General features: G+C 45.9%; 1 protein-coding gene across 3 annotated transcripts; it reads left to right on the top strand.

The window, feature by feature from the left end:
• Nucleotides 1-27938: 27938 nt before the first annotated feature.
• On the top strand, nt 27939-123005 carry SYT12 (synaptotagmin 12). 3 transcript variants are annotated; one of them, XM_083164132.1, is made up of 8 exons: nt 27939-28247; nt 55912-55967; nt 80158-80351; nt 81323-81688; nt 107939-108154; nt 110585-110705; nt 118941-119074; nt 121819-123005. In XM_083164132.1, exons 2-8 carry the CDS (start codon nt 55934-55936, stop codon nt 121990-121992), a joined length of 1239 nt encoding a protein of 412 aa, XP_083020258.1. In that variant the 5' UTR covers nt 27939-28247; nt 55912-55933; the 3' UTR covers nt 121993-123005. The 3 variants fall into 3 exon arrangements, with proteins under 3 accessions (XP_083020258.1, XP_083020257.1, XP_083020259.1); XM_083164131.1 differs by having other exon boundaries at nt 27941-28243; nt 55914-55967; XM_083164133.1 differs by lacking the exons at nt 27939-28247; nt 55912-55967 and adding an exon at nt 68910-69893.
• Nucleotides 123006-144179: the final 21174 nt, after the last annotated feature.

Below are 144179 nucleotides of genomic sequence, written 5' to 3'. Positions count from 1 at the left end.
TTCACCACCCCCCAAACCACGCCACCCCACCCGACCTGTATTAAGTCTGACTTACTATTTTTGCTGCGCCGTCCACCCCTCCACCTTCAGCACTGCAGCAGGACCCAGTCTTTATGCCGCCAGATATGCCGCCTTGTCTCCCTATGGCCGCTGACTGCACGTTGAGTGCCAGCCTCCACCGACTCCTTTTGGCGCCTGACCATCCTGTAAGCGCCGTATGTCAGTGCGCGGGTGTGTGGTGACGTCACCCGTGCACCCGCGCACCTCCGCAAAGGGTGCTGGGACCGGGCTTCAGAAGAAACATCATGCCCCATTGAAGCCCGTTCCCAGCAGGTTTTATTGCATTGGGCCACATTACTAGCGGACCTGGGCCGCATGCGGCCCGCGGGCCGCTGGTTGGACAAGGCAAAGGAAGAAAGAAAATGGTGCAGCGCTGTGTTGAATAATATATAAAGATTTATTAAAAAATAATAATAATAACACTTTTATGGCCAACAATAGACAGACAAGACTTACAACATATATAAACTTGATTAGTCCATTCCCATCTCAACCAACTGGGTTTTTAGTAATTCGTTAGATGCATGCAAAAAATATGTAAATATATAATGAATACTCCTAATTTGTTAGGAATCAAGAGTCAGTACTTGATGTGCACATATCGATTGTTTTTTTCTTGTCCGCTGGTTGGACAAGCCTGATTTAAAAGGTAAGAGAGAGAAGGGTCAGGTACAAAGAGAGAGGGTAGGTCATGCGGAGAGAGGGGGGTTACGTGAGAAAGAGTGAGAGAGGGGGGTCAGGAAGGAGCGAGGGATGGGGTGAGGGGTGTGAGGCAGAGAGAGAGAGAGAGAGAGGGGTCAGGAAAAGAGAGGTGGGTGACAGTGGGGTCAGGCAGAAAGGGATTGGGTGGGAGGGGGAGTTAGCAGAGAGAGAGTGGGGGTCAGGCAAAGAGTGAAGGGTGACAGTGGGGTCTGGCAGAAAGAGAGGGGTCATGTAAAGAGATATGGGTGACAGTGGGGCCTGGCAGAGAGGGATTGGGTGACTGGCATCAGGCAGAGAGAGAGGAGGGTCAGGCAAAGAGATGGGTGACAGTGGGGCTGGCAGGGTGTGGTATAATTACCCGACAGTCGGGATTCCGACAGTCATTACTCAGACGGCGGAATCCCGACTGCACAGCGTGGGGAGCGCAATGAAGCCCCTTGCGGGCTCGCTGCACTCGCCACGCTGCGGGCACGGTGGCGAGCTGCGCTCGCCACCTATTTTATTCTCCCTCTATGGTGGTCGTGGACCCCCACGAGGGAGCAGTCGGGATTCCGACGTCGGAGTATTGACTGTCGGAATCCCGACTGTCGGGGAGCCGTCCGGCACCCGGCTGGCAGAGAGGGATTGGGTGGGAGGGGAGAGAGAGAGGGAGGTAAAGGTACCTTCCATGTCCTTGGGTTGGAGATTCTCCTAACGGTGGTGCATATAGTCCCCAGGGCCTCAATCAGTCCTGCTCACTACTTGATCTGGGCTGCAGCCTGGACGTTTTCCGCAGGTGGTGGGGAGAGAGCGTAGGTAAGCCGGCGGCAGGGATATTTGCGCACTTCGGATGCCAGTGTTGGTGGAAGGCGCGGTGGGATGCTTCTCCCCAGGGGCCCTCAATGGCTGCTGGTAATGATAGGCGGGGCTGACACCTGACCGCTGACACCCCGCACGGCTGCTGGTCCCCCCGCCCTGAGTGGCACTGGCTGCAGAGTCTCCTGCCGTATCTCGTGGCTCCTTGCCCGACTCCCGGCTCTCCATTTGCTAAGGCCGCTGTCACTCAGTGAGTACAGCCGCAGCCAATCAAGTGGCAGGGAGCAGGGAGGGGGTGTGGGGGGGACGCCGCTGCATACAAGGGTACTACCGGGAGGGGTGGACGCAGCTGTGTACAAGGGTATTACCAGGCACCACCTAAAAGTGATTAAAACATCGGGGGTAATGGAGCCAGTGCCCCCTTTAAGACTGGCGCCCGGCGGCAGATGACTCCATTGCCTCCGGGAGTTCCGCCACTGTGTGATGATCATGTGGATGTGCTCTCCATGTTTTAGGAGGTCCACCCACAAAACACCATTTAGGTGTGTGTGTGTTTGTGTGTGTATACGCAAATTACAAATTGTTCCCAGCCAAGTGTGTACATGCAGAAATTAGGGATGAGAAAATTGGCTCCAATTGGATGTTCAAAATGCACCTGAAGTGATGTTTGCTTGTGCTGTGATCCATTGTGTGGCAAGGAGACAGAGAGGAGGATGGAACCATCACAGCAAAGCACATTGCAGCCCACACCAATGGGACTGTCATCATCAGCATCTGGTTCACAGCAGATGGTTGGTGGAGTGTCAGACGCTGAAACACCGGCATCTTCTGGTGGCACCAATGTTGGCAAAGCAGACTCACATACTAAATAAAAAAGTGCCCAATTCCTACAACGTGAGCTGGATATATAAGTCCCCCAAGGAGCTTATTGCATTTGCCCCTAAACAAATTGGGTCTGCAGCAGTGGCGTAACTATAAATTTTGCTCCCCCCAGCCAAAATATTAGTTAGGCTGTGGGGGTGCAGGGTGTATAGTTACTTAGGCTGCGGGGGTGTATAGTTAGAGTTGGGCTACAGGGGGGTGCATAGTCAGAGTTAGGCTGAGGGTGTGGGGGTGTATAGTTAAGGTGCCCATACACTCTACGTTAGCAGCATGCAATGCGATGTGTGCTTTTGCGGGCATTGCATCGCACAGTACAAAAAGTATGTGCTGCACATACTTTTTGTACTGCTCGCATCGCACGCAAATCACATGCAAAACGCATGCGATGCGATCCAGCCCATAACGCATCGCAACGCACGCTGCTATCACAGCATGTATGGGCACCCTAAGTTAGGTGGCGGGGAGTGTAAAGGTGGCCATACACATGCAGATTTATCTTCAGATCTGGCTGGTTGGAACAAAAACATGGTTATGGATGAGAGCAAATGACAGTTGACCATTTGCTTGGAAATGCTGGAAAACTGACAAACTGTCACTCATCCATAACCATGTTTTTGTTCCAACCAGCCAGATCTGAAGATAAATCTTACTAGTGTATGGGCACCTTTAGGCTGTGGGATTGGGGATGTATTGGTAGGTGTAGGCTACAGGCATAGGCGAATCTAGGGGGTGGTCCGGGGGTGCACAGGACCACCCATTAGCCCAGTTTGTAGCTGAGGGATGGGGCTTTCCAATGAGCCCAGCCCCGTGTCTCTAGCCCCCTGGGAACCGGAGATACTGCCAGGCAAAGCTGGAATGTTTTCCCTATAGAATAACATAGGACCCGCTAATTCCGACCCCCATCCAGTTCAATGGCTGCCAGTTCCCCCTTCGGTATCACTGAAGCTCGAGGTTGATCTCAGTTGAACCCAAATCACTGGGCCTTCAATCTGATACCAGACTGGATCCATATGGGTTAATTGGTTCCAGGGATATTGAGGTTAAACCGTTTTTTTCATATCTTAAATGTAATTTCATGACTGTTTATGTTCTTTGAGGGCAGATTTCTCTGGAACCAAACAGCCCAGTTTCACGGGACCAAAATCATTCGAAGTCAACTCAAAGGTTCTTCAATATGATACTGGTCTCATGTAAATGGGTCATTTGGTGCCAAAGATATAGCTGGTTGGTTAAAGGGGGAGAAGGGAGTGGTTGCCTCTCCCCCTCACACCAGAAAATGCAGGGACTAGGCTGGTGTATAAGGGGTTGGCCTGGGAATGTCCCTGCATGATCCTGAGACCATATTCCCGGGTAAATCCCTGCATTTTTCTGTTGTAAAAGGGGTATTATTTCAAACAGCCGTGACCTGCAGTGCTCTGAATACAGCTGGGCAGCCCCCTGCTCTCTGCCCAGCTGTCAATGACTGTCACCCCTGCAGCTTCCGCTCCAATTCTTCTCCCCGCTTTCACCTCAGCCGCCCCCCCCCCCCCCTTTAATCATGTGGTGCCGGTGCCCGGCGTGCTCCCCCGACGTCACGCACTACAACAGCGCGCACAATATTTCAAATGTCCACTCGGCTAGAGGGGACACTAGGAGGGGAGTGGGAGCGTGCTCTGCGCTGCGCTCTGCTCCTCTCCCCATAGAAGCAGCTGCACCGCTCTCCATCTCTCCCTGCAGCAGCAGCAGCGAAGGCTCATATAAAAATGTACAGTAAGTGGCACTTTTGGAGGCATTGCTTAAGGGACGCTACAAGTGGCGGTATGTGGGGGCATTACGCATAATGTGTGGCTTAATGTGTAAGGGGCATTATGTGTGCAGCATCATGTATAAGGGACATTGGGGCAGATGTATTATAGCGGCGCTTATCGCTCCGCTATAACACTTCCTGCTTCGCCTTGTCTGCCGAAGCGGGGGAGCGCTAACTCCCCCCTCCGGCGATGTCACCTCCTGGAGATAGCGCATCAGTTTACACTGATGCGCTGTCTCCTGTCCCCCGGCCGGCTGCACTGGGCATGCGCGGGATCTCGCTACTCACGCGAGATCCCCAGCGCAGCCCACAGCTGACAGCAGGGACAGCGCTGTCCCTGCTGTTTAGATAGGGCTTCGCCAGCCTGATGCTGGCGAAGCCAAAAACATCAGCGTGCGGAACGGTCAGCGATGCTGACCGTTCATACATTCGGCCTGCTATCATTTAGATAGCAGTGCCGATATGGACAGGGGTGCATAGCGCCTCTGTCCTGTACCGCACGCTGGCTGCTTCATACATGGGGGAGAAGCGGTATCAGTGCACATAACGTGCGCTGATACCCCTTCTCCCCCATAACGACCCTTCATACATCTGCCCCATTATGTGTGCAGCATCATGTGTAATGGGTACTATGGTGTGCGGCATCATGTGTAATGGGTACTATGGTGTGCGGCATCATGTGTAATGGGTACTTTGGTGCCATCAAGCAAGAACCCCCTAGCAATGAGCACGTAGGTAAGCAGCACTTATGTGGCAAATATGTAATGGGCATTACGGTTTGTTATATAGCATGTAATGGGCATCATGATGTGTGGCACAATGTGTAATGGGCATTATGGTGTGTGGCCTTATGTGTAATTGGCATTACGGCGTGTGGCTTCATGTGTAATGGGTATTACGGAGTTTGCTAAAATGTGTAATAGGCATTACTGTGTATGGTCTAAAGTGTAATACCACACCCCTTTTTGTGATGCCATGCCTCCTTCCCATGAGGCCGCACCCCCTTTTTGACGCGCTGCTACGCCCCTACTATTATGTCTAGATCTGGGACCACCCATTACCATAATTCTAGATTTGCCTATGGCTACAGGGGGTGTATAATTTAAGTTTAGGCTGGGGGGTGTATAGTTAAAGATAGGCTTCTAACATGGCCTATACATGTCACACAACCATGTAGGTTAAAAATGTAAACCCTCTTCACACTTTCCAGCTACAGTAGCTGTGGTCTTGTCAATGTCAGCTTGTGACTGCACTGTCCAAAAACACACACAAAACTCAACTCAGGCAGCCAAACCTGCTAGTGCTGTGCCTGCCTGCTACTAATAGTTACTTTAAATTCAACTTACATGTTGGGGCTGTGGAGAGGCATTTTCTCCTTGGCTGCAGCCCTCTCTCTTCCTCCATCAGCCCAAGTAGCCCAGTACAGGTGGCCCGGGGAAAGAGAGCAAGCACGGGTGGGCGCATGGGCACAATGAGGCACAGCTTGATCACACCGCAAGCACCCGCTTATGGAGCTTGCAGTTCAGACTCCATTCCCACCAGCGTGATTTGGGGGGGGGATCCGCCGGGCGGGTGAGCAGCATCCATGAACCAGCACTCATGACACTGCGGTGGCCGTGTTTATAGTTGTGGGCGGTGCAGGGCATGCATTAGGGAATGCCTGTGCGCGCCTGACTCCTGATCAGTGGCGCTGGTGTGCGAGGGAAATCAGCACTGACAGACTGAGCCCGGCCCCGGCTCAGGCTGATGTTGCATGCCGGGGCTAATGAAACAGGAAGTAGGATACCTACCCTCTCCTCCCCTGAGTCCCCTTCCCTCCCATCTATCAAACCGATCTGTGGGCTGCAGCAGCAGCGTGCAAGCATCAGCGGGGCTCCTGTGCCCCTGTGGCACCGGCGCCCCCCCCCCCCCCCCCCCCCCCCCGCCATCGCTGGGGCTGCGGAGCCTTATTTACGCCACTGGTCTGCAGCTAAAGAGAAAATTCATTGCAGATTAAATAAATAAAGTCGCATCATGCAATAGGCCCTGGAAGAATGTTCGCTGAAGGCAAGGATTTTTTCATTATTGTTTTTTTAGAGAAATGTGTCAGAATTGGTTATTATTACATACAATGTTAGTACTACAGGTTGAGTATCCTGTATCCGTACATCCCTTATCCGAATTATTCCAAAAACCGTTTTTTGTTTTTTTTAACCCCCCTAACCCTCTTTTCATACTTACCAAGTCCCCGGGCGTCCACAGCAGGCCTCCGGCATCTTCTCCAGGGTCTCCAGCGGTCCCAAGAATGCATTGCGCGAGTGTGCGCGCGCGCCGGTGACATCACCGGTGCGCGCGCAAACTCGCGCAATGCATTCCTGGGACCGCTGGAGACCCAGAGAAGATGCCGGAGGCCTGCTGTGGACGCCCGGGGACTGCGTGGACGCCGAGGGACCACCGGACACCATCAGGGGACAGGTAAGTATGCCTAAAAAAAAATATTCCAAAAACCGAAAAATTCCCCTATCTGGAATGCTCGTGGTCCCGAGCATTTCGGATAAGGGATACTCAAACTGTACTAACAAAAAAAAGTGTCATTACACATGACAGTATGTTTGTGTGCTTAATCAGAATGCTTCATATTGTAAAATGTGTAATGTTGGGTAGGTAATTACGCCTAAATTCCCATTATGATTTTCTTAATGGATGTCTGTGAAAGTAGGAGGCACCCTGAAATAACCTCTTCATGCACCTTTTTATTAATAGTACCAAATGTGGAAATGATGTGTACAGTAGTTGGTGAAAGTGGTAACGGTTGATGGCTTATTTGGTGTACAATATTATCATATGTGCGTCATACCAATGTGCAAACAGGTATAATATGTGGACATATATTTTTAGCCATTGCCTTTAATTGCGTAAGTAAGGAACATTTTGGTTTTACAGGTGGCAAGTCTATAATCTAGGCTCAAACAGAAGCTTGCCGACCATTTGTGACACAGCCAAATGACGGGGGGTGGTGAAATGCCGGTCCATTTAGAGCTGACCGCCCTGGACCTCATTGCTGAAAGCTGCAAATTTCCAGTAGAGGTCTTTACTCCTATGATGCCTGGTAAAGTATATTCTACTTTAGTTAGTGGCATGACAAAATGGACATGAATACCTATCTCATACCCCGTTCTCACTGCCGCAAAAACCCGGGTATTTGTCTTAGTGTAAAAGGGTCTTTGTGATATTCCTGGGTGTTATGCCCTGGGAATTACACACGGGTTTTGTGCAGGGTTTTTCCTGAGTAATACACGGGTGTATGGCAGTGTGAACAGGCTAGACCCGGGTTTTTCTCACAATATGCAAAAAAGAAAGTTAATTGCATTGCTCAAAGCTGCTTTTTAAACAGCCAATCAAAGATACTCTTAGATGCCACACACTTGATGGCAGGCATACCAGGGGAAGCAGTGTGAACGGGGCAGACACAGGAATTTCCCGGGTCTAAGGTGCAGTATGAATGGGGTCTGTAGAGCTGAGATGCTCTATGCCCCGCCAAAAACCAGGGATTTTGTAGGGGCGGCAATGAGAACGCAGCATAATTTTTATTTTCCTTTCAGAGTATGATGCTGTGGAGGAAACCACAATCAGTACAGCCCAAGAATGCGATGAACAGGACAGAGGTGCAGAAACATCGGTACCAACATCCGCAGCAGTATCTGCTGAAGGCACTGCACAGCTGCTGACACATATCCAACAGCAGGGTATGGAAACACACAACCTGCAAAAGCAAATTTTAGAGGCAGAACTGCGCACAGCTGCTGCTCTAGAAAATATTCATTGTGACCTAAGGGAACTACTTGCAAGGGCTGTACCCACCAATATAATGCTGACTACACTCCCATCACCCACGCCATGCCCGCCTCCCCCAGTTGCATCACCTTCCCCTCATTCAGTGGCGTATCCCCTACAAAGGCCAAGGCCTGCCACTCGCCACTCTTGTAGGCCAATTAAAGGCGGCCAGCCGAAACAAGGCCGCGCTAAGTAATGCGGGATTGTGTATAATTTGTTGTGTTTTTTTTGTGATGTTATGTTATTTTCATCATTTTTCAATTACAGTATGTTGAAAGGCATTTGGAATAAATTCCAAATGTGTGTTCACCAATCTCTAGTGGCATGTTTGCTTTTTTCACACAAATGACAAATATTGAGGCTTTTGTAGTTTTGTTTTTGCAAAAAGAATGCCTACACACAATAAATCAAATAGCTAAATGTATGTAATAAGTGTTTGGTACTGCACGTCTTTTACATACGGTTAACAATCTATGTTGACATACTGTAAATTTACTCATATGCAGTACAAATTTGTTCTCAAAATGGGCAAAACCATGTGCACTGCAGGTGGGGCAGATGTAACATGTGCAGAGAGAGCTAGATTTGGGTGGGGTGTTTTGAAACTGGAATCTAAATTGCAGTGTAAAAATAATGCAGCCAGTATTTACCCTGCACAGAAACAAAATAACTCACACAAATCTTGCTCTCTCTATACATCTTACATCTGCCTCACCTGCAGTGCACATGGTTTTGCGATCAGATCTGAATAAGGGCCATTATCCTACTGAGACAGGAGCGTGGTGTGCAAACTATAGCTGCAGGGGGACATATGGTTTTTGATTACAATCACATAATAAAGGCGCACATATATTGAGTGGTGTTAGTGTTGACACATGTTGACTTGTGGCGGAGGTTTGTTGCAAGTGTAGGGACAAAAACATTGGTGGAGGAAATAATAGATGTCATGGATAGGTTGATGTGGATCTACACCCATTCAAAATAGTGTTTGTCTAAATTTTGGAACATTACACGTGTGTGGGAGTAGTGTGATGTTTCTGAAATCTAATGAACTATGCTTGACACATACTTGCCTACCTGACCCGCTCCATGCGGGAGAAAATGCTCTGCTCCTGGACTTACAAGGTAATGTATGATTGCCAGCACCTGTGCTGACACACCTTTACCTAGCTCCCCACAGGTGATGGCAATCATACATTACCAGGGAAGTCCAGGAACAGAGCATTATCTCCCGCATGGAGAGGGTCAGGTAGGCAAGTATGGCTTGACATTGTTGCAAATAATGCTGTGTTTAAACATACAATTGCAAACATCCACAATCTGATATTCTAATAATATTATGCTGACACAAATGCACACATGCATATAGTCATTTTTAAGCATGAAAGTTTAACCTTTGTTAGGGAACCTGTGTTTTCTGTGCCTCTGCATTTAGCATGTGGGTGGTGGTAATTAGTTAATGAGACATGTTAGGGTGATTATTGGGTGCAGGTGCTTCTAATTGAACCTATGAAGTGTTGTGTTTGGGGTTGGGAAGGTTTGCAGGGCTGCGAGTGCAGGGCTGCGAGACCTGAAAGTAACTTTTTAGTGCAAATGATTTTCATTACCAGCACAGCTGACATCACCGGATGTCAGCTGCCTGCACATATCTGTCCCAGCATGCATATGGAAGGGACTATTCTGTTTGATTTGAACATGGTTATTGGTTTAGTAGATGCATTGCAATTAAGCAGGGTTGCCTACCCTCCCGGAATGGCCGGGAGGGTCCCGAAAATCGGGTCACCCTCCAGGCCCCCCCGGAAAGGTGGCCAACCCTCCTGGATTCTTGGGGACCCCCGCTCCCCCCGATTGCAGCTCTCCCCCTGACCGCGGCATTAAAATTTTCGGTACTTATGTAGTAACTGGGCTGCCGATTTTGAAATCGGGTCCATCGCATCGCATCGCACCCGACCAAATCGCATGCGATGCGATGCGATGCGATGCGATGGACCCGATTTTTCCATAGGATTCAATGTTAAAATGGACTGAGTCCATTTCAACATGGAATTCAATGGGAAAAGGGGTCCTTTTCATACCCCTACTATCCAAGTGGGCATGGAGTTGGATATAAACCTGTGGCGAGCGTAGCGAGCCACCGAGCCCGAAGCGTGGCGAGCGTAGCGAGCCCCGCGAGGGGACACAGAATACCGTCCCCTCGCGGGGCTCGCTTCGCTCGCCACGCTTCGGGCTCGGTGGCTCGCTACGCTCGCCACAGGTTTATATCCAACTCCATGCCCACTTGGATAGTAGGGGTATGAAAAGGACCCCTTTTTCCCATTGAATTCCATGTTAAAATGGACTCAGTCCATTTTAACATTGAATCCTATGGAAAAATCGGGTCATCGCATCGCATCGCATCGTATCGCATCGTATGCGATGCGATGCGATATCGCATCGCATCGCATCTGATTGTATGCCTTAACTTAAGGCATACAATCAAAAAATCGGCAGCCCAGATACTACATAAGTACCAAATTTTCTTATGTCTGCAGATCTCCGGGGAGGGGGCTAGAGCTTTTAGGGCTTCTCCCGGAGAGGAGCTTTAAAAGTCGGCAACCCTGCAATTAAGACATCTAAAGGTGCCCACAGATGCTACAATTGTACTGTGCTATGCGTTTTTGTCTGTACAATGGGTCTATACAATTTTTCTTCCAGCTTGCTATGCAATGTGCACTTGGATGCATGCGATGCGATGTGATGAACCCATGTTTGTAATGTTAAATTTCAGATGTAGTCTAAAAAGTACGTGCAGCACATACTTTTTTAGACATACAATATCGGGCTCCCGGGAACGCGCATCGCATCGCACAAGCCCATAAACACCACCCGATAATTGTACATAAGATACAATTTGTGCTTAAAAAGTACAAAACACATTCGATAATTCATGCGTCTGTGGGCACCTTTAAGAAACCTTTATTTTGTGTAGGAACGATCATTACTGGCACCTTCAATTTGCTCCAATTGTGGATGCGACCAAACAATTAAACAGTTTCCAGTTTTCTACCTACTGTAGCTTTAGCTTTAATTCTAATAATAAATACTGTAGCTTGTATTCTTCATGACACTAAAAAGGCACTAGATGGCGCTGTAATACTTTTGACGGTGGTAATGTTGGTTATGTTGGAAAGGGCTGAACTATAAAGCACCTATGTGTTTGCCTCACATGTTTTACTATTCAAGATTGATGTAATGGGATAGAGCAGTGGTTCCTACACTGTGTGCCGTGGCACCCTGGGGTGCGTCTGGACATTTGCAGGGGTGCCCTGAGCTGGTGGCCCAGGACCAATTCAAATGATTTATGATCAATATCACAGGGGAAACCAGTGCTGTTAATGATAACGTGGACAAACAGTAGCAAATCCTGTCCCTTACCATGTAACTGACCCTAAGGATGACATATAAACACAATTTATTTAATCATTTTTCATGAATTTATCAATAATTACCATTCAGCCTAGGGGTGCCGTGATTCACAAAGTTGGGTAACCACTGGGATAGAGTCTTTTCCAAACTATGGTCCTGATTCAGGTTGACACGCTAAGCAGTGTAAATGCCATCTACTGTACAGTGGCAGATTCAGGGGGAGGGGGCACCCCTGTCATTTTCTCCTGGATTCACCCCTGACACTGTACAGTTTAATTTGATTTGGTCTCTCTGCTATACATACATAGGCGTGCGCACGGGGGGTGCCGGGGGTGCACAGGCACCTCCTAATGCCCGTCGGCACCCCCCATGCGATTGCACGCAAAATGTTTCAAATGCAGCACATTTTCACTTGCCAGCCACGGCCGCTGCCCGCTGCCGTTCTCCAGCCTGGAAGCGCTGCGCTGGCCGGGACGTGGGCTATGCAGCTCAGTGAGCTCCATTCACATAAGTGTGGCACCCCGACCTGGACCAATTTGTCCAGCGGGGGCCGTGTTAATAGGGTTGCTGAGCAACCATGTTTTATATGCCGCCAGGACCGCGGACTTCAAGGGGTTAATACCCCGTTCAGCAGAGGGCGCGAAAACGGGTCCCCAGGCTGATTGACAGCCAATGGGGGACCAATAAGGAGGAGGAGGAGGTACCTGTGGGGTGCAGAGGTCGAGGAGCAGGAGGACGTGCGGGCGCTGGTGTTCGGGAGAGAGAGAGGAAGAGAGTGGTGACGCGTGGCAGAAGAGGAGAGCGGAACGGCGCTGTTCCGTCGGCGAGGCGGGGACAGAGCCTCAACACCGCCGGAGAGCCAGCTGACGTTGGGGGAAAGAAGAGGAGGCGCCGGGCGAGTGAAGCAGCCGGCAGCAGGGAGAAGCCAGCGCGGAGTCCAGCGGTCAGGAGAGGCGCAGCTGAGTGCGGCAACGCTGCATCCGCAGCGCCCACACTAGCGTGCCCTCCTGCAGAAGATTGCACCAGTCGTCCAGACGCCAGGGGACCCTATCGTGACGGGCAGGAGCCTGCAACTTGTTGCTGATGCCAGGTACCCCCTGCGCTGGTCACCCCAGGCCTGCCTCCCTATCCACTCCCTATCCACTCCCTGCCACCAACGCAGTATACCCGGAAGGACACCCCTTTGCCCCCCATGAGCGCACCTACTCCTGCCCACACCCCATGTCACCCTCAGCACCCCACCAGGAGAATAAGGGGTGACAGCCATGGAAGCACCAGAGCCCCTGTAACGCCGGGCACCCAGGGAATACCCCAAGCAGGGCGAGGACAGCCCCACGGGATCCCCACTAAACTAATCTGCTGCACTATATAAGACACTGTAACGGAATCTGTTGCTCTATATAAGACACTGGGGTTTATTCTAGTTCATTTATGCGCATAGATGCCCAGTAGGCGGTGATAGACACGCCCAGTGGGCGGTGATAGACACGCCCAGTGGGCGGTGATAGAAATGCCCCTCCAATTGTGCACCTACTAATAAAATGGGCTGCGCACGCCTATGTATACATAGATTGGTGATTCCTCATTTCTGAAGTCCCTCCACACCCCCCCCCTCCCCCTCACTTGGCCTCAGGTATGGGTCATAGGTATGATAGTCGACATACATTAGGTCGACTACTAAAGGTAGACAGGGCTTGGTAACGGGGGACGGTCATTAGGTTGACCCTAACCCTCCCCACTAGTGCAGGGTTACCTACTTTTAAAGTCAAGCCTCGCCCCCAGTACGGAAATTCCCGCAATTTTTGGGTCTTCGAGGAGGGGGCGGGGCTAAATTACACAATTTGCAACTTTAGGGAAATTAATTAAATTAAGATCCGGGGCAGGGGTGATGGGGGGGGGGGGGTTATGGGGAGGATTAGGGCGGTATCCGGTAGGGTTGCCCACCATTCTGGGGAGCAAAGAGGGGGACTCGATTTTCGAGAGTTTCCCAGCCATTCCTGCATTAGTGCCTAAACCTAACCCCCTGCTTCGCAGCCTAACCTTAACCCCTTCTTCTAAGTGCCTATATCTAAAGCCCTGTACACACGCTAAGATTTGCTTTAGATTTGATGTTAGATTCGATTTCTATTAGATCTGGCATTAGATGTTCCCATTCGATTTGGCATTAGATCTGTACTTTTGCATTTGATTCGATTTCGATTTCACAATGTAGGCACAATGTACTCATTCGATTTACTGGATCGAATTCGAGATTTCCTTGGCTGCACAGTAGATTTTTCTATTCGATTTTGAGAAAATGTGAGCTCGCATCGAATCGAATGCAGATCAAAGTGTCCTAAAAAAAATCGAATCGAAAACAGGGAAAAATCTAAGCGTGTGTACACAGCTTAACTCTCCCCACTAGTGCCTGAACCTAATAATCTGGAATCTGATTGGGTAACTTCTCCACTTCTATAAACACACACTTTAGTTGAACATATAAGGTTCAACTGAGGTGTGAATTTTTTACAAAAGGGGTGATAGATGCATCGGATAAAAGATATTTTGTATAAGTGTCTCAAAACATAAAGAAAAAAACATACATTAGTTGCAAGTACAGTATATTACAACCCCCCCCCCCCCCCCAAAAAAAAAAGATACAGAAAAAAAAAAGCATTACAAAGGGTTTCCTGGAAGGTCACCTTGGTACTGATAACAGCATTCCGATGCGGTATAATAAACGTCTGTCATTTCCTGTATATTCTCCTTATTTAGTAGCTACATCCATATTCCTGTCAGATACATATAAAGGGAGGCCGCATGTGTACGAATCGTTATATACCAGTCACCAGCCTTTATTTATTAGCAGCTAGAAGGTAAGAGAGGACCAGTGGCTGAATACTGATCACATCTAGTAGAAAATACAGTGAAAGATGAGGAACATTTTTATGTTGTTGGTGTGTATTTAACTAGAAGATAAGAGAATAGAGATAAAACAACAAAAGACCCAGGAAATTCAGACAGAAATAGAAAATGTTTTACTCACATTGTTTAATATAATAGAACTGTATTCATGTATAAACTTATTTGTAAAATGCACATATGCGTCTTTACACCTGCACTTACCACTATTTACACCATAGTTGCCGACTTTTTGGCTGCCCTCTCCGGAAGAGGGCAGCCAGCTCAGTGAAGCAGGGGGGCGGGGCCATCGCTGGGAGGGGAAAAGGGGCAGTTCAGGGGCGGAGCCACGTATGGACTGCCCTATTGGGGACATGTCTAGAGTGGTCGCGTCATTTTAGCCCTAACCCCCCGCCATGCAATGCCGGAAGAAATTCTGAAATTGGTCTCCAATAGACAAGTATAGAGGAAGCGGGACCAAAACATTGTCCCTAATAGAGCCCTGGTATTCTTGTGCAGGGGTCAGTGAACTTTTTTACCTTTTACCCCAAAATATATTTAGATAAGCCGACGTTACCCCCTTGATTTGTAAGGAAGGAAAGCATATAGTGGTAATACACAGTGTACCCCCAGAAATTGATGATATATCCTGTTAGTACAGTACAAAGCCTGGCAGCCATTGATGATGATGATGATTACCATGTATGGCTGTGTGCAGTACAACATGGTAATCATCAATGGCTGCCAGGCTATGTGTGGTATAGCCATTGATAATGTGACATGCAGGCAACTATTAGAATCAGTATTACAAGATGATATAGTGACAGTCCGTGCAAATGTTTTTGCCCTAGACCAGAGATGGGTATACCTTGGCAGGAGCCTATAACCAGGCAAAGAAACAGCGCCGCAGCATGAATACAGACTGTGCGATGTAGAGAGGGCGCAGGGAATAGTCGACTCTACTAAAGAAGCGGGCGGACTTGGAGACGGGGCCCGAGGTAACATGCAGGGAAGCAGGTTATACACAAGGGCCTGACGCACTGCACTACATCAGGTCCTTGTACACTACAGTACTGTAACGCACACAGCCAGGCATGCATGTAATATATAGATATAGATTCTATATACAATTAAATGACATTCCTGGGGGTAATGGACAGTTGCGCTGCTGAGAAACAACCAGGAAAACATATAGAGTCATATGAATGCCTAGCTGTGTCTCCACAGTGCGACCACCCATTACCCCCAGGAATTTCATTTTTTAAACCATTTGGGGTAATTTACCCCAGTTCCCTGACCACTGTTCTAGTGGCATTAAAGGGAACAAGGGAGCAACGTCAGCCGAGCAGAGAGGCAGGAGGTAAAGCCGCTCAGGCAGCCCCTGACTCTTTGTTTGTCCTACTGCCAAGTAGAGCTGCTCGGCCATGCTTTAAGATGGAACCGACCCATCAGTCATTGGCCCATCTGGCATTTTAAACTGCCAGTTGGCCAGGATGGACCTAGGTGAAACCAAAACAAAATTAGAAGAGGGTTGACATAGCCACAACGGTCATAAACGAGGCCACCTATTCTTGAGGCATTGGTGGCTTTCAGTTCAGAGACTTTCTCATGTATAGCCATGCAATAAAATAGCACCAAAGGGATAACCCCACAATTCAAACAGCTTTTTAGTGGCCAACATACAAAAAGAGACCAACTTTGTTACTGGCACACAGGGCCTTATTCTAGTTCACTCTTTCTGACAATATCCTTCTTAGATGGACAAAACCATGTGCACTGCAGGGGGGCAGATGTAAAATGTGCAGAGAGAATTAGATTTGGGTGTGTTATTTTGTTTCTGTGCAGGATAAATACTGGCTGCTTTATTTTTACACTGCAACATAGATCTCACTTTGAAGTAAAACCCCACCCAAATCTAATTCTCTCTGCACAAGTAACATCTGCCCCACCTGCAGTGCACATGGTTTTGTCCATCTAAGAAGGATTTTGTCAGAAAGAGTGAACTAGAATAAGGCCCACAATACAGAATCTCCTGTGACAGCATAGATTACATAAATACTGATCTATAATATAGATACTATCCCATTGACTCCCATACAGTACATAGAGCATCCCATTTACTTGTCACTGGCATGCAATGCTGAGAGCATCCCAGTGACGGACACACAAGAGACTCACTTCCGAGTGGTTTACAAATTCACATAGCTACTTACCTTGAGGTACCTTACTAGAGCTACCTATTTTCTCTGCCTTAATCATCCGTCCTCCGCTCAATCTTTCCTCCAGTGACGATCTAGCAGGCCACAACAGTTTCACAATGGAGTGTGCTTAGTGAGGCCCGTTCCTAATATAACGTATATGCCCAATATAAGCCTGCTTGATGTGTAAATTAATCGTCCAAAACTTTTTAATCAATGGGGGCATTAGGGATGGTATTAATGATCAAACATTCTTCTTTCATGGCCTTTTCTCTGCTGAGTAGCTGTAAAATAAGTATTTATTAGTTAGTTCATTTCATTGTTTGATTAAGAGCGTAGGGAGCAAAGTTTTGCAAACACATTCAATTTAGATGGTTAGAATTGTCCAATTATGAAATGGGTGTGCAGGAGATGCAGTCTATGGCCTGAAATTATTTGGGATATTTTTGGCATTCATTCAGCAACCTCATATAGCAGATAGCAGCAGCTGCAAGAACAGTTCCATTTGCCATGGCAGCAACTGAAGCAAGAAGTAGTGGCTAGGTGGAATTGTACCTTTTATATGCTTCAGTGACAAGCCATCAAAACCTACACAAGAAGCTATAACATAGGGCGATGAGGTTGAATGTATATTATTCCAGAAAACTAGAGAATACTTTGTTTTATGCAAGCGACTGAAACCATTTTAAGTAGCAACTAATGAAATGTTTTCATAAAAATGAACTACAAATTCTATGATGAAGACCTTTACTGGCCAATGCTACAAAGTACAGATACTTCTGTAATGATGGATTCTAGTGTTGCAATATTATATTTTTCAGCATTAAACTTTCCCTTTATAAGATGTACTTATCGTTAACAAGTATTGTTTGGAGTTCATGTGCCCTTTCTTAAACCCTCTCTGCCCTCAAGCATAAGATTTAGTTGATGTAGAAATATTATGTACTAATATTACAATCATCATGACTGGCAGAAGCCACAGCACTAGCAATTGGTTGCTGCTCCTGCTCTTCTATCAAATGATCATGACCTTCACAGTGCTTATATTTATGAACACATGGAGCAAAACGGTACACATTGTACACCGTGCACCTATTTCTTTAATACTTACCTTTCTGGAGTACAGCAGTGGCAGTGCTGTTAAATTACTTGTAAAATTGCAATTTTGCAGTCATTTTGTGCATGTGAAGTAGGGAAATCACCAGGAAATGTAAATTTTCCAGGACATAGACTGTGCCAGAGTATACTAGTGCCCGGTATGATGTGTTCCTTTCTTGGTAAGCCCCTGGGTATAATAGTCTGTATTTCAACTTAATGGATATACCAAAATATGCCAGTTACCATTATGGCTATTTCCCATGAAACTACATAGCTTAGTTTCACTTTTTGCTTGGTCTTTAGTCAGGAACAAATGACATGATAATTAAATATCCAGGCAATATAAATGATGATACAAGGATTAGCTACCCAGAGTGATCCCCATGGGATCGATCCAGTACATATATTGCATACATATATACATTATAACTAGAGACAGGATTATATGCATTTGCATATTTCTCACTGGTTATTGCATATTTTACCTAAAATCTAGTGATGGTGCATATTTTAGGCCCTGCCCTCTTCCCACCCGCTAGTCACAGCACTGCTTTGCCCTGCTGCTGCTGGCCAGGTAGTGGTAGAGTGTGCAGGCTGGGGCAATATGTGCACAGTGTGTGGAACCTTGGATGTACGCTATGTCTGACACTGCTCTAGGCTGCCAATCCATGTTGATAAAAGTCAGTCGGGCGGATGACATTACGAAGCTCCTGAACTTTTGCCTGCCCCTGGCCCGGGACTTTAAACCAAGAGACAGACTTCTGCAGCAGAGGAGGCGGGCAGAAGGGTTGTGACATCACGCGACGTGGAGAAAATGCTGTGTTACAGTGAGTATGCGGGGCAGGGAGGAAGCCTTCCACTGCGCCGCCCTCACACGCTATGCTGACATTTGATGCATCGGCTCTGAAGATGAGGGTCCGTGCAGTTGATGCAAGAAGAGCTTTGGACGCTGCAGTATACTGACAGCTGCAGATGCTGTGGCCTATTTTTGAGGTTTATTTGCAACTAATTGTATGCTGATTTTTAAATAAATAAGTTAAAAATTACTTTTTTAATTATTTAATGTAGCATATTTTAACACTTTTCATGCATATTTTAAGTATTTTTCATGCATATTTCAAGCTTTTTTTGTTGCATATAATCCTGTCTCTAATTATAACATACTGTACATGTGTATATGTGCTCTGTTTCCCCCTGCAGTCCTTGATTGGTGCTTCCATCACCTCTGGATAAGGTTACATAATCTGTGTTACTTTTATAAGCTCAATGTTCACAGATATTTTATTTGCACATTGTTACTGCTTTATTGTCAGAGCTGCAGTAGTTTCACTGTTGTCTTTCCCTCAGCCTCTGTAGCCTGCCAGCTTTTATTATGCTGCAAACAATAGGTATTAGTATAATCATTGATTTACTGACAGTGGCTCTCATAGGAAAGGGGCAAAACCTGTTGGTTAACGTTCAGTTTTGTCGGTTTTGAAGTGTTTTGGTAGTCTTGTTAGTATTTTATAAATGAATATGATGAGAATATTTCATTTCTATAGAGATTAATGGACATTTTCATGTATCTTACTTTGCTTAGATATAGCTATAGCTGCTTTTGTTATTTGTGAGACTAATAAATGTGAGATGTCTGATTTGTCCACTTGAATTCAGCATTGCTAAATTAGGCTGGAACACATATACACATGTCAGAAGGAGAACATATTTAAAAGTATGTTGAGAAGTGTAATTAGAAACTTAAGTAGGGGGAGGGGGTTGCTGTGAGGTGGAAGTCATGGGACCAGTAGGGGTGCTGTGAGGTGGAAGTCAAGGGACCAGTAGGGGTGCTGTGAGGTGGAAGTCAAGGGACCAGTAGAGGTGCTGTGAGGTGGAAGTCAAGGGACCAGTAGGGGTGCTGTGAGGTGGAAGTCAAGGGACCAGTAGGGGTGCTGTGAGGTGGAAGTCAATGGACCAGTAGGGGTGCTGTGAGGTGGAAATCAATGGACCAAGGGGGGGGGGGGGGGGGTGAGGTTGAAATCAAGGGACTGTGGTGGGGGGTGGGGTGCTGTGAGGTGGAAGCAAGTGAGCTGTTAGTAAGGGAATTAGTGAGTACTCTGACAGTGATAGTGAGTGCTGTTAGGGGGCAGCGATGCATCCAGTGAGGAAGAGGGTCACTGAGTGAGTTGTGTGAGGAGTCAAAGAGTGATAAAGATGAAGTATTGTGAGACATCTATGGCAGAGACAATCAGGGAGATATGCAGGGACTGTTACAAAAACCAGGGACACTTGATTGCATTTGGTAGTTAGACTAAAAGTTACCAGCCAGCCCCTGATGGTTATCATACCGCTGTCATCAAGCATGGTCTTGTGGGGGGTAGTGTAGTGAATGCGTCCCAAAGAATTATAAAATTTCCTGGTTGGCTAAGTGTGCTTGCAGGCTTGGGTATCTCATTTGTTTCCTCTTTTCTTCAGCTCCCCTATGGGAGTGGTAGCCCAAGTAGAAGGAGGAGGGGTAGGGGAGTGGAAGTCCAAGTAGAAGGAGAAGGGGATAGGGGAGTGGTTGCCCAAGTAGGAGGAGGAGGGAGTATGGGAGTGGTAGTCCAAGTAGGAGGAGGAGTAGGGAGTATGGGAGTGGTAGTCCAAGTAGCAGGAGGAGAAGGGAGTATGGGAGTGGTTGCCCAAGTAGGAGGAAGAGGAGGTAAGTATGGTAATGGTAGTCCAAGTAGGAGGAGGAGGGGGTAGGGGAATGGTAGCTTAAGTAGGAGGAGAAGGGGGTATGGAACTGGTAGCCCAAGTAGGAGGAAGAGGAGGGAGTATGGGAATGGTAGTCCAAGTAGGAGGAGGAGGGGGGTAGGGGAATGGTAGCTAAAGTAGGAGGAGGAGGGGGTATGGGAGTGGTAGCCCAAGTAGGAGGATGAGGGTGTATGGAACTGGTAGCCCAGGTAGGAGGATGAGGGTGTATGGAACTGGTAGCAGAAGTAGGAGGAAGAGGAGGGGGTATGGGAGTGGTAGTTCAAGTAGGAGGAGAAGGGGAATGGGAGTGGTAGTCCAAGTAGGAGGAGGGGGTATGGGAGTGGTTGCCAAAGTAGGAGGAGGAGGGGTATGGGAGTGGTAGTCTAAGTAGGAGGAGGAGGAGGGAGTATGGGAGTGGTAGTCCAAGTAGGATGAGGAGGGGGTAGGGGAATGGTAGATCAAGTAGGAGGAGGAGGGGGTATGGGAGTGGTTGCACAAGTAGGATGAGGAGGGGGTATGGAACTGGTAGCCCAAGTAGGAGGAAGAGGAGGGGGTATGGGAATGGTAGTCCAAGTAGGATGAGGAGGGGGTAGGGGAATGGTAGATCAAGTAGGAGGAGGAGGGGGTATGGGAGTGGTTGCACAAGTAGGATGAGGAGGGGGTATGGAACTGATAGCCCAAGTAGGAGGAAGAGGAGTGGGTATGGGAATGGTAGTCCAAGTAGGAGGAGGAGGGGGTAAGGTAATGGTAGCTTAAGTAGGAGGAGGAGGGGGTATGGGAGTGGTTGCCAAAGTAGGAGGAGGAGGGGTATGGGAGTGGTAGCCCAAGTACGAGGGTGTATGGAATTGGTAGCCCAAGTAGGAGGAAGAGGAGGGAGTATGGGAGTGGTAGTCCAAGTAGGATGAGGAGGCGGTAGGGGAATGGTAGATCAAGTAGGAGGAGGAGGGGGTATGGGAGTGGTTGCACAAGTAGGATGAGGAGGGGGTATGGAACTGGTAGCCCAAGTAGGAGGAAGAGGAGGGGGTATGGGAATGGTAGTCCAAGTAGGAGGAGAAGGGGGTAAGGGAATGATAGCTTAAGTAGGAGGAGAAGGGGGTATGGGAGTGGTAGCCCAAGTAGGAGGATGAGGGTGTATGGAACTGGTAGCCCAAGTAGGAGGAAGAGGAGGGAGTATGGAAGTGGTAGTCCAAGTAGGATGAGGAGACGGTAGGGGAATGGTAGATCAAGTAGGAGGAGGAGGGGGTATGGGAGTGGTTGCACAAGTAGGATGAGGTGGGGGTATGGAACTGGTAGCCCAAGTAGGAGGAAGAAGAGGGGGTATGGGAATGGTAGTCCAAGTAGGAGGAGGAGGGGGTAAGGGAATGATAGCTTAAGTAGGAGGAGAAGGGGGTAAGGGAGTGGTAGCCCAAGTAGGAGGATGAGGGTGTATGGAACTGGTAGCCCAAGTAGGAGGAAGAGGAGGGGGTATGGGATTGGTTGCCAAAGTAGGAGGAGGAGGGGTATGGGAGTGGTAGTCCAAGTAGGAGGAGGAGGGAGTATGGGAGTGGTAGTCCAAGTAGGATGAGGAGGGGGTAGGGGAATGGTAGATCAAGTAGGAGGAGGAGGAGGAGAGGGTATGGGAGTGGTTGCCCCAGTAGGAGGAGGAGGGATATAGAAGTGGTTGCCCCAGTAAGAAAAGGGGACATGATCTAGGAGGCTGCTCTACTCATGGAAGTTGGAGGCATCATTCCAAAATTCAGGAGTCTTACAGACATAAAGGGAAAGGTGGAAAATCAGGGTATTCTTCCTCTTTTCACTTTTTCCTTTTTTTTCTGATGACGAATAGCGGTTAGGGAACCAATGGTGATGGATATCAGTGTACTGGTGTCAGGGAATTAAGGTAGGTATTAGGCCTGGAAGCCTATGAGCACTTGAGATCGGCTTGGGAGCCAATAGTGATGTGGCTTGGGAGCCGATAGTGATGCGGCTTAGGGGCTGATGGTGATGCCTGCTAGTGGAGACTTGGAACGCACAGACTAATACACAGGAGCTGATGATGGTAAGCAGCAGAGTCTAGCAGATGGAAGATAACTAGGAGGTTTGCTAGCAGCTGAACACTGACTCTGGAAAGTATCACAGGGAATAGACAAGTTGTTAAAGGCAATTTGACAGTGCTGAGGGCCTGACCTATATCACCTCTGCCTGTCTGTGATTAGCTGCAAGTCACAGCATCAAGTAACCTGGGAAGTACCTGTTCACACCTTGAGCATGTGATCGAGTGCACAGGTCAGAGGTCAGGGTTACCGGCTTGCACATTGGAGCAAAACTGTCAGCTGACCATGGTGTCATGACGGCACCCATGCAATTGGGAATCAGGGTGGGATGTTGACTAGGCCCAAGGGGACCGCAGGAGACATCCTGTCATGGACTACACCCGAGGACAGCGCCACCCGCAGATCTGCACCTCAAGGCGCACCAGTGTGCAGGTAAGAGCCACGGCTGCGGACGCACACTGCGATTCCAGACACAGGGCCAATAAGTAACAATACTGTTATAGTGTTTACTGGTCCTTTGATTCTGCCCAGTAATATGACATTCTGATAATAGCAGGAACCTGACTGTTCATAAATAATCAGTCATCGGAAATCCATGTGGCTGGTGAAAATTTTTAGAGCATAAAACTTTTCAGGAGGCGTCTGAACTCACGGTGTTTCTACTGTAAAGATTTTCCTCCGGAGCCAAGTTATACCTCAATGTGTAATCAGTAGTGACAGACTGTCTGCAGAGCGCTACAGGAATGTTCTTGCAGTTTTGTCAGGCAAGCTCCATACATTTTATGACTAAGTCTCAAAAATATTTTTTTGTGTGTGTGTGTTTGTAATTAGGAGCTCTTTAAAATACCCCCCCCCCTTCATTTTGCTAAGCGGCCCTGTAAGGTGCGCACACACTACACATTATTTTAAACGATATGCAGGACATATCGTAGTTAAATTTTCATGTATATTGTCCAGTTGTATGCACTATATTGTTAATGATTTACGCTCCCACAGTTTGATAGTGATGTCTTCAGCTGCTAGTTAGAGCAGGGCCTACACGTCGCTACCCCTTCCCCCCATTGCAAAGTGGGAGGCGGGGCTGCGATGATGCAATCACGCCTTCTCTCCTCTGCACTGCCCACCTATCTCCCGCCCCTAAGCAGAAGCGGAAGCTTTAATGACAGTAAAGGGCCCCATACATCAGCAATTAATTGTGACAATCCTGAGATCTGGAGATGATTGCCATAATTAATTTAAGATGTGTGGGCTCCCCCTTTTGGCAATCCCAATCAAAAATGAATAGGGATCGCCAATCGATTGCTTAATCAGATTTTTTAAACATGCTTAATAATCTGGTATTATCTGTGGATCTTTTTTATATGTGTGGGCATTCCCAATTCGTCTTCTTCATCTATTTACATTATGAACAGCTGAAATGACAATCGATTGGGCAATTTCCAGATATGAAGATGCAATCTTTAGATGGAAAAATCTGCTGATCACTGATACAAATCTGTAATGTGTGGGCAAATCAGATAGATTGTAGAATCCATTTATCTGGCCAAAAAAATCCCTGGATCTGGAAATCCATTAATTGTGATTGCTGATGTATGGGACCCATTAGTCTGAATTATACTGATCAACACTCAAATTATTGACAATCTTGTTACAGCTACAGTATTTTGGGGTAACTTTGCAGGGCATATCCAAATTATGATGCTCCATTGAATGTAATTTCTGAGGTACATGGAGGAGAAACAAAACATAACAGAACTCAAATCACACAGTGGCCAATTAATTTCAAATATATATATTTATTTTGTTTCTTATATAGCGCACACATATTCTGCAGCGCTGTACAGAGAATATTTGAACATTCACATCGTTGGCCGTTCGCAAAGTGATTGGGGAACGGACGTTTTCTGGGAGTGTCAGGGAAACGCAGACATGCCCAGGTGTTTGATAAAGGAGGGCGTGGCCTCTGCAACACAATCGGGTGCAAAATGGGATGTGTCGTGAAGCTGCTATTTAAAGGGAAAGAGCTATCTCTCAAACAGGGCCGCCGAGAGGTATGTCAGGCCCCGGTCAAAAAAATGTTGGGGTCACCTCCCACAATTTGGCCACCAAAATAATTACGGGGAGAGTGAAAAAACCCTCTAAAGTCGAGGGGAGGAGTGTTATTGTCCCCACACCCCTTCAGCAGCAGCAGGAGCACACACCTACAGCATGTACTGTGCTGACGGCAGGCTCATATACCACTGCCAGTGTCTCAGGCTCAGAGCCATCTTAACCGCAGTGTGGGCCCCTGGGCAAAGCAATGCACTGGGGCCCTTACCCATTCTCCCCTCCTAGGGGTGGGGGGTGCTATCAGCAGCAGCTTTGATGTCCCATGGGTGGCAGGGGGTGCTCTATCTTCCATTCAACATGTAGGACCTGGAGCAGTAACTTCTGCTAATTACTCCTTTACTGCACAGGTGGTGGGAGGGAGAACACTAATGTGTGGAAGGGGGCACTGAGCTGTATGAAGGGTCCCTTGTAAATGACTTCCAGGGAGGTAGGGGGTGTTTTATACGCAGGGGAGAGTTGGATAATGGAGTGGGCTTAATATTCGTCATTTTCCGGTGGAAGGGCAGCTTGTTTGACTGCAGATATCGCCATTATCTGGAAATAGATTTCTTAGCCTTCAATAGTATAAAAACCTAGAGTCCCAACTTTCAGGAGGTGCTGGGAACTTGGGGATCAGAGATCAGGAGCCAGAGCAATCCATTGACAAAAATATAAAACTATACCAGACATTTGGAGCTGGAGCAGGGACCGGCTGCTGGAAGGCTGATATCTATGGTTCTGGGTATGATAGCGACAAGCCGCTTATGTCGACAGAAAGGGGAGAGTCCCAGCTTTTGTAATATACTCTCAGAAAAACTCTAAGTCAGAGAGAACCTGAGAAATATGACTGGGAATTGCAATTAACAGGTCAGATGTGGACTGCTGCTTTGAAGTTGGATATCTCCAGTTCCCCAGGGCCGATTTTCAAAATTCTGGTATCCCTGGAAAAAGGGGATCATCAGTTATCAGCATAGGGCCCTTATACACCTGGGGCCCCTGGGCAAGTGCCCATTAAGCCCATACGAAAAGACGGCCCTGCTCAGGCTGCATATCCTCCCATACGTGCAGCACTGCTGATACCACTGCCAGTGTCTCAGGCTGCATATACTCCCATACGTGCAGCACTGCGGATACCACTGCCAGTGTCTCAGGCTGCATATCCTCCCATACGTGCAGCACTGCTGATACCACTGCCAGTGTCTCAGGCTGCATATACTCCCATACGTGCAGCACTGCGGATACCACTGCCAGTGTCTCAGGCTGCATATACTCCCATACGTGCAGCACTGCGGATACCACTGCCAGTGTCTCAGGCTGCATATACTCCCATACGTGCAGCACTGCGGATACCACTGCCAGTGTCTCAGGCTGCATATCCCCCATACATGCAGCACTGCTGATGCCACTGCCAGTGTCTCCAGTCTGCATATCCCCCGTACATGCAGCACTGCTGATACCACTGCCAGTGTCTCAGGCTGCATATCCCCCCATACGTGCAGCACTGCTGATGCCACTGCCAGTGTCTCAGGCTGCATATCCCCCATACGTGCAGCACTGCTGATGCCACTGCCAGTGTCTCCAGTCTGCATATCCCCCATACATGCAGCACTGCTGATGCCACTGCCAGTGTCTCAGGATGCATATCCCCCCATACATACATTGCTGATGCCACTGCCAGTGTCTCCAGTTGCATATCCCCCCATACATACATACATACATACATACATACATACATACACTGCTGATACCATTGTCTGTGTCTGAGGCTGCATATCCCCCATACATAAATACATACATCCATACATACAGCACAGCTGATACCACTGCCAGTGTCTCAGGCTGCAGATCCCCCATACATACATACATACATACATACATACAAACATACATACACTGCTGATGCCAGTGTCTCAGGCTGCATATCCCCCATACATACATACATACATACATACACTGCGGATGCCAGTGTCTCAGGCTGCAGATCCCCCATACATACATACATACAAACATACATACATACATACACTGCTGATGCCAGTGTCTCAGGCTGCAGATCCCCCATACATACATACATACATACATACACTGCTGATGCCAGTGTCTCAGGCTGCATATCCCCCATACATACATACATACATACATACACTGCTGATGCCAGTGTCTCAGGCTGCATATCCCCCATACATACATACATACACTGCTGATGCCAGTGTCTCAGGCTGCATATCCCCCATACATACATACATACATACATACATACATACACTGCTGATGCCAGTGTCTCAGGCTGCATATCCCCCATACATACATACATACATACATACACTGCTGATGCCAGTGTCTCAGGCTGCATATCCCCCATACATACATACATACATACATACATACATACATACATACACTGCTGATGCCAGTGTCTCAGGCTGCATATCCCCCATACATACATACAGTAGGAGCAAGTTTCATCTTTGCTCCTTTGGGCGTGGCTAGCCATGGCTATTCTATTGTTCTCAGCTGCAATACAATACGTATTGCAGCTGAGAACAATAGAATAGCCATGGCTGGCCATGGCTAGCCATGGCCAAAGGAGCAAAGATGAAACTTGCTCCTACTGTACATACATACACTGCTGATGCCAGTGTCTCAGGCTGCATATCCCCCATACATACATACATACATACATACATACACTGCTGATGCCAGTGTCTCAGGCTGCATATCCCCCATACATACATACATACACTGCTGATGCCAGTGTCTCAGGCTGCATATCCCCCATACATACATACCTACATACATACAGCACAGCTGATACCACTGCCAGTGTCTCAGGCTGCAGATCCCCCATACATACATACATACATACATACATACATACATACATACACTGCTGATGCCAGTGTCTCAGGCTGCATATACCCCATACATAAATACATACATCCATACATACATACAGCACAGCTGATACCACTGCCAGTGTCTCAGGCTGCAGATCCCCCATACATACATACATACATACACTGCTGATGCCAGTGTCTCAGGCTGCATATCCCCCATACATACATACATACATACATACATACACTGCTGATGCCAGTGTCTCAGGCTGCATATCCCCCATACATACATACATACACTGCTGATGCCAGTGTCTCAGGCTGCATATCCCCCATACATACATACATACACTGCTGATGCCAGTGTCTCAGGCTGCATATCCCCCATACATACATACATACATACATACATACATACACTGCTGATGCCAGTGTCTCAGGCTGCATGTCCCCCACACATACATGCATACATACATACATACATACATACAGCACTGCCAGTGACCCTGGATACAGTGTGCATATGCTGCATATAATCTGCGGCATCAGTCAGTGCCAGTGGGCACAGACTGTGCCAGTGGCCGGGTGCCCCTACCTAGGCAGCAGCAGAGTGTTTTCCTGAGGATGTTCCTCTATCACCCAGTGATTCCCTATTAGTGATCCAGGGGTGGGACTTCTGCAGTCAGTAGGAGGGCTTGAATGAATGCAGTGTGCCGTGTAGCATCATCACAATATCCCAAATTACCAAGCATCGTTGTGGATGTGACCGCTGAATGAACACAGTCCCCAGGATGCACACAGAGAGCAGCAGAGGCTGGCACTGCCCAGGACGTCTGTAGTGTCTCCCTGGCTGCAGGAGCATGGGCAAATACAGGAGTGCAGTGTGCCACACAGGGAGACATTACATGTGAGCAGCTAAGAGCAGATCTGCACTTTAATTATTCCTGCAGCAAGGTAATAACCCTTTCCTCCCCGCACTGCACTGCTAATGCTGGGTTCCAACTTATTGTGCTGTTACACTCATATCAGAGGGGTCAGTGAGCTCATCATGTTGGTGTTATGGATATATTGGGCAATATACTATAGCCTGCATATAGTTGGGTGCTGACACAGTATGTTGTTGTGTGTAGCTTTGTGTGTGTTGTGTTGTGTGCAATTTTTCTGTTACTGAAAAAGTATGGTACCTAATAGTCATTTTACTTTATAGGAATAGCTTAGTATGCTGTTTTTATTTTTTTGCATACTGTATACATAAACACACACACACACACACACACACACACACACACACACACACACACACACACACACACACACACACACTACATATAGTGATAGATCTATATATATATATATATATATATATATGTCTATCTATCTATCTATCTATCTATCTATCTATCTATCTATCTATCTATCTATCTATCTATCTATCTATCTATCTATCTATTGCCCTGTACTATAGACTATATGATATGCGAAACCGCCAATATCCTTAACAATATTGGTGGTGCCGCAAAAACTATCAACCCCTGGATAAGTACTGAATTAGATTGTTAACAATATCCTTTGGTGACGTCACCGGGACCCCCGCCGGACATGCGGTCACTGATGATTTTGTCAGATTTGACTGCATGTTCAGACGATAAGGGGTTAAAGTTAATGATCCACAGATCCACAGAACAATAATATCGTTCATATAATGTGTACACAGCCTATTTAGTGTTAGTTTATCCAATTACTTGCCATATGAAGAAAGTGTAGAAATGTTTACTCATATTATTCAAATATTTAACCCTTTCAGGTCCAGTGTCTAGTCCGGTTTAACAGCCCTAGCGCTAGTATCAGATCCAGCGGTGAGACACTTTAAAATAAGAACATTATCCAACATTCAATGTAAAATAGACAATTCATTTAAACATTAAAACCAGACTGTTTGAATTGCACAAAAAAAAATTGGACGGCAAAGGGTTAAGTGTATTGTTTTTAGAACATTTCGGCAAAGGTTTGCCCCTTAAATAGAGTGATACCTAGCATTCACAGCATTGCAGTATGGTGCTGCTCCCCTAGACCATTTGGGGGTTATTCCCCTGCTAGTGGATCAGCGCTTGCACCCAAAAGCTAAGTAAGCTTAATATAACCCAAATACTCCCTGGGCTTCCCTGTTATATGACCGTCCTTGCTATTTCTGTTGCCTGCTGAAAGCACAGGAACCCCATTGCTGCACGGCAATTTCCATTACATTTGAACCAAAATGGTCAGAGTCTGCATTAACCCTTTGAGTGCCAAATTATCCGCTAAAAATGCCAGCGCCACTCACATTTGTTATATAAATTCAAATAAAGAAATGATGGTACTTGTTTAGTTTCACAGCGGCAGATAAATCATCATGCGATTGCATGCGATGCGATTTGATGTGATTTTGTACCTGTTCCTAACCCCACTATCCACTACGCATGGATATTCCATGGAAGCGTGGCGAGTGGACGTGGATTACTTTACATGTATTCCGCGTCCCCTTGCGGGGCTCGTTGCGCTTGGCACGGAATACATGTAAAGTAATCCGCGTCCCCTTGCGGGGTTCGCTACGCTCGCCACACTCTATAAAATCAACTCCATGCGTAGTGGATAGTGGGGTTATGAACAGGTACAAAATCGCATCAAATCGCATCCGATTGCATTGCATCGCATGCGATATATCTGCCGCCGTGAAACTAACCAAAATGATTTGTAAAAAAAAAAACATATTTCCTGTATAAGGGTAAAAATGACCGGTCATTATGATGGAAAAAAAATGCTTGATTGGGCAATTTCCACACCTATTTTGAAAAATTCATTTGGTGCTCAAAAGGTTAAAACAAAGAGCCCCAGAAACGCTGCCTGTTACATAAGCACCTAGGCAGTGCTGCAGATTCTGGGTCCAAACTTGCCTCCGTCACATACAGTATTAGATGAAATCCTTGTACACTGCTAGAAGTTGGAGCAGCAACTCCTGCTGTTTGTGCTCTGTTGTATTGAGAGCATTTTGTTTATTCGGTGAGAACCGTGAGATTGTATATGGTGCTGTATTAATATCTCATATTCGGGCAGGTTTTCTTTCCTCTGCTTCCTACGGCTTACCTTGTTCTAGTCATTGCCTGATATATGCTATTGTTACTGTAGATTCATGTTTCTGCATGCTGACTGCGTGTTTGTATATGCCAGATAAGTCAGTGAGCCGCTACGAGCTACCCGCTGTAAGTAATACAGTCAGGAGAATGTAGGTCATCATCATTGGAGGCAGAACAGAAGATATGTGCCATCCATCCATCTGATATCAGCAGGCACTTATAGTACATGCGTATGGAAATCCCACGTAGGCATTTGACTCATTGCGTGCCAAGGCAGACACTGCTCAGTACCCACAGTTACATAATAACATGGGCTGTAGGTAACATGGGGTTAATGCACAATATAAAAGATGTATCTACTGATTATAGAACATGCAAGTATTTAACGCATTAAGGGGCCGATTCAGGACCATTCATTTGCTTTATAGGGGGCAGGCGGAGGCGGACAGGGGGCTGGAGCAGGGGAACGACCAGCGTTTTATGGGTGTCCCCAGGAAAACGATGGGCAAGGCCGGATTAAGATCTGTGGGGACCCTGGACAACAAAATTGTTGTGCCCCCCCGGACGGAGGCAGAGTGGCGTCCAGGCAGTGGGAATCCGTGCAGTGCTGGGGAGGCATCGGGGTCCCTGCGGCGGATGGGAACTAGTATCTGCCGCAGGGACCCCGCTGCTGACTTCCCATCTGCCGCAGGGACCCCGCTGCTGACTTCCCGTCTGCCACAGGGACCCCACCGCTGACTGCCCAGCTGCCACAGGGACCCCCTTCCCACCCCACGCTGCCCGACCCTGCTGCCTGCCACCCACCACCGCAGTGCCGGTGTGGGGTCCCCCGGCACTGCGGTGCACTAATATGGTGTCCATGTCGACTTTTGGAACCAAGGAAATGGAAAAAAGTCTCGTCAACATTCCCATTGTCAACCTAATGCTTGGGTCGACCTTCCGACCCTGTCAACTTTAGGCCTGTCTACCAATTTCATGCGTCAACCTATGCCATCGACCATTAGTGGTCGACCTAATGGGTGTCAACCATCATACTGTTGACTCTTTGACCCAGACCCATGTAAAGGGGCACCCTTATGGAAATTTGTCCAGGGCCACATTAAATTTCCAATCTGCCCATGACAGCAGGCAAGGGCAATATGGTATAATTAGCATAAAGTCTGAGACACAACTGAGGGAAAAGACACAAGGAGGGCTGTAACTCAGAATCAGGCCGTATCCTCTCAACAGAACCCGCCTCCAGAAGGGCTACTTCCACAAATTTCCCCGGGCTGGTTATCCCAATCCGGCACTAGTGATGCCACCTACATTAAGCTTCACCATATAAGTGCCTGGGCAGGGCCGGTGTAAGGATTCTCAGCACCCTAGGCAAAACTTCATCCTACAGTCCCCTCCCCCCATACTGCCACCAATACCCACTTTCCAACCCCTTAAGGCATACAATACCTAATATTCTGGAATGGCAGGGAGGCTCCCAAAAATCAGATGTCCTCCCAGCCCCCAGAAAGGTGGGCAAGTCCCTTGCTTTCCCTGGAGGTCTCCCTTTGGGGGCAGCAAAGTAGAGAAGTATGCCTCAGGAGAAGGTATGGAGATGAGGTCTTAGAAGTTCCACAGAAGCCACCTGCATACAACAATGATCCTCATAGACATCCTTGATTCTTTGATAGGCAGACTTGGTGGCGCCCACCCAGATCCCGGTGCCCTAGGCAGCTGCCTAATGGTAATGTCGGCCCTGGACCTGGGAGCACTGAAACCGCTTCTTTCTCATGTATGACTGTGGTGATTGGCTCAATAGCGCTGTTGTCTTCATCAGAACTGCTATTCTTTAATATACAGTAGCACACTTATATGACAGGCATCAGTGGCACTTACCGTTCTGACACCTGCAACTATCTATTTCAACTGCTGCAGTTGTCATTACCCATTTACGATAGCAGAGACAGCACTGCCCCTGGCTGGGGTGGATGTGTTCACCCAAGACATAGTGCATCAGCAGGGGGGGGGGGGGGGTGTTACTCCTCCACACCGGTTTACTTATCCACACCGACAAACAAGATGGTAAGACATAAATGTTGACCTGTCGACTTGATGACTGCATCCCTATCAGTTATTACCAACCAAAACACTAGACTGGTCAGTTGGTCAGTAAACTGGTTGGTTAATACACTAGACAGTTGATCAGTAAAGTGGTCAGTGGATCAGTAAAGTGGTCAGTTGGTCAATAAACGAGTCCGTTGAGCAGTAGAGTGGTCACTTTTCAGTAGAGTGATCAGTTGATCAGTAGAGTGGTCATTTGTCAGTAGAGGGGTCAGTTGATCAGTAGAGTGGTCAGTTTGTCAGTATAGTGGTCAGTTTTTCACTGTCTGCTTTCAGAATTGTATGATATTATAACTAGGCATTGCGTAAGCAAATGAAGCCAATCACTCATTAAATATATTATTATCTTAGAGGCTGTATAATGCAATCAGAAAATTGACAATTGTTACCGATTTAAAGCAAAGTTGCAATATATATGAGCAAAATTGTTTCGAAACTCTCTACAAGACTAAATGCTTTGTCTTATAGAAGTGGGTTGCCAAATTAGCTTGGGCACTTAGCCAAATTCCATATTTCAATTAATATAGCGCAGCAAGGGATAACTTGCTGTTTAATTAATTGGGTTCTCTATTCTCTAAAGCATTGTAGTAGATACAATTGTATCTGACACCACTTCACACCCTACTACCTTATGTATATACAGTATTATGTATTCATTTCATGGGTCTGTCATAAGAGTAGTTTGTCAGTGAAACAGTTCATTTCTTGACCGTAAATCTGAACACTAAACTCAAATCTGATGCTACATACATTTTATTTGTGTGCCTATAATACAATTTTCTTAATTGTACAGTATTTATAATCCTTAGCAATCAATATTCTGCTGGCCAACTATTATTTCTCAAACTAATAGTTTCATAACAGAAAGCTTCTGTAATATTGCATACCACTCAGCATTGCAGAATGCCTCTGGATTTCTCCTAAGTTAATTATGGTTGCTGGAACCTTTCATAACATTACCTCCGAGATAAAGGAAATCATGACTGGATAATTCCCATTTATGGTCTTCCCTCTACGACATGTATAGCAATTTAATTAGGCAATTGCCAAGATACAGAGAAGAGACCGCATTTAATCAGTAGCTGCGTCTCACATTTGATTCAGAATCCTAGTTACATAAATGGTCATGTTGTTGTTGTTATTAATTTTACTAGTAAAATTATTTCCCTAGCATGGCTAATTTGGGTGTGGTATGGCGGACCGACAGTCGGGATTCCGATGGTCAGTATACAGTCATCGGAATCCCAACCACCGGTACTATTACGGGGGTGAAGCGCAAAGAAGCCCCTTGTGGGCTCGCTGTGCTCGCCAGGATGCGGGCTCGGTGGCTCGCAACAGGTTCTATTCTCCCACTATGGGTGTCGTGGATCCTCATGGGGAAGAATAGCCCATCAGTAGGGATCCTGACTGTTGGGCATTTAAACAGTCGGAATTCCAATGTCGGTTTACTGACCGTCGGGATCCTGGCTGTCGGACCGTCATCCGGCACTCAGCTAAATTGTGAAGATACGCATGGTAGGGCAGAATATACCTAATCTGCCTTTACAGATAACTGGACACTTTTAGACCTCCTCAACTGTGATTCTGGTGACGCCTGACACCAGCAGGGTCATCGGGTAAGAACACCCACTCTAGTAGTGTTAAAGTACACAACATTTGTGACTGTGATGTTGAAAAGTTGACTTGTGGTCAACAAGTTATCGGACTCCATACATCTGTAATGGACTACTTCAATTCCCAGTTCTGCCACTGCAAAGGTCGGGAAATCCAACACGACTCTTGGATTTACCAAAAAATAAATAAATAGTCGGAACTGGCGAGTCTGGATTTTTAGCATACTAAATATGCCTGATTTCATGAGATCGCCAATCAGCGGTTTTGAGCACCTTAGTATCAGGGAACCGTTGTGCGGATCTATAATTTATTTTTAATTGTCCAAACTAGTGATCAGGACTGCCACTAGATGTCAAGCCCCAGTCCTGGGGTTTGTGGCCAAGCATGTAAGGGTTTGGGCATGATTTGGGAACACTAGGGCTGCTGCAGCTGGTAGCATGGTTTTGAGGCCACAGTTACACATGTGAAATTAGTAGCATCCACCGGATTCACACGAACTATCATTCGACCCCAAATAAAACCCAGAATGTCAATTGATCATTTTTGCTTTTGTGCTCGATGTACTATTTGATATACATTATTTAGTTTGTGCTGGAACCATAAACTTGATTTAATTAATTGCTACTTTGTAATGGTCCCAATGCTTGTGTTTAGCATAATTTTATGCTAATAGGCATACATCAAGACAGCAATACAATGATTCTCCTGCATTTATTTATCTGTTATGTGCACAATCTCCATATTTTACATGGGATAGTGGGTCAATAAATACCCAGAGATAATGTCATCTTCATCTGGTCCATGGCTGAGTTAGGAGATTCTGCAGTAATGGTATTGATGTCTGCAGCAGTCCTGTTTTGTCAGCTAATCTCTCCAGACATTCTATAGATTACTCCATTCCTCAAAATGTCATTTTGAAATCCCCGTGAGTATTCTGGATGGGAGACTACTGTGTGTGTATGGGGAGGGGGAGATTGGGTTCGTAGGAATCAGGATACTGTAAAGGCCCCCATACACTATGCGATTTTGGGACGATTTCATCCGATTTCGGCACTTTGTGCCGATAATCGGGTGAAATCGGCCCAAAATTGTAGGTGTGTGATATCTGATCCGATCCGATGCGCGGTCCCGTGTGCATCGGACCGGATCAGGGAGGTCGGACGGTCTGTACATACGATCACGTCCGACCTCCCTGTATGCATATGCCTGCCACCTGACAGGCATATGCATGCAGACACCGGGGGAGCAGTGGGGCGGGCAGCGGGTCCCTGATCGCCGGCGAGTGCTGCTGACTGACCTGGCCGGGCAGTGTACTTACACATAGCAGCAGCGGGGACGGGCAGCGCAGTGGCGGCTATTATATTTTTAAAATACTTGTCAAATGACCGGCCGCTCTCTGATTGGCTGAGAGCTCTCCGGCCAATCAGAGAGCGGCCGGTCATTTGACAAATATTTTAAAAATCTAATAGCCGCCACTACGCGTCCCGTCCCCGCTGCTGCTATGTGTAAGTACACTGCCCGGCCAGGTCAGCAGCGCTCACCGCACCCGCCTCCCGCCCCCACCACCGCTGGCCGCCGCTGCCCGACCCCACCACCGTCGCCGCTGCCCGCCCCCACTACTGCCGCTGCCCGCCCCCACTACTCCTCACCGCCCTGCAGCTCCCCGGGTTTTTTTTTTACATGGGATAAATCGCATGCGATTTATCCCATGTAAAAAATGGCACATCAAGTGCCAAATTGAATGTGAGCCTCCCGGGGAGCTGCCGGGCGGCTCGCAGGTAAATTGGGTCCGACCTGTCCCTAGGACAAGTCGGCCTAATGTATGGGGGCCTTTACATAAAGCTATTTACCATATGGATTCTCTTAGCTGTGGTGCTACAAGTCCCAGCTTGGCATATCATAAGGTGACCAACCCTCCTACTTTAGGGAGGACAGTCCTTCTTTTGTAAGTTCTGTCCTCCCTCAAAAAGTGTCCTCCTTTATTGCCCTTGATAACATTGATGCGGCGCGGCTTCCGCAATCAGACCTCTGTGATCGCGAAGTTCTGTTCCTTTCTCAAGTTCAAACAGTAGCTTCTGCACATGCGTAGAAACACTGTACACGGCCATAGCAGACTCCAGCTAGTTGCGCAGCATGCCCAGCCCAGGCCATGTCTTGGAGGAGGAGGTATGAGACAGCTCAGTGAACATATTGGAGATGGGGGCAGCAGAGACTGGGGAAGGTGGGTGGAGGAGGAGGGGGGGGGGAGATGTCAGTGCTGATATGTGTAATAATCTTTTAAATGGGGGATGTCCAAAATGGGGTTGGCTTTTATTATTCACTGACTGGGTTTGTAAGCCATGCCCCCTTGCCCAGGCCACGCCCAAACTTTCGTACCGTGGATTAGAAGTTGGGAGGTATGGGTTGCTGGGGGCCCAAAGCACATGCCTGTACTTGGGCCTACAAGTCGCTAGTCCTGCCACTGCCCACCCTGATAGTTTCGCCACTGCCCACCCTGCTAGTTTTGCCATTGCCCACCCTGCTAGTTTTGCCATTGCCCACACTGCTAGTCCTGCCACTGCCCACCCTGCTAGTTTCGTCCACTGCCCACACTGCTAGTCCTGCCACTGCCCACCCTGCTAGTTTCGACACTGCCCACCCTGCTAGTTTTGCCACTGCCCACCCTGCTAGTTTCGCCACTGCCCACACTGCTAGTCCTGCCACTGCCCACCCTGCTAGTTTCGCCACTGCCCACACTGCTAGTCCTGCCACTGCCCACCCTGATAGTTTCACCACTGCCCACACTGCTATTCCTGCCACTGCCCACACTGCTAGTTTCACCACTGGCCACACTGCTAGTCTTGCCACTGCCCACCCTGCTAGTATATTTAGGTTCGCTCGCCACACTATATAATATCAACTCCACGCCGACGTGGATAGTGGGGGTATGAAAAGGTCAGAGGACGCGTGCCGCCGCCGCCCCTAGCGTCCTCGCTGCGCTCGCCACGCTTCGGGTTGGTGTTGATGGATCTTTTATCTTATGGATCTCATGCATCTTATGGATGCATAAGATCCATGAGATCCATAAGATAAGATCCATAAGATGCGATATTGTACATACAAAAAATCTTTTCAATGGTATAGATTGTATGCCTTAATTAAGGCATACAATCTTATGCGATGGGCGCCGTGCTAGGAAATAAGTACCATTCTGTCTTCTGCACATGCACAAGACTTGTCACAGTGTAAGAGTGCCACAAATGTGTTCCGCGTGTCTCAATGAGATCCGGCAATATGCAGCATTCTACAGCTCTAATTACCGCTTGTATCCTGCAGCGATAAATCCTGCTACTTGTGGAGATTCTGTTATATACATTACTGTGAGTACGGCTGTACATCCACATTACTGCTACCACTGGTTAAGTACTTTGCGCCTACCAAAAAGGGGCATGGCCTTGGATTAAAGGGCATGGCCACTTGGCAGTTCCTACTGCCATTATGGACGTAGCCTAGCAGGAAGCCACCTCCCCCTGGTTACAGCTCTCGGAGGCTTTCCCAAGAAACTTGTGACTGCAGTGATAAGTGCCAGTTGCTGCAGGATAATGTAATGCTGCAGCACTTGGCTCCTGTCACTATGGAGGAGCCTGCATTTGATGTCAACCACTCAGAGGGTAACACTTAGGAGCAGCTTGTACCCCCATGTGATGCTTGTGCTAGGCTGCTCTATGACTTCAGGGGATCCGCTAGTGTGTACAATTATTCTGCCATACTGTCTCCAACTGTACACACATATTTCAAGAGCACAAGGGGATAACGTGGAGCCAGCCGACATTACTCAGCAATGTAATTGCAGTATCCAGACCACTCTGTGAGTTACTGCATTTGGCTCCAGTTAGTGAAAGTGTAAAATAAGCAGGTTATGATAACTTACAACAGCCACGTTTTTGTATGGTCCTTGTGTCAAAGATTCCTGTACTGGCTTTTAAGTGTTTGTTTTATGATGACTTTACAGTAGAGAATGAAACCCAAGATGTAGGCATTCAAACAAGCCTGTTGGCTAGAGTTTCAATTGCATAAATCTGTACTTCAGAACCGGGTATTAAGCTGCACATCTATTCCTTTAGAGACTGCTCGGTTTTGCCAGTTTTTGCTGCTTCAGCTGCTGGATAATAAGATTTTCTTCTCTGGCTGTAAGAAAAAAATGTCATTTTTACTGCTGGGCAATAAATGTCTTTTTTAATGGAATTGAAATAAGGGGCAAATGCACACTGGCTACATTCATATCCCAGTTTACAAATCAAACATTTGCTACCAACGGAGTGAAGAACATTGAATTAGGAACATGAGCGAAGCATTACGAGAACACAATTAGTTAGTGCAGTTATAACACACATTGGGCCTGATTCAGCTAAATTGAGCAAATTACAACTGCCGGCTGTAGTCAGTGGAGGACGCCCCACATGTCGGATCAGTGGCGGAACTTGTGAGTGGTGGGCCCAGGTGCAAAATAATAATTTAGGCCCCACACCAGTGGTTGACAGGGGTACAAGCTGCTGGTCTAGACAGCAATGGGCCCCTTAGTCATCAGGGGCCCGGTGCAATGCACCTGCTGCACCAATGGTAGTTCCGCCTCTGTGTCGGATCCTACTATGTGATGCTCTGATGTTGAGCAAAATAGTTTGAGAACCCGTTTTTATGTGGACACCCATAAAACACTGGGTGATCCCCTACTCCCAGCCCTCCCTCCCCACAGTGAACATCCCCCGATGAGTGTGTAACTGCCGGGGGTTGCACATGTGTACAAATGTGCATGTGCAACCCCTACCATCGGGACTGGTGCCGAATTCAGGTCATGCATGTGCCGTCAGGATTTTTAGGAATTTGTGCGCAGATGAAAAAAATAAAAAAAACACCAACTTACGTGAATATTGGCACTCTGGCCCTTATTCAGATCTGATCGCAGTACAAATTTGTTCTCAAAATGGGCAAAACCGTGTGCACTGCAGGTGGGGCAGATGTAACATGTATAGGGCGGGATGTATTAATATACATCGCCGCCCTTCGCATGGTAGCCGCCGCGATGCTGCCGCATATGTACTAACATATGCGGCTAGCATCGGGTTGCGGTGACGGAGACCCCTGCGATACCTGTGATGTGGTCTGCGGGGGTCTCCGTCACCTCCCGGCGGCTGTCAGTGTCCCCCTGCGTCTCCTCCTCCCCCCTAAAGCCGGATGTCCTCCCGGCTGTGACACCTACTGGGGGAGGAGGAGATGAGGAGGACGGGAGGGAGGGGGGGGGGGGGGCGCGCGGACGGCGATAGAAGCCCATAGCCCATGGTGAAGACGGGGCGATACCCTGCCAGGTGAAGACGGGGCGGACGGCTGATGGTAAATAGGAAAATGTGGTAAAACCCCTGTTTTACCGCATTTTCCCTTTAGTACATCCCGCCCATAGAGAGAGTTAAATTTGGGTGGGGTGTGTTGAAAAATAAGTGTAATAAATTATTTAGCCAGTATTTACCCTGCATAGAAACAAAATAACTCACACAAATCTAACTCTCTCTATACATGTTACATGATCTGCCCCACCTGCAGTGCAGCATGGATTTGCCCATTTTGAGAACAAATTTGTACTGCAATCAGATCTGAATAAGGGCCTCTGTCCATCCCAGAGTGACCTCCTATATGTGTTTCTTTTCCTGGTAAGTATTGGCAGCAGTAGGAAATCTTTTACCACAAGCTCCAGAGGTAGTTATATAACCCTGGTTACAGCCAAAATTATTCTCAAGGTTGAGGAAAGAAATAGTCGCATGAATACTTGAGGGAAGTACAGGAATTATTTCCCACACGACATGTCTGAAGAAGTTACTATAGGGCAGTAAATGATGGCCTTGTGCCTGAGACAAATACGCTTTAGATGTGACAACAGGGAAAGCGGGGGAGCCAGTTTGATGCCTTTATTAAAGATGAAGGTGATGGAATGATGTGTGGGTGGAAAACAACAGGATGAAAAATATAAACACAATCTTCTCCGGTGCAAACAAAAACAGATGCAAACCACTTCTTGAGCAGGATGCACAAAGGTGCAATTTGGGGTCGAAAATACAGTTACCGAAAATGTAGTGCAATACCTTCTGGATCTTGGACCTGGAGCCATAAGAAGCCTGTGGGCTTATATTCACATTTTACCACTGAGAAAGCACACAGTATTGCCCCTTATTCATATTACACCACACAGTAGCACCCCTTATCCATGTTATGCCACACAGTAGTACCTCCCTCCCTCTTCCAAGCTGGTGCATGCACAGATAGGACTCTTGGGTCATAAACCCAGAAATCCTATCATTACAAAGGACAGCTCTTAGCGGGAAAATCTTCATGCATATGGTGTTAATAGACGTTGATACACATGCTGGAAACGCTGGTCGGCGCCACCCCCCTCCCCCAAGCATCCGCATCATCTCATGTCTGGGCACTGAGACTGTGATGGATTTGGTCTGCAGATGCTCAAAACAGGTCCTGTGCATGCAAAGATTGCCCATCATCGGATTAGTATGTAAACCCTTGGGTTTATTTACCCCTTTCACAGCGGAGAAGAGATTTAATTTGAGGGAAGAGGCTGGGAACATTTCATAAGAACATGTTGCCTATTTTTGTGCAGAAAAGACCAATGTCGCTTCAAATGGTTGCGATGTGGATACCCTCTGGTCATGTCGACCCACCCATGGCTGGTATTGTGATGCCCCCAACATGAAGTGGGCATGCCCCTGTCCCATTTTATCAATGACTACATTTAAATATCAAAACATGCTGTCATTAAAGCGGGTGTTTGACTCTCAGAATTTTATTTCCCACCTATCACTATAGTGGTTAAAATATGGAATTCTGCACTGGAAACAGTAAGCACATTTATTTCTCTCCCTGCCAGTCTCTAGGGTAAAGATATTATTGGAATCATCGTAATGTGCTCTAATGGAGTATAGTATATTCTCATTGTGTACGGACGGCTGGCAGTGGAGAACAGGACGCGGGTATGCGCTGGGTCTCCTATAACACATCTTAGTGTGTGACAGAATGCGTTTAGTCATCTATTCATCAGGAGTATTAGGCTTTGCTCAAAAGGCTGTATACTGTATTATATATACACTGTTCTATAAGCAAGCAAAGGGTAATGTGTCGTGTCAATTCTTTATCTATTTAATGTGATCGAATGTCTGATGTTGTCAAAACAATTACTTCTAGTAATTGCCACTGTAAATTTGCCGGTTATATGGGCTACGAGTACAGTAATAGTCATTCGAAAATATATTGTATATAGCATTGACGTGTATTCATGTTTACACTTAAAAGGGCCAATTCAGGATCGCTCGTTGGGATATAAATTCCAGTCCTTAAACACTCACCGGGCGGTTCACTGCATTCTGAGGGCGTTCTGGCGCAGCGGCAGGGGAATGCCAAGTTTTCTATGGGCAACCCCATAAAAATGCTAGGCATTCCCCTGTAGTGATGTGCAGTGATGCCTGTTTGGGGCAGGCGGCTGACTTCACATGACGTCATATGCCCGCCCCATCTTCATCAAACAGCAACGGCAATAAAAGTCAGTATAGAATGACTTTTATTACTAAAGGGGAGAGAAATCGTTCGCTGGTCAGTGAACACCATTGTGTACACACCCCGAGGGGATTCGTTAGTGGGAGGAGCAGGTATTCGGCCGCTATGTTCTCGCTAGGCAGCCTGAATCCGTCTGTAGGGTCTTGTGGGGAGTGGGTAATAATTTCCTGGGCCAGAAATCTTACAGGACCCAGATTGCGCCTGGACTAGTTCTAGTTATTCTGGTTGACCCGCAAGGGCCGCGCCCCCCCCAACCCCCAAAGGCATACGAATGGATGATTTGCATAATCATCCATTCTCAGCCTCTATGATATCTCTGATCCGCAGGCGCCCTGTGCGAGGACATTGTGAGCAGCTGGCATCTGCTGACGTCACCCGCCTCACCGGCCAACTTGCATGGGAACGGCCATGAAACGCTGGGCATTCCTATATGCAAATTGCACGAGCCGCCGCCCCACGCCCCTCCCCGCCCAGACTCCTGTGTGCGAGAGCTTTAGGCGCTCGCCACAGCAGCTGCAGATGCACATAAAATCCTATCGCAAACATTCGGTCCCCTGCGTGAGCGCGCGTGGGACCGATTGACTCAGAATACCCCCCTAGATACAAGCAGTATGCAGTGCCACCTTGGACAAAACCATTGTACTGCAGTGTGTGTGTGTGTGGGGGGGGGGGGGCAGATGCAACATGAGCCGAAAGAGTTACATTTGGGTGTTATATATACCTTTACACAGAATAGTCCATGTATTAACAGGAAACACGCTCATGTTAAGTTGTTTTTTGATTGTTTGACAATGCTAATCTCTGCATGCAGGGGTAGAAGTAGTACGTTTATTTATAAGGCGCCGCAAAGTGTCCCCAGTGCCGTACATAGCAAACAAAAAACAAATTACAAGGTAACGTACAGGGTGTGTTGAAAAATACAGTATGAATAGGGGTATAGCTGGTAGAAATAAAATCAGCATCAGTTCAGAAGTAGGTGTCAAAATTGTCGAGGAGACTGAAGATGAAGTAGAGGAAGGGAAGAGGAATATACAGGGGTCTGTATATTACTAAGGTAAGGTGACTTCTCAGTGACAACGAAGATATTTATGACACTAATTAACATGGCAATTAAATATCCCCTATCAAATTACAAAAATCTATTGAACTTTCCTGGTATGAATAGTAGAATGAGAGATGCACAGGATTTTACTTGAATGAAGTACATGGCACCATTACTTGTAGTTTCCCTTGCTTTAAAGAAGATATCATTTTGTAGAGTTATTATCTCATCTGCAACTGAAGAGAGGTCCATGTGATATAACGACTCCATCTATGATGCACTATCAGCAAGATCAATGTCCACACCAAAGGGAAATTACTAAAATCTAATGTACAGTAACCACAGGTTCAAGAAGTGTGATGTCCTCTAAAAGTCTGATTAGATGTTTTGGATCTGTTCTATGTATCCAGCAACGTCAAGCTGTGCACATAATTTTTCTTATTGATGTTCTAGCGCAGACATCAGTTTTTGATGTCACACAGGTTGTATGCTGGAGACGCGCACACAGCAGTTTCAGTCTCTGCCTTCACATTACATCAGGGGTGTACGTGTCATCACTGGACTATATCATTAACGATATAGCTAAGTGTGTAAACTCAATATCGATTACCCGGGGCACTGGAAAACTTAAATTGTGAATTGCTGACTTTCAATGAATTGTTTAGTGCAGTGGTTCCCAACCTTTTGTCTCTCCCGTACCCCTTGTTTAGGCTTATATCATATCCCCTTTTTGGGTGGATCTTTATTGGTGCTCTTTGAGCATACCTCCCAACTTGATATTCCTGGGGATCAGGACGCTCGAGCAGCAGAGCCGTGCGCATTCCCGGAAAGGGGTGTGCCCTCTGAAAAGGGGGTGTGGCTTGTGACAGCACCATCCTCTGTGAGGCCTCTCTTCGAGCAGGCATGCGGCTCTGCCATGCAGTCGTCATGATCCCCGCCATCATGGGAAGGTGCCATGGCTTTGAGGTGTGACTTTAGAGCTTAATCCAGCCTAGACTGACTTTTATTTCAGACGGATAAAAAAATAATTTGATGTACGGCAACATCCTATGGGCAGTATTCAATGAGGATAATTTGCCCTGTTTCATGGCGAATTTGTGCTATTTTCGCGTTAGAAGGTGATTTTTTTGGGGTCAGAAAGTGAATCACCCTATTCATTGTGCACTTCTCGCCATCTTTCTAAGTGATTTTCGCCGTGTGTCGCCGTGTAGCAAATCGCCATCTTTTCATGGTGAAGTGGAAATTTAACTTTTAAAATAAAGTTGTTGTTGTTTTACATTTGGTGTCAAAAAAATCAGGAATTTTATTCTGTGAAGGGGCATGTTATTTTTATTCATGTGCTTATAGCACATGAATATATATTTAATTAAAAAATTTTTTTTTTTACACAGAGCAGCCAGCAGGGGGCCGAGAGCCGCACATTAGATATTCATATATTCACTGCACCTGATCACTACATATGCAGGATCGGGTGCAGTGAATACCTGGTCCCCTGCCTGTGCTGCCTGGCTCCCAGGGAGCCCACCTCCCCCTCACATACATTCTGGGGCAGGCAGGGAGACTTCCATCTCTGACTGCCACCGTCCTCAGGCTCCCTGTGGCGTCCGCCACAGGGGTTCACACTCGCCATCAGGGGCAGCGAGCCCCTGCGACGTTGAATGGGGGGACAGCGAGGCTCCGGAACGCGGCGGGCAGTGGCGTCTGCACGCCGTGAATATTCTCATTGAATACGGCCCTATGTTTTTTTGCCCATACACCCGCATGTGAATCTAATGGGGGTGTATGGGTCAATACCAAACACAGGTGCATGAGCAGTGGGGATGGGGGATGGGAGGGTTGTCCGGGGTGTACGGGTAACCAGATAAGGGTTCTGGGTACCTGGGTGGGTAAGGTCATACTCGGGGTGATTATACAATCAAGGTGCTAAAAGGCAAATGTCTGTAGGTGGCTGGCGGGGGGGCAGGTGCAGGTGGGCACAGGCTGGTGGTGCGGGGGGCTGGCGACCCGTCCCTGCCACAGTGCACCTCTCACCTGTGTTCCTGCTGAGTCCCCTGCTGGTCCTCCGTTCTTCCCTTGACATCCTTCAAGCCGCGGCCTGATCATGCAGCGCTGCACAGCTCAGCCCAGCTCCACAGGGATGCAAAAAGTCTCTCCTGTGGGCTCTTCTGCCAGCCGGGAGGAGACTGAGGTTGATGGTGGTGAGGTGTTGGAAATAAGTGATCAGTGATGCACCAACGCATGTCGACCCTCCTTGGGACCCACTGGAACCGTACAACAAGAATTTCTTGCAGCATATATATTTGCCTTTTTTCCTCCGATCATATACATTGCAGGTCTCCACCTCTAATTACACCATTCGCATATACAATATTTGCATTTCTGAGCGCAGGTTCTCCAACCCCCCTATTTGTATACATCCATTAGCATGCGGCTGCAGACATTAGCGCGATGGCGGGGGTGGGCGTTTGCTCGCCTAGTGGGTGGCATTTACCATCTCACTTATAACAAATGTATACTGTTTAGCAAGACAACCTGAATCAGGCCTCTATACATAATTGTATTGCCAGTGAGGATATATTTGTTTGATGCCACAATATAGAAGTTGCGTTCAACTCTGCACCTGCCCCTCTATGGGGAACTGCATATTGGGGGTATTGCTCCGTCACTTATACTTATGGAAGCAAAGCTGCACACAGAAACATTTAATCATCATCAGTAGTTTCTTGGGAAACCATTTTCAAAGTGCATCAATAAATATCTCCTCTGTATCTTGGAACAGAGCCACCTATGGGGTCTTGGGCACAGATGCACATTCAGTATACGGTGTTCCTGCATCCAGCATAACTCTGATGGGTGCCTGACTCCTGCTGCAAAATACACCCTGATGATGATGATAACAACACATTAGATACATGCTTCTGCCTGGCTGCCTTATCCTTGGATTATTGCGTATGACCATCCTCCGCTGATTGTGCTTAATCAATGTGCTTTGCGGCTATAGGAAAAATGTCTCTTAGCATTTCTTAAGCCTTTTCCCATAGTGCCAGGTCAGCAGAACATTCCCATTGCACTCAGACCTAGTAGGCTAGCAGTATATCAGTGTCTCAAATTAATCATTGTTTGATTACTTAAGTGCAGCAGTCACAGTTAGTTAGTAACACTGTTAGCACCCACTATAAGAACGTGTATACTCTGGAAACAACCACTAGGGGAAGAGCATTGGTTCCTGAAATAGCCACATTTAATGAATAACAATCACAGCCATATCATACACTTGCTGCAAAGCCAGATGCTACATTACATTACTCTATGCCTGATCCCACCATGGTAGGGATGGCCATTGACCATCGATAAGTCAAAGTCGTCAATGGCCTATGACCAATGTTGAATAATTTTGCAATGGATGGAGAAGAACCAGGTGGCCTTCCACCATAGATGATGCAGAAGCAAAGAATATTTTTTTTAACAACATGTCGGGAAACGGAGCTTAGATCCACCTCTGACACTCCTGGAAAGCTCCGCCTCCAGACTCTTATTGGCCCACTGACAAGAGTGTAACTACTATAGGTGCTAGAGATACAGCTGCTATGGGGCCCATATTTACTATGTGTAAGTTATCACCAGTAGTTGGTACATAGGGCTCCTTACATTGGGTCTTTACATATCGAGTTACACCTCTGCCCAGAGCCTACTGTATTGTAAAGCAGGGGTGACCATCGGTGGGGGAAATCATTGATGGTTCTCTTGCAGAGGGATTCACACCACTGAGGTTACCCATCAATTTTACCATTGACGACAACCATTGATGGGTGAACCAACTATGGCCACCCCTACACTATGGTTCCTATGGGACCACTGAGAGTTTAGATGCATCTTGTGCATTCACATGTAGATGCTTCTTTTGTTCTTATGTCTGTGGGGCAAAGGGGCTGATCCGGATTTGGGCGCAAGTGCGGTTTCGGCCTGGATGTGTTTTGCATACTCCACGGCTGCTCCTATCTATCTGTGAGCAACTATGTGTAATTCACAGTCGTACGCATTTCAGCTGCATCTCCACTGAGTGGGTGGCTGGTTGCTCACATGTATGAGAAGTGTTCTGTGGGTCTATGGCGTGTGTGAAGGTGGATTTCTAACCCAGAATGCAGTGCAGCTGATTTGCATGCTGCTCTGAATAAGACTTAATATATGCTTGACTATAAATAATACCAGGGGACATATGCATCAATGCTTGGAGCGAGATAAATTGGAATAAGATAAAGTGTTAACCAGTCAGCTTCCAGTCAGCTGCGCTCGCCATTCTTTAAGCACAGTGCCTCGTTGGCACTGTCGACCTTTTAAGTCAACCTTTTTATAACAACTTTTTGCCTGTGTCGACCTAATGCATGCCTACTGGATGTATTTTCCTATACTCTGTTAAAGGTTGCTGCAGTCTAGTTTTCTGGTTTCCGCTGCATCTAGGATTAGGTATCGGTTGATTTACAACCACATGCTTGCTGTAAATCAGTGCAATTTCCACATCACTGCATTTTCTGCATTTTCTATGATTTTTTTAGATCACTTTGCTTTGTTTACTGTTGGCTTGATGTGAAGCGTCCAAGTTGCCTAGCAATCAGAATTGGCGTCACAATAGCAGTTTGCTCAGATGTAGAATTTTTTTCTCTCTGCTGAATATTTTTTGTTTATTGTTTTTAATGACACACTAAGTTATTGGACTATGTTTAATAAATAAGATTTTCTTTTAACATTTTCTTCATCTTATGGGGTGTACACACAGTGCGATTCCTTTTCTATTCAATCCCGATTGAACATTCGATTTAGACTATGTAGCACAGTTCTGTACTATATAGTCGTGTCTGCACAGTCTATTTTCTATTCGATTTCGATGACACAGGGACATGCATCGGGATTGAAACTTTGATGAAACGGATGATACTCGGCTCTAACTATCCTCCCCGGACCTGTCCCCATCGGTATTGAGCCGTGTCTCTGAATGCCTTTCTGCTGTTTCATCCTGGATGTCATCTCGCCACCTCAAACTTAATATCTCAAAAACAGAATTAATTATATTTCCGCCAATAAATAGTAGTTACCAACTTGATATCTCTATTGCTGTTGAGAAGATGACAATCGCTCCTACCTCTCAAGATCGCTGCCTAGGTGATATCCTTGATTTAGAACTTTCCTTTGTACCCCACAATCAATCTGTCTCCCAAAAAAAAATTCACCCTTACCTTACACAAGACACTGCAAAAACTCTAATCCATGCTCTCATCATCTCACACATTGATTATTGCAATAGTCTCATTGGCCTTCCCCAACACAGGCTCTCACCACTAAAGACCATCATGAATGCAGCTGCGAGGCTAATCTTCCTAGCCAGACGTTCATCGTCTGCAAAGCTACTCTGTCGGTCACTTCATTGCTTACCTGTATTCTACTGTACTCAATACAAAATCCTTTTACTTACACACAAAGCCATAAACCAAACGACACCAACATACATATCTTCTTTTATCTCAAAATATCTTCCAACCCGACCTCTACGCTCCTCCCAAGATCTGCGTCTTTCATCCACACTCATTACTCGCTCCCATTCCCGACTGCAGGACTTTCTACGGGCTGCACCCACTCTGTGGAATGCCCTCCCAAGCACAATAAGACTCTCCTCCAGTCTCCAAACCTATAAGCGTTCCCTAAAAACTAATCTCTTCAGGCAAGCTTATCAAATTCCAGAACCAGTCATAGAACCTTGCACTGTGGTGGAATCGATGCATTAAAGAATACAGTATCTATCCTTATGTATCAATGCCTATTTCCCTATAGATTTTAAGCTTGCGAGCAGGGCCCTCCTACATTTTGACTGTCTGTAAATACCCTGTTTCACTGTATCACTGTCTCCTTTGTAAAGCGCAATGGAATATGCTGCGCTATATAAGAAACTGTTACTAAATAATAAATAAATAAATAATCGGACAAATCCTATCTGCAGCACTTGTGATCTCCCGATCCTTTTAAGCATGCTGGTCTGCTTTTGTGTGCTGCTATCTAGGAGACGCCCGGAGAAAAGGCAATAAGCTGCAGTTCGGGGAGCAGATGATGAAGTCATTAAGCCCCCATTGCAACCAAATGTCGGGATTCATGGCTCAATAGAGAGGGGGCTAAAATGGCACAAAATTACACGATTCATGTCATTTTAGCCCCTGCTCGAACTTCCGTGAACGCAGGGGAACACGGAGTAGTGGGCAGGTTCAGGAGAAAATGTGGGGAACTTGCCAACCTTTCCTGGAAGGCTGGGAAGCGGACCCGATTTTCGGGATCCTCCCAGCCATTCCTGGGGGGGAGAGACAAGTATAATTTTAAGATGTCCAATATTACATCATAGAGAACTGAATTTTTCCCCAATGATTGCTGATTTCCCACTACTTTTATTGAGGATTTTTTTCTGCGCAGTTAATTCTTCCTTTATGACCATTTCCTAATTTTGTACTTTGCTTTATTTTGTTAAAAGCATCCGTTGCTTAGCAACCAGAAGTGTGCTTGGGTAATTCATTTGTACCATTATTTCATTGTGTGTTCATCAATCATGTCTAATTGTTACACGTCTAATGTTTCGAAATATTTGTTTTGCATTAATCATGTCATGTTCTGTAGTGTATGCGCCTTATTTCACCTGCCACATCTGTGCTCCATGTTTATTCTCCATAGCATTTGCTTGGACCGCTGTTTTCTTACGCTGACCCATACACTGTGGAATAAAAGAGAGTACAGAATAATATCTATTCCCTCTATGCCAACACATGATAAGAGAGTAATAACGCTTCTGAAATGCAATACTGATGTCTATAGAGGCCAAGTCCACAGAGTTACTTCTCTCTCCACCAGGTCACATGGATACTGGTGGACAAAAAATCAGTATACTGTACAGTGCATCCTGAAAGTATTCACAGCGCTTCGCTTTTTCCACATTTTGTTATGATACAGGGCGGGATGCTGTATCATCTGCACCCCCTTACCGCCGCACAACGCCGGCTAACGCACACCTAATTATCGCATATGCTGTAACATATGCGATAATTATGGCAAAGGACAGCTCTTGCGTTAAGAGCTGTCCTTTGCGATCTTGCCCTCCCTCCCTTACCCGGGGCTGCTGCTGCCGGGTGGCCTCTCCTCCTCCTCCCTGCACCCAGAAGAGGATACAGTGCAGGGAGGAGGTCACAGGTCCAGGCAGCACACGCTGTGCTGCCTGGACACAGCAGATGAGGGGGGGGGCTTTTGTCGGCGCGAGGCGGCGGGGGTCCGTTCGGGGCGGCGTGGGTCATGTTAAGAAGCCCATAGGCTTCTATGTGGTATATCGCCAGCTTTTGCTGGCGATACCCCTCGCAGCGAAAACCCACCGTGCGGGTTTTGCTGCATATCAAGATGCGGTAAAAACCCAGATAACGGGGGTTTTACCGCATTATTGCTTTACAGAATCTCCCCCTAGTCTTATTCCAAAATGGAATCATTTCATTTATTTTTTTTTCAAAATTCTACACACAATACCCATAATAACAACGGAAAAACAGTTTTCTGGGAGATTTTTGCTAATTTAAAAAAAAAAAATCACTGTACTTTAGGTCGGCATATCACAGATCATCTCTATTCTCTCTCTTTCCTCTACTGCACATGATTAATTGTCTGCTGTAAAATGTTTTTGTTGTAGTTCATACATCAGTTTTCTAAACCTTGTTTTGGATCATTTCTAATTTATTCATGAGAAGGAGAGCAAAGATCCCAAATTGACTGCATTTATTTCTATCTGTTAATTGACAATGCTGTCCACAGCAAGAAATAGAATAGATCCCATCTTTAACCTGCTTTAAACATGTGCTGCCACGGGAGCGCGCATGGGGATCGCAAGGTAAATAAACCTGTGTGAATCCCGATGCGATTTTTACTATATAGTCAAAATCTTATGCTGATTGTACCTGTGTGTGGCTGCTGTAGAGGAGGGGTTGCTAGGGTTAGGCTGCAAGAGAGAAGAGATGGTTAGGGTTAAGGTGCCCATACACTGTGATTTTTCACCTTGCGATGCGCGCTCCCGCAACCATCTCATCCTACAGTACAACAAGTATGTACTGCACATGCAAAACGTATGCAAAAGGCATGCGTTGCGATGCGATGCGATCCAGCCCATAACACATGTGATCATTGCACCGTGTATGGGCACCTTTAGGTTGCGGGAGAGGAGGGGCAGTTAGGGTTAGGCTGCAGGAGAGGAGGGGCAGTTAGGTTTAGGCTGATGGAGAGAAGGGGAGGTTAAGCTGCGAGAGAGGAGGGGCGGTTAGGGTTAGGCTGTGGGAGAGGAGGGGCATTTAGGGTTAGGCTGTGGGAGAGGAGGGGCATTTAGGGTTAGGCTGCGGGAGAGGAGGGTCGGGTAGGGTTAGGCTGTGGGCAGTGGCTGGTTGGGCCAGGGGGCAGGGTGCCATGTACCCCGCGGGCCACTTTATCAATTAGTGCCACGGGCCGCCTAAAATGCTAAAAAGGGCCCTGGTGGTCCATTGTATTTAGGGTGTTTTTACTGGTCCCAATGTTTTTACTATCCAATGTTTACTGGTTTTACTATCCAATGTGTCCGCCTGACCGGGAATTTTGTGCCTGGCAGCCACAGCTTCCGTCCGCTTATTCACTATGACAGTGACAGCGACACTGTTTGTGCTCCGCTGGCTGCAGCACGCACTGGGAGGAGGAGAGACAGTGTGTGTCATGTGCCCTCCCCTCCGACCCTCCTGCACCAGCAGCGCTGTGTGAAGTGACGGCCGCAGGTGAGAGAGACTAGTGCAGAGAGTCCAGCACCCCCCACGTGTGCCCTGGCCGGCGGCGCCGAGGCCCCAGCGACTGGCCCAGGCTGAGGTCTCGCCTCCTCAGGCCAGGACTCCAGGATGCAGAGCTGCCAGTGAAAGTCCCACACCCCCCGCCGTGTGCCCTGGCCAGCGGAGCCCAGGCACCAGGGCTCCAGTGAAAGGGGACAGATTCAAAGGAGACTGTCATTCTGAGTCCTCACTTGCACCCTGTCGGCCCCAGGAGCTGGCAGTTTAGCAACGGGGAGAGGAGACTTGGTGGCTTCCCATGATGCAACCCCAGACGTTATAGCATGCAACCCCTGGCATCAATCAAGAAACCCGTAGCAACTAGCATGTACAGATGGAGTACTTGCCATCCTTGCAGGGGATGGCGCTGGCGCCGCCATCCCCCGCCAGAGCCTGCCCGCACCCCCCCGTAACCCCCCCTAACCCTGTCCGTCTCCCTGAGGCGGAGACGGACAGGGTTTCCTTCGCCCCGGCGCCGGAGACTGAGACGCGCGTGCGTCTCAGTATAATGGATGGCGAGGCTGCTGACGGATCGCCAGCGGGGACGTTCTGGCGATCCGCCAGCAAGGCTGGCAAGTACTCCATCTGTAGGTAAGCGGCACTTATGTCGCATAAAAGGCTGGCAAGTACTCCATCTGTAGGTAAGCGGCACTTATGTTGCATAAAATGTAATAGGTTTCGGCGTGTGGTATTATATGTAATAGGCATTACAGTGTGGCATAATGTGTAAAGGGCATTATGGTGTTTGGTATACCATATAATGGGTATTACAATGTGTGGCATAACATCTAATGGGCATCGTGGTGTGTGGCATAATGTGTAATGGGTATCATGAGTGTGGCATAACATGTAATGGGCATTATGGTGTACTGCTAGATTAAAATGTGCGATAAGCCTGTGAAAATTTCACAGGCCTGCGATTATCCGCAAATCCATTTACCATCGAATGATTTACCTAGTGTGTACGGTCTGTGCGAAGCCCAGGACTTACTTTGCTGCTGCTATAGAAACAGTGGGATCGGGCCGGAGCTGACATCACATTCTGTGACTGTTACTTATGGGCCAGTGCTCTGGACTTGCCCCCCAGGCTAAAAATTGCCAGCGAGCCCCTGGCTGTGGGAGAGAAGGGGAGCTTAAGCTGTGGGAGAGGGGCGGTTAGGGTTAGGCTGCAGGAGAGAAGGTGCGGTTAGAGTTAGGCTGTGGGAGAGGAGGGATGGTTAGGGTTAGGCTGCGGCACAGGAGGGATGGTTAGTGTTAAGCTGCCGGAGAGGAGGAGCAGTTAGGGTTAGGCTGCAGGTGATGAGGTTAGGCTCTAAGGGGACGTGATTAAAGTTAGGCTATAAAACACTTGCATAGGCTTTTGTTGCATATGTTTATCATGCAAACCTTTTAATATATAAATCTTAATCAAGGGAAGTGAGGTTGCGGGGTTGGGTTGGGTGGGTCTATTGTGTGTAGGGGCTTCCAGAGATATCTGTGTGTCGGGCCCTTAGGGTCACCTTTCTTAATACCAAAATCATCTCCAGTAACTTACAATTGTTCATTTTAATTCTAAAATACTTTAGGCCTCTGTCTGTCATGAATGTGATATGTCTACTGGGATAGGGAGTGCACCTAATTATATTGTCTACGTTGCTGCTGTAGTTTAACACTGCTTCATACTTGCCTACTTTTGAAAAATAGTTTCAGGGAGATTATAGTTGGTAGTAGAATTTTGCACAGCCCCCATTGAGGGGGCGTGTCATGCTCCTCCCAAAGGGCGAGATTGTGAAAAGAAATTGTGAACATGGCACCTAGAAGTGTGGGTGTGTACTGCTCCATCTAAAAGGAATCTTTTAAAATGACTTATATCCAAATGTAGATGGGACCCAAAGTAGTTAGTAAGAGATACTATAATTTGTAAAGTGCTGGGAAATAGTACTGATGATTCAATGTAAATGTATCTATCGCTCTTTCCTTTTCCCCCCAAATGTAACAGTTTAATATGGGCTGGGTGAAATGAGGGAGATTTCTAGACTAATGAGGGAGAGAGGGAGATTGCTGCTATGTCAGGGAGTCTCCTGCAGAATGCAGGAGGGGAGGTAACTATGATGTAACAGTGTAATGTGGGCTAGGTGACATGAGGGAGATTGCTAGACTAATGAGGGAGAGAGGGAGATTGCTGCTATGTCAGGGAGTCTCCTGCAGAATGCAGGAGGGGAGGTAACTATGATGTACCAGTGTAATGACGGCTAGGTGACATGGGGGAGATTGCTAGACTAATGAGGGAGAGAGGGAGATTGCTGATATTTCAGAGAGTCTCCTGCACAATGCAGGCGGGGAGGTAACTATGGTGTAACAGTGTAATGTGGGCTAGGTGACATGAGGGAGATTGCTAGACTAATGGGGGAGAGAGGGAGATTGCTGCTATGCCAGGTATTATCCTGCAGAATGCAGGAGGGGAGGTAACTATGCTGTAACAGTGTAATGTGGGCTAGGTGACATGAGGGAGATTGCTAGACTGAGGGTGATTGCTGTTATTTCAGGGAGTCTTCTGCAGAATGCAGGAGGGGAGGTAACTATGCTGTAACAGTGTAATGTGGGCTAGGTGACATGAGGGAGATTTCTAGACTAATGAGGGAGATTGCTGTTATTTCAGGGAGTCTCCTGGAGAATGCAGGAGGGGAGGTAACTATGGTGTAACAGTGTAATGTGGGCTAGGTGACATGAGGGAGATTGCTAGACTAATGAGGGAGATTGCTGTTATTTCAGGGAGTCTCCTGCAGAATGCAGGAGGGGAGGTAACTATGATGTAACAGTGTAATGTGGGCTAGGTGACATGAGGGAGATTGCTAGACTAATGAGGGAGATTGCTGTTATTTCAGGGAGTCTCCTGCAGAATGCAGGAGGGGAGGTAACTATGATGTAACAGTGTAATGTGGGCTAGGTGACATGAGGGAGATTGCTAGACTAATGAGGGAGATTGCTGTTATTTCAGGGAGTCTCCTGCAGAATGCAGGAGGGGAGGTAACTATGATGTAACAGTGTAATGTGGGCTAGGTGACATGAGGGAGATTGCTAGACTAATGAGGGAGATTGCTGTTATTTCAGGGAGTCTCCTGCAGAATGCAGGAGGGGAGGTAACTATGATGTAACAGTGTAATGTGGGCTAGGTGACATGAGGGAGATTGCTAGACTAATGAGGGAGATTGCTGTTATTTCAGGGAGTCTCCTGCAGAATGCAGGAGGGGAGGTAACTATGATGTAACAGTGTAATGTGGGCTAGGTGACATGAGGGAGATTGCTAGACTAATGAGGGAGATTGCTGTTATTTCAGGGAGTCTCCTGCAGAATGCAGGAGGGGAGGTAACTATGATGTAACAGTGTAATGTGGGCTAGGTGACATGAGGGAGATTGCTAGACTAATGAGGGAGATTGCTGTTATTTCAGGGAGTCTCCTGCAGAATGCAGGAGGGGAGGTAACTATGATGTAACAGTGTAATGTGGGCTAGGTGACATGAGGGAGATTGCTAGACTAATGAGGGAGATTGCTGTTATTTCAGGGAGTCTCCTGCAGAATGCAGGAGGGGAGGTAACTATGATGTAACAGTGTAATGTGGGCTAGGTGACATGAGGGAGATTGCTAGACTAATGAGGGAGATTGCTGTTATTTCAGGGAGTCTCCTGCAGAATGCAGGAGGGGAGGTAACTATTCACTACTTTCAGTATCTTTATAGAATAGCATTGTCCCCTTTGCATAGATTCAAAGTGGTCCTAATGTGCAGGGAAGTATAAGGGAATCTCTTCTGATGTTTTTCTTACACACGCTTTGCATGGGGTAGCGATGTTTTGTGTCTGCACATGCGCAAATGCTGGGTGCGGACGGGGAGCAGGGTGGTGGCGACGTGTTGCGCCCATGGGAATTCCCATGAAACCACTGGGCGTTCCCATGCAAATGGTGCCATGATGTGGGTGCCGGGGGTTTGTAGCTGACATCACCGCCCTCTTCCCATACAGGTAACATGCAAGGCTAAGACACCAGTGTCTTAGTTTTGCATGCACCTTCCAAATCATTTAATGCTTGGCGACCATCGAATGATTTGTGCCCCTGCACCCAAGGCTGCGAATGGATGTATATGCACAACATTTATTCACAGCCATTCGGGGGAACTCGGCAAGCGAGGAGGGGGGCGGGGGGCTGTGCGGCTGGCGTTACATCCATATACAACGCTGCAAATTTTGTGGCGTTGCATGTGGACCAGATTAAGGTCTACTGTCACAGATATCCTGTCATTGCTATAAAATCCATAATAATTATAATTCTATTTTTTATTTTATTTAAGGTAAAACCTGAATTAAAGCCATGGAGAGGAAGATGATGGACTATCACATTAGTGGTAAGTAATGTTTTATATTTTACACTATAGATAAATAAATGAATGTGTGCAATTATTCACAAACTTATCTTACTAGCTGCTGTCCCTAGGGGTGGCCATCTGTGCAGTCACCATCAATGTTTGCCATCATTGGCGATACTGCAACCAGCTATCGATAGTAATAAACTATGTGATGGATGACCATCGAAGTTTGACCTATCGATGGTCATCCATTTTTTTTTGACTGGCTCGAGAGCCAATCAGAATGTGGGGGCAGGGCTTCATGGTAATCAAGGGTTAGATCTATGCTCCGTGTCCCGGCACCTTGGGGGAAAAAAATCATTGGTTCTGCTGTGTGATGGATGGAGGGAAACCATGTGCATCTCCCCCATCGATGGCAACAGTATTCAGCATAGGCCATAAACCATTGAATCATCGGTCAACGGCCATCCCTAGCTATTCCCACTCGGGCACCCTTTTACCTACAGCACTGTCATGATCAGCGAAGATTTTCTCCCAGGCATCTCAACAAAAATTAACCGGTGCAGGGGACGCTACCATGCAGAACCTCGCCCACAGCCTAGGCTGGATGAAGAGGCCCAGCGGCAATAATTTTGCGTGGGCCCTCAGAAGTCCCTCCCCCACCCCTGGGACACGCACACAAACATCACAGCAGGGACAGCGCACATGCTGTAACAGCAGATGCCAACAGCTCATGGTCAGTGTCTGCCACAGTCCCCCTGCATTGCCTGCAACTGCTGCTTTGTGATAGAGTAGAATAGATCCTCACAGCCGCTGTTAATGAACAGCTGAAGGACAAAGAAACTACAGTTTGTTGGTGCCCCTGATGTGTTGGGGGCCTGGAACTGCTGCCCTGTAGCCCCTCCCTTAGGGCGGGATGTATTAATATACATCGCCGCCCTTAGCCTGACAGCCGCCGCAATGCTTCCGCATATGTACTAACATATGCGGCCAGCATCGGGTTGCAGTGACGGGGGTCTCCGTCACATCCCGGCGGCTGTCAGTGTCCCCCTGCATCTCCTCCTCCCCCCTGCAGCCGGATGTCCTCCCGGCTGTGACACCTGCTGGGGGAGGAGGAGATCAAAGGAGGACGGGAGGGGGGGGGGGGGGGGGCGCTCGGACGGCGGGCGGTTATAGAAGCCCAGAGGGTGGCGATACCCTGCCAGGCGAAAACGGGGCGGACGGGTAATGGTACATAGGAAAATGCGGTAAAACCCATGTTTTACCGCATTTTCCCTTTAGTTCACCCCGCCCTTAGTCCGACCCTGCTCACAAACCCAGATCATGATGATGCTTAGGCTAAAACCTGCCTGAGAAATTTACCTACACAATGGTGAAAAAGGCATCAGAATTGGCTCGGTAGCTTTGGAATTTATACCAATCAGACAAACAAACCAATAAACAGTATCATTCATAGATTGATCGATAGATATATAGTATAACTTGTTGGTGGCTGCTGATTGGTTGGTAAAATTCTGAAGCTTTCTTGTCATGCTGCATAAAACATTCAGTATATTTAGAACGTGAGATCTTGTCCTATTTCAACCCAAAATTCCCATTGCTAATTGGCAGCTTAGTAGCCAAGATTGCAACATAGCTAATAAAAAGCAACATTTCTAAAACAAAAATTCACAATCTAAAGTCTTTTTAAATTTTTTTTTTTTTTTTAGTGGTTACTAATGTCTGTGTATTATGTCTTGGTCACTTCAATGTGCCTGTAACGGAAGGAATTATTCTCCTGAATTAGATGAATGTGTTTGTGAATTTTGTTGGAATGATTTGTCTTTCTAATGTTTTTAATTAGAAACGCATGAAAAAATAATGGCACTTTTCCTTATTTGGGGTGATACATTACAATGCTAACAAGCAATTTAATATTGCCAGTTACATATGCATAGAGTGGCTTCAGAGCAACTAAAATAATACAGTTTGATCTTGGTTTGGTGTGCCATAATTTATATTAAGAAAAGTAGTAGAAAACATGTTGCCCATCATCATTGTCTTTTAGGGCCTTATTCTAGTTCACTCTCTGACAAAATCCTTCTTAGATGGACAAAACCATGTGCACTGCAGGTGGGGCAGATGTTACTTGTGCAGAGAAATTAAATTTGGGTGGGGTTTTACTTCAAAGTGAGATCTATATTGCAGTGCAAAAATAAAGCAGCCAGTATTTACCCTGCACAGAAACAAAATAACTCGCCCAAATCTAACTCTCCCTGCACATTTTACATCTTCCCCCCTGCAGTGCACATGGTTTTGTCCATCTAAGAAGGATTTTGTCAGAAAGAGTGAACTAGAATAAGGCCCTTAATTATCAGTGGTACAAAATTGGACAGATATATTACAGAATACTGTACTCTTCAGTGGTTATTCCAACCCTTCTTAAAGGAACCTGTCTAGCCGAAAGCCGCATACACTAGATGAGGGCCCTTCTCAGTGATAGCTTAAAAAAAAAGTCTAGTGTGAATGCTGTTCCTCCACCGCGGTGTTGCGGTGTAGGAATGCCACACCACCGTACACCAACACCGGGTTTAACCCATAACTGTTCACTGCAGAAACTGTAAAACGCGGGTCCAGACCAGTGGGACGCCGTGGTCAGACCAGGTGTGTTGGACACCCTCCTCCACACACCCAATAACCAACCGGACAGTAGTTTGCCTCACTCTCCATCCCGCCACCAGTACCCTTGGACTATTGCAATAAGTGACTGCATCACCATTGAACCACCTACATTGAAGCAGGGATGAGATCTCTAACTTCTCGTTACGATCGTCAGTTATATTGTATGCTAATAGCATCCAATTTATTGCACCCAATCGAAATTGTACAACCAAATTGTATCCTCTGCATTGTATCATTTATGAACGACTGTTTATTTTTTATTAAATAATCCTTGTATCTAATTTAAGTGTACCCAATCAAATTGTACAACCAAATTGTACCCCCTGCATTGTATCATTTATACTTTTAACGATGCTTTGAGAATGCCATTAATTAGTTACTTTAAATGTAGCTTGCTCTCAGTGCATCATTTGTCCACTAATTAATATTATTGGTTAAATATAGACTATGTATGATTAACTTAATGTTTAGATAACTAGGACACAAGAAGCTATTGATGCCTCTGTGCTAGCACTCACCTGTGTTGTTACTGCTGACCTAGAACATGCTTTTATTTGACTTTTTAATTATCTAATATGAATTTAATGAATAAAACTTCACATATAATGACACATTTCATAGACAGAGAATCCTCATAAAATAAGCATGTGTATAAAATTAAAATAAATTATTATTTATATTTAATAAATTATTATTAATAAATGATTACAAATAAATATCAATTAGTTCCAGCTAGCATAGGGGTATAGTGGGGAGAGTTGATGCCATATCCAAAAACACCTGTAGGTATATACTGTATTTATCAAATAACTGAAGTCTCCTTATTGAAGGGAGATTGAAAGAGTCCTGGTGATTGCCCAGTGGTGGATTCCAAAGTCACTCAATTTATTGAATTATGCAAATTTATGGTCACTGCAGAGTGGCACTGAACAGTGGGATCCAATATGGTGATAAAAACCGTTCCGGATGGAATCTGGAGTGGTGCTTCCAAAGAAATCATCTGCAAAAGGTGTGGTGTTTCTCCAAATGTAAGCTGGAACAGGGGTACTGTGGCTCAACGCGTTTCAGCATGTTCACACGTCTTCATCAGGAGCTGAAGTGTGTAGTGTAGCCAAGATTGTCCTTTATATACCCTGAATTGATTGGGAGGCTGGTCCCAGATGTGATAAAAATTGATTGCAAAACTTATAATAAAACATATATATTCCTACATTATATTCAACTATGTAAAGCGTATGCACAGAAGGAAATAATATTTAAATGTTATTATTGCTGTAAATACGTAAAAAACTATTTTGTAAATTAACATATGAATAAAGTTTCAGAATCACCTCCGTGGGTCACGTGATCCGGAAGGTACCAGGAACATAATCACAACAATGCATGAGATAAGAGATCTCTTATTTGGAAGCGATCAAATAGCTATATGTGATGGAGAGGGTTACCTTTTAGTGGTAGGATACCGCTGATTTTGCCGCACAATCTCTCTTCTTCGCCATGATTCGATGGTCGCCGACCATCAAATGATGTGGGTGGATCCCACAAGACTGTGACTGGATGTTACTGTGTAACATTCATTCACTGGCCCTGTGAGCGAATTACCCTTGCGAATGGTGGGCCGGTGTACCACCATTCTCAAGGTGGGATCTGGTTGACTTGCAAGGATGCAAATTTGCCCCCCCTATTGTTAACGCCACCCCACTATTGACGTCAACCCGAAGCGTGGCGAGCACAGCGAGCCCGCGAGGGGCGGCGGTACGCGTCCTCCAACCTTTTCATACCCCCACTATCCACGTCGGCGTGGAGTTGATTTTATAAAGTGTGGCGAGCCACCAAGCCCAAAGCGTGGCGGGCGTAGCAAGCCCCGCGAGGGGACGTGTATACCTGTGAAGTTCTGCGCATCCCCTCGCGGGGCTCGCTGCGCTCGCCACGCTTCCGGCTCAGTGGCTTGCTGCACTCGCCACGCTTCCGGCTCAGTGGCTCACTGCGCTCGCAACACTTTATAAAATCAATTCCACGCCGCCGTGGATAGTGGGGGTATGAGAAGGTTGGAGGACGCTTACCGCCGCCGCTCGCCACGCTTCGGGTTGGCGTCAATAGTGGGGTGGCGTTATCATTGGGGGCATTTAAAACATGAGGGGGGTTTTCTATTAAAATGGGGGGTTTTGGGGCTTTTTACATTTAAATCAATGTAAAATCGGGTCTCAGGGACCATTTTACATTGATTCCAATGAAAAATCGGGTCGATCACGTCGATCGCATCGCATGCGATTTGGTTGTCATGCGATGCGATTGACACAATTTTTCCGACCCGATCGATACAATCAAAATCGCGGGCGCCCTGCTAGGAAATAAGTACCCAAATGACAATACATGAAACTCTTACCTAAATAGACTCTCACCAGACCCATCTCCTCAATCACACTGTGCTGTCTGCCACATGCCCTGTGCACTTCCTGCCCGGCAAATCACGCGATGGAGCCATCCAGCGCTCTCACAAAAGGGGTCCGGAGCAGGCGTCTCGGTTGCTGGGCAAAGCAAAAACGTGCTGTAGACATATATGTGGTGATACAATGAACAAGGTGTATGGCAGAGTACAGCAATAATAGGACCATGCACCCAGCCGAGACACGATCTAGTGACGTCATCACAATCCTCCTGTAGTCAGGGAGACGGAGACGCCACTGTTGAAATGCCGTAATGAGATCTAAAACAAACAAACATACATACACTGTGGACAATAGCTTCATAGACCTATACATTAAATTGCATGGCACCGCTACCATCGCGTATATTAGCATTAAACAAAAAGAATTTATCATACAGTAAAACTGCTGAAACAGTTAGCGTAAGTACTATATCAATGAAGACATTATAGCAGCATCTGAAGGCATCAAAATTAACCTAACAAAAGTTGGTCATTTAATCCATATGGAGTGATGGTATTTGACCTCACTATCCATTCACATATCCTTTTTAATAACAAATTACCTCTATATATACATATATATATATATATATATATATATATATATATATATATATATATATATACAAATCCAGACAAAGGGCACTCAGGGACTTCAGATGAGGTGAAAACAAAGGACTGGTTTATTTCTCAGTCATGGGATATGATCTGACATATCCCATGACTGAGAAATAAACCAGTCCTTTGTTTTCACCTCATCTGAAGTCCCTGAGTGCCCTTTGTCTGGATTTGTATCATTGGAACTGCGAGGTTCCTTATTGCAGGCACCAGGGCAAGCTACTTTGGCTTATACCCAAGCCCGGGAGTGCCAGTTCTTTTGGATTCTATATATATATATATATATATATATATATATATATATATATATATATATATATATATATATATATATATATACTAGTAAGCCCGCTCGAAGCAAAAGCTTCGAGAGCTAGTCTGCTACCTTCTGTGTTTGTGCATGTGTGAGAAAGATGACACTAGGATGCGCACACTAGACATATTGTATATATAGATGATATATACTGTGTATATATATATATATATATATATATATATATATATATGTCCAAATGACGGATGGCACTCTGCTTCAATAATAATAAGTAGGCGACACAAGGTGTGTGGTCAACGTTTCAGTGATCTTATCACTTCAAAAGTGATAAGATCACTGAAACGTTGACCACACACCTTGTGTCGCCTACTTATTATTATTGAAGCAGAGTGCCATCCGTCATTTGGACTTATATGCATCTTTCTTTGGAAAGGCACCTGCGCCGTTGTTTCATTGCTGGAGTGCCAGCCGTTTGGACTTGTATATGTATATATATATATATATATATATATATATCTCCTCCAAGAGACTGGCACTCTTGCCTTGGTATTAGATAAGCTTCTTGCGCCCGGTGCCTTCAAAATGCTGAGTAGATATCGAAGTAGAAGAGAGCGGCACTCTTAGGGACTTATTATGAAAGAAAGACACTTAATGCAGTGTGAATTCTACGTTTCGGTTTAATAGCCTAAACCGTCATCAGGAATACATATAATACAGTCACAGTACCTTTTATAGACAAACAACCAAATGAGAACCGCGTGCAGGGGCCCGCCTGGGGAGGTGATGACGTCAGTAACAGTGAGCCGCCCCACTATTACCGCATCACCACCCTTAGAAACAGTGTAAGTACAGAAAAAACAAAACCATCACCATGGTAACAAAGCAAGCCTGCCTTGGATTTGACAGTAATTGACAGTAATTGACAATTAATGGTTACATTGCATAGTACAGCGTCATACAGATACTTTAAGAAATGCTTTCGGCGCTATTTCATGTACATACAATAATATAATCAATGTAGATCTGCGGCTGTATGGCTCCTGTGAAAAAAGAACAAACTATATTACACGGATTTTACAGGAAACATGAAAATGAAAGGTACTCATTAAGGCCAGCTGGTTGAATAGTATTTAGTTGCGAAATCCATTTGGCTTCTCTTTGTAACAGAATTTTATCCCTATTTCCACCTCTGGGATTTGCTGGGATATGGTCAATCATTTTATAGCGAATTTGTGACAAATTGTGTCCAAATTCCTTAAAATGCTTTGCTACTGGTTGTTCAATATTTTTGCCTGCTAGAATTTGTCGAATGGCACTTCTATGCTGGTTCATGCGTTCCTTAAACTGACATGTGGTTTTACCCACATACAGTTTGGAACAGGGGCATTTGATATAGTACACAACATGTGTACTATTGCATGACAGAGTGTGTTTTATAGCAATATTTTTACCGCTATGTGGTTGTGCGAATGAATCGCCCGTTTCGAGATAGGAGCAAGTGACACAGCCCGTGCATCTATAAACTCCTGGTTTGCGTTTAAGGAAATTTATTTCATTATGGTCCTGTTTGAGTTTAGAAATATCAGTATGCATGATAGCATCTTTGATATTTCTACCTCTCTTGTAGCAGGAGAGAAGATTTATATTTTGTAGTGAGGATAGATTAGGGTTATTTTGTACCAGGGGCCAATGCTTTTTAGCCACCCGACACTCAATCGGGTGGCTAAAAAGCATTGGCCCCTGGTACAAAATAACCCTAATCTATCCTCACTACAAAATATAAATCTTCTCTCCTGCTACAAGAGAGGTAGAAATATCAAAGATGCTATCATGCATACTGATATTTCTAAACTCAAACAGGACCATAATGAAATAAATTTCCTTAAACGCAAACCAGGAGTTTATAGATGCACGGGCTGTGTCACTTGCTCCTATCTCGAAACGGGCGATTCATTCGCACACCCACATAGCGGTAAAAATATTGCTATAAAACACACTCTGTCATGCAATAGTACACATGTTGTGTACTATATCAAATGCCCCTGTTCCAAACTGTATGTGGGTAAAACCACATGTCAGTTTAAGGAACGCATGAACCAGCATAGAAGTGCCATTCGACAAATTCTAGCAGGCAAAAATATTGAACAACCAGTAGCAAAGCATTTTAAGGAATTTGGACACAATTTGTCACAAATTCGCTATAAAATGATTGACCATATCCCAGCAAATCCCAGAGGTGGAAATAGGGATAAAATTCTGTTACAAAGAGAAGCCAAATGGATTTCGCAACTAAATACTATTCAACCAGCTGGCCTTAATGAGTACCTTTCATTTTCATGTTTCCTGTAAAATCCGTGTAATATAGTTTGTTCTTTTTTCACAGGAGCCATACAGCCGCAGATCTACATTGATTATATTATTGTATGTACATGAAATAGCGCCGAAAGCATTTCTTAAAGTATCTGTATGACGCTGTACTATGCAATGTAACCATTAATTGTCAATTACTGTCAATTACTGTCAAATCCAAGGCAGGCTTGCTTTGTTACCATGGTGATGGTTTTGTTTTTCTGTACTTACACTGTTTCTAAGGGTGGTGATGCGGTAATAGTGGGGCGGCTCACTGTTACTGACGTCATCACCTCCCCAGGCGGGCCCCTGCACGCGGTTCTCATTTGGTTGTTTGTCTATAAAAGGTACTGTGACTGTATTATATGTATTCCTGATGACGGTTTAGGCTATTAAACCGAAACGTAGAATTCACACTGCATTAAGTGTCTTTCTTTCATAATAAGTCCCTAAGAGTGCCGCTCTCTTCTACTTCGATATATATATATATATATATATATATATATATATATATATATATATATATATATATTGTACTTGTTTTTGCATGGATACTAAGGATTCCCACATTAACTTTTTTTATTCTTTAAATAGTGCCTTTTAAGCACGGGGGAATAGGGGGAGGATTCCACATTACAAGCCATGATCATCCCTTTGAACACATTGCACCAAACTATAAATCATTATTGGCAGTCTAAATAAACAAATTGGCTGAATTCTTTATTGCCATTCTTGATCTTTGAGGTTGCCACAGTAATTTATGTTAAAAAAAACTTCATAAACCTATTTTTTTTATGGGATTGCTGCTTTCATTATATGTTATTGATTGTTTGGGTGGGTTTGAAACACTGGAGAATGGACCCATCACGTTCCTTTCAATAAATCATTGTGATAAAATGTATCTGGCTCTACAATTTTTTTTTTTATGAGAGATCATTGATATATTTAATGTTTCATGACAGAGAGTCTATATACAAGGAGCATGGTAGGAGCAATAAATCAGCATATAACTATCCCAAAGGGTTTTAAATGTTAAGTCTGGGCTACGTAATATAAATGGAAGGAGATTATGTTATGTCAGCCAATCAATAGATCTATATGGTGCATACTGTAACTGCGCTTATATCAAGTCTGTTGTCAAGATTTGCAATTTTTTAGTACTTATTGTGGAATAAAAAAACAAATGGACAAAATCATGGTGCACTGCAGGTGGGGCAGATGTAACACGTGCAGAGAGGGTTACATGCGGGTGGCGAGTGTTCAAACTGAAATCTAAATTGCAGTGTAAAAATAAAGCAGCCATTATTTACCCTGACCAGAAACAATATAGCCCACCGAAATCAAAATCCCTCTGCCCAACCTGCAGTGCACATGGTTTTGGCCATTTTGAAAACAAATTTGTTCTGCGATCAGATCTGAATTAGGCCATTCTTGTCCGCCTCTCCGCCCCCACCGGGAAGGAGGCCAAATATCCGGAATCCCCCCAGTCTCCCGCAATCACCCCTTGGCGGGGGGCCATGGTCACCTGATGATGCAAATCACATCATCGTGGACCCGTCCCCCCGCTATGAGTTGCTTGTAATACAAACCGGGGTACTTATGTAATATCTGGGCTCCCATTTTTCTTATGAGACCGCGTCCCCTCGCCACGCTTCGGGCGCGGTGGCTCGCTGCGCTCGCCACACTATATAAAATCAACTCCATGCGTAGTTGGATAGTAGGGGTATGAAAAAATTGTGTGCATTTAACATGGGAGCCCAGATAATACATAAGTACCCAAACCGGTTCCGTTATGTTAGCCCCGTATTTGGCCCCGCCCTTATTCTTCTAGCTGGCTGTACTCTCCTAGAGAGGACAGCCCAAAAGTAGGCAGCCCTGAATTAGGCCCAGTGTCCGAGTTTGCTGGAGGTGCCAGTTGTCATCCGAACTCGAATGTTTTTTTTTAAGCAGTATATGTCTAGTGTCCGTGAGTCTCAGAAACACTACCATCTGCTGGCAGAGAGTGAAACTACATCTCTTTCTCACACATGCACAAACACAGATGGTAGTAGACTAGTTTTCGGAGCCAAAATATCTAGGAAACATCACAATCGACTCAGGTCCCATACTATCATATCTAGGTGATTTAGCAAAGTTTAATGCTCTTAATAACAAATAATTCTAGTAACTTATAGTTGGGCATATTTAAACCACTGACAACAGTTGCTAAAGTCTACAGTGTAGGGCAGTGGGTTCTAACCTCAGTCCTCAAGTACCCCCAACAGTTCACGTTTTCCAGGTCTCCACACAGAATTGCAAGTGAAATCTGAGAATCTTTTAAAACATATCAGAATAATGAGTGCACCTGTACACCTGCTGGTGATATGGAAAAAGTGAATTGTTGGGGGTACTTAAGGACCAAGGTTGGAAACCACTGTTGTAGTGTAACAAGTAACTGTAGTGTTCTTTGCCTGCTTCCCAGAGTAATACCCCTCTCTACCAAAATCCTGTGACTTACCTGGGTAATTGTACACAATTTCAAGATGTGTCACAGCAGCGGAAATCTCAATGCACCGTTGAGCTGGATGGCCATAGGCTTTTTAAACGGGATGGATGACTCAGGTCACCCGTTCACACTGCACCCTTGCCTGCAAGGGGCGTAAACTACCATAGGTGCAGTGGGTGCAGCTGCTAGGGGACTCAGAGCTGAAGGGGGCAGATCTTTACTGTCTAAGTAATATGCCTCACACACTTTCTTAACTCTCACGCCCTATTAGACCCACTTCAGTGAGGCTTTCGTTCCCAACACTCTACTGAGACAGCACTGACTAAAGTGGTGAATGATCTGGTAACTGCTAAGTCTAAAGGCCATTACTCACTACTCATTCTTCTAGATCTTTCTGCTGCGTTTTACACTGTGGATCACACTCTTCTCTTACAAACACTACAATCCCTAGGACTTAATGATACAGCCCTTTCCTGGTTCACATCTCTGACTCTACTTCCTCTTCACTACCTCTTTCAGTTGGAGATTCAGATTTCAGTATCACTTGTATGCGGATGATACTCAAATCTATCTATCAACCTCAGAGTTGTCACCAGTGGTTTTGGGCCGAGTCTCTGAATGTCTCTCTGCCATCTCATCTTGGAAGTCTTCTCGCCAACTCAAACTCAATATTTCCAAAACGGAATTACTTATATTCCCACCAACCAAGAACAGTTACCATCCTGATATCTCCATAACTGTTGTTAACTCAACAATCTACCCTACCCCACAAGCTCATTGCCTAGGGGTCATCCTCGACTCCGAATTGTCTTTTCTTCCCCACATTCAATCTGTCTCCAAATCATGTTACATGCATCTAAAAATATATCCAAAATACGACCGTATCTCACACAAGACACTACTAAATCTCTTATCCATGCACTCATTATATCCCGCATTTATTACTGCACTAGTCTCCTAACTGGTCCTCCCAAGAACAGACTCTCACCACTGTAATCCATTTTAAAGGCTTCTGCTAGACGCTTATTGTCTGCTGATCCACTCTGCTAGTCCCTCCATTGGTTACCTGTGTCTTACGTATTCAATATAAAACCCTTCTACTCTCATTTAAAGCTATTAACCATACTGCACCAGCTTATATCTCTCTACTTATCACAAAATATCTCCCATCTCGACCACTCCGCTCTGCACAAGATCTACATCTCTCTTCTGCACGGATCACTAGCTCCCATTCACTATTACAGGACTTTCATCGGACTGCTCCCACCCTATGGAATGCCCTTCCACGCACAATAAGACTCTCCACTAGCCTCTTCAGGCAAGCCTATCATATTTAAGTACCACACGCATAACCCTCTGAGACACTTATGTATTATATAGCTTCCCTTCTGCAACTTGGTGGGACTGCTATGCTATTACTGGTGCCTGTCCTTGTGTTTCCCTCCTATATCCTTATAGATCAGTGATTTTCAAACTTTTTACCTTGCGGCACACTAAATAAGATTTTTAAATTGCCAAGGCACACCATAAGATCCCCACAGGGTCCCCACAGAAAAAAAAAATAAAAACCTATTGGCTCCCATATAAAAAAAAAAAATCACACTGGTCCCCACAGGTAACAAAAATAAAATACATTGGACTGGTGGTGGCTGTAAACTGGTTTGGGCATCTCTAGATCTAGGGGCACACTTGACAACAGCTCAAGGCACACTAGTGTGCCACGGCACAGTGATTGAAAAACACTGCTATAGATTGTAAGCTTGCAGCAGGACCCTCCTACCTTCAAGTATGTCTGTTGTTACCCAGTTTGTTTTATCACTGTCTACTATTGTAAAGCGCAACGGAATCTGCTGCGTTATATAAGAAACTGTAACGGAATCTGCTGCGCTATATAAGAAACTGTAACGGAATCTGCTGCGCTAAATAAGACACTGTAACGGAATCATCTGCGCTACATAAGACACTGTAACGGAATCTGCTGCTCTATATAAGAAACTGTAACGTAATCTGCTGCGCTATATAAGACATTGTAACTGAATCTGCTGCGCTATATAAGACACTGTAACAGAATTTGCTGCTCTGTATAAGAAACTAACGTAATCTGCTGCGCTATATAAGAAACTGTAACAGAATCTGCTGCGCTATATAAGACACTGTAACGTTTGTAGCCTACCTGAGCAGACGTGCAGAGTGTGAGCTCCAGCCTTCCAGTGCAGTGAGAGTTCCGCCCCCAGCTTCCCCAGGCTTGGGGCACCTTTCCTGGGAAAAGCAAAAGGCAAGCACCCGGTGCGGGGTTGCCTGGAGCAAAAGAGCATAATGGTGAAGGGTGTCAGCAGGAGACCAGCAGCCCGCAAAGCTGGCCCTAAGACCCCCAGGACTGGTGCAGCTACAAGGTCCAGAAGATCTGACCCAGTACCTGAAATCATGGCTGCAGATGAGAACAGTGGCATGAAGGACCCCCCAGAAGATCCCGGAGGTACCCCTGCACCTAGCCTGGTGCGGGGAGAAGAGATGGGAGAACCTGCTGCGAAAGCATCCAGCGGTGGCAAAGAAACAACTGCCGTGGGGGGTACAAGTTTCATGCTGTCGAGTGAATCTTCTTTTGATGAAGATGAAGACAGGCACCTGGATTTGATGTGTCTGCAGGACTTGAGACGTGAAATAGTGTTTGTTAACCGTAAGCTGCAGAAAGCCAAGGAAAAACGCAATGCTATTTCCAAATGGGATCAGTGCACACTGGATAACATTGTCTCAAGACATTTAAAAAGTCTGAATAAGATAGAACGCCGTATACAGCTTAAAGAGATGGATGGCATCAGCTGTGAAAAATCTCCAGCACTGCATGAGTCAACTGCACACCAGGTGGTTAATCTTTCCCACGCTGTCAAGCTGTGCTCTGACCCAGATTCCAGCAGTGAGGGAACCAGGAAGACACCTGCAGTGAAACCTGAGAACGTGGCAGCTACTATGCTAGAGGAATCTGACAAGGAAACACTGAACAGGACAGAGGCTGCAGGCAAGAAGCTAACTGTGGCTAAAACAGTGAGTGTGAAACCAACAGTGATCGGAGGAGAGAGAGAGGTGCCGTCTGGGTCCATCACAACAGGAGCAGCAGTGAGTAAGACCAAGGCAGGGGATCCCCAGGACACTGTAAGTACTGATTATGTGATGAATGAGCCAGAGGAGGACAGTGCGTTCCTGGGGACCCCTGTGGTCTTCAAGGAACACCAGAGTAACTTACCAGACTGTCTTTCAGCCTCAGAATGTGAAGCAGTATTGGAAAAAGCGGCACTGATTTCTGATATGTTAAAGTACAAAAAAGGAAAGGCTGTTAAACATGTGATAGACAGTCAAGTTGCAGGGCCAAGTCATGCATGTGAAACTGAGAAAAAGAAAGTGTCTTTCTCAAGTAAAAGTAATAATGTGTTGATTTCTTGTGAACCTGTTATAACAGCAGAAGGTAATGTTGGGAAAAAGTCGACATGTGAAATGCTGACACAGGGTCAAAAAAGACTAAATGTGGACACTTTAAACAGTAATGAAATGGTTGTTTTTGAGACTGTTTTTGGTGCCATTGGTGCACCTGAAGGTGCAAGGGGTGCCTTAAAGCTAATTTCTAGTCAAATTAACAAACAGAAAAGTATTGAAAATGTTGCAAATGATGTGTCGACACCAATATCTTATGCAAAGGCAGTTTGTCAAAATGAAGGCATGAAAGAAAATGTCTTAAATCATGAAGGGCCTGTAAAGAGTTCTTATGGTAGGCGTCACTTGCTCCAATTTAAATGGATTGGCAAAACAGAAACCCCCTCGCAGTCAGACTTTTTAAATATGATTTTTTCTCTAAATTGCCATGCCGGTGATCTGTCGGCGTGTATACACCCCGACAGATCTCCCTTCTTTGATGTGAGTTTCTTATCCCCTTATAAGATGCACAAAGTGTTTGAAGAATGGGAGAGAAAAAAAGCAGAGGAAAAATATGAGGGTTTTATAGTGACGGCCACATCCTCCAGGCCTGAGTATGTGAGAATTAAGATCTTAGTCAGGAATGACTTAATTCCAGCCGAGGATATTGAATTTTGGTTAAACAGAAATTGCACAGTCAAGAGCAAACTCACTAAAATTGGGTATACGCTTGGAGTGTGGGGAGGTGCTTGGTCGGTCCTGGTAAAATTACATCAGATAGAGGGAAAGACCTTGCACCTACCATCGGCGGCGTATATTGGTAGAGATAGGATCCAAGTATTCTACCCTGGCCAGCCCCGCACGTGTTTCAAATGTGGCCAGATCGGTCATAATAGCAGTGAATGTGGGGAACAGAAATGTAACATGTGTAATGAAGTCGGCCATGCTTCAAACACGTGCAATAAGGTGAAATGCAACCTGTGTGGCCAGGTGGGACACCCATACAGCAGGTGCCCAAATTCTGCTAAGAATCCCACAAACAATCCACAGAGTAACGAAAATTATGCAAAAGCCATAATTAATAAAGACCAGCAAGTAGAGTGGGTGGCAGACTCAAAAGGAGAAGAGGAACCTTTTCAAATGGTAAAAAAAGGGAAAAAGTCCTGTAAAAAGGTGATAGAAACCAACCTAAATCTTTCAAACAGATTCCTAGCTTTCTCTGAGAGTGAGGATGAAGAGGAGTCTGGGATTGGTGAGGGTGATATAGTTAAACAAAAAGAAGGCCTAGTTTTCAAACCAAGTGGAAAAAAAAATAAAATTGAGAAAATAATTGACAAAATTAAAGACAGGCAAAGTGAACAGAGGGAGAAGGAGACCTCTAAGCATAGGAAAGGGGCAAGCAATATTAGTACCAATATCAGGGCCACAAAAGGTAAAGCTAATAAAAGAATAGCCCATGAAGAATCGGAAGTATCAGGTGAAGATGCCCTTAGGAAATCTAAACTTCAAAAGAGCAAAACTCCTGAGGCAAATATTCCAACTGAAAGCAACCCAGAAATAGATAAGGAAAGTAAACCACCAGACATCAGCGTAAACCAAGATGGTTTGTCTGAAGGTATGGAAGTGGTCACGAATGACATGGGTGGAGGAGAGAGAATGGATGGTGATGGTAATGGTGAAATAAATAAGAGCTTATGTTAAATCCTTTACAAATTTATTTATGGATCCCCATCTCATTAAATGTGCCACTCTTAATGTGGCATCAATATCATCTGGTAGGGCCCAGCTTATGGCCTATGATTTTTTGAATGGCAAGGATTTTGACATACTTTTCCTTCAGGAGACCAGAACGAGAACCCTCGAGGTCCTGCATAGGGCTAAGAGGGAATGGACCAGGGGTCCCTCGTTTTGGTCTCTTGCGGCTGAGCCCTACAGTGGGGTGGCGGTTCTTTTTACCGACAAGGTAACCATAAATAGATTTGTAGAACTGGAGGTAGGAAGGTGTATAGTTTTGGACGTTAACCTTAGGGGACAGGACCTGAGGCTAATTAACATCTATGTTCACCTTGGGACAGGAAATGTCTTTTCGGGTTAATAAAACCTTTTCTGTTCACAGCTCAGCAGGTCATTTTTGGTGGTGACTTTAACACTGTCACCAGACCAAAAGATAGAGGAGGGCCCAAAAATAATAAGACCCTGGGCTATGATGCAAATTTCTTAGTTAGCATGGTAGGACAGGCTGGTCTGGAGGATGTTCATGTCAAGCATTTCCCAGACCTCACGGGTTTCACTTATTTTTGTGGTAAGCGTAGGTCTAGAATAGATAGATTTTTTGTTAAAGGAGGTTCGAAAACTCTGCCCCCCAAGGTAGAGCCAGTAGAATTCTCTGACCACTGTTTTTTCTCTTTCTCCTTGAATGCTTCAGAGACCATCCAGAAAGGGAGGGGTCTATGGAGGTTGAATGCTGAACTCCTGAAGAATGAGGGCGTGATGCAGTCTCTCAGAGATCTCCTGATGGATCATGAATCGCTGTTGGAGGCAGGATGGAGTAGATCTGAGTGGTGGGAGGTTTTTAAAAAGAAAGTCCAGGGTTTCTTCAAGAGGCTGGTAAGGAAAAAGAACTTGATAAAAAAAAATACCTACTATGCTCTGAAAAGGGAATTAGATTTCCTGATCTCTGAGAATGGAGATGGTGGGGAAATCTCCAGAGTGAAGGCTCAGATGAAGGAATACCAATATAATCGGTTAGCTTCTTTGACCCTGGAGAGGGATTTCGGTACATACCACTCGCCGGATCCCTACCAGGATTGTAAGAGGAGGACTGAAGTTAAGGAAATCAGAGGTCTACATGACAATCAGGGTGTGCTTCAGGAGGGGAAAGAAGGCATCCTGAGAGTTGTGAAGGACTATTACTCTGACCTTCTGTCTGAGAAATCACTTATCGGAGAAAAGATGGAATCGTTTCTGAGGGAGACCCCAGGTCTGGTGAATCCAGGTACCTCTCTTGATTGTTTGTGCAACAGAATAAGTGTAGAAGAAGTGAGGGAAGCGATTGGTGGATTGTCACCAAAGAAGTCACCCGGACCTGATGGTCTAACATCGGAATTTTATAAAGAACTGTCTGATGTCATCGCTCCCCGTCTTACGGAGGTGTTTAATACCTGTTTGGAGAAAGGTGAACTGTCTCCTTCCATGAGACGGTCGGCGCTTATTCTGTTGTTCAAAGGTAAGGATCGTACTCGTATTGAGAATTGGCGCCCCATCGCCCTCCTCAATACAGATAGAAAGATTTTGGCAAAAGTATTTTTCAACAGAATAATAGAGTTCTCAAAAGCTCTTCTTTCATCTTCCCAGCATTGCACCGTGAAAGGGCGTAGCACCTTTAGTGCAGTCCTTGGTGTCCGGGAGGCCGTGGAGCGGTGTAGGGCTGGAAAGTTTGGAAAATATCTGCTGGCTTTGGACCAATCCAAGGCTTTTGACCGTGTCAACCATAAGTACCTCTGGGCTTTACTGGAAAGGTATGGCTTCCCGGGGAAGATGGTAGATTGGCTCAAAATTCTATATAGTAAGGCCGAGAGCTTCCCTCTTGTCAATGGTTGGGTAGGGCCCTCCTTTAGTGTGGACTCGGGAGTACGTCAGGGATGCCCCCTGAGCTCTCTTCTCTATGTTTTTGCGATCGATCCTCTGATAAGGAGGATTGAGAACAGCGCATTGGAGGGACTGCAGCTGGCTCCGGATTTCACGCTAAGGGTGACAGCCTATGCGGACGATGTCACCATAATTCTGTCATCTGTGGCAGAGGCGGGTGTCATTGACCAACTAGTCCAGAATTACTCTGTGACTTCCGGTTCAAAAGTGAACAAAGACAAGAGTGAAGTTTTCTGGATGGGGGAGGGAGGGAAGGAGTTTCCCCTCCCGGACACCTTCCCCGTGGCCAGTGATAGCATCAAAGTTTTAGGCATCCATTTCGACCATGGTGATTATGCCACAGCAAATTGGGAAAGGAAGCTGGAGGATGCGACCAAGAAAGTAAACCTATGGAAAAGTAAAAAATTTTCCCTGAGGGAAAGGGTGGACATATGCAAGACCTATTTGGTACCAATGTTCCTGTATGTCAGCTACGTCTGTTGTTTGCCACAATCGCTGTGGTCCAGACTATGTTCTCTGTTTTTCCACATGTTTTGGGGAAACAAGATGAACATGGTCAAGAGAGGTATTGTGTACAGATCGAGGGCAGAGGGAGGCCAAGATATGGTCAACCCTGTAGTCTTCTTCACAACAGCTTTTCTAAAGCTGAATATTGGTAGCATCTTTATGGAAGACCCCCCTCGATGGGTACAGGGTTTTCTGGAGTGGTGGAATCCCTTTTCCAGAGCGTGGATAGAGGGAGGCCGACTGAAAAAGCCCTGGACTGGCAGAGGATACCTTCCGATCTACGTGATTCTGGCCATTAGGATGATTACCAAGTGGGGTGTGGCAGTTGGAGATGTAAGGGACCTCTCGAGGAAGGAGTTGGGGAAGAGGGTCTTGCAAATCTACTTCCTGGCCCCGCTGGCTTTGAGAGATTGTCCAGGCACCGTCTGTTCAGCTGGGTTGAAGTTGCTCAATGACCGACGGATCCCTCTGAAGTTTAGAGACATTGCCTGGCTCTCGTTCCAAGGGAAGCTCTATGTTGGAGGGAACCTTAAGTTTAAAAGGACCAATGATCGTGGTTGTCCACGGGAGGAATGTCTTGGGGAGGAGGAGACTATAGACCACTTTTTTCTTAAGTGTCCCTTCAATGTTGAAGTTTATAGATCGGTGTCAATCTCACTGGGCATTCCTTGTCTTTCGGGGCTTAGTTACCCGGAATGGGCCTACGGTGCTTTCAAGAGATATGGGGATTTTGATTTGTGCACCATTTATATAGTTAGTTTAGTTGTTAGGTACCACACGTGGCATGCACGGTGTCATATTGGAATCAGGAAAAAGGTCCTTCCTCTTAGGATGGTGGTGGATCTTATCCTACAGGATGTAAAGGTGGTGATGGATAAGGAAAGGGAAAAGCTAGATGCTGTCAGCTGGTCTCGCCTGTGGGGCCAGCTGAAACCTCCTTAGTAGGTGGCGTCTGGTGTAATCCCGGACCTTCTGGGAACTTTTCTTCTTTAAACACGTAGTGCATGTTTTCCTTTATTTCTTTAAAGGAAAGGTTTATATACACATCCCTAGCATAAGTCTTATTTAATTTATGTTGGTGAATTGAATGTAAGGGGGGAGTGTTTGATTTAAATGAATGTCTTGTGGGCATGGGTTATATAAGTCTATGTTTCAAGGTGGTGGGTATCAAGGGTGTGGTGATGGTTGGGTGGTTAAATTGTTTTGCATGTTGATAGTTTCCTCGAGGCTTGAATGATGAATATATGGGGAGTATGGGAATGAATGATGGATACAAGATGATGGATAAGTGATCCTCTTAGTAAAAAATGGGTTTCAAATTTTTTTTCTTTAATATTATAGTTTCATTTATAATTCTATATATATATGTTTAGTTTATATGAGGCAGATTGCTATATGTTTTGTTCTTGTGCTATTTTTTCTAGGTATATGTATTCATTACTTTCCTTATTTATTATGTATATACTGGTTTTTAAATTTTTGTACATATGGATGAAATCTTCAATAAAAGAAGCATCGACACTGTAACAGAATCTGCTGCACTATATAAGAAACTGTAAATAAATAATAATAAAAATAATGTTTACATACATTTATCACCATCAGTTGCTAAATAGGGGGTCCTTACAAACTTTTGCTATGGGGCCTAAGAATATCAAGTTACACCCCTGCTTACCTGGGTCCGACACTGGTAGCTATCTGAGTCAGGTTCCCAGATCACTGGACCCAAGTTATTTTTCAAGGACCCAAGCCGCGACCCGTGTAGGCCAGGCAATAACCGGGGTTATTTGGCAGTGGAAAAGTGGTATAACTAATTTCTCTGGAGAGTTGCTGTGTCTCCCTAATAACTTGTTTTGCACACCTTGGAGAATTTATTTATGTTTATTATTATTTATTTACAGTGTCTTATATAGCGCAGCGGATTCCGTTACAGCGTCTTATATAGCGCAGCAGATTCCGTTACAGTGTCTTATATAGCGCAGCAGATTCTGTTACAGTTTCTTATACAGCACAGCAGATTCTGTTACTGTGTCTTATATAGCGCAGCAGATTCCGTTACAGTGTCTTATATAGCGCAGCAGCTCCGTTACAGCGTCTTATATAGCCCAGCAGATTACGTTATAGCGTCTTATATAGCGCAGCAGATTCCGTTACAGTGTCTTATATAGCGCAGCAGATTCTGTTACAGTTTCTTATATAGCGCAGCAGATTCCGTTACAGCGTCTTATATAGCGCAGCAGATTCTGTTACAGTTTCTTATATAGCACAGCAGATTCCGTTACTGTGTCTTATATAGCGCAGCAGATTCCGTTACAGCGTCTTATATAGCGCAACAGATTCTGTTACAGTGTCTTATACAGCGCAGCAGATTCCGTTACAGCGTCTTATATAGCGCAGCAGATTCCGTTACAGCGTCTTATATAGCGCAGCAGATTCCGTTACAGTGTCTTATATAGCGCAGCAGATTCCGTTACAGTGGCTTATATAGCGCAGCAGCTCCGTTACAGCGTCTTATATAGCCCAGCAGATTCCGTTACAGCGTCTTATATAGCGCAGCAGATTCCGTTACAGTGTCTTATTTGGCGCAGCAGATTCTTTTACAGTTTCTTATATAGCACAGCAGATTCCGTTACTGTGTCTTATATAGCGCAGCAGATTCCGTTACAGTGTCTTTTATAGTGCTGCAGATTCCGTTACAGTGTCTTATATAGCGCAACAGCTCCGTTACAGCGTCTTATATAGCCCAGCAGATTCCGTTACAGCGTCTTATATAGCGCAGCAGATTCCGTTACAGTGTCTTATATAGCGCAGCAGATTCTGTTACAGTTTCTTATATAGCGCAGCAGATTCCATTACTGTGTCTTATATAGCGCAGCAGATTCCGTTACAGTGTCTTATATAGCGCAGCAGATTACTTTTACAGCGTCTTATATAGCGCAGCAGATTCCGTTACAGTTTCTTATATAGCGCAGCAGATTCAGTTACAGTGTCTTATATAGCGCAGCAGATTCCGTTACAGTGTCTTATATAGCGCAGCAGGTTCCGTTACAGTGTCTTATATAGCGCAGCAGATTACTTTTACAGCGTCTTATATAGCGCAGCAGATTCCGTTACAGTTTCTTATATAGCGCAGCAGATTCAGTTACAGTGTCTTATATAGCGCAGCAGATTCCGTTACAGTGTCTTATATAGCGCAGCAGATTCCGTTACAGTGTCTTATACAGCGCAGCAGATTCCATTACAGTATTTTATATAGCGCAGCAGATTCCGTTACAGTCAGTGGCGGAACTCCCGGAGGCAATGGAGTCATCTGCCGCCGGGCGCCCGGCTTAAAGGGGACACAGGCTCCGTTGCCTCCGATGTTCCGATGCCAGGGATGCTGCAGTTATCTTATGAAGCGGTCAGGCGCCGGGTGCGAGTGCCCCCCCTCTGGGTGCGAGTGCCCCTCCCTCTTGTACGCAATGGCGCATCACCGCTCATCGTCCTCCCTGAGTGTCACCTTTGGGCTTCCTGCTGGCTGCTTACTTGTTTGCGGAAGTCCCCTGACATCCGCTGGCGCCTGTGAGCAAGCCAGCTGCTGACGAAGAGCCGGGAGCCGTACACTGAAGCGATGGGAGCTGCTGCCGGGCGATGGGAGAGTGACAGACAGTCACTGAAGATAGAAGCAGGGCGGTAGACGCTGCAACAGCAGCCTGACCCCTGAGGGTGAGTGTTAATTCAGTAAGAGCCTGCCCAACACACTGCAGTAACAACTCTCTCTCTCTCTCTCTCTCTCTCTCTCTCTCTCATCTCCTTTTATCCAGACACGTGGTGGGATCAAGGAAAAGGGCCACAAATCCTATATATATATTTATATTAGGGTTTGGGGGGGGGCACAAGCAATCATCTTGCCTCCGGGCACCTGAGACGAACTTACGCCACTGGTTACAGTGTCTTATATAGCACAGCAGATTCCGGTAAAGGGTCATATAGCGCAGCAGATTCCGTTATAGTGTCTTATATAGAGCAGCAGCTCTGTTACAGCGTCTTATATAGCGCAGCAGATTCCGTTACAGTTTCTTATATAGCGCAGCAGATTCCGTTACAGTGTCTTATATAGCGCAGCAGATTCCGTTACACTGTCTTATATAGCGCAGCAGATTCCGTTACAGTGTCTTATATAGCGCAGCAGATTCCGGTACAGTGTCTTATATAGCGCAGCAGATTCCGTTACAGTGTCTTATATATCACAGCAGGTTCTGTTACAGTGTCTTATATAGCGCAGAAGATTCCGTTACATTGTCTTATATAGTGCAGCAGATTCCGTTGCGCTTTACAATAGTAGACAGTGATAACACAAACTGGGTAACAACAGACAGACTTGGAGGTAGGAGAGCCCTCCTGCAAGCTTACAATCTATAGGGATATAGGAGGGAAACAGAAGGACAGGCACCAGTAATAGCATAGCAGTCCCACCAAGTTACAAGTCCAGAAGGGAAGCTATATAATACATAAGTGTCTCAGAGGGTTATGCGTGTGGTACTTAAATATGATAGGCTTGCCTGAAGAGGCTAGTGGAGAGTCTTATTGTGCGTGGAAGGGCATTCCATAGGGTAAGAGCAGTCCGATGAAAGTCCTGTAATAGTGAATGGGAGCTAGTGATCCGTGCAGAAGAGAGACGCAGATCTTGTGCAGAGCGGAGTGGTCGAGATGGGAGATATTTTGTGATAAGTAGAGAGATATAAGCTGGTGCAGTATGGTTAATAGCTTTAAATGAGAGTAGAAGGGTTTTATATTGAATACGTAAGATACAGGTAACCAATGGAGGGTTGCTTCAAGAGGTGAGTTTTCAGGGAACACTTGAAAGTTTGGAGGCTAGCGGAGAGTCTTATTGCGCGTGGAAGGGCATTCCATAGGATGGAAGCAGCCCAATGAAAGTCCTGTAATAGTAAATAGTAAATTGTGATCCGTGCAGAAGAGAGACGCAGATCTTGTGTAGAGCGTAGTGATCGAGATGGGAGATATTTTGTGATAAGTGCAGAGATATATGATGGTGCAGTATGGTTAATAGCTTTATATGCGAGTGTAAGTGTTTTATATTGAATACGGTAATAAACAGGCAACCAATGACATGAGCGTCTAGCCAGGAAGATCAGCCTAGCACCAGCATTTAAAATGGATTGCAGTGGTGAGAGTCTGTTCTTGGGAAGACCAGTTAGGAGGCTATTGGAATAATCAATGCGGGATAAGAATTCTTTGTATACTAGAAGTTTATAGTTTTCTAATACCCCTTTTACAACATGCAATGGCGATCGCTACCCTGGCATTTCAACCCAGGTAGCGAGCAGGATTGAACACGGATTCAGTCTAAATGTGTAACCTGGATCGATACTTGTGACCCGTTTACTGCAATCAAATAGATGCTCCCATCTCCCAGGGCCAGCTTAGGACCCACCTCCGCTAACATCACCACACGGCATTATGCCGGGTGGAAATGGCAGTGTGAAAGGGCCACAATCCTGGGTGTGTCCTGGCTTTTTGGCATAAAAGCGGTGTTAGGTAGAAGTCTAAACTATGTGACTAATTAAATGCCAGTTGGTTTTGCGAAGGGACACTTATTATGTATTATTCATTGCTCATTACCGATGATATGACACAAGAATACACTTTCTAGTCGGGCTGATTGAGCTTCCAGAAATGTCTCACAGTTGAAGTTAGAAGAATTTTCTTGCTTTGATCATTAAGTGACCTGATTATAGATATAGATAGATTAAGAAGACTTGGCTGTTGGCTGTTATCATCTGACTGTGATGTGTCATATATCTTTATGTATTGACGTGCTCATCTATAATTTATTTATGCACTTGTTTAACAGTTATCAGAAGTCCGCCAGGATGGGAAATAGGAATATACATTGCTGGGGCGCTGACTCTACTTGGAGTAGTAGGTCTATACCTATGGAAACTGTTCAGATCAGGGAATTTCCCATCTCCTTCACCGTTCCCCAACTATGATTACCGATATCTCAAGCACAAATATGGGACATCGTGCTCTGACCTAAAGAAGAAGGTAAGCAGATTTTACCAACTGGGAGCATGTGGGTGATATTTGTCTTGGTTTGAAGAAAGTTGGTCTGATACTCAGATATAAGACTACCTATGTGTTAGCACCAATGTTCCTGCTTACAGAATGCCCAAGTTACTGTACTGGGATAATGGTTCTGTATTTATTGAGTAGATTCACATAACTGTAAAAGGATGGTACATTCAGCAGCATATTAAATCATTGACACAAGTGTTCCCCCATTGGTGCCTACAGACTATGCAGCCACATACGTGGGCAGAGGCAGAACTACCATTCGTGCAGCAGGTGCATTGCACCAGGACCCCTGAGGACCAAGGAGCCCACTGCTGCTCAGACTAGCAGCTTGTACCCCTGGGGCCAAAATTATACTTTTGCACCTGGGCCTACCACTCACTACTTACAGTTCCACCACTGTAAGTTGCCTGTCTGCGACTGTATGCAAATACCACTACAAAACCCTTCCCTGTGTACATCCATGCAATTAAATGAGCAGGGACTGAGATGCCCAATGGCGATTGGTGTTCCATCGCTGTCACCATCAAAACATGCACCAGCCTTATGGTATGTGCAGTTCTTCCATCCGAGATATAGATAGATATATAACATGCCCCTCCTGCATGCCTACACCATATCTCCACTTGTTTCTATACAATGAATGGCTGTCAGCACTCTATTTGCTAGATAGCTCCATCCATCAAGCAGGAAAAGAATGCTGCACTCTGATTGGTGGAAGAGAATGCTGCACTCTGATTGGTGGAAGAGAATGCGGATTGGCTGCTCTAATATTCTCAACTGCCTCCCAAGAAGTTCAGGAGGCAGATGTCCACAGCCCAATCTGCCCCAGTTCAACTGCCCCTAGAATTAGGGGGCCCTTGTGCAACTGCCCATATGTTAAGATGGCCCTGCCTGCACTATTCTGCTAATAATTCTCTATGGGACTTTCTTCCATCCCACAGAGAGCAGTTCACAGCAACTCTGCCCACAATGTGACGAATCTCAACGACACCTACGAAAGCATGAGCGAATTTGGCCATATGGAATTGATCCACAGAGATATGGAAATGTCGCCATATGGGATGTTAAAGAAATCCATCTCTACTGATTCCCTCAGCTCTATCTCTTCCATTGGGAACAACTTCGGCCAAGACTTTACCGTAGGGCAGATTGAAGTAACTATGGACTATAATGTGAATTCCAACACATTGCACGTAACCCTTATACAGGGGAAAGATCTGATGGAAAAGAAAGAAGACGGCAGCTTTGAGTCCTGTTTTGTGCACATCAGTCTGCTCCCAGATGAACAAATTGTCGGCATTTCAAGGGTAAGGGGCGCTAATATTTGGTTGTGTTTATCACCCGATGCTTGTTCGCTTTTCCTGTAAAAATGATGATCTACAGGACAATTCTTATTTGACAGGTGTTCCGTTAGATCAGGGATGGGGAACCTTTGGCCCTCCAGCTGAACTACACATCCCAGCATGCCCTGCAGCAGTTGTAGCATGGCCACATAGCAAAACTGTAACAAGGCATGCTGGGATGTGTAGTTCCACAACAGCTGGAGAGCCAAAGGTTCCCCATCCCTGCGTTAGATAGTGTACACTGATCATTAGGCCCTGTTATTCCCAACAGTGGCATAATTGTATCCCCAGTGCCCTTATGCCAGGTCTACTCAGTCTCGTGTACTGGCTCATATAATACAGTTTAGGTCAGTGATGGCTAACCTTGACACTCCAGCTGTTGTTGGACTACACATCCCAGCATGCCCTGCCTCAGTTTTACTATTTAGCCATGCTAAAACTAATGCAGGGCATGCTAGGATGTGTAGTTTAACAACAGCTGTAGTGTCAAGGTTAGCCATCATTGGTTTAGGTGCTGCACTTCTACAGATCCCTCTCCAATAGTGCCCCTAGACACATGTGCAATAACTATGCCGTGATCAAGCTCGGACATAAGGCGAGATGTACAAAACCTTGAAAAGTGAAAAAAATGGAGAGTGATAAAACCACCAACCAATCAGGTCCTACCTGTAATTTTTCAAACACAACCTGTTACATGGAAATTAGGGGCTGATTGGCTGGTGGTTTATCACTCTCCATTTTATCACTTTTAAAGCTTCGTACATCTGGCCCATAAAGTCATTTGCCAGGAATCACTTTATTTACATTGGAAAATCGAGCACATATTGGCCCCCATGTCCCAGCATCTAATTCTTGATACTTTTTATTATGTTTATAGCATACTTGCCTTCTTTTGAAAACTAGTTTCAGGGAGATTATAGTTGGTAGTAGAATTTTGCACAGTGCCCCATTGAGGGGGCGTGTCATGCTCCACCCAAATGGCGTTTCTAGCTCCATGTATGGAGATATTGTGAAAAGAGATTGTGAACGTGGCACCTAGAAGCGTGGGTGTGTATGGCTACATCTGAGGGGAATCTTGTAAAATGACTTATATCCAAATGTAGATGAGCCCCAAAGCAGTTAGTAAGAGCTACTATACTTGGTAAATGCTGGCAAATGGTGCTGATGATTCAATGTATATGTATCTATCTCTTATTCCTTTTTTCACAAAAAAAATAACAGTGTAATGTGGGCTAGGTGACATGAGGGAGATTGCTAGACTAATGATGGAGAGAGGGAGATTGCTGGTATTTCATGGAGTCTCCTGCAGAATGCAGGAGGGTAGGCAGCTATGGTTTATAGAGGCTAAAATGCAGCCATTGCAGTAATGCAGATTTATGTAGGTGATGTGCTGAGCGGATTATTTATTTATTAACCCTTTAAGGTCCAACGTCTAGTCAGGCTCAACAGCCCTAGAGCTAGTAGCAGATCCAATGGTGAGACACTTTAAAATGAGAACATTAACATCGTTCAAAATTCAATGTAGATTTTTAAATGAAAAAATAAAAAAATGTACAAGTCATTTAAACCAGGCTGTTTGAATTGCAAAAAAAAAAAAAAAATTGGACCGCAAAGGGTTAACAGTTTCTTATATTATATATTCCGTTGTGCTGTACAATAGGAGAGAGGGATACAACAAACTAGGTATTTACAGACATTCAAAAGGTATGAGGATTGAACCAGATTTACCTAGATCTAAAAAAACGGCATCTTATTGGCTGCCGAATGTCACGTGTTTTGGACAGCCAATAATAAAAATCCGGTACTCTTTACCTAGAACGGCGCCCGCGATCAGAATCGCGGGCGTCGGGGGTAAAAAATCGCGGTGATCGCGGGCATCGCGGGTAAATCGCGGGTACATCAAAATCGGGCACCCGCGATCACCGCGATTTTCCCATAGGGAACAATGTTAAAAAGCCTAATTGACCGCGATTTTGCATTCAATGCCTCAATGCCCGCGATTTTCCCATAGGAATCAATGTTAAATGGGCTACAGAGCCCAAATAGCCCCAATTAACCCTTAAATGTCCCCCCAATTTTTGTACGCCACCCCACGATCCACGCCAACCCGAAGCGTGGCGAGCGCAGCGAGCCCGCGAGGGGCGGCGGTACGCGTCCTCCGACCTTTTCATGCCCTACTATCCACGTCGGCGTGGAGTTGAGAATAGAATAGTGTGGCGAGCGCAGCGAGCCACCGAGCCCGAAGCGTGGCGAGCGCAGCGAGCCCCGCGAGATACGCGGATACCTTCACAGGTAAACGCGTCCCTTCGCGGGCTTCACAGGTGTCCGCGTCGCCACGGACACCTGTGAAGTCCGCGAGGGGACGCGTATAACTGTGAAGGTATCCGCGTCCCCTCGCGGGGCTCGCTGCGCTCGCCACGCTTCGGGCTCGGTGGCTCGCTGCGCTCGCCACACTATTCTATTCTCAACTCCACGCGACGTGGATAGTAGGGCATGAAAAGGTCGGAGGACGCGAATATCTCTAATTGTAACATATTCTGTTTCTGTGCATTTCAAATAACCAAATACATTTTTAATATCTACGCACTTCTTTGCAGTCACTCCAGAGGGAGGTGGCTGAGGGCGGACACGGGTATGGATAGGGAACCCCCAGCATTTTATGGGGTGAGCATTTGGGGGTGCAGCAGGTGGCGCTGCCCTGTTCGCTAGGTATGAATTATGCCCTTAATCTAACTAGATCTACCATCACACACTTTCTATTTACCTAGACCTGGCTCCAGAGGCAATGGAGTCATCTGCCGCCGGGCTCCTGCTATCAAGGGGGCACCTCACCGCCACTGAGTTTAAAACCATTAATTGAAAGCCATCAAAATCGCTTCTGTGGCTAAGTTCTGAAATATATATGTGTTTTCTCTCTCTCTCTCTCTCTGTATATATATATATATATATATATATATATATATATATATATATATATATATATATATATATATATATATATATATATATATACAGTATATATATATACACAAAGGGCATGTCTAGTTCCATATATGGAGAGATTGTGAAAAGAGATTGTGAACGTGGCACCTAGAAGCGTGGGTGTGTACTGCTACATCTGAGAGGAATCTTTTAAAATTACTTAAATACAAATGTAGATGAGCCCCAAAGCAGTTAGTAAGAGCTACTATACTTGGTAAAGTGCTGGGAAATGGCGCTGATGGTTCAATGTAAATGTATCTATCCCTCATTCCTTTTTTCCCAAAAAATGTAACAGTGTAATGCAGACAAGGTGAAATGAGGGAGATTGCTAGACTAATGAGGGAGAGAGGGAGATTGCTGTTATTTCAGGGAGTCTCCTGCAGAATGCAGGAGAGTAGGCAGCTATGGTGCTAATGTGTACATGTGTTTTGAAAACCAGTGTCTGCTGTTACCAGTGTTTACATTCATGCATTCATTATTACGGTCATATTTATGCCCATCACACAGTACCCTAACCGTTTATTCTGAAAACACACACAAACACACCCCACCACACATTCAGCAACATGTATTCATTACCCTCCACTTTAGACCACACACAAAAATGCAATCACACATGTGTATACAGTATGTACCTATTTCCCTTACCTTAACACAATACACAAACATATTTGAACAAAACACAGACAACTTCTAACTTAAAATATTCTTTTATTTTAACAAAAAAAAAAAAAAATGAATCCAGCAGGTCTGACAGGTTGGCAACCTCTTGCGCTGCCGCCAGCAAATACTGGCATAGTCTGGCCAGCATTCCTTGCACCGCCTGGTGTACTTAGGTCAGGTGATCTGTTGGCATGTGAAATGGGGTTTGACATAGCGAAGCGCTGACCTGGAAGCAGGGGGATCTGTTCATGCTCGGTTATGCACTGACCCCCGCAGACCCCTTTGACTGAACTGCCCCACCGGCAGTGCAGTCCCGTAGCCAATTTCCAGAATTGTGATAGCCATGAAATGGTAAGCCGGCCTGCCCAATGTTGATACATTGGGCACCTTCGCATCCCCCATAGAAACCTATGGGGGATGCAGACGGCGGCGGTGAAACATACAAACATAGAATTTGGCGGCAGATAAGAACCACTTGGCCCCTCTAGTTTGCCCCTTTTTTAAACATGTTACCTCAAACTATATTTGATCCTTATTTTTTTGTAAGGATATCAATATGCCTATCCCAAGCATGTTTAAATTGTACTACTGTATTTGCCTCTACCACCTCTGATGAGAGGCTATTCCACTTATCTACTACTCTTTCTGTGAAGTAATTCTTCCTCACATTTCCCCTGAATCTTCCTCCCTCTAGTGTCAGTGCATGTCCTCGTGTTCTGTTGCTCCTCTTCCTGTGAAGAATGTCTCCCACCTGCACCTTGTTAAAACCCTTGATATATTTGAAAGTATCTATCATGTCCCCCCTTTCCCTTCTCTGCTCTAAAGTATAAATATTAAGATCTTTTAGTCTTTCCTGGTACGTTTTGTGATGTAGGCCATGCACCATTTTAGTTGCCCTTCTTTGTACAGTCTCTAATGTATTTATATCCTTCTGGAGATATGGCCTCCAGAACTGAACACAATACTCTAGGTGAGGTCGTACCAATGATCTATACAGTGGCATTATTACTTCTTTCTTTCTACTGCTGATACCTCTCCCTATGCAACCAAGCATCTGACTTGCCTTCTTCATTGCTTTGTTACATTGCCTACCTGCTTTTAAGTCCCCTTAAATAGTCACACCTAGATCCCTCTCTTCCTCAGTAGTTTCCATTATAGTGCCATTTATACTATATTTAGTCTTTGGATTTTTGCAACCCAAGTGCATGATTTTTGGCATTAAACTGTAGTTGCCATGCTCTTGACCATTCTTCTAATCTACCTAGATCATCAATCATTTGTTTTACCCCTCCTGGTGTGTCTACCCTGTTGCATACCTTTGTGTCATCTGCAAAAAGGCACATTTTACCATCAATTCCATTTGCAATATCACCAATAAAGATATTAAAAAGCACTGGTCCAAGTACAGATCCCTGAGGTACTCCACTTGTAACCTTTCCCTCCTTTGACTGTACTCCATTTACTACAACTCCCTGTTTTCTGTCCTGCAACCATGTCTTGGATCCATTCAACTATCTTAGAATCCAATCCCAAGCTTTCAAGTTTATTTGACAGCCTGCGATGTGGGACAGGGTCAAAATCCTTACTAAAGTCTAGATAAGCTACATCTACAGCCCCACCTTGATCTATTACTTTAGTCACCCAGTCAAAAAAGTAAATAAGATTTGTTTGACATGATCTTCCCCCAGTAAACCCATGCTGTTTTGGATCCTGTAAACTGCTGGTTTTGAGATATTCTACAACTCTTTGTTTTAATATTGTTTCCATAAATTTCCCTACTACTGATGTAAGGCTCACTGGTCGATAGTTGCTTACCTCTTCCTTGCTTCCACTTTTGTGCAGTGGGACTACATTCGCTGCTTTCCAGTCCTCTGGGATTACTCCAGTAGCTAGTGACTGGTTGAATAATTCTGTTATTGGTTTTACCAGCTCCCCTTTAAGCTCTTTTAGTATCCTTGGATGTATCAGTTTTGAGAGTTCTGTGACGACTTTCTCCTCTTTAAATGTACTTGTTTCTCCCTCAGTTTTCTGGTATACTTGCAACTTAACTGTGGCCCCTTCCCCTCTCTTTCAGCAGTGAATACTGAGCAGAAATAATTATTAATATTATCTGCTATTACATTGTCCCCCTCAAGAAAACTTCCACTCTCTGTCTTTAGTCTTATTATTCCACTTTTTGTTTTTCTCCTTTCACTTATTTACCTAAAAAAGCCCCCCCCCCCCCCCTTACCCACTGACTGTGCCATTTTCTCTTCAGCCTGTGCTTTTGCACGTCTGATTACCTTCTTAACCTCCTTCTGTCTTACAAGATACACCTCTTTGTCCTCATTCTTCTGCGTCTGCTTAAATTTCTTAAAGGCCAACTTTTTTGCTTTCACAATACTTGCTACTTCTTTTGCAACCCACAATGGCTTCCTTTTTCTTGTGTTTTTCCTAACTCTTTTGACACAAAGATCTGTTGCTTTTAGAATTGCACTTTTTCATTTTTCCCACTTATCCTGCACTCCTTCCAAGTTACTCCACTCTGCCAAAGAATCCCTTACAGAGTTTCCCATCTCTACAAAATCAGCCTTCCTAAAATCTAACACCTTTGTTTTTGTGTGTGATGAGTCAGTCTCTGTCTTTAAGGGGATCACAGCAGGGATCGGAGATTCCTGCTGCGGACCCCCTTTGATACATTATGGGGTTACTTAATATTTTTGGCTAAACCCCTAAAACTGGTGTTTTCGGGGATTTAGCCACAAATATAGTTTGCTAAATGGGCACCATAGTACCATACATGCGGCATGTACAGTACATAGCAAATAAATGACTTCAAGTACATGAGGCATATTATGTACTTACCATTCTCAACATCTTGTGAGGGCAATCCTGCATGTTGGGCGTGGGGGGAGGGTAGGTAAGTGTTGGGAGAGGGCATTGGCTGGGGGAGGGTAGGTGGGTGTTGGAAGAGGGGATTGGCTGGGGGGAGAGTAGATGGGTTTTGGGTAGGGGAATGGCTGGGGGAGAGTAGGTGGGTTTTGGGAGAGGGGATTGGCTGGGGGGAGGGTAGGTGGGTGTTGGGAGAGGGGATTGGCTGGGGGGAGAGTAGGTGGGTTTTGGGTAGGGGAATGGCTGGGGGGAGGGTAGGTGGGTGTTGGGAGAGGGGATTGGCTGGGGGGAGGGTAGGTGGGTGGTGAAGGCAGAGATTGGGATTGGAGAGGGGATTGGTAGGATTCGGTATGAGATACCGATGGTCAAAATTCAGACGGTCAAAATCCCGACAGCTATTGACCGACGGTCAAAATACCGACATTTAAAATCCCGACAAGGTCAAAATACGATATATAGAATGTAGACAGGTAAAAAAGTCAACATGACTTTCGGTCGACAGGTCGCAAAGTCGACATGGGTTTTTCACTGTTTTTTACCCGACACAGTCGACATGGACACAGTTGGAAGTCAACCGCAGCCCCTCGCATCGCTCGCTATGCTTCGGGCACTGCGCTCAGCACACTATTTTATTCTCCTACCACGCCCTAGTGGATCGACTCACATACACTCACTCTGTGCACACATACACTATTTTGATCATAACATATGCAGTCAATACCATTTGTTTAAGGATATTAACACCAATAAAAACAGTTGTGCTGACATGGGCAAAGAATAACAAATGCATGCAAATATTTGCAAAAAACACTGATCCGGTGTAGGATGCAAAAATACTCACAGCGCCTTATTCTGCGCCTCAGGCGAACAAGGAGCTCCAGCTGGCATCTCCGCAGGTCGGACCATTGCCGCACCAATTGGGCGATGGTCCGACATACTCCCATACGTGCGAGGATCCTGCGCCGTGCTGCAGTTTACACCCGGCGCTTCTCATGGTTAGAAATATAGGGGCCTGCATGCCCCAGCCTCCTCTCCATAACTCCCATGAGGGCCTCAAGCTCCCTGAGGCTAAAGGGTGCAGCCCTGTGGGAATATTGGCAAGCAACTGCTGGGGGCCATTCTGCAGCAGGGGTGGCAGGACAGGAGGTGCTGAAGGAGTTGGCTGCTACTCACAAGATCTTAGCAGACCAAGCCATCCACCACAATGACCTTCTAAGCCACCACAATGATCTAGTGGCAGAGCTTATCAGCACCAACAGGGCCCTAGTGTCTTCCCTTTCTGCCGCAAACCCACCTGCACCATTCCGTGCTGGCCGAAGAGGACCACCATCACCCCCTTCCTCAGCAGCTGCCCCCCCAAACCACCCAGCCCAAACAGGCCGAACAGGTGTGGCCACAGCTAAGGGCCAAACCAAGGCCAAAACAGCCCGCAGAAAAGGATGTGGTGCCATCGTCCTTATTGATCTTCTCCATTATTTTGTCCCTACTTTTGTCCTTCATTGTGTGGCCCAGCTTCTTGTCTATTGTCTTGTCTCTATCTATTCCCGTACAAATAATACCAAAATTGCACGTACCTTCTCTTTAAATGCTATTTCTTTGTTTCCTCATGTTGACCATGGCTGCCAGGATTCTTGGCTGATGCCCATTCAGTGCTGGTGTGGTGTATCACTTGGGCAAACACCTGTTGTGTGACACATGTTTCTGCTGATGCTATGTTTTGTCCTGCCTGTTTGATTTTGCCTTGTTTTTTACTTTTAAATTATTATTTATCCTGTGAAAGTTAAAAGGTATAAAAAAAATGTATGTGCAATGTGGGTCCCCACACCCAATGGGTCACCACACCCATATTGTGTTGCGTTTGGAGAGAGATGAAGTAATATTATAGTATTATTGTTTCAGGAATGGACACGTGTGCAATGGAGTAAATTTCATAAGATGAGTATTCTACTTCACATGTGATGTGACTGTTTGGCCATAGCAACATCACATGTGAAGTATAATATACATCTTATGAAATATGGCCCAATGGGCCTAAACAGCATTGATGGATGCATACCTCCCAACATGACCCTCTCCAGGAGGGACACATTGCTCTGCTCCTGCACTTTTCTCTTAATTAATGACTGCCATTACCTGTGTTGAAGCACCTTTCTTATCAATTAACCTGTGTGAAACAGGTGATGGCAATCATACATTATGGGGGAAGAAGTCCAGGAACAGAGCAATGTGTCCTTCCTGGAGAGGGTCATGTTTGGAGGTAAGGGATGCTAATGGAGAAATGTGCAGGACAGGCCAAAATAAAGTTTTCCAAAACAAGAGCACCAATCATCAGTGACCTTTGAGTACATGATCATATAGATGTGTGTCATGTCATTACATAATGGTTATTTTTGCATACAAGTATGAGAGTTGACACGTCGACTACTTTTAATTGTTGCCAGTACTGTGTTAACAGGAGAAACGCACTTATGTTTTAAGGGTGCACATGTATTAATGGGTGAAAAAACGCACATGGCATCAATAATAGATTTGAATTTCTTTCATGTCATATTTCTAACAAATGTCTGTGCATTGTGTTTGTACATTGCATAAACTCCCAGCTCCCTCTGGTTGGTGAGACACTGCAGTAGAAGGACAGTGAAGAGATGCTGTGTGTACAGTGGAGCAGAGGAGAATCAGGCAGACTGTCCTTGGGGGATACTGCTTGCCAGGCTTCCAGCATCCCAGTGTGCTGCGTGGGCGTCTATGCTACAAGTTTAATATGGTAGATACTCATTAAAATATGACAGCAGAAGATCTTGCCCAGCATCTTTTTATATACTGCACGATTCTCCCCCAAAGAATACAGTGCATTCTCCATAATAAGCATAGCGGTATGAGAGACTATGAAATGTTACTTCACACTCTAGTCAAGCACTGACATTGTATTAACACCTTAATGCAAAGAGCGCTCCAACAACCATACTAGAAGACAGATTAAGGTTAATGCAAGCAGAATAAAGTTCAGTGGGGAAAGCCTATGTAGGATACATTTAATAAGGACATATTTCCCCAGGGCAGGATTCACAAGGAACATTACAAACAGAATCAAATAACTGTCAATATAACTAACATACAAATATGCTAAGATTGTTCCTATGAATATATATCTTTAATAATACAGGGCCCGATTCAGACCAGCGTATATTTGCTGCCCAGTGAGCAGGTTAACTCCGCCCCGCTGAACTCCCCCCCCCTCCCCCCCGCCTGGATCCCCGCACTACTGTGAAACCAGATGTTTGCGCTTACACATCCAGGGCCGGTGCAAGGCACCGGAGCGCCCCGGTGCCGGGGGGAGGGAGGGGGCGGGGGGGTGGTACCTGTATAAAAAATTGCTGCCCCGGCGCCCCTGCAGTGCTGGGGTGGTCAGGGGTATCCGTGCCGTAGGGGTACCTGCGGCGCCGTCATGTGTATAAAGCTGGCTGCGGCCGGCGGGGTCCCTGTACTGAATAGCAAATAGCTAGCGCTTCCGGCGCCGCCGCACGCATAGCGCTAGTTATTTGCTATTCACTACAGGGACCCCGCCGGCCGCAGCCAGCTTTATACACATGACGGCGCCGCAGGTACCCCTATGGCACGGACACCCCTGACCGCCCCAGCACTGCAGGGGCAGCAACTTTTTTACACAGTTCGCTGGGGGTGAGGGGCGAACTGACGCCCTCCAGGTGCCGGCGCCCTAGGCAAATGCCTAGAGCTGCCTAGTGGTGGCGCCGGCCCTGTACACATCCGCTCGCATGTGGCCGCACGGAGGAAAAATCATTTGATGGTCGCTCGCTATCTAATGTTTTTTTTCTCCCTTCGCAGATAAAAGTGTATACAGATCGCGTTCCGTCAGCACGGCATGGTACGGCGGTCAGGAGCGGCTTCCCTGCCCATCTCCGCTTCAGTGAGATGGGCAGGGAGTAGAGCAAGCCGGTGGGGGCTGCAGGGAGGTGCAGGGGACCGTCGGTGGGTGGCAAGCATCTTGTGCACGCGTGCCCCCTTCCATCGGCTGGCGGTGGGCGGGAGCTGCTCCATCTGTACTTACTTTTATCCCGCACAGTGATGGCTGAAATGGGGGTGGGCCCTGACATCATGTGACGGCAGCCTCCCTCTCAAAGCAGGCATGGGCATGCCTGTGTTCGCAGCCCAGCGTTTCCACCGTTTTTGTGGGCATGCTTATAAAATGGGACCGCCCCCCTGCCTGCCCATCATTTAGCGAATTCCCCCGACGAGTGTAAAACTGAAACTGAATTGGCCCCATAGTGATCTGCGATGCGGTAATAAACAAAAACATTTTTTTTAAATCCCCCCCCAGCAATTTATAGCTCATATATAATTTACATAATGTCAAAAGTGACATTGATTATTTTTTTTTTTTTCATTTTGAAGATTCTATTTAATTGGTTTTGTGTTGCTTATATGTTTTTTGTTACTAATTGCAGATGTCATCAGTGGATACTAGAGGTAGGGTGCTATCTGCTTGTCTCATGTATAATGAAGTTGGTCCTCCTAATTGCCTTTACACGCAGGCTTGTAGTAGAGTAATGTAGGTGGATGGATTTGTTTTGTGCATTTACAACGCTCTCCTATTTGTAGCTTACATCCTACGTGTATTGGAATGAGCAGCTCAGTTATTTATTTGTGTGTACAATCTAAAAATAAATGGAATCCTGATAATAAGTCTTTCTCGGAAGAAGCTAATTACAGTGATGCTCTTTAAGAATGAAACATTTCCACCGTTTACATAAACTGAACCGTATTTTTGTAATTAATAGTACAACAGGCCCTTAGTAAGGTTTCATTTGGAATAGTTTATATTGGGGCATAGCTGTCTTAATAGTATTAAAGGCCCTGGGCAAAGCAATGCATCGGGGACACGTTCAAGGTTATAAATACATAAATAAAATCATAACTTACCCCTGCTGTGGTTCCACGCCCTCTCTCTGCATGGTTCCATACACTGAACCTCTCTCAGCACTCTGATTGGAGGATAGCTCCAACCATACGCCAATCAGACAACCATCCGCCAATCAGACAACCATCCACCAATCAGACAACCATCCACCAATCAGACAACCATCCACCAATCAGACAACCATTCACCAATCAGACAACCATCCACCAATCAGACAACCATCCACCAATCAGACAACCATTCACCAATCAGACAACCATCCACCAATCAGACAACCATCCACCAATCAGTCAACCATTCACCAATCAGACAACCATCAACCAATCAGACAACCATCCGCCAATCAGACAACCATCTGCCAATCAGACAACCATTCTGTGTCCCTGCTGCCGGCTAGACGGCAGGGTGGGAATGCCGCCTGGATGCTCTGATTGGGTCAGATTGATCAAGCAGCATTCTCTACCTGCCTCTCAAGATGCTCCAGAGGCGCCAGCGTAGAAGGCAGAAGGTATTTTGCCAAGTCTGCCCTTGTCCTAGCATTGTGGGGCCCTAGATATCTGTCTGGTGTTCCTAGATGCTAAGATGAACCTATTTGGGACACTGTGGCATAATGTTGTTATTGGGGGCACTGTGTTACTTGGGATACTGTGGCATAATGTTTATAAAGGTGGCACTGTGTTACATACTTAGGACACTATGTCATAATGTTTATATGGAGGCAATGTTTTACTGTAGCCTGGCTCAGTCCTGTCCTACGCTGTGGCTTCACCATCTGTGGTCTTCCCAAATTGGCATGCCCTCTTTTGCATGCGATAAATCTATCATGATTTAGGAGGGTAGAAATTGGTACCAGAACCGTAGCGATGAAGCATACCTACATTTACATTGACCAGATACAGAAATGATAGTCTGATTAGCTGCCGTGATTGGTTGCTAGATGGACATCTTTGTCCAGTGTTTGTCCATAGGCCTCAGCAGGAGATATGCTCGTAACACAGCCTATTGCTTTTGCATTTTTCTTACTTTTACAAGAGATCAGCATCTGATGCAGCAAACTCAGTGGAGCAGGAAACATTTAAAAAGGAAGCAGATTAATTCAAGTGGGATTTCCTGCAGAGACAGGGGATTATCTGTCATATGTTGCTGGTTTTTAACTATCTTGCTGCTCGGTTTTTCACATCGCCGAGCATCCTGCACACTTTGTCGAAGAACAGTGAGGGATGCTGCAGGCACATGGAAAATAACAGGTTCTGCAGGGATGATGAAGAAAAGAGGGAGCCTCTATGCAGTGTCACTGCTGAACCCCTCTCTTGCACCGGCAAATGTGCCAAAAAGACTCTGGCATTGTACCATATTTTGGTCCACATGCAATGCTGCAGCATTGCGTGTGGACCAAACTTTGCCACTGCCCGCAGTGCCGGACTCCCCCCCCCCCCCCCCCCCCGGCATGATCCCCCACACATGGATTATTTTCGGTACTTGTTTAGTTTCACGGCGGCAGATGCGATGTTGCATGTGATGCGATATCACATGCGATTTTGTACCTGTTCATACCCCCACCATCATATACTTGCATTTCCAGTGCTCGATATGGTGTTCGCCTTGTGCGGGAAGCAGGCGGGCAGCTGACATCCTCTGACATCAGCTGCCCGCCGCCCACACCTGCGTCACCAAGCGATTTGCATGGGAACACCCATGGGCTCTGCACCCTGCCGCCGACCCACGCCTCCCACCCTGCTAGGTGCGAGCAAGAAAGCGAACATGTAGTTCACCGTGCCCGCTCGCATCCTCCCCTGCCGCTGCTCCCACTGCCATTCGCACTGCATCAGTGACCAGGTGGCAGGCCCCTCTTGGGGAGGTTTGTGGCGGCTCTGGTGAAATTGGGAATGCTCTGGAGTTCGGGGGCCTGAGTCCCCCCGAGCCCACCCGAACCTCCCCGAGCGTGGCCTGCCACCTGGTCACTGATGCAGTGCAAATGGCGGCGGGGAGCTCCGGCGTAAGATCGCATTAGGGCGGAGGTCAGGAACAGTGGGGAGTGACATAAGGGGGGAGTCGGGAGTGGCTGCTGCCCTTGAGTGGTGAGTATTGCTGGGGCAGGACAAACCTGCCCTGGTAGGTTCCCAGCACTCATGGGGTGAGGCGTATTTCTCTCTAGTGTTGTATCACATGTCTAAAGGTGTCCCATAATACTGGGAGTAACTCTGAGGTAGACCCAGCTGTAGTAGTGGATGAGACTTTTACTGTGTCCTTATAGTAATGCAAAGGCTGATGGGAAACCAGCGGCAGAGCGCATGTGCTAGCCGACCGACCGAAGGCAGCGAGTGTGAAACTGGTCAAAGCCATTCACTCCCAGGGTTCAGGTATCTGCATACATGCGTAAGCCCCCACCATCGGAGAACATCCCATGTCGTCACCATATGTCGGAGAACATCCTAGGAGGAGAGATAACTGTCACTCTCCTAAAAACAAACAAAACAAATCTGTGGGTGCATAGCCATCGGCTCTGTGAGCTGCTGCCCATGCCCCCAGCCCCTCTGTCTCCGGGAATAGACCCTGTACCAATGTACACAGCATCTATTCACCGCTGCAGAGCGCCGGGCAGGGGGGACTCCCCACTGCCCCCCCCCCCATCGAGGGACAATGGGGGTCCCAAAAAAAGGGACGGTCACGCGAGAATCGGGAGAGCTGAGAGGTTGTTCCCATCATCTCCATAATGATATAACATCTTTACTGTATTCACTGAAAGGCCTCCTCCAGCACTAACTTTGCATGCTCCTGGTGTATTACATCGGTAGTATATTTGTCTCACTAATTACACTGCGTGGGATACTTGCAGAACACGGGGTCAGTTTAATTAATTGTCCCCTGAGATGCAACCATTTGATGCAACAATTCTACCTCAGCTTTCCTGTCCATTTACTCTATCGATTAGACTAAGCTTGTAATAAAGCACTGATCACTGATTCCTGCCGTGGTAATCTCAGCTCGAGCCATTAAAAACATAGCAGGATGACATTGTGTGCATATATATATATATACTGTATATATATATATATATATATATATATATATATATATATATATATATTAGGTGATTCATTGCGCCCTACGTGCACTCTTCACGCCGTCGTAAGGGGCTGCGCCCCCATAGCCTGTGAACGTAGTTATTGTGTGAGTGAAGGTTTGGGTGATATGGGTGGGTGGGAGGTGCTTGGGGTGGTGTGGGTGTGTGAGTGGTGGGTTTGGGGTGGGGTGGTGTAGGCTAGTTTGGTTAGGTGTAGAGTGCAGGGGTTGTTGCTATAGTGGTGCAAAGATAGTGTGTGTGGTTTAATTGTGTGTGGGGTGGGTAGGGGGTGTGGTGTTGTGGGGTAGGGGTATGTTGGGTTAAGGATTTTGTTGGAGTGGTGTAGGAAAGTTTAGGTAGGTGTCAAGTGCATGCGTTGGTGGTATAGTGGTGGAAATAGAGTGTGTGTGTGTTATTAGTTTGGGGTTTGGGGTGGATTGTGGTATTGGATATTTATTTGATGTGGTGCAGGCTAGGTAGCATATAAACACATTGTAGGCATTGGTTGAATATGAAACAAATGTTACATGTGATCCGTTGGTGGTATAGTGCAAAGTCTGTTTTCCTCGTAGGTCCCGGGCTGGCGTCAGCAGAGAGGCAGGTGTGAGGGTAGTTGGAGGTTTGCGGGCACGGCAGGAGGGGGTGGCAGGCATCGGGCGCAGTTCCAATTATTAGGTGCCTGTGCGAGTGTGAGTGGGTCGCGGTGGTGGCGGGAGGAGCTAGCAGGCAGCGGCCACACTTGTCAGTAGTGTGCTGGGGCGGCAGTTCCCGCAAGAGTGGGATTCTGCTTCCTTGAACCTGTCTGGCCTGCGCGTGTTCAGCAATAACGATGTCCCCCTCAGCCATGGCTTCTTCTCTGCTCCAGAATGTCCCTGCTCCACTGTATTTTTCATATAAGGAAACTCCTCAATGTATGTCAGCATTTTGTGAAAGGATTTCAGTGATAGGAGGCAACTCATATGATTACTGGTCCTATAAGTAAAACTCAAGGCAGGGGCATAACTCCCAGAGGCAATACAATCGCCAGCCTCCAGACTCAAAACTCTGAAGGGGTACCTGCATGCACAGCAGCACCTGTGTGGTTCACAGAGGGATCCAAGTGTGCCCGCTGCTCTTCGTTGCACACCCACTGCTGCCTCAGAATGAATTGTTCTATCTGAGGAGCACTGCAAAAACCTGGAATAGGTGACAGGAGGTCTCCGGTCTTGTACCAACAAGCCTGCACTGCAGCAAGTGGCGATACACCTTGATTTTCAGGAAGCCATCGATTTGGGGTGGAAAATTTGCATTTTCTGAGTGTTTGTGAAAATGCAGGCGTGCCCAGGCGGTTTTTTGGGGGGTCTCTGATGTCATCGATGACCACTTCCAGCCAGGTTCTTTAGCAGATTAGTGCAAGCCGTAGACTGATGCAGATGGAAAAAGCTGTTAGATGGTTTGGTTTTTGCAAGGAATTGTTATTCTTTATGTCTGTGCAGTCACTTTTTGATTGCAGGCAACCGATTTTTCTCTTATTTATTTACATATAGCGCAGCAGATTCCGTCACAGTGTCTTATATAGCACAGCAGATTCTGTTACAGTGTCTTATATAGCGCAGCAGATTCCGTTACAGCGTCTTATATAGCGCAGCAGATTCCTTTACAGCGTCTTATATAGCGCAGCAGATTCTGTTACAGTGTCATATATAGCGCAGCAGATTCAGTTACAGTGTCTTATATAGCGCAGCAGATTCTGTTACAGTGTCTTATATAGCGCAGCAGATTCCGTTACAGTGTCTTATATAGCGCAGCAGATTCCGTTACAGCGTCTTATATAGCGCAGCAGATTCCTTTACAGCGTCTTATATAGCGCAGCAGATTCCTTTACAGCGTCTTATATAGCGCAGCAGATTCTGTTACAGTGTCATATATAGCGCAGCAGATTCCGTTACAGTGTCTTATATAGCGCAGCAGATTCCGTTACAGCGTCTTATATAGCGCAGCAGATTCCTTTACAGCGTCTTATATAGCGCAGCAGATTCTGTTTTAGTGTCATATATAGCGCAGCAGATTCAGTTACAGTGTCTTATATAGCGCAGCAGATTCCGTTACAGTGTCTTATATAGCGCAGCAGATTCCGTTACAGTGTCTTATATAGCGCAGCAGATTCAGTTACAGTGTCTTATATAGCGCCGTAGATTCTGTTACAGTGTCATATATAGCGCGGCAGATTCCGTTACAGTGTCTTATATAGTGCAGCAGATTCAGTTACAGTGTCATATATAGCACAGCAGATTCCTCTACAGTTTCTTATATAGTGCAGCAGATTCCGTTACAGCGTCTTATATAGCGCAGCAGATTCCGTCACAGTGTGTTATATAGCGCAGCAGATTCCGTTACAGTGTCTTATATAGCGCAGCAGATTCTGTTACAGTGTCTTATATAGCGTGGCAGATTCCGTTACAGCGTCTTATATAGCGCAGCAGATACCGTCACAGTGTCTTATATAGCGCTCTTTGAAGGGAAAGGGGGACGGGAGGGGAATTGGGAGGGGATGTAACCCGAGCACAGGTGACACAGAGATGTTTTACAGATATATATGCATAGATTATTTGAATATGTGCCATCCAGATAGGAACAGGAATATAATTAAAAGCTGACACAAAGCACAGCTGATTGTATTGCTCTAACCTTCGTTCCCCCAATCTGGTAAATTCAGGAGTCTACCAAATCCATAAGGAAAAGTACAAAAATTATTCCATAAATTACCTGTACTATACCTATGAAATATATGTTTGGTGTTGTATGTCTGTACGTCTGTAAATCTCTATTTTAAAGAACTATTAAAAGCTAAATGTTATGATGAATTTTTGTTAACATTTTTTTGACAATTTAAAGGAGTGCCCCCCAAAAAAGAGAGTACTTTTTTCTCTTCTACTTTGGTCTTATATAGCGCAGCAGATTCCATTACAGTGTCTTATAGAGCGCAGCAGATTCCGTTACAGTGTATTATATAGCGCAGCAGATTCCGTCACAGTGTCTACTATAGCGCAGCAGATTCCGTTACAGCGTCTTATATAGCGCAGCAGATTCCGTTACAGTGTATTATATAGCGCAGCAGATTCCGTCACAGTGTCTTATATAGCGCAGCAGATTTCCTTACAGCGTCTTATATAGCGTGGCAGATTCCGTTACAGTGTCTTATATAGTGCAGCAGATTCCGTTACAGGTTCTTATATAGCGCAGCAGATTCCGTTACAGTGTCTTATATAGCGCAGCAGATTCCGTTACAGTGTCTTATATAGCGCAGCAGATTCCGTTACAGTGTCTTACATAGCGCAGCAGATTCCGTTACAGTGTGTTATATAGCGCGGCAGATTCCGTCACAGTGTCTTATATAGCACAGCAAATTCCATTACAGTGTCTTATATAGCGCAGCAGATTCCGTTACAGCGTCTTATATAGCGCAGCAGATTCTGTTACAGTGTCTTATATAGCGCAGCAGATTCCGTTACAGTGTCTTATATAGAGCAGCAGATTCCGTTAGTGTCTTATATAGCGCAGCAGCGTCTGTTACAGTGTCTTATATAGCACAGCAGATTCCGTTACAGTGTCTTATATAGCGCAGCAGAGTCCGTTACAGGGTCTTATATAGCGCAGCAGATTCCGTTACAGCGTCTTATATAGCGCAGCAGATTCCGTTACAGCGTCTTATATAGCACAGCAGATTCCGTTAATAATTAGTAATATACTCCTTAATATCTCTCTATAACAACCAGAATTGTCTACCATTGCTAGTCACTACTAGTGGAGAGAAGCTACTAAAAGCATGTCCCCAGTAGGGTGAAATTTATCAAACCTTTGACAAAGGTCAAGAGGAGAAGTCACCCAGAGCAACCAGTCAGCTAACATTTATCTAGTACAGTAAAAAAGGATAGCTAGAAAAGGATAAAAGGATAGCTAGATAGCATAGGCGAATCTAGGGGGTGGTCCGGGGGTGCACAGGACCACCCATTAGCACATTTTGTAGCTGAGGGATGGGGCTTTCCAACGAGCCCAGCCCCATGTCTCTAGCCCCCTGGGAACCGGAGATACGGCCTGGCAAACCTGGAACGTTTCCCCTATAGGAAAACATGGGACCCGTTAATTCCGACCCCCACCCAGTTCAACGGCTGACAGTTCCCCCTTCGACATCACTGAAGCTCGAGGTTGATCTCAGTCGAACCCAAATCACTGGGCCTTCAATCTGATACCAGGCTTTATCCATATGGGTTAATTGAGGTTAAACCATTTTTTTAATTTCTTAAATGTAATTTCATGACTGTTTATGTTCTTTGAGGGCAGATTTCTCTGGAACCAAACAGCCCAGTTTCACGGGACCAAAATCATTCAAAGCCAACTCAAAATTTCTTCAATATGATACTGGTCTAATGTAAATGGGTCACTTGGTTCCGAAGATATAGCTGGTTGGTTAAAGGGAGGTAGGGAGAGGGGAGTGGTTGTCTCTCCCCCTCACACCAGAAAATGTAGGGACTAGGCTGGTGTATAAGGGGTCAGCATGGGAATGTCCCTGCATGATCCTGGGACCATATTCCCGGGTAAATCCCTGCATTTTCTGTTGTGAAAGGGGTATTATTTCAAACAGCCGTGACCTGCAGTGCTCTGAATACAGCCGGGCAGCCCCCTGCTCTCTGCCCAGCTGTCAATGACTGTCACCCCTGCAGCTTCCGCTCCAATTCCTCTCCCCGCTTTCACCTCAGCCCGCCCCCCCCCCCCCCCCTTTAATCATGTGGTGCCGGCGCCTGGCTGTCTCCCCCGACGTCACGCACAACAACAGCGCGCACAATATTTCAAATGTCCACTTGGCTAGAGGGGACACCAGTAGGGGAGTGGGAGCGTACTCTGCGCTGCGCTCTGCTCCTCTCCCCATAGAAGCAGCTGCACCGCTCTCCATCTCTCCCTGCAGCAGCAGCGAAGGCTCATATAAAAATTTACAGTAAGTGGCACTTTTGGGGGCATTGCTTAAGGGACGCTACAAGTGGCGGTATGTGGGGGCATTACGCATAATGTGTGGCTTAATGTGTAAGGGGCATTACGGTGTGCAGCATCATGTGTAAGCGGCATTATGTGTGCAGCATCATGTGTAAGGGACATTATGTGTGCAGCATCATGTGTAATGGGTACTATGGTGCACGGCATCATGTGTAGTGGGTACTATGGTGTGCGGCATCATGTGTAATGGGTACTAAGTTGTGCGGCATCATGTGTAATGGGTACTATGGTGCCATCAAGCAAGAACCCCCTAGCAATGAGCACGTAGGTAAGCGGCACTTATGTGGCAAATATGTAATGGGCATTACGGTTTGTTGTATAGTATGTAATGGGCATCATGATGTGTGGCACAATGTGTAATGGGCATTATGGTGTGTGGCCTTATGTGTAATTGGCATTACGGCGTGTGGCTTTATGTGTAATGGGTATTACGGAGTTTGATAAAACGTGTAATGGGCATTACTGTGTATGGCAGGGGTGTCCAAACTTTTTGCGACGAGGGCCAGATTTGGTAAAGTCTAAATGTGTGGGGGCCAACCATTCAGCCTGACATTCTTTGAATCATTAATCACATCAGAATGGTCCCCCACTCTGCCCCCATTCACTCTGTCACCCAGCCTGCCCCTTCACTGTATTTCCCCCAGCCTGCCCTCATTCACTGTATGTCCTCCAGCCTGCCCCTCCTTCACTGTATGTCCCCCATTCACATGTTCACCACTCTACACCCATTCACTGTGTCCCCCAGCCTGCCCCCTTTCGCTTAATGTCCATCAGTGCCTCCATTCATTGTATGTCCCCAAGCCTGGCCCTCCTTCACTGTATGAACCCCATTCACTGTATGACCCCCATTCACTATGTACCCCACTCTGCCCCATTCACTGTATGTCCCCCAGCCTGCCCCTGCTCCCCCTTCTCTGAATGGCCATCACTGCCTCCATTCACTGTGTGTCCCCCAGCCCGACCCTCCTTCACTGTATGTCCCCCACTCTGCCCCCTCCCTTCTCTGTATGTTTCCCAGACCCTTGTGTCAGCAAGAGGAAGGAGAGGACAGGAGATGCTTGGGCTACTGCTCCTGCCCTCCTCCGCTCTGCATGTTACGGGAGCAAGCTTCCCCTTTGCTGCCCCCCTCCCCAAACACTGCTGTCACTGTCAGTGGCGTAGCTTGGTTTGGGGCGCCCCCCCCGCCATTAATGGGGGGCGCCTCCTCCCCCCCCCCCTCCCTCCCCGCCGGCTTCCCCACCCCGGCCGCCGGTGGCCCCCCCCCCCGTCCACGCAGGCTTACCTGTCTGCGCATCCCGGCTCCCCTCCTTGCTTCAATTAATAATTCTATGCAGACGGACCACGATAAAATGGCCGCCCCCATACCGCAGACAGTTTCAGAGAACAGTCTGCATTATGGGGTGTCCATTTTATCGTGGTCCGTCTCCATAGAGTTGATTGAAGCCAGGAGGGGAGCCTGGACGCGCAGACAGGTAAGCCTGCGGAGGATGGGGGGCGGGGGCATTACTATAGCACCGCAGCCCCCCGGCGCCCCCACATGCACAGCGCCCCCCACGACCGCGGGGGCTGCGGTGCTATAGTTACGCCACTGGTCACTGTGATTGTGGAGTAGGGTGATATACGATTGCAGCAGCAGGTGTAGGATGCCAAACACATCTGACTGTGGCGGCTGGCACCTCCTCACTGCAGCAGACAGCAAGGTAAAGGCACGCTCGCCGGGGCCCCACGTTTAGTGTCCTGTGCTGTGCTTCCCACATCTGATGCTCTGCCTGCTTCCAGTTAGAGACTGTGGGCCGCTTGAAATGACAGCAGGGGCCGCAATTGGCCCCCGGGCCTGACTTTGGACATGCCTGGTGTATGGTCTAAAGTCCACACCCCTTTTTGTGATGCCACGCCTCCTTCCCACGAGGCCACGCCCCTTTTTGCCACGCGGCTACGCCGCGCAAAGGTCCCCCTTCTGTTGTGTCTAGATCTGGGACCATCCATTACCATAATTCTTGATTCGCCTATGCTAGATAGCTACGCGCTCCTGGTCTCACTAAAATGTGAAGGCCTGGCCAGTGCCTTATGAGCTCCTGGCATGCCCCTTGTACCGTCTGTCTTCTGAATAGACGCTCTTTACATGCGCACATCCTTTATTCACTGCTGCCCTGTATGAGACCTCACAGGCTCAGCGCTGCCACTGATTAAAAACCTTCCCATGACGAGGCCGCTGCTGCTGTCCTACATGGGCCTGGGAAGCATGTGATGTGCTCCAACAATCAGAGCTCAGCACAAGCCTCTCAGCCTCTGACCTCTTGTACAGTCTCATGGGACTTAGTCAACTCCCAGTAATGCACTGCACACTTGTGCAGTCAGTGGGCCTTGGCTCCCGATGCTCATCACCATTAATCACTTTCACATTGGCAGATAGGTAAAGCTGGAGCACTACCCCACTCCCATGCACAAAACCTTTAGCTAAAAAAAAAGACATGCCGACCACAGAGGGGCCCTAGATAGAGGGGGGCCCAGGGGTACTGAGCCCCCCCCCCCTTAATCTAGCCCTGGCTGCACGTGAGGTGATGTGTTACTGTACACATCCCCTTGCATGCTAGTGGGGGCCTTCGGTGCGGTGGCATGCGCCGTTTATCTGTTCGCTAGGCTGAGAACATACGCAGCCTAGCAAACAGGTGTGAATGGGGCCTAGAGTACCATTTTTCACATAGTGTAAACGTATTCTGCAGCAGCCCAGAAACAGCTGTCATTTATAAGCTTCTTTAGATTCACACCACACAGCTAACCGGATAATATCCAATTTTAATTTAAAGTATGTGACAAATGTAAAATAAGGGAACAATTCTAAAGCACTCATGGGCTTATTCTCAATTAATTTAAATACATATTTCAGCTGTCTTCCACCTGCTCCACAGAGCCTGTAGCTTACCTCTGAATAGGGAGAACATGATCTTCCAGAAGAAGAGATCGATAACAGAGTTGATTAGCAGTGGAACAGATTGCAAAACAATTAGTTTTTGTGGTTTCCTTAGTTCCAAGCTAGAACAATAAGCTTACATGGGGGGGAGTTAGGGGGGTGTGGGTAGTCATGCTGATGGGGAGTTAGCGAGAGGGGGAGGTCAGGGATGCTAACAGGGAGTTAAGGGGGGTGAGGGCAGGGATGATGATGGGGAGTTAGGGAGAGGGGGAGGGTAGGGATGCTGATGGGCAGTTAGGGGGGGTGAGGGAAGGGATGCTGATGGGAAGTTAGGAGGAGTGGAAAGTTAGGGATACTGACGGGGAGTTAGGGAGAGGGGAAGGGTAGAGATGCGGATGGGCAGTTAGGGGGGGTGAGGGAAGGGATGCTGATGGAGAGAGGGAGGGCAGGGATGCTGCTGGGGAGTTAGGGGGTGAGGGCAGGGATGCTGCTGGGGAGTTAGGGGGGTGAGGGCAGGGATGCTGACAGGGAGTTAGAGGGAGGGTGGGTACACGGATGCTAACGGAGTTATGGGGAGGGCAGGAATGCTGACAGGGAGTTAGGGGGTGAGGGCAGGGATGCTGATGGGGAGTTAGGGGGGTGAGGGCAGGAATGCTGACAGGGAGTTAGGGGGGTGAGGGCAGGGATGCTGATGGGGAGTTAGAGGGAGGGTGAGGACAGGAACGCTGGCATGTAGTTAGGAGGAGGCTGGAGGCAGGGACTTACACAAGCATACCTCCCAACTGTCCTGCATACCGCAGGTACGTCCCGTTTTTTGGGGACGTTCCCACGTCCCTCCCGCCGCGGGGGGGGGGGGGGGGAAATTGGGAGCCCCCCCCCAATCTGACAGAATAGATGCTGTGCGTCTATTCAGAGACGCAGTGGAGGAAAACGGGGGTGTGGCCCTCATTTGCATATGTCACAACCTAATTTGCATAATCCATGCCCCCGTGTCCCTCTCCTATCAATGGAAAGCATTTTGCTGATTTGTATTTATTTGTATGCATGAATAAATAAACATATGTGAGTGTTTTCACCCTTTTAAAATGCAGGGTTCCTGGCTGAGTCTCCTGGTGATTGGACGCTACAGCTGTACTTAAAGCAGCAGGTTACAGGGGAGACGGAGCCAGGACAGGACTCGGAGCTGCTGTAGGCTGAGTGGGCGGTGCCACAAACAGAGCATCATGCAGAGACTCAGAGTGGGAGGAGGGCTCTGCAGAGTGCAGACGCTGCTGTAATAGACTCAGGTACACTAATGTAGCAGAGCGGGGAAAGATTTCCATTCAGCGTGACAGGCGAAGGCAGTGGCAGGAACACTATGGGCAGTATTCAATGAGGCTGATTCACCATGTTTTATGGCGATTTTGTGCTATTTTCATGCTGTACGGCGATTTTTTTACTAAAACGGTGAATCACCCTATTCAATGACCAGATGGCGAATACATTTCAAGGTTTTTATCGCCATGATTCATCTTTTTATGGTGAAGTGGAATGTGAACTTTTAAAATAAAGTGTTTTGTTTTTTACATTTGGTGTCAAAAAATCAGGAATTTTATTCTGAGGAGGGGCATGCTATTTTTATTCATGTGCTGTAAGCACATGAATATATATTTAATTAAAAAAAAATATATATATATATATTTTTTTACACAGCAGCCAGCAGGGGGCCGGGAGCCTAGACGCTCATTAGATATTCATATATTCACTGCACCCGATCATTACATATGCACGATCGGGTGTAGTGAATACCCGGTCCCCTGTTGGCTATCCCGGGGGGCAACCTGTGCTGCCTGGCTCCCGGGGAGCCAACCTCCCCCCCACAAACGTTCTGGGGCAGGCAGGGAGACTTCCATCTCCCTGCCTGCCGCCGTCCTCAGGCTCCCTGCGGCATCGCCGCAGGAGTTAAAATTCGCCGGTCAGGGGCAGTGAGCCCCTGACTCGTTGAATACTGGAGCCGGCGAGGCTCCGGAACGCGGCGGGCAGTGGCGAATGCGCAGCGAATCCTAAACAGGATTCGCTGCACATCGTCAAAATTCTCATTGAATACTGCCCTATATATCAGCAGGGTTGCAGAGTGGGGAAAGCTGTCTCTGCAGCTTTGTTTGGCACCCTGCTCTAATACTGTGTACCCCTGCTTTTATTCCCCATTCTCTAGTGCCCTGGTCCAGGTTCACTCTGTGAGTGTGTGTGTGTGACTCCGCCCAGCGTTATACACACACTCACAGATTGACAGTTCCAGGCTAATATATATGACAGGTGTCTGCAATCAGGCTTGCTTTAGACTTGACCACACTGGATTCAATGCAGCCATACCCTGCTGTTCTGCATCCCTGCCAGGCAGGGCCGGATTGGCCATCTGGCTCTTCTGGCAAATGCCAGGGGGGGGGGGGGAATTGCCAGGTGGGCCGATTTATTTGTGCAAGGTGGAGGCTCCCAGTCCAGAGCCACTAGACTTGTGGCAGGTCCAGCGGCTCTCTATGTGCGCCTCTGAGGTCAAGGAGAGACATCACACGCTAGTCCCCTCTCTACTGCAAGCTGGGAACAGGCAGCGTGGTGCATGTACACGTGCATACACAAATGCCAGGGCCGATTCAGCGCCCCAGTCCGTCGCTGCTGCCAGGTATGCTCCTGCTGAACCTGTCCCACATAGCAAAAAACCTGTGTAGTCAGCATTTAGGGCAGTATTCAATGCTCTTTATTCACCATTTTTTATGGTGAACAGGGCTGTTTTTTGGTGAAACAGCAATTTTTTTTCTCTGAAAATGATATTCGCCGTATTCAATGCCAGCCAATTCACCGTTTCATAGTCGCCGCTATTCGCTGTTGTATTTCTATGGGGTTTATTGCATAGTTCGCCGAAAGTGTATTCAATGCCAAAATGGAGAACTGTGTTCACTGTTTTTTTTTTTGGTGAAGTTCTCCGTTCTGCTTTCGACATCTTTTTTAGGTGAACTGAAATTTGTACATATAAAACAAATGTTTTTTATTCATATTTTTGGTGTCTACAAGTCAGTTTATTTATTATTTGAAGGATCTTGCTAATTTTTTTTCTATACAAGCACCACATTAATATATTTAGATTTTTTTTTTACTTATGCAGGGGGCGGGGAACCGCTCATTAAATATGCACTGCACTGGGTCCCACTCATTACATATGCACGAAGCGGGACCAGCTCAGTGCACACTACTGCCTGGGTCACCCGGCCACGGCTCCAGCCCGTGGATAAATGTGAGCTGCAGCCCTCTGTCTCTCTCTGCAGCGGCAACCCTGTCCCCCTCCTGCCTGTGCAGCGCCGGGAGTCCACCATCCTGCCTACCGCCGTCACACCGCCGTGTCACCGTATTTTGCTATTTTTGCAGCGAGCCGCTGTGGTGTTGAATACGGTGACCGGACAGGCTGGTGGCGAAATGAGCTGACTGGGAAGCACGGCGAGTGTAGGCATAACCAAGACAGCGTATGCTGCCCCTGCGCTTGCTGCAGCATTGAATACTAGTTTTGTCTTCTTCCACCACCTGTTTTGTCTTCTTTGATTGGGAGACGTTCGTAAATGTAATTAAATACCTCAGGTTCAAACTGTTTTTAACAGGGCCGACAGTGTTTAAAGTTACATAAATAAATATTCAGACTTTGCCCTGCTCTCTTGTCCGTAGCCAGTCCTGCAGAGCACCAGTAAGTACAGAACTTTTTCTGACATGTGCTTACCATTTTTGTTTCGACAGATACAGAGAAATGCGTATTCAGTCCTGTTTGATGAAAAGTTTTCTATTCCTCTCGATCCGCTGGCACTGGAAGAAAATAGCCTGAGGTTCTCTATTTTTGGAATAGATGGGGATGAAAGGAATATCAGCACTGGAGTAGCAGAACTAAAATTATCAGACCTGGACCTGGCAATTCGGCCTTTCAACACATGGATATACTTACAGGATGTTAATAAGGTTGTTTCATTTTACTGTATTTTTTTTTTATTTTATTTTAACCCTTTGAGTGCCAAGTGATTTTGTCAAAATAGGTGTGAAAATTGCCAAGCAAACCTTTTTATTCATCGTAATGACCTGTAATGTTTACATTATATAGGAAATATGATTTTTTTTTTTTACATAACATTTTTATTTGATTTTATATAACAAATGTGAGCGATGCTGGCATTTTTAGTGGATATTTTGAACATCTTTCACAGAGATGTTCACACTTAATGGGTTAAATATGTAGTATTATTGCACAGTAATGAGAACCACTGAGAAAGAGCTTAACCAAGTGGTTCCCAAACGTTTTGAATCACGGCAATGAAATATCGAATCCGATCTCAGTGCACCAAATGCGATGCAATTCGATATTTCATTGTACACGCACCCATGCTACAAGATGTGATGGGTGCTTACAATTATATGTGATGGTATGACATGTGATGTGTGCATAGATGGGTGCTTACAATTGTAAGCACCTGCACCTATGCCATTGTTTAGCGTCAACTCCAGTATCAACGCCACCCCGAAGCGTGGCGAGCAGCGGCGGAACGCGTACTCCGACCTTTTCATACCCCTACTATCCACGTCGGCGTGGAGTTGATCTGATATAGTGTGGCAAGCGCAACGAGCCACGAGTCGAAGCGTGGCGAGCCCCGTGAGGGGACACGGAATACATGTAAAGTAATCCGCGTCCCCTCGCGGGACTCGCTGCGCTCGCCACACTAAATAAAATCAACTCCACTCCGACGTGCATAGTGAGGGTATGAAAAGGTCGGAGGACGCGTTACGCTGCCGCACGCCACGCTTCGGGGTGGCGTGGATAGTGGTGGTGTTTTAGGAACACATTCACACATTCAAATTCATTCAGCTGACACAGTGATGACGACATGTGTTAACTATTAACTAATTTACTGAAATCGCATCGGTAGCTTCATGTCATGTGCTTCTGCACCTATTTCTGGATGTTAAAGTATGATAAACATGGCAGGAACATACTCACGGGGAAACTTCGCTCAAGGTACCGAGGCCCCGATTTAGACAGGGGGGGAGATTCTCTAAGCAAGAAATGCGGTAAAAACCCCGTTACCGGGGTTTTTACCGCATTTTGGGATGCTGTAAGCATCCCTTGCCGGGTTAACGCGGCGGGGGGCATCGCCAGAAAAATCTGGCGATGCCCCATAGAAGCCAATGGGCTTCTACCGCATCCCACCGCCGCCCTGCAACGACCCCCCGCCGCCCCGCACGGACCCCTGCCGCCCCGCATCGCCCCCTCACCTGTGTCCAGGCAGCACAGCGCAGTGCTGCCCGGACCTGTGACCTCCTCCCTGCACTGATCCTCTTCCGGGTGCAGGGAGGAGGAGAGCACGGCGCAGCAGCAGCAGCAGCAGCGCCGGATGTGTGAGGGAGGGGGAGCTGCCGGCACCTGCTGGGACCCGGCGACTCTCACCGCAAAGGACAGCTCTTAACGCAAGAGCTGTCCTTTGCTATAATTATCGCATATGTTAGAACATATGCGATAATTATAAATGCGATGGGCGGCGAAGGGGGGGCGGAGATTCTTAGAGAATCTCCCCCCTGATCACTAAGCTGCATATATTTTCTGACTAGCGAGCAGGTAATCGCCGCCCTGCCAAATGCACGCCCACATTACCGCCCGAATTTCCATACTATAATGCGAGCGGATGTGATTGCGCAGAGGAAAGTCATTCGATGGTTACTCACCATCAATTGATTTTTCCTCTTCACAGATAAAAGTAAGCAAGGTCATGCTTTTATGCTGCCCGGTCTTCTGCGAATCGGGGGCGGGCGCTGACGTCATGTGACATCATCTATCCGCCCTGAGCAGGCAGGGGGACGAATATATTGGACAGAAGTCAGAATGGAGAGATCCTAGACGAGGAGTTTTCTTTATACAGATGTCGCACCTCCCAGTCAGCCCTAGGAATCGCCAGATCCCTGAGCTGGCACAGGCTTGCGTTAAGGTGCTCCATCTGACGGGGCGGGGAGTGGATTTTTCCTGCCCGTCACCGCTTCAGGGAGACGGGCAGGGTTATTGGAGGCTGCGGGCAGCGACGGGGAGCCAGCAGAGGGCTCCGACAGAACGGGTTGCGCAAGCATCTCGTGTGCGCATGCCCCCTTCTGTCCGATGGCGAACAGCGGCAGAGGGCTATTCTATCGCCAGTAGCTGCTCCATCTGTACATAACAGTTGTTTTCTCCGATTTACCATTGGATTGGTTCTGTTTGTATTTCCTGATGCAATTTACTGTAATACATTGTGCTAATGAAAGCTGCGCCCTGGGATGTAGCTGTTTTGTATCCGTATATATATATATTGGTACAGTAAATACAAGAGTATATGAAAACCTGTGATGATGGACAACCACAATATTGTCTTCCAGACCACAGACACTGTAGGAGAAATTCTGCTGTCTCTCAGTTACCTCCCTACTGCCGAGCGTCTCACTGTGGTTGTAGTGAAGGGGAAGAACTTAGTGTGGACAGAAAACAAGGCCACAGCAGGTAATGACTTCATTACAACGAATAAGCTTTTGTACATCCTTGCAGAACAGAAGATAATATACTGCTCAATATGAATGTGTGGTGCTGTGGACGTGATTTATCTTGATAGTTTTCACTTAAAAAGCTGCAGGAAAGTTTCTAAAAGCGTCACATAGGATGTACACCGGCAATGGTAGGGCATTGTAGAACACGGAAAACATATTTTACATTATACAAAACCATCTACTCATAGCATCATAATGAAAACACAAATACTAAAGAGAAAATATAACATTTCCTAAGTGTTTGTACCAAAAGTGCAAAGTTGCAGATTTGTTTTTGTGTGTGTGAAATAAACATCGGGTTGAAAATACAGTAGCGTTACCAAGGACTGGGTTTGGCACAAGCTAATTTGCAGCTTTGGCTGGGTATATACCCGAAGATATTATGGTGGACCCACCGTCATGCTGACCAAGCAGCCAATCCAGGTAAGTGCACACATTAACCAATGGGCCGCTCGAGATGTGGGTTAGTGCCATGCAGCTGGAGGGGCTTTAGACTTTGCCCACCCAGCTGTGATGTCACTTCCTACTCCGCAAGTTGTACATACAGCGCAATACACTGATAGAGCTGCAGATATATCGGCCATCCGCTAAGATGTGATATTTCTGCGGTCATTCACAGACGTATCGCTAAACACACACCTGCTGACTCACTTCTGATATATCGGTCATTCAATTGTACAGCCGATATATCAGCCAGGATGTACCCAGTATTAGGCTTATTACCAGAAGGCCTCAGCACCTCATCAAACACCTGGCAACATTGACTTGGACAGCTGACTAGTGTCAAAAGAGGTTCATGGCAGTAGTATCTCACCACATGAGATGAGTGACAATGTGAATGGAGTACCACAGTGGGGTATTCCCCAGAGCACACATGCCTAATTTCCTAGAACTGTTGAGAGCTTCCAAAAATTGTGTGGTGCTCCCAAACTTTTTGATTATGCAGGGAACAAAAATTGTTAATATATGGGAGCAAATGACAATCAACCATTGCTCCTGAACTCTGGAAAACAGACATCAACCATTGCTCCCAAACTCTAGAAAACAGACATCAACCATTGCTTCCAACTCTAGAAAACAGACATCAACCATTGCTTCCAACTCTAGAAAACAGACATCAACCATTGCTTCCAACTCTAGAAAACAGACATCAACCATTGCTTCCAACTCTAGAAAACAGACATCAACCATTGCTTCCAACTCTGGAAAACAGACATGAATCATTGCTCCAACTCTGGAAAACAGACATCAGTCATTGCTTCCAACTCTGGAAAACCGACATCAACCATTGATCCCAACTCTGGAAAACAGACATCAACCATTGCTCCCAACTCTGTAAAACAGACATCAATCATTGCTTCCAACTCTGGAAAACCGACATCAACCATTGCTCCCAACTCTGGAAAACAGACATCAATCATTGCTTCCAACTCTGGAAAACCGACATCAACCATTGATCCCAACTCTGGAAAACAGACATCAATCATTGCTTCCAACTCTGGAAAACCGACATCAACCATTGATCCCAACTCTGGAAAATAGTCATCAACCATTGCTTCCAACTCTGGAAAACCGACATCAACCATTGCTCCCAAACTCTGGAAAAACGACATCAACCATTGCTCCCAACTCTGGAAAACAAACAAAAACCATTGCTCCCAAACTTTGGAAAACAGACATCAATCATTGCTTCCAACTCTGGAAAACTGACATCAACCATTGCTTCCAACTCTAGAAAACAGACATCAACCATTGCTTCCAACTCTAGAAAACAGACATCAACCATTGCTTCCAACTCTAGAAAACAGACATCAACCATTGCTTCCAACTCTAGAAAACAGACATGAATCATTGCTCCAACTCTGGAAAACAGACATCAGTCATTGCTTCCAACTCTGGAAAACCGACGACATCAACCATTGATCCCAACTCTGGAAAACAGACATCAATCATTGCTTCCAAACTCTGGAAAACAGACATCAACCATTGCTCCCAAACTCTGGAAAACAGACATCAACCATTGCTCCAACTCTGGAAAACAGACATCAATCATTGCTTCCAACTCTGGAAAACCGACATCAACCATTGATCCCAACTCTGGAAAACAGACATCAATCATTGCTCCAACTCTGGAAAACAGACATCAACCATTGCTTCCAACTCTGGAAAACAGACATCAATCATTGCTCCCAACTCTGGAAAACAGACATCAATCATTGCTCCCAACTCTGGAAAACAGACATCAACCATTGATCCCAAACTTTGGAAAACCAACATAAATCATTGCTCCAACTCTTGAAAACAGACATCAACCATTGATCCCAAACTTTGGAAAACCAACATAAACCATTGATCCCAAACTATGGAAAACAGACATCAAGTATTGCTTCCAACTCTGGAAAACAGACATCAACCATTGCTCCCAAACTCTGGAAAACAGACATCAACCATTGCTCCCAAACTCTGGAAAACAGACATCAACCATTGCTCCAACTCTGGAAAACAGACATCAATCATTGCTTCCAACTCTGGAAAACCGACATCAACCATTGATCCCAACTCTGGAAAACAGACATCAATCATTGCTCCAACTCTGGAAAACAGACATCAACCATTGCTTCCAACTCTGGAAAACAGACATCAATCATTGCTCCCAACTCTGGAAAACAGACATCATTCATTGCTCCAACTCTGGAAAACAGACATCAACCATTGATCCCAAACTTTGGAAAACCAACATAAACCATTGATCCCAAACTATGGAAAACAGACATCAATCATTGCTCCCAAGTTCTGGAAAATATGTAATGTTTTTTTCACATTTATTTGGCAGTGTTTGGGAGTAAATGATTGATTTTCATTTGCTCCAATACATTATCAGACTTGTATTCCTACCAGACAGGTTGGCTGCTGCTACAAACTAACAACTATGCTCCATCAAAGTTCAGTGCAGCTTAAAAGGAATAGTTCTATGCAAGGGATGTGGTCATTTGGTCTACACAGCATGATGGTCGTCAGTCATTAGGTAGATACCATTAGGTCGACATGGGAAAAGGTCGACATGGGCCTAGGTCGACATGGTTCTAGGTCGAAAGGTCATTCGTTTGATAGGTCATTAGTGTCTAGGTCGACAGTCAAAAGGTCGACATGGGGGTTTTCACTGTGATTTGAGCCGACATGTGCCAACAGGCGGTATTTCATGCCCTACCATCATCGAGGGCGTGGTGGGAGAATAAGATAGTGCGCCGAGCGTTGCGAGTGCAGCGAGCGATGCGAGGGGACAAGGTGCACTTTAAACTGTGTCCATGTCGACTGTGTTAACATTCAGGTAAAAAAAGTGAAAAACCCCATGTTGACCTTTTCACTGTCTACCTAGACATTGTCCAACTAATGACCTGTCCAACTAATGACGTTTGGACCTATAACCAGGTCGACCGAGACCCATGTCAACCTTTTCCCATGTCGACCAAATGGTGTCGACCGAATGACTGTGGACCATCATACTGTAGACCAAATGATCCCAACCCCTATGCAAATAGAGCTTTACTAAGGAAACATCGGAAAGCTTTGATAAAGCCTCTACAATTTAGAAGTTTTACATGCTATTTTCTAAAGCTAATTTGTCTATAGCTATTATATAAAGATGGCTGCTACAAGAAATGATGTCATCGTGTTGTACATGGTGGGGTGGGGAGCAGCTTGGCTTTCATGGTATGGAAGCCGAGCTATCCTTGCCATCCTCACAGCTAGACCACAATCCTGCGCAGTGTGTGTGTGTGTGTGTGTGTTCTTTTTCCACAGATCCAGTGCGACATGGCGGGGTTGAGTGGGGGTGGTTGGAGCAGTTTAAGGCTCCATTCATTATTCTACATATAGCTGTGGGAGAGGCAGTAACTGATCCAAAAGCAGCAGGTGTTCACACAATACTTTGAGTCGGAATCCAGCATGACACGATATTGGCTGAGGATGGAGGTGTGTGAGAGAAAAGAGGGTGATTGGGCGCGTGGAGACCTACCTAGCACTGCACTTTGAGTAAGAACAACCAGAGCCGGCCTTAGGCATAGGCAAACTAGGCAATTGCCTTGGGCATTTGGAATGCCTAGGGGAATCAGCAGCTTTTACTGATTTAAATGATATGCAGCATGCCTATATTCTGTGTGCGAGTGAGGCTGTATCTGCATATGAAATAGTGTATTCATGGAAAATAAATCACTGTAACATAGCATTCCATATGCAGGTACAGCCACAGTCACACACAGAATATAGGCATGCCGCATATCATGTTAATCATTGGAAGCTCTTTGTGTGTCCTGTCACATAACAATGCAAATAAGATGAATTTTCAGCAAAAAAGGCACCCAACGTTAGGCCAGGAGCTGCATGGCTTATTGAGTCAAGATGTATGAGGAAACATCTGTATCCAAGCAGAGGCAGAGGTCACAGTGTTAGCAGCTGTGCGAGTGCTGTCTGCAGGTGGGTTGGTTGTGCAATAGTGTTCGGCATATGTGTAAGGGGCATTATGTGTGTCATGTATAAATGCATTAATAATGTGCGACATATGTGTAACAGGCATTATGTGTGTCATGTGTATAAGGGCATTAATAATGTGCAACATATGTGTAAGGGGCATTATGTGTGTAATTATGTGTATAAAGGGCATTAATAAAGGTGGGCATAATGTGTAAGGGGCATTATGGTTATAAGGACATTAATAATGTGTGTCATGTGTAAGGGGCATTACTGTGTGGTATTATCAGGGGTGCCGAGAGAAAGGGGTAGGGGGTACAAATTACCCAGGCCAAAGTCTGATGGAAGGGCCCAGTGGGGGCCCGGGCCCCCTCCCCTTAAGTGACAGCAGCAGCTGCAGCTCTTCTCCTCGGCCCAGTACACACTGCTTTGTGCTGGGTTGCAGTGTGGCCACGGAGGTGCTTAGAATACAATATTTTCTCAGGATTTTTTTCTAAGGGTATAATGTGAATAATATGAGGAGTAATGTATATAAGGTAAAGTGGTACTACTGTGTGATGTAACATGAATAAGGGACACCATCGCATGATATAATGTGAATAAAGTGACACTACTGTGTAGCAGAATTTGAATTGGGGGTAATATTGTGTGGCCATGCCCCTTCCCAGCAAGAACACACCCGTTTGGGCTGTGCACCGAATGTGTGCACTGTTTCTATTTCAAATATTGTGGGTAGGAGCACCAAAATGATGACTGCTATGATGAGGGTTGATGGTGCTGGAAAAGGGGAGCAGGGTCAGAGGCGGAACTAGTGGCAGTGCTAGGGGCACCAGCCAAAATCTTGCCTAGGGCGTCATTTAGGCTAGGGCCGGCTTTGAGAACAACCCGCCTCTTGAGTCCTAAGTTTAGATGGGATCAAAATGCGTTTTACACTGCATTCCTTATACTGTGCGTACCCAATATCAGAACATGCACTCTTCGAAATCATGCAAGCTACTGCACGCTCCGGCCAGACTGGGGCATGTAGGGCACAACGGGGGAATGCACACCTCCCAACAGTCCCGATTTCAGCGAGACAGTCCCGATTATCAGGGCCTGTCCCGCAGTCCCTCCCGCGGCCGGCAGTGTCCCGCGGCGAGGGGGGCTGTTGGGAGTCCCCCCCTGTCGGCTGCTAAGCAGCGGGGAATAAACGCTGTGCGCATGGGGCTGGGGGCATGGCTAGAGGCTCACAGAGCCTCTGGGTCATGCCCCCATAGCGTCAAAATGGGGCGTGGCCTCGCGGGAGAGCCGCAAGTATAGGCCACACCCCCGGAATAAGGCCACACCCCCAAAATTTTCAGCTGCGTCCTGCCTCCGGCACATCAAAAGTTGGGAGGTATGGGAATGCAATGGTAGGAAGGATGTGACCGGCCTCCAGAGGAGAACAGCAATGCACTGTACAGGACATTGGTTTGTGCGAGGAACCCAACAGATCTTGTAACGTGGATTTGTTTATTTTTTATATATATGAAATACACCAGCATATGAAATCTAGCCGCAATAATATATAAGCATAAACTAAGTAAAAGGCATAGTTGTCTACCCATTCTGCGGGAGACTCCCTGAAATAACAGCAATCTCCCACTCTCCCTCATTAGTCTAGCAATCTCCCTCATTTCATCTAGCCTACATTACAGTGTTACATCATAGTTACCTCCCCTCCTGCATTCTGCAGGTGACTCCCTGACATAGCAGCAATCTCCCTCTCTCCCTCATTAGTCTACCAATCTCCCTCATGTCACCTAGCCCACATTACACTGTTACACCATAGTTACCTCCCGTCCTGCATTCTGCAGGAGACTCCCTGGCATAGCAGCAATCTCCCTCTCTCCCTCATTAGTCTAGCAATTTCCCTCATGTCACCTGGCTCACGTTACACTGTTACATTCTAGTTACCACCCCTCCTGCATTCTGCAGGAGACTCCCTAAAATAGCAGCAATCGCCTGCTCTCCCTCATTAGTCTAGCAATCTCCCTCATGTCACCTTGCCCACGTTACACTGTTACATCCTAGTTACCTCCCCTCCTGCATTCTACAGGAGACTCCCTGAATTATCAGCAATCTCCCTCTCTCCCTCATTAGTCTAGCAATCTCCCTCATGTCACCTAGCCCACATTACACTGTTACATCATAGTTACCTCCCCTCCTGCATTCTGCAGGAGACTCCCTAAAATAGCAGCAATCTCCCGCTCTCCCTCATTAGTCTAGCATTCTCCCTTATGTCACCTAGCCCACATTACACTGTTTCACCATAGTTACCTCCCCTCCTGCATTCTGCAGGAGACTCTCTGTCATAGCAGCAATCTCCCTCTCTCCCTCATTAGTCTAGCAATCTCCCTCATGTCACCTAGCCCACATTACACTGTTACATTTTTGGTGAAAAAAGGAATGAGCGATAGATACATTTACATTGAATCATCCGCACCATTTCCCAGCACTTTACCAAGTACATTAGCTCTTACAGAGCTTTGGCGCTCATCTACATTTGGATATAAGTAATTTTAAAAGATCCCTCTCTCATACCCCTTTTACACCACCCGCAAATTACCGGGTTAAAGATTTTCAACCCAGGTTTTGCTTTGGCGTGAAAGGGTCATGTTGGAGTGTTGGGATTTAAGACCTGTGTTAACCCTTTCACACCATAGAATAACCTGAGTTTTTCAGCAAATTTCTGGGTTTGAAAAGCTTTAACCCGGTAATTTGCGGGTGGTGTGAATTGGGGTCAGACTGCACCCGGCAAAATGACCCGGCTCTCAAAAATGCTTGACAATTGCCGGTTGGCCAGTGTGAAAGGGGTATTAGATGTAGCAGTACACACCCACTCTTCTAGGTGCAGCCTGCACAATCTCTTTTCCCAATCTCTCCATATATGGAACTAGACACTCCCTTTGGGTTCAGCATGATGCACCCCCTCAATGGGGCGCTGTGCAGAATTCTACTACCAACTATAATCTCCCTTAAATCAGTTTTCAAAAGTAGGCAAGTATGGTAGAAGGGCACAAGGAACGTCGGACACTTGGGAGAGGGACTATGTCTTTTGTAATCCTAAGGGTTTATATAGGAAAACTTTAATAATACCCTTCTTTAAATATTCCCTACACCTTGCAAACCCCAATCTACATGTAATTCATTATGTAATAGATTAAGGGTTATGGGGGAAATGTATTAAACTCTGGAGAGAGATAAAGTTTCCAAGCCTGCTAAGACATTTTTTATTGTAGTTCATGTATTTTTCTCTTGGCATTTATTATCATATATTTATTAGTCTGTTGTCACTTTTATGTGCTTCTTTATCACCACTAGTAAATCACATGACTCTTTACCTGTTCTCTGTTACATTATATTGGTGATGGGACCTTTTGGCACCCCCGCCTTCCAAATTAGTATATTAAATACTGAATCGTCCGATTTCAAGCTCTTAACAGTTATCTTAGCATGTTTAATGATGAGGTCACTTTACCCAGACATAGCGTAAAGGAAGAAGCGTTTCTGCAGCAAATGACAGATATATAATATGGGTCGTTGTCAGTGAGTTATAGTATCACAACCTGTTACTTCATGATGCAATGGTTCTCAACAACCTCCAACCTGATTGATGCTACAGATCAATATTATTATTATTGGACCAGCGTGGACTTATACACTTATAGCATTTCACAATGAATCTGTTTACTTGAATCCACAGACCCATTTGTAAAGGTGTACCTGCTCCAGGATGGGAGGAAGATCAGTAAGAAAAAGACCGCAGTGAAACGCGATGATAGAGATCCGGTATTTAATGAGGCAATGATATTCTCTGTACCAGCCATAGTCCTGCAGGTAAGTCATCGCAGCCATCCCTCCTAGTCTGTGCCTAGGGGACTCTGTAATAGAACATGTGGGTATGAATACGTTATACTGGTTTTGAAGGTAAACATCGTGTTCCTGGCTGTATTTTAAATGAAACCCGCACTGAAGCTTTGTTTGTTTTGCAAAAATAAAATCAGCTGCTGTAGGGGCCATGTAAAATGCAGTCATTCATGACAATATTGTTATTGTACAATGCATACAATGCATACAATGCATAACACGACACGCACCCCATGCGGTTTTTTTTTTTTTTAAATGATTATTTATTTAAGATTGAGAAGCCTGCACGAATCTGACTGGTCCATGCAAGCTTCAGTCAAATACGAATTGAAAAGGTGGTCTTTTTGCCATTCGTGTTTAATAGTGATTCATATTCGTATTTACCATCATGAATCATAAGTAAATTTGGCGGTACCATTGAAAAGAATAGGCTTTAAAGGCCGTATTCTTTCGATGGTGTGTATCCATTCGGTTTTTTTTTAGAAATTCTAAAACATGCGAATGGCAAAAATACGAATCATACACATTCGTACATTTGTAAATTTGTTGATGCGTGAAATACGTATGAATGGTCATCAATACAAGCATTCGTACCCATTCGATCTTAGTAAATTTCCGCCTTGGTGTGTACTAGTTGGTGTTCATTATTGGTTCTCCCCCTAGATAAGAAGCTCTTGGGAAAGCAATGTTAGAGTGGGCATCAGTGAATGACACTAAGGGCCTAATTCTGGTTCACTCTTAGAGGCAAATTCCTTCTCAAATGGACAAAACCATGTGCACTACAGGTGGGGCAGATGTTACTTGTGCAGAGAGAATTAGATTTGGGTGGGGTTTTTCTTCAGCATAGGAAAGTCACATAGTTCAAGCAGTACGCTCCTTGGCAGCAGCCCTTACTAAGGCTAAGGGTCTTACAGAGAGACTTTGTAACTACATCCTACAGTTTACCTCAGAGGTAGCCCATAGACTCTCAAAAACTGTGAGCTCCAAATCATATTTGCTAGCAAAGTTAAAGTTAAGGTTAATAGTCAAAAACTGTGTCTGGATACGGATTCACTGGCAGTGGAGCATTATCACCATACTAAATCTCACCCAACTGCGACAGGACCAGATCCTAGAACCAGGTCTCGGGAGAATAGGAAATAACCCCCTTAAAGTATATGCCGAGAGGATTGCATAAAATACACGATCCTGTTTAAATTAATGTAAAACATTGCTCCAGGGAGGGTTGAGCATCTCCAGAATTACCCCTGGTAAAAAGAAGTTACCGAACTGTTACAGTAGGAAAGCAAGTTAAGTTTATTCATAATTCACGTCAGTGATAATACGTGGAAACATCTTATGGACTTACAGTAGCTCGAGCCAGGAGGTAGTTGTTAAGTTTCCTTCAGGTACCACTTAAAGTTTCATTCTGCAAACAAGGGGACATTGAGTTATTCCTAGCGCTAAAAAAGACCCGTGCAGCTTACACTTTTATTATCTACAGGCCATCCTGCATTTATTACAAATAAAAGGTCAGAATATTACTTAGCAAGTCTTACCTTGTCTTCCGACTTTGGATTACAAATACCCAGCGGTTTAGACGTCTCAGCGAGGGACCTGAAAACCTGCAAAGGAAGGGACAGATAATTTAAACAAGCGCTTATAACGGGTGATCCTAGTCGCATAAGGGGCTTAACATTTCATTGGAACTGCCCAGCATTTCCCGTATCTGGTAAAACATTTCCTCCAGTTGAGGACTACTTTTATAGGTTTAGGACAGAGACTTGGGAAAGGTCCTTAATCTAGATATATGAACTAGAGACAGTGCAATTGCCTACTGAAGGGTTTTAATCCACACTGCAGTTAGGATAATACTTAATGCATTAAGTAACCTCAGGTGATTGTTGAGGTCGTTACTATAAATTGTTGATGTGTATTTACGCTGTGATTTTTCTGTTTCATTCGTTTAATGAATTCTTTGCATGCAATTAACCTTTATTCTCCATAGAAGAGAAGAAGCAGTGTTCCTGCATAATAAAACATCTGTTATTTATTTATTTACTGTGTGAATTACTGTCTTAAACTGTAAATGTAATTGTGAGTTGAAGTATCTGAAAAGGAAAAAGGACAAGAAGAAATACTCACCGGTAGGTCACATATCTCCATGAGCAATATGGGTGACCAAAGACCATAGTGCGGGCAACCTGTGAGACAGCTGTCAAATCCATAATGACTGTTTTGGTCACTGGTCCATGAGACCATCATCTCCTCGTTCTGGACCGAGCATTTGCCTGTATGACTGTGAGGCATCTTCACTCTGCCCTTTCACTGCTGTTGTTTACGGTGCAGGTTGTCCTTTTATGGTCCAAAACCATGTTCAGTCCTGTGGAATAATTATTGATTTGTAGCTACAGCAACCAACAGTCATTCTCATAATCAATGGCTCTGCTCATAAAATGTAGGAATAGCTATTAAAATAGAAAAAAATATCTTGTCCTGAAACATTTCATATTTCCATCTTCCCAAGCGCTGCGGATAACTGTCCGGGATTTATACCTTCTCCAAAGGCAAAACGCTTTTTCTTTTGAACAATTTCTTTCCGCAAAACTGAATTTCTTTTCAATCACAAGAATAGTGCATATCCTATAACATCATTGCATGAAACCGGATCAATACCAAAAATAAACCTTCCGCTTTGTGTCCGACTGCTAACTGTTGGTCTATTGTCATTCCAGGACCTGTCTCTGAGGATTACAGTGGCGGAATGCTGTGATGATGGGAGAGCGGAGAACATTGGACACGTGATCATTGGTCCGGCGGTCAGCGGGCTGGGTGTGACTCACTGGAACCAAATGTTAGCTACACTAAGGAAGCCTGTTTCCATGTGGCACCAATTACGTCCAAATTGAGACTCTGCACCCCATTATGTCACCAAGTGCAAATATCCATAAGACTGGGGAGCAAGAACACCAATCTTCTAAAACATATTAATGAACAAATATATTTTGTGTACATATTCTGCATGGGACTTTCAAGCTCCGTCATTATACTGTAATTCGAGCAGTAAGTTATGGTAAAACTGCTGCTTTAATTATTTGTTTTGTGACTTTTTTCGTTTCCTAAGATCATTTCAAAATCAAGCTGTATATTGCAGAGAGAAATGATAAGGCATTAAGATTTATCACATACCGGTGCTTTGCTTTACACAATAACAGTTATCAAATAATTCTATGTTAATGACAGACTTAATAGTAACTTAAACACTTAGGGGTGTGCTTGCCATTGCTCCGATAACAGCCACCCCTGGCCAAAGCCATAATTACATGTAGTAACTAAATAAAAGAAAACAACGTCATCGATAAAGATAAGTAAATCCAAAGTGACACTTTCATTGTTTATCGCCGTGAAGCGTACACTTGCCTTTTTATTAGCAGGACCTTCCTTTGACCAATTTTTATACAGTATCCCTCATTGTGGTCGAATTAGATGAATGGGGCATTTTTAATCTCAGTTTAAGAGATCGGATAAATTGGAAGTCTATTCATACGGTCTGTCAGCAAACACACATTTGGTAGATAGTGGCCATTGGCCCAATTTTTTTTTCCTAATTAACATCTAGACATACCAGCTATTCTTAGAGATTAATGAACACAATATATTTAAGTCATACATTATATAATTAGCTGTCAAAAGCCCATGCTTGTTTGGATAACTAAGTTATATGGGTACTTATGTAGTATCTGGGCTGCCGATTTCTAAATCGGGTTGGATCGGGAGATCGCATCGCATCGCATGCGACCATGCGATTCGATGCGATGCGATGCGATGCGATGACCCGATTTTTCCATAGGAATCAATGTTAAAATGGACTGAGTCCATTTTAACATGGAATTCAATGGGAAAAATGGGTCCTTTTCATACCCCTACTATCCAAGTGGGCATGGAGTTGGATATAAACCTGTGGCGAGCGTAGCGAGCCACCGAGCCCGAAGCGTGGCGAGCGAAGCGAGCCCCGCGAGGGGACGAATACCGTCCCCTCGCGGGGCTCGCTTCGCTCGCCACGCTTCGGGCTCGGTGGCTCGCTACGCTCGCCACAGGTTTATATCCAACTCCATGCCCACTTGGATAGTAGGGGTATGAAAAGGACCCATTTTTCCATAGGAATCATTTTAACATTGATTCCTATGGAAAAATCGGGTCATCGCATCCGATATCGGATGCGATGCGATGCGATGCGATGCGATATCGCATCGCATCGCATCTGATTGTATGCCTTAACTTAAGGCATACAATCAAAAAATCGGCAGCCCAGATACTACATAAGTACCGTTATATGTACTGACTTCTTATACAAAGTGATGCAAGACAGAGATACCCCACCTCACTAGATAAATGGGCAGACTTGAGTAAAGGATCCCAGAAAGCATTCGGGCTTAGCTACTGTATATGTGAAGACGTAAATGAAAAACTCTGGGTAGGTACTGTAAATATACATGCAATATAAACCTTGATATTTTTGTACCGTTGACGCGACAAGGAAGGCAAGGAAAAGTCTACTGTAAAGATGGATTCAATATTTACAATAAAAATGACAATTCTAGCAGACAATACAATACTGGCAAAGTGAAATATTTTGTTTCGGAAATAATTCACATGGCAGTGATCACTGGTAAACATAATGGGTGAGATTTAATAGGATGAGAGATTCCGAAAGTGAGCGATTTGGGAAGAAATCTCCAGGTTTTTTTTAAAGCGGCAATCATTTACACGGCAAAACCAGTGTGATTTTGCAGTGTAAATGATTGCCGCTTTAAAAAAACTGGAGATTTCTTCCCAAATCTCTCACTTTCTGAATCTCTCATCCTATTAAATCTCACCCAATATCTGGTACTCAGTAAGGTAAGTTTAATATAAATCAATGGCCCTTAGAAAGTATTAATATTATCCCTTAGAATGGGGTTTGGATTTTGAGGGATTTTGTTGTAAGTTATGTGTCACATTAGTTCTGCAAACCAATGTATTATTTTGGTGCGAATAATATTTGTACTGCCACCGTTCATCAGCAGAAACCAGGCAGGTAACGCCGATACTTTTCATAACTTACACATTTGCACCTTAATCTATTTTTCTATGAGACTTTACACATATTGTTAAATTTACATAAAAGAGATATTAAATATGCATTAAATGATTCACAGTGTTACTAATGCTATTGACAATGTTATGTGAAAGCAAAAACATAATAAAAAATAAATTCTGTATCTGATTAGTTTTCCGACTTGATGATCTTAGTCTTCGGTGTATTGTGGTCTGTGCTGATGTGAAAGTCACTGGCTTAATCTCCCATGTGCTGTATGATGATCATTACTTTGATCATTGTGTTGACAATCTACAGGTAGAAACAACACAAGTGATCATTGTGGGTCAGATAGGCTAAAACATACGAAAGAGGGGGCTGTCATAATCTCAACAACATTTGTGTTTCTTAATGAGAATTACATTTTTCAAACTAGAGACATTAACAGTTATAGGGATTGTAAATGTGGGCATTTAAAACTCAGACAAAACCTTGCACTTTGTTCTTACTTTCAACCATTTGAGTGCCAACGTTCCTATGAAAGATCCTCAAAATATACAATCAGGGCCGGCGCCACCACTAGGCAGGTCTAGGCATTTGCCTAGGGCGCCGGCCACTGGAGGGCGGCAGTTCGCCCCCCGTGCAAAGGGGGTACCTGCTGCGCCGTCTGGGGAGCGGGCAGGGGGGTCCATGTCGGCTTCTGACAGCAGCCTGCAGTGGTGTCCTTGCTGCGCGGGTACCTGCGGCACTGTGTATAAAGCTGGCGGCGGCGGGGAGTCCCTGCAGTGAATAAGAAATAACCAGCGCTATCCGCCGGGCTATGCGGCGGCGCGGGAAGCGCTGCCGGGTTTGAAAACACTGGCCACATGCTGATTGTCTGAGATTCCGCCAATCAGCGTGCGGCCAGTGTTTTCAAAACACAAGCGCTTCCCGCGCCGCCGCATAGCGCTAGTTATTTCTAATTCACTGCAGGGACCCCCCCTCCGCTGCCGCCAGCTTTATACACAGCGCCGCAGGTACCCGCGCGGCAAGGACACCACTGCAGGCTCCTGTCAGACACAAGCATGGACCCCCCGGCCCCCTCCACAGACAGCGCAACAGGTACCCCCCGCCCACACCCCCCGGCACCGGGGCACCCCCACCTGACTCGCCTAGGGAGCTCCGGTTCCTTGCTCTGGCCCTGTATACAATAAAAATGCCAGCGTCGCTCACAGCGACTGTTCTTTTAGTATAGCTAAATATAAGCACAGCCGAGTCACTTAATTGAAGTTTAGTTAAATGTTGCACCCAAAAAAGAACAGGGATATGATGGGATATTTAATGGATAATTTAAGGATCTCTCACAGCAATGTTGGCACTCAGAGGGTAAAGAGAGTTACATTCTCAGTATACCAGAGTTCCCTAATATGTTATGGACTCTATGCAGTGGTGGATTTAACACTGGGCACATGTTTAGCAGTAGGGATGAAGAGAACATTGGCAGGTCCAGGTAATGTTTTGGGGGCGTGACCTAGTAGCAGGAGGTGTGGCCACACCCCTCACTGAGTGCAGACTTGGAGGGGTGCTATAGTCCCCATCAGTCAGGTGTATACCTAGATGGGGTGCCATTAGTGTTGGCAGACCTCTCCATCAGGCCCAGGCTTGTGTATCCACCCCCCCTCTCGGCGGCTGTGTGTGTGTGTATATGTTACATACATATATATATCATACACTGTTTTATTTATCTATATATATGTCTAGTGTCCATTTGTGTGTCTCCAAAAGTGAAACTACATCTCTTTCTCTGTCATAAATGCACAAACACAGAGGCAACCACCAGGTAGCAGACTAGCTTTCGAAGCATTTCCTTTAAATATGTATATATATATATATATATATTTATATATATTAGGTACTTGTTTCCTAGCACGGTGCCCAGATTTTCTACGTACGCTAATGTAGTGAAATCGCATGCCTCTATATAGTGACATGCGATGCGATTTCACTTACTCCCGTTCCCGCTCACTGTTTGCCGCTCTCTGCTCATCTGGATCACTGTTTACCTCAACTGGGTCAATGTTTACCCTCACTGGTAATCCCGCCCCCTGTCACATCCTCACAGAAATCACTTTGTGGGTGATTTTGTGAGAGTAGAGGACGTATATTTGAGAGCTACTAATATTTTCCTGTGATTTGCTTATTTCGGCTGAAATGGCATCTGCGCTGAATTTGTTTACGCTGCCTCAGTCGGAGGAGGAGGCGATAGCGTTCTTTCAACTATATATAAACTATGATGCTCTCTGATTGGTTGGTTATCTGTAATTTGTACAAAACTTTATCCATACAAACTTATGGGACAAATATGTATGCCTGCATGTATGCGCCAATATCTTACTGTATACAGGCGTATATATACGAGCATGACAATATATAAAACCAAACTTCATGTATACGCCAATATCTTCCTGTATACAGGCGTATACAGATGGAGCGGGTCTTATTGTTGCTGGCGAATCGGCAGCAGCATGTTGCTGGCGATCCGCCAGCAACACGGCGCTCCATCTGACTGAGAAGCGCGTTTCCCCTTCCGGCATACAGATGGTGCGGGGCAGGGGATGGTGGCTGGGGTCGCCATCCCCTGGATAGATAAGTCCCGCTCCATCTGTATATACGTGCATTTGTGCCTGTCAAAGGATGTATTTTTTAGCAATTTTGGATATATCAAACCTAGCGTTTTGGACTTTTCCCATCCATAAATATAGATTGGTTCCTTAAGAAGCTAACAACCAATAATAATGTGTCTGTATATTGTAATGGTATAAATTAATTATGTTACAATTTTTTATTCATTTCTAAAAAAAAAAAAAAAAAAACAAACATCTCCGGCCATCCATTGTCAACCTAAAATCAAAATTAATAACCATTCACAAACATGACATAAACTGTGAGTTATACTGAACAAGTTTGTCCAACAATGTTGCCTAAATCTTCTACATAGGCCCTTATTTTACCAGATTTACATACACACCAACACTACATTATCACACTGCTGTCTAATATTTGTATATAGCATTAAAAAATTATATTTTTACATTTGTTACTCACCAGTCACGGTTTTGTAACTCAGCTACAAGGAGAGGAAATTAAACGTCAAATAATTATAAACATTTTAGAAAATACATACAACACATTCAAGCACTACATCATAACACACATCTCTACAGCAAATGACACATAGGACCAGGAAATGTGTGAAAGAGTTGATAAAACATTTCTATGTGACACTCAAAACAAATTGGTACTTAATTCATTAAAGTACACATAAATATTACCTCAAACAATGTTGTGAAACATACCTGAAAAATCGTGCCACAACAGAGTCGCGTAGATTGTAGCCACGCACATTTCGTGGGGTGCGGGAGCGGCAGGGGGCGACGTCGTGTGGCTCAGGTGGATGGACTTCCTCCTCTGGGAAGGGGACCGCCCTCGTTACAGCAATGTTGTGTAGCAAACAACACAATCCCACAATCTTGGCCACCATGGCAGGCGCATACTGGAGGTCGCCACCAGTGCGATGGAGCACACGGAATCTGCCCTTTAGGAGGCCAATGGTGCGCTCCACCACTTGCCTGGTGCTGACATGGGCTGCATTGTATGACTCCTGTGGGCCTGGTGTGGGGGAGCTGTAAGGAGTTAGGAGCCAGGGCGTGCATGGGTAACCAGAGTCACCCAAAATCCATGCATCACGTCCTTCCAGCTCTTTCAGTCTACGCCATATCCCGGTTTGACGGATGACATAGGAGTCATGGGCACTTCCAGGAAAGTTTGCATTAAAGGCCAGGATTTCCATGGATGGTCCACACACCAGCATCACGTTGAGTGAATGATACATCTTGCGGTTACGGTAGATGTGCTCAGATGGGACATGTGTCCCATCCACAGCACCTATCACGTTAGGGAAACCTGCAAGGTGTTGAAACTGCAGCTTTACCCTATCAAGGGTATCCTGGTCAAATGGCATGGCCATGAAGTGCCCCTTGCGTCGAAACATGGCCGACATCACACGCCTCAGGATCCTACTGAAAGTTGGTTGTGAAACTCCAGCAAGCACTGCCACTACTTGCTGGAATGATCCTGAGGCACAGAAATGCAGCACCGCTAACCACTGTGTGAAAGGCGGTATTGCTGTCGGGAGCCTGTGACTACTTTCAATATCACTCTCTATTAATGAGAGAGTGTGTAAGATGACATGAGCTGGTAACCTGTACCTAGTTTTTACTTCATCATCAGGCATCCCGAAGACCAGTGCTATTTTTCAGCAGGAACCAGCAGGAACTCAGTTCCTGAACCTCTAATTAAATATGACATCATCAGGAACTGAAAATGTACTTTTTATAAGATAAGTTTTATTTTAAAGTCACCTGTGAGTGCCTTTGTTTCTAAATACAATACATACATCTATCTCTCCCTCCCTCTCTTTATTATATATGTTTTTTTTTATTTAATTGATCTGCCCGCAGACCTGGAGTTCCTGAACCTACTTTTCCAGAAACATAGTACTGCCGAAGAGGGTCACACGTGTGCGGTAGATTTTGGCTCGCCCCAGCCTCCTTCCTTGAGAAGGTGGAGCCACACGTAGTTCATGTTGTCTGACACCCGCATGTATTGCCACCACGGAAATCTGTTAGTGACAACAAAATGTAAATATTAAATCGATACAAACACACACCAATAACACATATAACATAATACATACGGGCAAAGGATGGCGGAAGAAATCCATAGATGTCACAATTTAAAAAATACAATGTGTACACCCAAACACACTCTAACCATACCTTATCAATTTCATAAGGTAACACTACTAAAAAAAAAACAAAAAAAAAATATATGCACTCGGATGATATATAAACCATCAATGGTTAACACTTTAACACATGACAATTGTGCTAGTAATGTATGTTAGCATCAGTAGAAAATGACAATTGCTTGAATTTAAATCAATTCCGACAAACATCTGGACCAATAAATGAAGATAATGGCTCCATGTATGTGGCAAAAATTGTGGCTTACCAATGGCAGACCCCAGCAAATAACTCGGCACAATTCGAAATGACTCTAAATAATCTAAAAACCAAAAAATTGATACACCCTTAACATAGTATCCATTTACATACAATGGACCCCATAACGCCAGCATGCAATCTAAGAAACATCCCCATTTCAATGTATGCATGTCACACACTTTAATTATTCATGTTGATTAATTTAAAAAGATTAACAATTATGTGCGCACAATAAGTTGGTCTAGGGTTTGCGTTTACTGATGTGCATATAACACATTATAATCACCTTTGTAACCTCACGTTGTGAAATAACATGCTAAAAAACTCACCGTGTATAACAAATTATCTTAGGCAACCAGCAAGTACTGCTAACACTTTAGCAAAGAGTGTGAGAGAACAAACGAATCAGCATTTATATATGTGCATTGCATGTGTTTGGCGTTCACTCCCAAAATGAAAGGATAAGGGGTAATTAGAAAAAACAGACAAGGAGTGACTATATTACACCTAAAATATTAGTTAAGCAGCAGCCACATTTAAAATACATAAAACGCACACATGTTATGTGTGTGATAAATATTGATTTCGGGAGAATACACCACAGAAAAACAAAATGTTGCACATATCTTATACGCATGGACCCCAAATCCATGTTTTGCGTGCTGCCACAGGTGTGCACGTTTGCCTGCGAAACACAGCTTAGACCAAACATATAAATGTGCACTTGAACACATGAGTCATTTGCTGGTCCAATGACTTCTGATTCTGAAGGAGAGGTGACCTCCGACCACGAGGCAATTATTTGCAAGCTGGCTGCCATTACTACAAGTCTCCAGGAAAGGAGGAGAAGAGAGGAAGCAGAAAGTGGCCCAGCTACAGAACCAGCCATTCCTGAGTCTTCTACATCCTCACAGAACTTGGGTGCTGGAGTGGCAGGCCATACTCCTGCAGGATGTCCTGGACCAAGTACTGCTGCCAGTCAGGATGTTGGTAGTAAAAGTCGAAACACCCCATTTACTAAGGCCGAACTGGCCATTTTAATTCCCCAAGCCCGGGATTTTGTTGAATTTGGGCCCAAAAAAATGACTCCTACTGCAAAGGACAAAGTATGGAAAGACATTACCAATGCGATAAATAAGGTGTCCCCTCAGGCCCGTGATTGGCAGCATGTCAAGAGAAGGCAAGTGTGTTCTGGTGTATGTGTGTGTGTGTGTGATGTTAATTGTGGTTGAGAGATGCATGTATTCCAAATTTATTAAAAATCATGAGTATGTTGGTTTATTTGGCAAGGATAATATATCTATTTACTATAATACTGGATTGTTGTGTTCCGTGTGGATATGCAAACATTTAACCAAGTAAACTTGAAACGGGGTTACTCACTTAAGATTTAAATTAGTGCTTGGGTACTACATCATTAAGCAAACCAGTGACAATGCTTTAGAGCACAAAATATAAATCAAAACTGGCATGTGTGTAAGGTTTCTCATTGTAGCATGTGATGTATTGTAAAAATGTGCTTTGTACACATTAAATGCTTCGGAATTATATATGCATAAGATATTAATATGTATGTAATCTTATTCTGAAGGTGGCAAGATTACAAATCTCGGCTTAAAAATAAATTATCTGAGCGCTGGAAAGCCAGCCAAACAACAGGGGGTGGCAACTTTCCAGAACACCTTATGTTGACATCCCTGGATGAGATGGCCCAAGAGTGTATCGCAGTCGAGGAGATCCAGGGTGTCTCATCAATGGACAGTGAACTACAGGGGGATGAGTTTGGTGCTGACATTGGAGTAAATATAAGTTTGTTTCACACGCTTATTTGTACAAGTGTTAATGTTATGATACTCATAAATTCTGATTTATACACAGATGACAACACTGACGTTGTGGCTTCTGTACCACCAACAACACCTCCTTCCCATGCTTCTGTCAACACAACACATGAGGAGACCTTTAACATGGGACAGATGCTGGGCGACATCCGGCAGCAGGGAGTGGCTACTGTTCAAGGTCAAGGGCAGATGCTGCAGCTTTTAACCCAGATAGCATCATACCAACAGGGCCTAGAACAGGAAGCTAAACGCCTGAACGAGATTCTGGCCTCACTTCTTGGGTACATTAAAAAATACATGGCATCCCAGCCTGCTTCAGGTGGTGCAGGAACATCACCTGTTCAGCCGACACCACCAGCTGTCGGCCCACCTGGGGAAGGGCCCCCAAAAAAACCCTTAACAAGGAGACAAACATCTGGTTGGCCCGCAAAAGGGGGTATGTCCAAAAGAGGGAGAAAAGCCTGAGGTGGGGGTATAGAGACATTGCAGATGTAATGTAATGTCCTTATGCATATTTACTTTAATGTTTTTCACTATAAAGTAAGTGTACTGTTTTTTTTTTTCTTTACATATAAAGGATTTACTTTATAAAGTAGGAGTTACCCTATTTGTGTTGCAAATGCACATTAAGTATGTCACTATAACAAGGGCATTCATTGGCTTCATTTTTTCCTCAGTTTTGTTCAAGGTGGGTTGTATAAAATTCCCCCTGCCTAAAAAGCAAACGTGTAATTTCTTTAAATTGTACAACTTTCAACCATTATTGTTGTAGTACAGTATATTTTAATTTCTGTTTCAAAACCAATGCAACAAAAATAAAAAATAATAATTTCTTTAACATGTGTAACATGAGTTGTGTTGTGATGCCACTATGTGATTATATATATATATATATATATATATATATATATATATATATATATATATGTGTGTGTGTGTAAATTTGAGAGTTGACACATGTCGACAAATGTTGAAAGGGCCAACATGCACAACCTAGTGGAGTACTTTTTTATATACTGGTGTGATGCAACATAAGAACATTTTATAATGTTGTGAGTTGTTGAATTATATTTAAAATGCTTTTTAGACATTAAACTTAGCAAGAACAGTTGTTTTGCTCTGCTAACATCTCATTGCTGTTGGTATGCATTGAGTTAATTGAGTAACAAATTGATGCATTGATTGGTGTAAATGGTGTGCCGGTGCCATTGATTTAGCCATTTAGTGCGTGTGGATTGGCCTTGCGAATGTAAAGTCGGCAAAAGTATGGTCTGCGAAACTTAAAACCTGCTTTGTCCTTTCGAATGTTTTGGCGTTTGAGGCCAACAAGCGCGCAAGCACACATGCCAAGCCAAACCCCACCACTTGTAGTTAACGCCCATGTGTACGCCCAGGTATACGCCCAGTTTTGCTCATTATTCTGGTCACGCCCATACAAACGCCCACATCACGCCTACTTCCAATTCATTCGCTCGCAAGAGTAAAGCTGCTCAGTAGGTTGCTTGCGAATAGGTTGATGTCTCCTTGCACATGCGCAATGGATGCATTCTGCAGATAATAGCGAATTCGCATGCGAATGGGCCAATGTGAATAAGGACCTTAGTCTGCTCGGTACGGTGGGACCGTATACGGGCGGATCGGGTTTTTTTTTTCATCTGCGAATGCATAGCTTTCGCAATGCGCAGGTGCGGCGACCTCACACCGCTCACGGACGGGTCTCTCCGTGTGAAAAAACCTGTCCGCAAGAGTACGGTCATTGTGGGAGGCATAGGGGCGTTTTTAGGGGAGCAGCCGGAATAATGAGGAAAACTGGGCGTAAACATGGGTGTACACGGGGGTGTGCACCAAAAATGTACAGTGCTACAGCTGCTCGTTCGGCGAAAGCACCGGGCATTTTGGGCCAAAAACAGGCGGACGCCAAAGATAGCTTTAGACCACCACTAGAGATACCGTATGAGAGCGGACGCCTGTGTCTGCTAATTAACGCTGATTACTACTCAAACTCATACACCTGAATGTAATAAGCAATGCTGCAGGCTATTAAGTGAAAACCATTATTTCACTACCTGCAAGCCACACACAGCACTCAAACACATTGGAAGCATATCTTTCTACACTTCAACATGTCAAGGTTGGTTTCATTTTAGGTAAGATTCATTCAAAGACCTGCTTATATATGTCAAGGTAGTTATTTTATAACCATCTACACCCATTCAGAAAGTGTTGTGGTAAGATGTCGGTGTGAAAACGGAAGAGACCCGTCCGTACACGGTGGTGTACGCTCTGTTGTACGCCAGTTAACGGTATCTAAGAGGAGACCCGTCCGTATACGGTGGCGTACGCTCAAGTGTACGCCACTCCCCATTGTCAGTGTTTGTGACGGTCCATATGCAGATGTTTTGTGGGCAGACTTACGCTCACCGTCCGCGTATGGGAAACGTCCGGTGAAACGGACCATACGTACAATTCACCGACCTAACCAGAATAAGGCCCTTAATCCCTTTAAAACACCATCTTTCTCTTTTGTGCATTTGCACATCACAGTATATGTTGTATGTATGTATGTCATAAGTTTTAACCCCTAAAAATTTCACAAGCAATAGAAGGTGACCACCCTGTGAGATTCCCTATGTTAAAAAATCTGCACAGGATGATGTTCTCTCTTCTTTTTATTTGAATATATCAATAATGGTTCAATTTTAACTTTTTTGTGGAATATTTCCTCCTTTTGAAATATCTCCTTCCTTTGGTGTGCATCCACCGTAGAATACTTTCTCTTTCTAGCCATTGTCTTGACCATATTGCCCGGATAGCACCCCTCGCCAAATGATATTAAATAAAGGCGATTGAAGATAAATCCCTCACTACCATATAAGGGATACATTCCAAAACAAGTGTGTGCGGACCACCAATCCCTTTACCCTCATCCCCATTACTTACTGAGATTCATTTATGCCTGGGTCCAGGAGCTGACATCAATCCAGTTTTGCTAGGACGAGCTGGATATGTTGAAAAAGACTGCCGTCTTATATAACAGATGGATGAGAGAGACCTGCACGTGTGACCAACTGGCGCAGCCGCAGATTGGCGGGCCCAGGAAGATCGTGGAGGTTGACAAATCCATGTTTGTAAGCAGGAAAAATAATGTTGGCCGCATGCTCCCACAGCAGTGGGTTTTTGGCGGTATCTGCCGTGAGACGGGCCAGTGCTTCCTGTGTATGGTGCCTCGGAGAGATGCTGACACATTGATGGCGGCGATTGTGGACAACATCGAGGCAGGCACCACTATTTATAGTGACTGTTGGAGGGGTTACACCACAGAGGAACTGCAACGTGCAGGGTATCACCATGCACAAGTTAATCATAGGTACAATTTTGTAGATCCTACAACAGGCGTGCATACGCAAAATATCGAGCGCCTGTGGGGCGCGTGCAAGTGGCGCAACAAGCGTCAGAGGGGTACGGCATGCCACATGTTGAAGTCGTACCTCCAAGAATTTATTTGGAGGCAGCAAACATTGGGTGCGGAGAACCCTTTTGAAAGAGCCCTGTTCGCACTGACCCTCCTTCCTAAAGAGGACTGATGTTTTAATGATCTTTTAATTGTAAATTATTATTTGTGATTTATTATAGTATATTTTATCTTTCTTATCTTTATTGTTATTGAATCGGTACTCTTTACCTAGCACGGCGCCCACGATTTTGATCGTGGTCATCGCAGGTAAAAAAATCGCGGGCATCGCGGGCATTGAATGCACTAAAAATCGGGTGCGATGCGACCGACGCAATGCCCGCGATTTCCCATAGGGAACAATGTTAAATGTCTCAATTGACCCGATTTTCCTGTTCAATGCCTCAATTGACCCGATTTTTCCATAGGAAACAATGTTAAATGGCCCACAGAGGCCAAATAGGCACCCTGAAGTGTGAAATGGCCCCGACAATTGTTATCGCCACCCCACGATCAACGTGAACCCGAAGCGTGGCGAGCGCAGCGAGCCCGCGTGGGGCGGCGGTACGCGTCCTACGACCTTTTCATACCCCCACTATCCACGTCGGCGTGGAGTTGAGAATAGAATAGTGTGGCGAGCGCAGCGAGCCACCGAGCCCGAAGCGTGGCGAGCGCACGCGGATACCTTCACAGGTATCCGCGTCCCTTCGCGGGCTTCACAGGTATCCGCTGCGCTCGCCACCCTTCGGGCTCGGTGGCTCGCTGCGCTCGCCACACTATTCTATTCTCAGCTCCACGCCGACGTGGATAGTGGGGGTATGCTTCGGGTTCACGTTGATCGTGGGGTGGCGTTAACAATTGTCGGGGCAATTTCACACTTCAGGGTGCCTATTTGGCCTCTGTGGGCCATTTAACATTGTATCCTATGGAAAAATCGGGTCAATTGAGGCATTGAACAGGAAAATCGGGTCAATTGAGAAATTTAACATTGTTCCCTATGGGAAATTGCGGGCATCGCGTCGGTCGCATCGCACCCGATTTTTTAGTGCATTCAATGCCCGCCGTTCTGGGTAAAGAGTACCATTGAATCATTATTATTATTACTTGTTTCCTAGCACGGCCACACCGATATCAATCTTGACAGTCTTGAGCATCGCGTCGCATCGGTGGTTTTTTTGTATGGTTACGATGCTCCCGACCGATAAGATACCCCCGATATACTTATGTACTCACGATGTCTTTTTTTCGCGTCGGTATTCATATCGGCATCTTGTTGATTGAGTCGGGGCCCTTTCAATTGTGTACCCCCGACCGACGCGATACTACCGATTTACTTCTTTTCTCACGATCTTTCACGATCTTTCTATTAAATCGCGTCGGTCGCGTCGCATGTTTAAGGAAAACCCCCCGATGCTCACGATTTTCATCTGTCCCATTGGCCCAACGATTTTCCCGCTGTTTAGGCCCTTTTTAATAGGCCCAATTAATCTATATAGTCCAACCCCCTATAAAATCTCCCTAGTAACATATGTTTTAATGTGTTGGAATGTGTGTTTCTATGTCAATATGAAATCTTCCCTCTGTAATCTGCTCAGTTACAGCATCAATGTCAATATTTACTGTGATAGTCCGGCCCCTTACTTTGACAGCCCCTTCTGTTTTATTTTCCCCTACTGCCTTTGTGGGTTTGTCTCGGTAGGAGTGAGACGTGTATTCAGTTGCTGGTGATTTCTTGGCTGATTGATCCTTTGCTGGTGATATCTCCCTGATTGATCTTGTGCTTTGAATACTATTTGCTGTTGATCCTGAGCCTTGTGCTGCGGATTGCTGCTGATCGAGTGGATTATTGCTGATCCTGATTATTCTGCGATTGATTTCTGCTGATTCTGACCCTGAGCCGTGCTGATCTTTAGTCCTGAGCTGTGGATTGGTCTGCTGTGGAGTGCTCTGTGGGTGATTTCGTGACCTCTGAGATGGCTGAAGTGAATATGTTCTCACTGCCTACAAGTGAGGAGGAGGCAGTGGCATTTCTGCAGCGCCATCATCTGCTGCCATCAGAGGCTACGTGCGACAATGGTCATCCGATGCGGCTGAATTTGAAGGAGACCATGTGGCGCTGTAATGTGAGGGACTGCCGTTTGAAGAGGAGTCTGAGAGCAGGACTGTTCTTTCCTGGCTGTCGTTTGCCTTTCTTAACGCTGGTCCGCTTCATATTTTCCTGGGTGCAGGAATTTACCAGCATTGACTACTGCGAGAAGAATTTGTCCCTCTCTAAGAAGACGGCTGTCCTGTACAATAAGTACATGAGGGAGGCCTGCCTGCTGGACCTCATGGCGCAGCCGCAGCGCCGGATTGGAGGTCCCGGCATGATCGTTGAGGTGGATGAGACCCTCTTCGTGAAAAGGCAGGCAAATGTTGGCCGAGTTTTGCCTCAGCAATGGGTATTTGGTGGCATATGCAGAGAAACAGGGCAGTGTTTCGCCACCAAGGTTGCCACTCGGGACGCCAACACCCTCATGGAAGCTATCCTGCAGTTTGTGGAGCCGGGGTCTCATGTGTACACTGATTGCTGGAGAGCCTACAGTACGGCCCAGCTGAATGCTGCAGGATATGAGCATGCCCAGGTGAACCACCGATATAACTTTGTCGACCCTACAACAGGGGTTCACACCCAGAATGTTGAACGGATGTGGGGGGCATGCAAGTGGCGGAATAAACGCCACAGGGGCACCGCCAGGCATATGCTCCAGAGCTATCTTGAAGAATTCATGTGGCGGAAGAGCCTGGGACAAGATAACCCTTTTGCCCGCATACTATTTGCCTTGACTTTATTGCCCAAGGACTCTTGATATTTACCCCCATTTCTTTTTCCCCCATTAATGCTCATGTAATATGTTTTGTTTGCAATGACTTATATACAGTTTTTCTATTTTCATTTGAAAAGTAAAATTTCACAAATGCTTTTAAAACACTTGTGTTTCTTGTCTCAGGTGAATGATTTGTGATGGATGAATGCTATGGAGTCACACCACCACTATCCAAATAATTTTTGGAGTGCGGTGAGTGTAGTGGACCACTAAGTCAAAATCGTGGAAAGCGCAGCAAACCCCAAGAAGCGTGTGTGGGTTATTAACATTATAATTTGCATAGGCTTCTGGGGCTTGTGGCCCTCACCATGGTTTGGACACAGAGACCCACTTTTTTTAAGCATACTAAGCATGATCAACTTGAAGTTGACATGTGTAGTCGACATGTCGACATGATACACATGTTGACATGTTTAAAAGCATATCGCGTCGGCCGCAATGTACTGTGAGCTTAACAGCTCAATGCTGCCGACCGACGTGACATGTACTTGATTAAGCACTATATAGTGCTTAATACTGATCTTAACATGTCCGTCGCGTCGGGGCCGTTTTACAACGGCTCCGACCGACGCGATCGATCAGTATAAGCACTATACAGTGCTTAATACTGTTCTTAACATGTCCGTCGCGTCGGGAGCATTTTACAATGGCTCCGACCGACGCGATCGATCAGTATAAGCACTATACAGTGCTTAATACTGTTCTTAACATGTCCGTCGCGTCGGGAGCATTTTACAATGGCTCCGACCGACGCGATCGATCAGTATAAGCACTATACAGTGCTTAATACTGTTCTTAACATGTCCGTCGCGTCGGGAGCATTTTGCAATGGCTCCGACCGACGCGACCGATCAATTTCGAAGTAACTCCCCGTATTACGCGCTACACCGTCAATATACAAAGAAATATCGCGTCGGTCGGTCTTATGCATTGTCGTGAGCGTAACATCACCCCCCGACCGACGCGATATTTCTGCCTGCCGGAAAAAACGCGCCAAAAGCACTCTGGGGAAGGACATCAGCAGCCATTTTGATGGTAATCAGTCAGAATACGCAGCAGCTGTGTCTGGCTCCCTGCCCCTGCACAAAACAGTAAGTAGATTTTGAGAATTACTGAGCATAGGTGGGCCTTTGGGTTTGTGAGGAATATATACAGGCTTGGGAGGGTGGGGGGGGGGTGGGGGTGGGGGGATTTGGAGGGTTGGGGGCGCTTACTGTGGTTATACATGTGTCCTTCATATATCATTTTTTTGAGGATTAGGGGGTTAGCATTGGCTGTATAGAGTGGATAATGCTTATGTTCAAGGGGTAGTGCTTATCTAAATAGCTAGAAAGTGTTTATGTGCAGTAGTTTATGAAGTGTATGACTTTAGTGTCATGGCAATAATGATAATCTGGATAAAACAGGTTTATGTGCAGAGGATATCATGTGCCTGGAAATGATGTACTGTGTGTTATAATACATACAGAATAGTCTGTTGTTTCTGATAGTAATGCATGGTGACATAGACTGTAATGATTTCTTGGTACATATTTGTAAAATAGAGCAGTTTGAGGTGTCTTGTGCTTGTTATTGAAATGGTGCAGCGGGCAGTATGCTGTGTCTACTTTATAGTAATGTGCATGTAAAGTGGTTGGTAATCGAAGTGTGAAATGGCCCCCACAATTGTTAACACCACCCCCACTATCCACGTGAACCCGAAGCGTGGCGAGCGCAGCGGTACGCGTCCTCCGACCTTTTCATGCCCTACTATCCACGTCGGCGTGGAGTTGAGAATATAATAGTGTGGCGAGCGCAGCGAGCCACCGAGGCCCGAAGCGTGGCGACCTTCACAGGTATACGCGTCCCCTCACGGGCTTCACAGGTGTCCGTGGTGATGTGGACACCTGTGAAGCCCGTGAAGGGCCGCGCTTACCTGTGAAGGTATCCGCGTCCCCTCGCGGGGCTTGCTGCGCTCGCCACGCTTCGGGCTCGGTGGCTCGCTGCGCTCGCCACACTATTATATTCTCAACTCCACGCCGACGTGGATAGTAGGGCATGAAAAGGTCGGAGGACGCGTACCGCCACCCCTCGCGGGGCTCGCTGCGCTCGCCACGCTTCGGGTTCACGTGGATAGTGGGGGTGGATTTGTACGTCATTCCATTTTGATTAATGATGTTTTTTTTATTTGTTTTGTGGAATTGCAGTTGCTGTTATCGGTGAATATACCCCGAAAAATTTAAATAAACTACACAGTTTTGCACCGAATAATGTAAGTTGTGCTTAAATTGTGCTTCTAATTAATTTGTTAATGTTCCTCAAAATGCCTTTTTTTCCAGTGTACCACCCCCACTATCCACGTGAACCCGAAGCGTGGCGAGCGCAGCGAGCCCCGCGAGGGGCGGCGGTACGCGTCCTCCGACCTTTTCATGCCCTACTATCCACGTCGGCGTGGAGTTGAGAATAGAATAGTGTGGCGAGCGCAGCGAGCCACCGAGCCCGAAGCGTGGCGAGCGCAGCGAGCCCCGCGAGGGGACGCGGATACCTTCACAGGTAAGCGCGTCCCTTCGCGGGCTTCACAGTTGTCCACATGACCACGGACACCTGTGAAGCCCGCGAGGGGATGCGCTTACCTGTGAAGGTATCAGTGTCCCCTCGCGGGGCTCGCTGCGCTCGCCACGCTTCGGGCCTCGGTGGCTCGCTGCGCTCGCCACACTATTCTATTCTCAACTCCACGCCGACGTGGATAGTAGGGCATGAAAAGGTCGGAGGACGCGTACCGCCGCCCCTCGCGGGGCTCGCTGCGCTCGCCACGCTTCGGGTTCACGTGGATAGTGGGGGTGGATTTGTATGTCATTCCATTTTGATTAATGATGTTTTTTTTATTTGTTTTGTGGAATTGCAGTTGCTGTTATCGGTGAATATACCCCGTAAAATTTAAATTAACTACACAGTTTTGCACCGAATAATGTAAGTTGTGCTTAAATTGTGCTTCTAATTAATTTGTTAATGTTCCTCAAAATGCCTTTTTTTCCAGTGTACCACCCCCACTATCCACGTGAACCCGAAGCGTGACGAGCGCAGCGAGCCCCGCGAGGGGCGGCGGTACGCGTCCTCCGACCTTTTCATGCCCTACTATCCACGTCGGCGTGGAGTTGAGAATAGAATAGTGTGGCGAGCGCAGCGAGCCACCGAGCCCGAAGCGTGGCGAGCGCAGCGAGCCCCGCGAGGGGACGCGGATACCTTCACAGGTAAGCGCGTCCCTTCGCGGGCTTCACAGGTGTCCACATCACCACGGACACCTGTGAAGCCCGCGAGGGGACGCGCTTACCTGTGAAGGTATCCGCGTCCCCTCGCGGGGCTCGCTGCGCTCGCCACGCTTCGGGCCTCGGTGGCTCGCTGCGCTCGCCACACTATTCTATTCTCAACTCCACGCCGACGTGGATAGTAGGGCATGAAAAGGTCGGAGGACGCGTACCGCCGCCCCTCGCGGGGCTCGCTGCGCTCGCCACGCTTCGGGTTCACGTGGATAGTGGGGGTGGATTTGTATGTCATTGGATTTTGATTAATGATGTTTTTTTTATTTTTTTGGTGGAATTGCAGTTGCTGTTATCAGTGAATATACACCCAAAAAAATAAAAAAAAGTTTACACAGTTTTGCATCTAATAAGGTAAGTTGTGCTTAAATTGTGCTTCTAATAAATTTGTTAATGTACCCAAAATGACTTTTTTTCACAGTGTACCACCCCCACTATCCACGTGAACCCGAAGCGTGGCGAGCGCAGCGAGCCCCGCGAGGGGCGGCGGTACGCGTCCTCCGACCTTTTCATGCCCTACTATCCACGTCGGCGTGGAGTTGAGAATAGAATAGTGTGGCGAGCGCAGCGAGCCACCGAGGCCCGAAGCGTGGCGAACGCAGCGAGCCCCGCGAGGGGACGCGGATACCTTCACAGGTAAGCGCGTCCCCTCGCGGGCTTCACAGGTGTCCGTGGTGATGTGGACACTTGTGAAGCCCGCGAAGGGACGCGTTTACCTGTGAAGGTATTTGCGTCCCCTCGCGGGGCTCACTGCGCTTGCAACGCTTCAGGTGCGTGTGGATAGTGGAGGGACACAAATATATAATTACTTCTGTTGTCAAATGTGGTGTAAATTGCATTTATTATATCATATGCTATCAATATCTCAGATAAAAGCTTTGTTTTTTTCTCGGATTCTATTTCAGTTTGATTGTGATTTTTTGGCCCTTTAAGGGAATTCGTTTGAAACTCTCTTCATTTTTTTACACCTGCTACTGACTGAGGTAAATATTAGTCGTTTTTTTGTAGTGTGTTAATGAATAACAGTGCAGTGCGTTAATTTTTTTTTTTTTTTTTTACAGAATGGCCCGTCAGGTCGATAAAACACCTCATGAAGAAGTTGATCGATCTCTACAAAGAGAATAGATGTCTGTGGCGACAAGATCACATAGATTTTCACAACCAGGCAAAGAGGAATGAGGCCTTTGGGAAGATCTCGGCCTACGCTCAGGGCCATCTTAACAGCAGTGTGGGCCCCTGGGCAAAGCAATGTACTGGGGCCCTTACCCATTCTCCCCTCCTAGGGGTGGAAGGTGGTATCAGCAGCAGCTTTGATGTCCCACGGGGTGGCAGGGGGTGCTCTATCTTCCACTCAACATGTAGGACCTGGAGCAGCAACTTCTGCTAATTACTCCTTCACTGCACAGGAGGTGGGAGGGAGAACACTAACGTGTGGAAGGGGGCACTGAGCTGAATGAAGGGTCACTTGTAAATTACTTCCAGGGAGGTAGGGGGTGTTTTATACGCAGGGGAGGGTTGGATAATGGAGTGGGCTTAACATTCATAATTTTCCGGTAGAAGGGCAGCTTGTTTGACTGCAGATATCACCATTATCTGGAAATAGATTTCTTAGCCTTCAATAGTATAAAAACCTAGAGTCCCAGCTTTCAGGAGGTGCTGGGGACTTGGGGATCAGAGATCAGGAGCCAGAGCAATCCATTGACAAAAATATAAAACTGTACACCAGACGTTTGGAGCTGGAGCAGGGACTGGCTGCTGGAAGGCTGATATCTCTGGTTCCGGGTATGATAGAGAAAAGCAGCTAGTGTCCACAGAAAGGGGAGAGTCCCAGCTTTTGGAATATACTCTTAGAAAAACTCTAAGTCAGATAGAACCTGAGAAATATGACTAGAAGGTGCAATTAACAGGTCAAATGTGGACTGCTGCTTTGAAGTTGGATATCTCCAGTTCCCCAGGGCCGATTTTCAAAATTCTGGTATCCCTGGAAAAAGGGGATCCTCAGCTATCAGAAAAGGGCCCTTATACATCTGGGGCCCCTGGGCAAGTGCCCATTAAGCCCATATGAAAAGACGGCCCTGCCTACGCTATGAGACGTGTCCCTAATGCAGACGTCACGTGGGTCCGAAAGAAGTTTACTAATATGCGGACAGTGCTGGTGAAGGAGCACAATCGGGTCCAGCAGTCGCGATCTTCAGGAACTGACCCTGCAGATGTGTACCAGCCAAAGTTGTGGTACTATGACCGTATGCTCTTTATTGTGGAGGATCAAGGAAGGAGGGAAACAGAGGGAGCTGCTACGGATGAAGACTCTTCATCCAGTGCACAGGAGAGTGCTGACGTAGTAAGTATCTAGTTCAAAAATGTTCTGCATGTAAATGTAAGTGAAATGCAATGTTTTAACTTTTTTTTTTTTTATTTTATTTTCGTTTTAGGTAGTTCCCTCTGAGTCAACGCAGCAGGGTGAGTCGTCGTCGGAGGTGGCGCCTCCTGTGGTGGCGAGCACGTCATCAGCTCCCCCCAGGAGGCGTAGAAGGAGACAGGCGACAAGACCTGCTGCTACCGGCCAAGAATATTGCTGCCCCTACAAGGAGGAAGCAGTAAACAATCCCCCAGATGATTGCAAAATGTTTACCAATCATGTGTGCGCAGAAATGCGAAAGTGGAAGGGTTCAACACAACACCACTTTAAGCGTGTGCTGTATGGCCTGATGTTGCAGGCAGCAGAGGATGATATCTGTGCTGACTGCAACGGAACGTCATGCCGCAATGCGCACAGACAGCCACCATGCCCACACCCACATCACCCCCCCATGTTCAGTGCGCCGGTTGCTCCTCCGCCTGCCCCTTACTATGCGCCGGGACCCCCTATGCCACCTCCCACTGATCCCTCGACTTTGCCTGGGACTGTGTACTCCGCATTGCGGAATGTGCAGCCCTCCACCCCAGGCGAAGAGCGTTATTTAAATTATTAATTTGGCTAATTTGACTTTTAATTTATAATTTGGCAGCAATGTTCTTGTTTCTCTTCCTTTCTGAGTTCTCTATAATAATCAGTTTTTAGTCATGTACTACAATTTTGGTTGGTGAACGTTGCAGTGCGGTCTTCCTGAATTTTGCGATGGCTGTACTTGTTTTGCTCCTTCACTAACCACTGTTCTGCATATTTGTAACTTCTTTCGGATTCATGTGATTGTTTGCATTAGTGGGCACAGTTTTGTAGTGTGCCGTGATCTTCCCATGCCTCATTTCAATTTGCCTGGTTGTGATAGCCAGGCATCTATTCTCTTTGTACTGATCGATCAACTTCTTCTGAGTTTGATGTTACTGGTGTAATTGTGTGTGTTTAATTTAAAAAATTGTGAAAAAGTAAAAAAAAAAAAAAAAAAAAAAGATATTCATATTGTTAAAAAAGAAAAAAAAAAAAAAAGATATTCATATTGTTAAAAAAGAAAAAAAAAAAAAAAAAAGAAAAAAAAATATAAAAAATTTGACATTTATATTGTTAAAAAAGAAAAAAAA

Source organism: Crinia signifera, chromosome 11, assembly GCF_055691185.1.
Source record: "Crinia signifera chromosome 11, ASM5569118v1, whole genome shotgun sequence".
In the NCBI taxonomy this organism is placed as follows: Eukaryota; Metazoa; Chordata; class Amphibia; order Anura; family Myobatrachidae; genus Crinia; species Crinia signifera.
The sequence above is the reverse complement of the archived record's forward strand: the minus strand, read 5'-3'. Positions and strand labels throughout refer to the sequence as shown.

What these genes read in the sequence shown, in the direction of transcription:
- SYT12 (XM_083164132.1), top strand. Translation starts at nt 55,934, where the DNA reads ATGGAGAGGAAGATGATGGACTATCACATTAGTG. An exon ending in GATGGACTATCACATTAGTG is followed by an intron (nt 55,968 to 80,157) that starts GTAAGTAATGTT and finishes CTTGTTTAACAG; the next exon opens with TTATCAGAAGTCCGCCAGGA. An exon ending in AGAAAACAAGGCCACAGCAG is followed by an intron (nt 110,706 to 118,940) that starts GTAATGACTTCA and finishes TTGAATCCACAG; the next exon opens with ACCCATTTGTAAAGGTGTAC.